Below are 144,179 nucleotides of genomic sequence, written 5' to 3' on the forward strand. Positions count from 1 at the left end.
ATAGTATATTAAACTATATTCCAAATATAACTAAATTCCGGCTAAGAACCATGAATTTTATGTGAAAATTACACGTCGATCAAGAATCGTGTATTTTTACTTGTAATGGTAAATTTTTTTACTACAATCAAAGACACTTTTCCTGATCTTTTTCATTGTAACAAGGACCTTTTGCTGTTATCGTCCAAGAGCGAAACTCCTTACATCTACTATAATCTCTTTTATGTTCCCAAATATCAAATTGATGGGATTCATTTTTCCAATCGAAAATGCAGTGTTGTATTTTGCCACCATATTGGTCAAGTTCAAATAATGAAAATGTGTAAGAACATTGTGGATCATTAAGTACATGTTTTCCATGATCATCACCTCTTGATTTACACTGAACAGTGAGATTTGTTCCATCGCCTAATCCGTTCATGATTTTTATAATAGTTCTATCACGCCTTGATAAAACTCGAGTTTTAGTTACAAGTAACACAAACAAGAGGAAATGTCTACTGAAAACACTCATTCTTTTTGTTGTTATTTTTTTGTGAAAGGGGTAAGATCTTAAAATTATATCAAATGAAGAATGGAATGGTGGATTATATATACATATGAGTACAAATTCCATGCATCGTAAGGTCTCGTTATAGTATTCGTTTAGAATCATTGACAAAGTTAGCTTAAAGCAAATGTTTTTTTTTTTTTTTTTATGCTTCTAGTTAGGATCACGATATTTGTTTTTAAATAAAATGTATATATAAAGTAAATAGTGAATGTATTTATAGTGTATTTTTATGCCTCTAGTTAGGTCACTACTTGAGCTCCATCAATAAGGCCCGATCCCCTTAGGCCTTATTAGGCAAAAGAAATGTTAAGTAAAGCTAAGCATAGTAGTTTGGGTTAAAGTGTAAAGAGTAAAAGTAGATTGGGGTTTATTGTAATGACACCAATACAGTGTGTTTTGTACTAAGCATAGTACGGCAGCGTTTTTATATCATCTTCCTGATATAAAAACACAGCTTCCTCTGTTTTATGCTGTAAGTAAAAACTACTGTTTATTCTCAACTGTTTTTCACACATTCTTTAATTCTTGTTAATTTTCTTTTCGAATCCGATCAGAATCTTTATGGTATCAGAGCTATAGACAGACGTCCATGGCTAATCTCAGTTTTGGATCCTTGAATTCTAACTCCAAGATTGTGAATGAGCTGCCTAACAGTGCAAATGCGCTGAGTTCAGTTGCCCATTCTTCTCTTCCAACTCTATCAATCAAGCTAGGGGAAAGAAACTACAGTAACTGGAGATCCCAGGTATTACCTGCGTTAACCTCCTATGAACTTGATGGCTTCGTCACAGGTGTGCATGTATGCCCTTCTATGTTTTTAATTGAACAAATTCAAGATTCTGAACGAACAATCAAGAAACCTAACCCTAAGTACTTTGATTGGAAAAAGACGGATCAATTTCTAGTTAGCTGGTTAAATTCTTCCATTACCGAGTCTATGTTTAGACATGTTGCTAAGTGTGGTAGTGCGTATGAAATTTGGAATACATTAGAGTTGCATTTTCAGTCTTTCTCAAAGGCGAGAACACTTCATTTGAGAAATCTATTGCAAAGCACTAAGAAGGAGTCTATGAGTGTTAATGAGTATATTTTGAAAATGAAAGAGTTAGGGGATGAACTAGTGGCTAGTGGAGTTCAAATTGGAGATGAGGAATTGTTGCTATACATTCTTGATGGTTTAGGTCCAGAGTTTGATGCGATGGTAGCTAATTTGGTGGCTAACAGTAGTACTGCCACTCTCCAAGAAGCACAGATACTACTCCACAAACATGAGATGAGAATTGAGAAGCAGAATAGTATACTATCTAACTTTCATGGTATGTCATCTGCACTACTAGCCACAAAACAAACTTCAAGTGATGTTGGAGGTGTGTCACAGTTCCAAATTCCTTTTGTATCACAATTCCAAAATACCGGGGCTGGAGGAGTTACTGCTCAGAATATTGGTTCTCCCTCTACTATTCAACCAACTACATGGCAGAACTCTAACCCTTCACCTATGTCTTCACAAGGAATGTTGAATTATCAACACCATGGAATTTATCCCCAACAACAACCCCCTAATGTAGCCATGTATTCTACCACCTTTCCTCATCCTGTTCCTACTCAATATGCTGCTCCTGGTGCTAGTCAGTTTAACAACAATGGGATGAGAGGCAGAGGGTACTTCAGGCCTCGTTTAATTTGTCAAGTATGTGGGAAAAATGGTCACTCAGCCTTGCAATGTTATCACTGCTTTGACTATGAGTATCAGGGGTTTATGAACACAAATCATGGTAACTACAGTCCTTCTTCAGGCCAGATAACTGCTTCTCCAGTTAGTAATACTCAATCATACTCAGGAAACTGACATGACCCTAATGCTCCTACTCAGGCTCTCTTTGCAGCAAATACTATAACACCCAAATCTTCTTCAAACTCTTATGAAGGTTTTCATGATTTTTCTGCTGCTGGAATGCGTAGAAGTTCTCAACCAAGTTACAACACTCCACAATTTCAACCACACCCACCTCAAAATTACTCACTAGACCAGAATACAAACACTTTCTTAAACACTACCTCTTTGACACCTGGGTTCTCTCATGTTAATGCTCCAGCTACTGCTACTCCACAAACACTCACAGATCAGTCCTGGTACATGGACTCTGGAGCCTCAAATCATATGACTGCCAACGCAAATAGCATGCTGCTGAAGTCTAACTACCAGGGAGAGTCCCAAGTACAAGTTGGTAATGGTCAGTCCATTCCCATTACCCATACAGGTACATTACTGTTACCCTCTGCTGATTCAAATAGAATTTTACAACTTCACAACATCTTGTGTGTTCCTAGTATTGCTAAGAACCTACTAAGCATATCTCAAATCACTAAAGATAATCATGTGATAGTTGAGTTTCATGCTGACCACTGTTTGATAAAGGATAAGCAAAGCAAGGCTATTCTTCTTCAAGGGACAGTAAAGGATGGCCTCTATCAGCTTACCTTGCCCACCATTGTTGCTCTTTCAGCTGATTCTCCACTAAGACCTGCACTTTGTGATTCTAGCTCTGTTTCCGCCTTCAATACCCATGCAATTAGTTCATTCAAACCCAATAAAGAGTATTCTTTGGGTATTGTTTTAGATTCTGCTCTTGCCTGTAATTCTGCAAATAAGATCTTACTTAATGAGCCATCTAGTATTGTTTTACTATGGCATGCTAGATTAGGTCATCCTAGTAGTATGATTCTAAATAATGTACTTGGAAAGTTGAATGTAAGAAAATCAAGTACTGAAAATAAAGAATTTTTTCGTGAAGCATGTCAGTTTGGAAAATTACAACAGTGTACATTTCCTAAGTCTGCTTCCAAGGCTAAGAAACCTTTAGAGATAGTGTACTCTGACTTGTGGGGTCCTACCCCTGTTCTTTCTACTGAAGGGTATAGGTATTATGCTATATTTGTGGATGATTTTAGTAGATACACATGGATCTACCCACTGAAACTAAAGTCTGAAGTCTTTAATGTGTTTACTCAGTTCCATTGTTTTGTGGAGAAGCAATTAGATGTAAAACTGAAATGCTTACAAACAGATTGGGGAGGGGAATTTCGACCCTTTACTAGTTATTTGGAGAAACATGGCATCTTGTTTAGGCACCCTTGTCCATATCTTTATCAGCAAAATGGTAGAGTAGAATGCAAACATAGGACTATTACTGAGTATGGGCTGTCCCTTTTAGCTCATGCAACCATGCCTTTGAAATTCTGGTGGTCAGCCTTTAGTACAGCAGTGTATCTATTCAATCAACTTCCCTCAATAGCTATTGATTTTGTATCCCCTGTTGAAGTCTTATTCCAACAAGTACTAGATTATACTGATCTAAAAGTGTTTGGTTGCTGCTATTATCCATTTCTTAGACCTTATCAAAGGCGCAAGCTGTCTTTTCACACTAAAAAATGTGTGTTCTTGGGTTATAGCCTTGTTCATAAAGGGTTTAGATGTATGAATTCCAATGGCAGATGTTATGTGGTTAAACAAGTTTGCTTTAATGAGACTGATTTCCCATTCAAGTCTGGCTTTCAACTTGATGTGTCTTCTCCCGTTTCACCTGAATTTTGTGAGGTTACCAAGTCCTGGATCTTGCTATCACCTTCGTCCTTATCCAAACCTTCAGATTCTAAGCCTGCTATTTCTACAGACATTAATCAAGAGAGTGCTTCAAAAGAGTCCATTCAGAACTGCAGAATGTTATCTCCCCAAGCTGATACCTTATCCTCTCCTGAGAATATGCCAACGGCATCCACTTCAACACAAACCAATCCTGGAATTCAGCTAGAGGTTGATCTTCCCATCCTAGCTAATAGCAAAAATGTAAATGTTCATCCAATGGTTACCCGATCCAAGGGCTGTATTTCAACTAATATACCTCAGGCTCTTCTATCTACACATAGAATACTCCCTGAACCTACCTCAGTTACTGAAGCTTTAAAAACTCTAGAATGGAAAACTGCTATGGAGGCTGAATATCAAGCATTGCTGAACAATCAGACTTGGAAATTAGTTCCCTATGTAGATGGTATGAACATAGTAGGCTGCAAGTGGGTGTTTAAAACCAAGTTAAACTCAGATGGCTCTCTTTCAAAGTATAAAGCTAGGTTAGTAGCCAAGGGGTTTCAACAAACCCCTGGACTTGATTATTTTGAGACCTTTTCTCCAGTAGTTAAGGCAGCAACTATTAGAAATATTTTATCCTTAGCAGTGTATAATCAGTGGGAAGTGCAGCAACTAGATGTAAATAATGCATTTCTCAATGGAGAATTGACTGAACAAGTTTTTATGATGCAACCAGAAGGCTTCTCTGATTTTTCTCAAACAAGGCAGGCATGTCAGTTCCAAAAAGCACTATATGGACTCAAACAAGCTCCAAGAGCTTGGCTTGAAAAGTTGAAACAGGCTCTATTAAGTTGGGGATTTCAGAATTCTATTTCTGACGTTAGTTTGTTTTTCTATAAAAAGGAATCTGTTGTAGTCTATCTCCTGGTGTATGTAGATGACATATTAGTTACTAGAAACAACTCTCAACTAGTTGATCAAATAGTGGCAGATTTGAATACCCAATTTGCTTTAAGGGTTCTTGGTCCTGTGACTTATTTTCTTGGATTTGAAGTTAGAAGAAATGATAAAGAGTTATTGCTCACACAAAGTAAGTATGCTGAAGATTTGCTGCTAAGGGCTGGTATGAATGAATCTAAATCCTGTATTACTCCCATGGCTACTGGTACTAGGCTGGGGAAAGAAGATAGTGATCAATTTGATCAACCTTCATTGTATAGAAGCATTGTTGGAGGGCTGCAGTACCTGATCTTGCGTTTGCTGTGAACAAGTTAAGTCAGTTTCAGCAGCAGCCCACTACCAATCATTGGACAACATGTAAAAGGGTTCTTAGATACATGAAGGGAACATTGAATCATGGATTATTGTTTACTAAAAAGGAACATTTTCTACTGGAAGCTTATGCAGATGCAAATTGGGCTACTGATGTTAATGACAGGAGATCTACAAGTGGGTATGCTATGTTTATTGGAGGAAATTTAGTTCAATGGAGTTCAAAGAAACAAGAGGTGGTTTCTCTGTCATCTACTGAGGCAGAATACAGAGCCTTAAGCCAAGCTTCTACAGAACTTGTTGGATCAGGAATTTATTTGAAGAAGTTGGTCTTAGTTTGAACAGCTACCCTGTGCTATGGTGTGACAACATGAGTGCTGGAGCACTGTCTTCAAACCCTGTATTTCATGCTCAAACAAAGCACATAGAAATTGATGTACATTATGTGAGAGATTTAGTTGCAAATAAGAGCTTAAGTGTGCAATACGTAGCTTCTAAGTACCAAGTGGCAGACATTTTAACAAAAGCTTTATCTGGAAATCAATTTAGTTATCTGAAGGAGAAACTCACTGTTATAGATTCCTTATCTGATTAGAATGATTGTTCAGTTTGTTCTCTTGAAAATTGTTAATTGAGAATGCAGATGCTGTGTTAAGGATTGAAGTAATGAGGATGAGTTGCTAGATTATGTGGTACTGATATCTGTCAAAAATGAAGCTGCTGGTTAATGGTATGATATAGTTTGTTAATTGAGAATGCAGGCTGTGTTAAGGATTGAAGACATGAGGATGAGTTGCTGGATTATGTGGTACTGATATCTGTCAAAATGAAGCTGCTGGTGAATGGTATGATATAGTTCTCGGAAATTGACTTTATTTTCTCTAAAATTGTGAAGGTTTGAGCTGTGCAAAATAAGCTGAAGTTGTGTGAACTTGAACTATGTGTGGTTCTTCTCTGCTTATATGGGAGTATGATCTATTGAAGGAGTTATGGAATGGTATGTCTACTGATTAAAAATAGGTGTTGCTGATGACTAAAGTTGTGTAAGCTTGAACTTATGAAAAATATGTGTTGATTGATTTCTCTGAAAGTGAACACTGCTGTTGTTGGTGTTTAACTGGAGGTGAGTGGTTGATATGTTTCTGGTACTTGCTGTTCTGTTTGAATGGATATTGTTGCTGTTCTGGTTTTTAATGAACTGCTGATGTTAGTCTGCCAAATGAATGTTGTTGATTGTTTTGGTTGGTGAATGAGTAAAGTTGGGTTGTTGATCATTGGTGTGTGTTCTGCAACATTGGTGTGTATTCTACTGTAATTTTCTGGTCTGAACTGTTGCAATTTTCTGGTGCAGATTGGCGTGTGTTCTGCTGCAATTTTCTGGTGCGAACTACTGAAATTTTCTGGTGCAGATTGGCATGTGTTCTGCTGATTGTTTTGGTTGGTGAATGAGTAAAGTTGGGCTATTGATCATTGGTGTGTGTTCTGCTGAATTTTTTGGTGCGAACTGCTGCAATTTTCTAGTGCAGAGTTCTGGTGCAAATATAGGTGCTGTGTAGAAATGTGAAGTGCTGTGTGTAACTATGGGAAGGATTACTATGTGTGCTACAAGAATGACCTTTCTATGTGTTAACTAGTGTATGTGGAGAAATGGTAGAGATGTTTTGTTTAAGGGGAAATATTAGGAAGTGTTAAGAGAAGTGTTAAGATCAAAACCAAGAGGTGTTTTTGTTTAAGGGGAAATATTAGGCAAAAGAAATGTTAAGTAAAGCTAATAAAGTGTAAAGAGTAAAAGTAGATTGGGGTTTATTGTAATGGCACTAATACTGTGTGTTTTGTACTAAGCACAGTACGGCAGCGTTTTTATATCATCTTCCTGATATAAAAATGCAACTTCCTCTGTTTTCTGCTGTAAGTAAAAACTGCAGTTTATTCTCAACTGTTTTTTCACACATTCTTTAATTCTTGTTAATTTTCTTTTCGAATCCGATCAGAATCTTTAGGCCTCATCATCAGTTCATCTAGGCCCAGACTCATTGATCTGAAATCACCTACTGGACCTAGGATTTACTTAAACCCCAAGGTCGCCTACTTCTTATTTCGGTACTACTCGGATTCCTTCGAAGAGATCTATCACTATTCTAATTCGTCTAAGATTCGAATCTTAGATTAAATAAGACTCTCTCTCCTACTAAGGCAAGGGAATCAAAGGCTTTCCTATTCACTAAGCCACAACCACCAAGGACTCATGGTCCTATTAGGATTCGAAGATCCTACAACTACTATATAAACAGAGGCCCGCCCCCTCACAAGGCATTCAACATTACACCTTCTAACCCCATAGTTCTCACTCTTGAGAGCTATATATCACTTGCCGTAGTTCTAGTCTCCGACTAAACTTCTGGTAACTCTCCCTTTTCCTAACCCTCACTGAATTAGCCTTATTTAGCCTTGTTAACTTGAGCGTCGGAGAGCCTACGGCAAACACCATCCCGGTGTTTTTCGTTTGCTTTACACTTGTTTTCTTGTGTGTGCAGGTACAGTAGATTGCTAATGACCTCAACCTCATGGGATCATACCCCCCATTCCGTAACCGTAGATTTTGTCGTCTACAAAAGCCTATACAAGGCAATTAATTTCCACACAAAATTAGCTCCATCATACTAGCATGACGTCTGGTAGTTCATCCAATAAGATCATTCAAATTCTAAAATCATGATTGGAGCTCGTTATTTTGTAAAACACTTTTGACATCATTCTCGTATACTGGACAGGATCTTCAATCTCCAACTTGCCTGAAATCTAAAACCCACATGATTATGCTTAGAATGATCAGTTTTATTGAGTTTGTAATTGTGACGAGGAAAATATAGTATCCAAAGATGGTGTGACACAACTTCGGCGAACTCCTCTTCGAAGCGAATAATGGGATCGGGAGCAAAATAGAATCTCTCACAGTATACACACATCCATATTTTGGAACTGCCTTTGCCTCTTATTGACATCAAATATCTCTCTTAGTTTTGACACTGCCTGTATCCAAAAAGAACAAATACTGTTAGATAATGTCTAGTAGACCAACATATATCAAGAGATAAAAAAGACTAACCTTATAAAGGTGTTCGTTCAGAATTGAAAATGGCTTACTATTGCAGCGGGTTAATTTCAAGCCGTTCAGGCATGACAAATTCGACGTAGTAAGTCCGGTCGGAAGTTTAATAGACAACGGTAGTTCATTAATAGCAGTTTTGTCTAAAGCAAGCTCTGATAGACAATCCATACTTTGGAAACTTCTTCAGTTTTGAGCAAGAAGAAAGCTGAAGTACTTTTTCAAGAGATTCCATATGAATATATTCTGGAAGACTTGTACAAAGTGTCATATCCAGAAGAGCAATATTTTTGTGAACCAGCAAAGATGGGTGGATTTGGCGCAACCTTCTACATCCTTTAAGAATCACCTTCTCAAGATTTACAGCTTGTGTGTATTGTTTAGGTATTGGCAGTCTTCGAAACTGATGGATGTCACCGTGTTGAAAACGAAATAGAGAAGAAAAAGCTTTAGGAAATTGTACATTCTTGATCATCTTTGAAAAAGCTTTAGCACTAAAAAGCAACTCTTTTTTCATGGGAGAGTTGAGTACTAGGCCTTCAACTACTTCAGTTCCCTAGAATAAAGTAAATTGAAAGAGTGAGAACCAAATTTAGAGACGTTGATATCACCATAGGAGAACTTGATCAGTAGCACTATACCTGAGAAGCCTTTGAAATTTGCTGAGATCAGTTTAAAGCCAGTAGAGAATATGATGGTGAATAAAACACTTGCATTTGGTTTACTTGGAAACCCAGTGAGTTGTCTTCTATGTTTTCATTTCTTCATAGTCCCCACCATTCGCCATCTTTCTGGATGGGAAAACCCTCATCTTTTGAGGTTGTTGAAACTTCCACAATATTGTTCTTCTCTCTCTCTTTCACCATTTGTACTTTCTTAAATTATTATTTATCCATTAACAAATGAAATTCAAAGCAAAATTTTAGTTTGAGTGAATACTGTCCTCTTTTTCTGTACCGTGTATAGGGTGCAGGCTCGTCTTCTCCAGCTCGTGAAGACAGATAGAGTATGACCAGAATTTCATCGTGCTATTGTTAGATGGAAATCCAATGATGGATCAGGCAATCCTGGGTAAGTTGTTTAGCCATGTTTTCCAGTGGCTTCGAATCTGGGTTTCAGGATTCGGATTCAATTGCAACCACCAAGGACCTAAATTCTTCTGTGTTATATGGGGTGTGAGAGTTGGACCATTTTCACTTTCCTGGTGCATTAACATTACCAATAAAATATTCTTTAATGTCTTTCAGATTTGTTGCTGAGAGCATTGGCCATCAGATGAGCAGCCGACTTTTAAGTATGAAATCAGCCAATGCCTTGTAGGAGTTGCCAGCAGGTGGCAATTTAATTTATGCTGGAACTTCTGTGTCAGCCATCACAATTTCAGATTTTAGTAGTACTGGTATTATTGAGACTGGCTTAGGATCAGTTTTGGCTTCTACAATGAAAGAAAGCACAACCAAAGAGGCAAGTACAGATGCTTCTGAGGACACTTTCAAAGTAGCTATTCTCACAGTAAGTGATACAGTTGTATCGGGAACTGAGCCTAATCGAAGGTATTAAATCTATGCATATGCATGCTCTCTCTCTCTCTCTCTCTCTCTCTCTCTCTTATCCTTTTTTAATTCTTTCTGTGTATAGATATTTATTCATCCATCCAGTTTAGATATGTTAAAAAACAAAACAAAGAACATGCCTCTATGTACACCTTTTTGACTTAGTAGGTTTTAAAATCTTTATGGATGCTATAGTGACAGAGCAGAGCTGATGTTCTGCCTTATATGAGTTAGCTATGGAAAAACAGTGGATGATTAGTATCTTTATGTCCTTGGATGACTCAATCTTTCAGATCATCTTCTCTAAGGTGTCCTTAACTAGGAACGCGAAGATCATTACCTAAACTTAATAGCATCTGGATACACCTTTCTGAATCATTGTTTCAGAAAGGTCACTTACTTGATGCCATAGTAAAAAGCCAAGTTGATAACTTTTGTCTTTGTCAGTAGCAATTCAAATAAATCGGTATGTTATGAATAGGTTGCCACTATCTCTGCAAATGGTGAACTTGAGATTGGAGAATTGATAGCAAGAGCAATAGAAAAAGTTGGAAAGGAAGGAGTGATTACTGTTGTTGTAAGAACTTTTATACCTTTAACTATATTATACCATTTAACTTTAACAAATAGGTCAAGCTTTTGCATTAATATGCAAATTTTATAGGATGGAAATACTTTGGATAACGAGTTGGAAGTGGTGGAGGGAATGAAGCTCGGAAGAGGCTATATATCTCCATATTCTATTACTAATCAAAAGACACAGAAATGTGTAACTTTCAAATCTTTGTCATTCTAAATGATGATTTTTTACTTTCATCAAAGGATTTCTAGCAATATTGTGGTAAAATGAGGTTTCCATTATAGGTATGTGTTGATAATTTCTTGTTAAATTGTTTTGTTTCTTTTCAAGTTTATAAGATTGCTACTTCTACCATTGGTTTCGTTTGAGGTTTTACTAGTTATGACTACTACACGAAGAATTCCATTTAGCACCATAAAATTTTCCTTTACATAAAAGTAAAAGCTGAAATATTAAATGTTGCAGGAACTTGAAAATCCCTACATTCTCATTCATGACAAGAAGATATCAGACATGAACTCACCTGTGAGAATATTGGAGCTGGCTCTAAATGTAATTAACTTTTTTTATTTTCTTTTTTATGATGAATGGTAGGTAAATTATCAATATATTCATGGAAGAATTCTCATTCCTTTCTTCTTTTGTTGTTTGATCAAAAACAGAAAAACAGAGAACTCCTTGCTGTGGCTGCGGATGTGGAAAGTGATGCACTAGCTACGTTCATTCTCAACAAGAATCATGCTGGTGTTAAGGTGATTAATTGGCTTTCCTTTGAAGTCACTTATATAGGCATACAACACTAGATGGTGCAAAATGTTATCGTTTGAAGATTTCGACAGATTGAAATGCTCTCAACGTGTTTGTATATGTACACACTCATAGCCACAACCAGATGATGTTATTTTGTGTTCAAGAATATATTTGCCAACCCACACGGGATTGTTATCAATGTTTTAATAAATTGCATATGTAAATACTAAAAATCACAAACAATCTCTTGCCTAATGTTGGTAATGCCAATTGAAGGGCGTTTACTATTATACTGATGAATTTATGATTTTAGGTCTGTGCTGTTAAAGCTCCTGGTTTTGGGGAGAACATACAAGCAAATCTAGATGATCTCGCTATTCTAACTGGTGGAGAGGTGATAGAGTTTTCCAATTTTCAATTTGTGTTTCCCCCTTCTAGTAGTGCTTATGATGACATGATTAACTATTTAATATGTAGGTTATCTTTGAAGATCATGGTCTAACTCTTGATAAAGTCAAAGTAGAAATGTTTGGCACTGCAAGAAAGGTTGGTATATAGGCTTATGGTGTGCTACAAGTGTTTTTTGTAATACAGTTTATACCAGGTCACTGTCTCTGTTGATGACACTATCATTCTACATGGTGGTGGGGATATGAAGTTGATCGAATAGAGATGCGAGCAGGTACGCTGGTGGTTGCTTATGTTCCCTTTGTTGATTTTTTCCTTAAAAGCTTTTTCTTCAGTCAAATAAATATAACCTTTTATTCTTCACTCAATTAGCAAATATAGATTGTATGAGAGAAAACAAATATCTTTATGGAAGTTACACTTGCTTTATAATATTTTACAGCTGGTGGTTGCTATGCCATTATTGTTGCTGCTGATAAAGCGTTATTCTAAATACTGGGCATATTATTTTGTCATTATGTTTTCCTCTTGTTAATTACTAATTGTGCAAGCCTTACCGGCATAACAGTAAGGGGTTAAATTTGTTGTATGCTTTGCTCTTTCAATTGTAATACATTGACCAATGCACTTTTTCTCAAATACTTAATATACACGGGTGACTATTGTTTTGTCTGCTATAATATTTCTCATAAAAGGTTGAGGGTCCTCTTACTCTTTACCCAGGAATTTTTTTGGGATTTGCAGCCCTTCGTCACTCAATTCAAGTAACAATTCTGCTTATCATAAAAATATATGTGAATTTAAACTACATATACAATAAATTATTATACAATATAATTCACACTAATATTGCACTCTTCAATTTCCTTGTCGCATTTGTGATAAACAGTCTAGGATTCCAGATTGGTTTCTTTTAAGTTTCAATATTCCATAAAAAAAAGTATTAACTATTATAGTTTTGACGATTTGGAAAGGTAGATGATTGATTTAATTAATGCAAATTAGCTGTTTGAAGAAAAAAGTGGTTGTTGGTTTTAAGTAATGATCACAAATAGTTTAAACATTTTGGAGATGTGTTTGGATTGGAACAGAGAAGAGAATATCGTTGAGAAAGAGCTTGAAGGGACCCAATCACAATTCACTTAAAATCAACAATAATACTATACTTACAAAGAAATCTTACAAAAATTTCCATACAAAGTGAGATGGCAAAAAATGAATAGAAGAGTGAAACAAAAAGTCAAACTCATTAAATTCACTCTTGTATTCATTTTTTGCCACATCACTTTGTATGGAGATTTTTGTAAAATTTCTTGATAAGTATAGTATTACTCTAAAATCAATACAACTAGAAAAGAATTGGCCCCTAAAGTTGAAAAGCAATAGTAGGACGTTCTTTGCTCAAATAATGGTAGTGTATTTTTAAATATATATATATATATATTTTAAGAATCAATCACTTGTTATCTATTAGCTAGATATAGATAACTGATTATGAAAATTATATATGCTCAAAAAGAGAAATGCTACTCTTACTCACCCTTTTACTTATTTTCTCTTACGCACTTACGTAGCAGATGACATGGCAGATGCCATATCATTCCCACTCACTCAGCAGTCACGTTTCTCCCCTTCAAATTTAAAAAGAAAAAAAAGTTTATTTTAAGCCCTAAACTGAAATTTGGAGGGAACCCAAACAGAGAGTAAACACCCTGTTTTTCGCAAGTTTTAGAATCGACAACATCCCCTCTTGTTCTTGCTGCTTGGTTCTCTCTTGGTTTGCTAGAATAACTCACTCAGCAGTCACGTTTCTCCCTGTAAAATAAACGTAATGAATATTCACACTTCTCATTATTAGCTTAAAAGGATACATATTTATATACACTTGTAGTGTTCTAAACTAGGTATTTGTCATCTAAATGGATAGAAGTGATCCCTATAATCAAGGATTTTAATGTGATCCCCATCATCTAAGTCATGTACATCTGTACACCTCCCCCTCAAGCTAGAGTATAGATATCAATCATACCCAGCTTTTTACAAAGATAATCAACTCGAATCCCAGTTAGAGCCTTTGTGAAGATATCTCCTAATTGTTCTCTAGTCTTCACATACCCATGTGAATCAGACCTTGTTGTAGTTTCTCACGGACGAAATGGCAATCGATCTCATATGGGTTTGTTCATTCATGGAACACGGGATTAGATGCAATATGAAGAACCGCTTGGTTATCACACCTAATTTCGCTGGTACTGAAGTCAAGGCCTATTTCAGTCAGGAATTGATATATCCACATTATTTCACAAACAGCTTGTGCCATCCCTAATTCCGACTCTACACTTGATCGTGACACAACATTCTGCTTCTTGCTCTTCCATGATATAAATTTCCTCCGCAAAGACACAATAGCCTGATGTGGATCTTCTATCTACCTTGGAACGTGCCCAATCTGCATCTGAGAACACTTCAATATGAGAGTGACTATGATTGCCATATAAATACCGTGTCCAGGGGATCTTTTCAAATAACACAAGATCTGCTCCAAAGCCGCCCAATGATGAACTGTTGGGAGGCCATAACTGACGGACAACACTTACTGATATGCAATATCTGGACGAGTCACCATAAGATAGTTCAACTTCCCACCAATCTTCTATATTTCTCAGGATCTCCAAATAGTTCACCATCTTTCGTAAGCTGCACATTAGGAACCATCGAACACTACATAGCTTTGCCCCCAATTTCCCTGTCTCAGTTAATAATTGAGCACATATTTCCTCTGAGAGAGGTATATCCCTCGTTGCTCCTTGTAACTTCAACCCCCAAGAAATACTTCATATCCCTAAGTCTTTGTGTGCAACTGGGTGTGGAGAAAAGACTAAGAGATGTGATGCCCACACTGTCACTCCCAGTATAAACATATCATCCTATACACACTAGAAGAATGATGCTAATTTCAGACAGTTTGGAGAAAACAGAATGGTCAGTTTTACATTTCAGCATACCAAATCTCTCAACAGCCTGACTAAACTTTCCAAACCAAGCACGAGGACTCTGTTTTAAACCATACAGAGATTTGCGAAGATAACATACTTTCCCATACTCCCCCTGAGCAACAAACCCAGGAGGTTGCTCCATATATACCTCTTCCTGAAGATCGTCATGAAAAAAAAGCATCTTGATGTCTAGCTGATGCAAAGGCCAATCATAAGTAGTTGCCATAGAGATAACAAGCCGAATAGAGGTAAATTTAGCCACAGGGAAAAATTATCAGATAATCAACTCCGTAAGTCTGAGCATATCCTTTAGCCACCAGACGAGGTTTTAGTCGAGCAACTAACCCATCTGGATTAACTTTAACTATAAACACCCATTTGCATCCAATTGCCTGTTTCCTTGAAGGTAAATCTACCAATTTTCAAGTACCATTGTCATCTAAGGCATTCATTTCCTCTATCATTGCATTACGCCAACCAGATGGAAGGGCTTCATGAACAGTTTTAGGGATAGTATACAATCAAGGGAAGCAATAAAGGAACATGATGAATGTGACAATGATCATAAGAAACACAAGAAGAAACAGGATAAGTATACTGTCGTTTACCTTTTCGCCAATGTAATAGGAAGATCATCACTTGAAACTGGATCGATGACGAAGAAGTTGGTGCCAACATGAAACGGAGGAGTGGACACGAAGTAAACTTTGACAAGCAGAGGCAAGATCGAGAAGAGCCGATGTAGGAAGCGTAGGAATAGTGACAGGGTCAGAGACAGATGCCAGTTCAAATATTGGTGCAGGGGAGTGAAGGTATAAACTAACAATCCATTATCATCATCATTCGGCGTCTGCAGGAGAAGAGGGAAATTGGTGTTTCTTCTAGAAAGGTAACATCAATGGAAACAAGATACTTATTAGACTTGGACAATAACACCGATATCCTTTCTGAAGTCGAGAATAACCAGAAAGACACATTTAATGACTTGGGATCTAATTTAGTGACTGATGGTCGAACATCCCGAACAAAGCAAGTGCTACCAAATACCCTAGGTTCAAGAGGAAATAATGCTTTATTAGGAAAAAGAATACTGTACGGGGTCTCACCATGAAGGACAGAAGACGGCATGCGGTTAATCAAAAACACGGCGGTGCAAACGGCATCAGCCTAGAATGGTTTAGGAACATTCATTTGGAATAATAAGGCTCTGACAATTTCAAGAAGATGTCTATTTTTCCGTTCACTATTCCGTTTTGAGATGGAGTATCAACACATGAAGTTTGAGAAAATGCCATTCTGGGTCATGTAATTTTGAAAAGAAACTGATGATATTCTTTTGCATTATCACTGCGCAATGTATGACAGAACACTTGAATTGAGTTTTAATCTCAGTACAAAAAGCACAGAATAAGAAAACAAATCAAACGATTTTTCATTAAGAATAACCAAGTCATACGAGAGTAATCGTCCACAAATGTAACAAAATATCTAAAACCAGTTTTAGACAGAACTGGACAGGGACCCCAACATCAGAGTGACTAACTCAAGGGAGAATTAGCTCTTTTATTGACTCTAGGACTAAAACTGACACGATGATGTTTAGCAAACTGACATGACTCCACTCTAATGTAGACACTTTATTAAACTGAGGACACAATCTCTTCAGTGAAGGAAGAGATGGATGGCCCAAACGACAATGTGCTTGAAACGGGATGCAACACTAGAACAAGCGACAGGTGTAGATTTAGTCTATCGAGAATGTATAACCCTCCAGATTCATGTCCTTACCAATAATCTTCTTTGTCGTAAGATCCTAAAACAAGCAATAATCGGGAAAGAATAAACACAACAGTTAAGAGCACGAGTAAGTTGGCTAACAGAAATCAAATTGAAGAAAATCTGGTAAATGTAGACATTTGGCAAGGGAACTGTGGAGTAGGGTAACTGTGCTAGACCCAAGAACGTAAGATGGTGACCCATCTGCTAAAGTCACATTCGAAAGAGTTTTTGATTGATAAGTAGCAAAGAGACTGGGATTACCTGACATGTGATCTGAGCACTAGAGTCAATGACGAATTTGGACGATGAGGAAAGGAGACATGTATTGTCTTACCTGAGTCAGCCATAGCCGTGACAGAGTAGGTGAAGCCTTTAATGATTCCTGGTACAATGAAAACTTGGCAAATTCATCTACAGAGATAAGACCCGCTGATCCGAGTATCATTGGTGGATGCAACATGGGCAGAGGGATTTCTTCTATTTCTGTTCTGAAGTTTCTACAATCACGCTTTATGGTCCTGGCTTATGGCAATAGTGACACACAATTCCTCCCATATTACTAGTTGACCCTCCTCCTTTGTTGCCACTTCAAATTGTGATCGCCCAGATTCATAGTCATTCTTTTGACTAACGAGAGCACTACTAAACTGAACCGGTGGGGTACCTTCTGTGCGAAGTACCCTACTAAAGACATCCTGCAATGAAGAGATTCTTGGACTGGCTAGAACCTGAGATTTAGTAGTCTCAAATTCAGAAGGAAGCACCTGCAGAAAACCTCAGTGACTGTCATTTGCTCCCGTTGTTTTTGTTGAACTTTGACATCAGCACTGAAGGGAACACTGTTCACACACTTCATAAGTCTTCTTAAACTCCATAAAATAAGCTGTAAGAGACTTATCTTGTTTCTCTGCACGGTAGAATGTCTCTCACCCTTCATAAATATGAGAAACATTCCCTTTTCCAGAATACAGAAACTCCAAATAATCTATCAGTTCTTTAATAAACTCACAATGATTTATTAGGCCAAGTATCTCACCGTCAATAGAGTTTCGTATTTGTAGAATCAATCGAGCATCATCCCGGAGCCATGTCTTTTTTGAATCATCCTCAGGTGGATCATCAGTCATATGATCATCTTTATCAATACTCCGCAAATACAGTATAATAGTTTTACGCCAATCATGGTAATTAGTTATACCAATGAGCTTATGTTCTATAATTTTCGACATCGTCGGCATCATTTCCATCACTGGCTTTGTATCAGACATGTCTTAAACAGATGTTAATCCCAATGCACACCACCAAACGGTTAAAACAAAGCAAACTAACTAAATTTCAGTGACACATTAAATCAATCAACAGTCACCACCAACCAGAGGCCACAGCAAGCAAAAAACCAATAACCAAACGAAAACAAAGTGCCGAAAGATCACAACTAAGTCCTCAGAAATATCCAAACAAAGAACAGCAATAAACCAGTAAGAGATTATCCAATCCAGCGCGAAAATGTGCTGTAAAAGTACCAACGAAGTAGACGAAGAGAATCGGAGGAGAAGTCAGCTGTGCACGCGCTCTCATGCGTCGGCACGTGTTACTGTTCATCAGAGTTTTGGGTGGCGCGTGGAGCTCATGCGCAGTGATTCTAAAGGCCGGAACTCAGGGTTTTGCCTATCGAAGTCTTCTGAATCTCCCTTGGGTGGCAGTGTTGAACAAATCTCAACCTAAATAGGTTTTCCCAATTTGAAACCCAAACCCTAATTTCCCAAATTTGAAACCTAAACCCTAATTTCCCAAATTTGAGACCCAAACCCTAATTATCTTTTAAGGCTCTGATACCATGTAAAATAAACGTAATGAATATACACTCTACTATCTTCTTAGCTTAAAAGGATACATATTTATATACATTTGTAATGTTCTAAACTAGGTAGGTGATCAATCTAAATTAGGATTCTTATAATCAAGAATTTTAATGTGATCCCCATTATCTAAGAAGTCATGTACATCTGTAACACTCCCTTCAAATTTAAAAAGAAAAAAAGTTTATTTTAAGCCCTAAACTGAAATTTGGAGGGAATCCAAACAGAGAGTAAACACCCTGTTTTTCGCAAGTTTTAGAATCGGCAACGTCCCCCTTGTTCTTGCTGCTTGGGTCTCTCTTGGTTTGCTAGAATAACTCACTCAGCAGTCACGTTTCTCCCCTTCAAATTTAAAAAGAAAAAAGTTTATTTTAAGCCCTAAACTAAAATTTGGAGGGAACCCAAACAGAGAGTAAACACCCTGTTTTTTGCAAGTTTCAGAATCGGCAACATCCCCTCTTGTTCTTGTTGCTTGGGTCTCTCTTGGTTTGCTAGAATAGATAGGGCATCACCGCTCTTTGCTAGGATAGGAGAAGGACAGGCATTAAAGCCCGAGAACAAATGCTTCAAGGCTATACCTCCTTTGTCCCAATCGGCCATTACCAGTAGCAGAAGATTACCCAACTATAGGACCCCAGTCATCTTCTTCCCATCCCATAGTTTCTGTCCCTTCATCCCCGCCCAGTCGCTAGGCACCTGCGAAGGAATTGAGCTTTTTTATTCAACAGAGCATGTTTCGTTAACTCTCTTTACACACTTATATTCAATATGTATGCCTGTTTCTATTTCTTTTCATCTCCATTTATAGGGAAGACTATTAAACCAAGCTACTCTAGACTGTTGTTGGTGAAGTTAGAGCCTCTAGACTGTTGTTGTTCTTGGATGAGCCCTAAGAGGCTTTCAGTTTACTAGGATTGCCAATGAAGTATTAGTTCTCAAGTGACATTTTTTTTTTTTCAGGAGGTAAAAGGAATATATAAGAGGAATGGGCACTAGGGAATAGCTGTAGTTGTTGGAAAAATTCCACTGTAAGGCAAAATGGTATAGTGAAGGAAGATAAAGTGAACTTTCCAAGTGTAGCTTATGTTTGGTATGTGAATTTATGAATAATAGATGTATTGGTATTATCTGAATTTAGTTTTAATTGAATGAATAGGGAGAAGAGATCTTCAACAACTTGCTTGTTGACGGGAATATGATGGAAGCTATAGCAAATTTCTGATGTCACTATATCTATAAGCTCATAGATTTTGCAATGGAAATTTTGGGATTGCTACTTCTGCTTTCCAATTACTGTTATTCTTAATGTTCAATTTGTTAGTAAAATTGTGTGCAGTCCTAAACAGCCATGACATACATGGTTATGATACTTATATGATATCATAAATTCAAGCCTATAGACCGTGTGTCTTTATCTTGTTTTTGAGTTCTATATTCCTCTGGTTTACTACTATTGTATCTTAACAATATAAAACTTTTTTTTCACTTTCTTTGCAGGAGAGTATCATTGCCCGGTGCTAAATAAAGTTTTCACTGAATTTACTGACATTGTTGCTATCAGGACTACAGCGAACGTGTTCTATTATGACGTATGTTTGTTGGATTGTCATCACTTTTAGTGATATGACTTCAAGTTCATGTATATAGTATGTAGATATATTCTTCATTTGTGTACTCTTGTCTTATAGGCAATCAAAGAATTAAACATCAAGACGAAGAATTGGAAAGAGCTTCTAACTGATGAACCTTTCACTAAGGAAGACCTTATAACAATTCAGGTAATTAGTTGTTTTGAACATATGATGTTTAGCTTTGTTGATTGCATGGTGGTTGTTTTAAGTGGCATGAATTTTATGATGTAGCTAACATCATAAAATTCATCAAAGGTTTTGTTTGTGTATTTTAGTAATGGGTTTTGATTACAAACTAACTGTTTGTGGTAATGTCTAGCCATCTGCAACAACGACCACTACCGAGCTCAGCCACCTTTTAGTCAAGCACTCACTTTCACTGAAGATTAATCCATATGAAACTAGTGTTCGGAATTATTAATCACCACTTCCAATAATTCAATATTGAACTTAGTTAGAAATCACAAATATAATTTGCAAGAAATGAGAATTAGATTAGAGTTGAATGGGAAATTTTATTGATGTATCTTATATCTAATACACAAATATTAATAAGGAACTGGTATGGCTGTGGATGGACAGGACCAATGTCTAGATGTTAACTTCAGTGAATTGAAACCAAGAATTTATGGAAAAAAAAAAAAAAAATGGAGCTTTATTAGAGTTGACTGAGTGGGTGGTTCTGTTTAACATTACATGGCAGATTTTTGGTCATTGACAACCTATACTTAAACCATTTCATGGATGGACATGGACATAGATTATGTTGCTTTTTAACTTGTTTATGTTTGAAACTTGCTTAATATATTACAAGTTTGACATTGTTTATTTAGTTGTCTTTAATTAGGTTTCAAAGTTTCTAGATGTAGAACTAGATACATTAAAATTATGAAATTACCCTTGTTAATTAGATTATATCATAAAACATTAATAACTACTTACCCAAAAAAAAAAAGCATTATATAAACTGTTTATTTCATGGTCATTTGTATATTTGAAGATGTGTATTTCTTATGGTATTAGCCTTTATATATACGTAGAACCATTTAAGTGTTGGACATTCAAAGAACATAGAATTTGAGGTGGAACTATGGCCTTCTGCACCTACTTTGTACTAATTTAATTTACTATTGAATTCTCAATGTTGGATGCACTGTTTATCAACATTAGTATTTTTTAATAGAATCTATTTCTGAAGCCAATATTGTTTGCACCGTAAACCAAAAATGGAAGAGGCAATGAAAAAAAGCCGGGGACTCTTTTTTGAAGCCAATGTTGTTGAGGTAAATTTTTCTTCATAATCTCTTCTTCGTTCATTAATATGATTTTTAATCTTTGATTGATATCATGTCTACCTCTTATAAGTTTATTATATTCTAATTATGTCTATTATAATATCAAAAAATCAGGATAATGATTGTCAAGAAATAGAGATACAAGAACTGTAGAAGCGGAATGGGAACCTAAGCCTGGATGGTTTTTGATTCTTTTGATGAGGTTTTCCAATACTACAAAAACTATGGGAATAAAATGGGTTTTGAATTTTGATAAGATCTTCAAGAAAGGAGATGATGGGAGTTGAAATACTTGAAAATGGCTTGTAGTTGTAGTGAAGTCGAGCAATGAATCTAAAAAAGCATTTAACATGCATCCAGTGACAAAAACTGATTGTAAGGCTCGTATTACTACATCTCTACGTTATGATGGAAAATGGAAAATATGTTCAACTATCGTAGATCTAACCATGACTCACTACTCCTGGCAAAATGTAGATTTCAAGAGAAATCGAATAATACAACCGTTTGTGAAAAGAAGTTTGAAGTGAATGATAGAGCCAAGATTAGAGTGCAAAATTTCAATTCCTTAGCAGTTGAAGTTGGCAAGTTGAGAATTTGTCTTTCCTACGAAAGATTGTAGGAACTACATTGATAATGTTAGGGGCTACGACTTGGTGTTGGAGATGCTTCTGCAATTCAATATTTTTTTGAAGATGCAAAGGAGAATTCGAATTTCTTTTACATAATGGATTTAGATGAAGAGTGTCGATTGTGAATGTTCTATGGGTGGATGCAAGGAGGAGGGCTGCATTTAAAGAATTTGGTGACGTCATGACATTGACACTACATATTCGACCAACAAGTATGATATGCCGTTAACTGCTTTTGTTGGTGTTGATCATCATGTCATTCAACATTGCTAGGTTATGGGTTAATTTCTTATGAGACACATATACATTTGTTTGGCTTTTTCGGTTTTGGCTTACATGTATGTGAAATTGTGCTCCTAAGGCAATAATCACCGATCAAGATGAGCAATGCAAAATGCAATCGAGATTGTGTTCCCCGATACCTGACATAGATGGTTTTATGGATATAATAAAAATTGCCTGCGAAGTTAAAGGTTATTGTGAATATAAAATATTAAGTTTAGTTTACAAATATTGTCTATGATTCGTTGACACGAGAGGAGTTTGAGGAACGATGGAATAGGTTCATTGATAGGCACAACCTTCACGCTAATGAGTGGTTACTGGATTGTATAATGAAAGACAACATTGGGTGCCGACATTGTTAAAAGATACCTTCGTGGCAGTATGTCTATTACTCACGTAGTGAAAGTATGCATGCATTCTTTGATGGGTATGCAAATTCAAAAACTACTCTAAAACAGTTTGTTGAACATATGAGAGTGCATTGCGTGATAAAGTGGAAAAAGAAAGGAAGCTGATTTCAGATCTTTCAAATCATGGATCCCTTGCATGAGCGCTTATCCTATGGAGAACACAATATCAATGCATACACCATGCTAATTCAAATTTTCAACAAGAGCTGGCTGCTAAACTCTATTGTGAAATATCTTCTTGCAAAGATGTTGATTCATGTAGGAATTTAGTGAGGAAGTTGTTTGGTTGGAGAGACGTGTCGTCGTGATTCTTTTCCAGTGTGCTTTGATGAAAGTATGTGTGACATTCATTGTAATTGTCGATTGTTTGAGTTTGGAGAATTTTATGTCGACATCATGTTGTGTTGCTTCATAAGGATATTTATCAAGTTCCTGAAAAGTACATTAAAGGCGGTGAGGAAAAATATACAGATGTCACACCAAAGTTCGCATAAGTTATAACAGTTGGAGCACGGATGCTGAAGGACAACGTTTTGATCAGTTGTTAGTGCATTTTCTGTGGTAGCAGATTTGGCATCAAGCAATGACAATGCCTGTAATAAGTGATGCAAATGATCAGTAACTGAAGAAGGATTTGGAGTTGACTGAAAAGGCCACAAATTATATAACAAATTGTAAAAGCGTTCAATGTAATTCAAAAGGGGAGTAGTATTATCCTGACTCCATGGTCTATTCGTAACAAAGGCCGACCTCCATAAAAAGAAAGCAATCAAAGGTTGAACAAATTGTTCGTAAAGCAAAAGAAGAAATTGTGAAACCAAGTGAGTGTTGTAGCAACTTTTTTAGCATTCAAACTGTGTTTAAATAATTTTATGTATCATTTTTCAATAAGTGTGTTAACCTCGTATGTGGTTCATATTATAGTACTCATTATTAAGTTTTATGTTTAGTCAATTAGTCTTTTTAAATTACCAACTATAATTGGCCTCATGATTTATAATTTAATTTGATTGAAGGCTGGGAGTTCCACAATCACAAACTGATGTTGGTGCATTAGCGATTAACGTCCAAGGAGTGAAGCTAGAGGTCATGTATTAAGTAAGGTTATAGATGTGCTTGAATTGTCTCTTTTTTTGGAATTAAAGTGAGATGATGGAGTTGTGTAATACATTGGTTGTGGTTTGGACTGTTTAAATTTTTTAAACAGTTTCATTGTTCCTTGTAGCTAGAAAATTAATGTTACTCATTCTAGCTTGTTTTGATAGTGTGTGGTAAACTTCACTAAACATGTCGTGACATTTCCAGGGTTACACGGAGGTGTCAGTTAGTTCCAGGCCAGCTCCCGCAGATGCAGATTAATGATTGACGTCTGGTGTTAGACTGGTGCAGGTAATGAAGTATACTGAAAAATGGTTGTTCTATTTTTCTGTGTAAGGGTTGTATATTCTTTGTTGATTTTGGATCTTCATGTGTTGCTTTGTCCTTGGACATGTCCAACGGCTTGGTTCTTGCTTTTGTTACATTGTTTTCGGTTGGATATTGTACCTTGACTTGGTTATACCTTATACATTTCTTATGCATTGTGAAAGAGCATTTTGTTAGCATTTTAGTCAAAGAGCTGGTTTGTACGGTGTTTGAAAATTCTGAATGCTTTTTATAGTTTCTGCAGTGTTTTGTTCGCTGGGATTGATGTTGGGGCTTGTTGGAGTTTCGGCACTTGAATCCTGCATTTTTTGTGTGCATGTACAAAAGTCTGGTATTGGACATTGTTAGGGGAATGCAAATTTGTATGGAGCAATATTTTGCTTGTTACTTGTAAATCTTTTGTGTATAACATTATAAGAATTGTATATCCTTGACTATTCTTCCTATTTTAATGTGTGTTGTGTACTCTGATTTTTTGTAATGCAACCCATACAAGAACAAAGTTTAGAGTTTTGTTCTGTACAAGTTTTATAGAATTTACTTCAATATATTTTCTTTTAATTTAATGCAACATTGAGCATAGCATCCATTCCATAAAACAAAGCAATTGAGATTAAATAGACACCAAATAAATCATATTTCCTATTGAATGCATCACATTAAATCATAAATTCTGTCGTCTATATAACATCAAACTTTGTCAACAATAACAAATAAAAATAGTCTCCTCTGCAATGAAATGATTTGCTACTCTTGGGTTGATTTGCTGCTGTTGCTGGGGCCTTTTGGTGCTATTGGTGTCTTTTTGCTGCTGTTAGGGCTGCTGTCCCTGGGGCTGTTTTGCTGCCACTGGGATTTTTCTTTACTGTTGCTCGAGGTGATTTTGCTGCTGCTGTTGGGGTTTTGGTTGCTGCTCCTGGGTTGATTTCTCGCTGCTGCTGCTGGTTTTTTGGCTGCTGTTGGGGTTGCTACCCCCTGGGGCTGTTTTGTTGCTGCTAGGGGTAATTTCGCTGCTGCTGCTGATGTCGCATGGCCATAGATCAAACATGCATCACGTAAAGGTACGATAAAGTTAAGCTGCTAACATGGAAGCAACACAGGGCTGCACATCAGAACACAGACAGAAAATGTTAAACAAATAATCGCATGCTGATGTGTGAACACTCCAGAAGCAACAAAGGCTCTAACAAAAATACAATAATTAACAGACAACAAGAGGTAATAAACATATTGAAACGAAATAGTAAAAAGTTCTGTTGGAAAATGGAGAATGAAATTGAACCATGTGAGGATTCAAACCCTCCGCAACTAAAGAGAAAGAATAAGTATATCCTCTCTATCTATCTATCTCTTGCTTTGACATTCACATAGAATGTGTGTGTGTGTGTGTGTGTGTATAAACACATAATTGACAATAAAAGCAACCTTCAACTGTTCCCAAATACAAAGCATCAAAGTGTGTTTTTCATGTTCTTGCCTAAGTTCAAATTCCCATGGGAAATAATACAAATTATTGACTTAGACAATATGGTCTCAATATGTCTAGTAAAACCATATATAAGATGAAAGAGAAACAATAAGTCGACTAGAACTGGATTTTAGTCTTTATAAAAAAGTTCCCAAGAGACCTGCACCATCTTGCAAATGGACCTGTTGCTTCATTATTTGCAAGCGCAGTTTCAATTCACTGTTCTCTGCAGTCAGGCCATTTGTATCTCTTTGCTCACAAGATGCACATTTACATCAATTAATTTCATTCCTGGCAAAATACATTCAACATAAACTTAAAACGGAGAAAGCTTATAACAAAAAAGATAAGTCATGACATCCATACCACAGAAAACCAATATTAATTGATTTCATTGCTGGCCATTAATGTGTCTGCATTAACACAGATTAACTGCACAAAATTCAAGCTCTTAATTTAGTCAACTAGAATATTAAAAAAAGAAAAATTACAAACCTGAAGACAAATAATTGAAGATCTTTCACACAACAACCAGTCCAATATTCTTTGACAGCTTCTACAACCCAAGCACAATCAAAATCAACATCATCATTTCCTCTTCACCGAATATCAATTAATATCATAACTATAATTTAAAAACCAGATATGTTTTCTCCTCACATAAGCATTAGCACAAACAATTAGCATGTAATCAAAATCCACTACTAAAATACACAAAACCTTGACATCATCTACCCTTCATTCAAACATTAACACAAACATTTAACATCCAACCATTAACACAAACATTTAAAGCGTCATTCATGACAGCTTCTACAACGAAAGTCGCGGGCACGACCATTGAAACCAACAAGAAAGGAAGAAAATAGCAAGAAAGTAAACTGAAAGCCTCTTAGGGCTCATCCAAGAACAACAACAGTCTAGAGGCTCTAACTTCACCAACAACAGTCTATAGTATCTTGGTTTAATAGTCTTCCTTATAAATGGAGATGAAAAGAAATAGAAACAGGCATACATATTGAATATAAGTGTGTAAAGAGAGTTAACGAAAGATGCTCTGTTGAATAAAAAAGCTCCATTCCTTCGCAGGTGCCTAGCGACTGGGCGGGGATGAAGGGACAGAAACTATGGGATGGGAAGAAGATGACTGGGGTCCTGTAGTTGGGTAATCTTCTGCTACTGGTAATGGCCGATCGGGACGAAGGAGGTACAGCCTTGAAGCATTTGTTCCCGGGCTTTAATGCGTGTCCTTCTCCTATCCTAGCAAAGAGCGGTGATGCCCTATCTATTCTAGCAAACCAAGAGAGAACCAAGCAGCAAGAACAAGAGGGGATGTTGTCGATTCTAAAACTTGCGAAAAACAGGGTGTTTACTCTCTGTTTGGGTTCCCTCCAAATTTCAGTTTAGGGCTTAAAATAAACTTTTTTTCTTTTTAAATTTGACGGGGAGAAACGTGACTGCTGAGTGAGTGGGAATGATATGGCATCTGCCAGGTAAGTGAGTAAGAGAAAATGAGCAAAAGGGTGAGTAAGAGTAGCATTTCTCGCTCAAAAATTATTTTTTAAATAAGGTTGACTAAATTGGTCTTCGTAAGTGATTTACATTGATGTAAAATATTGTATAAGAAAATAAAATAAAATAAATTTCATAGATTGTAATTGAATAATTAATTCATACATATAAAAAAGTAGAGCTATCATATTTACCCACAGTCTCTTATAAATTATTAAAATATATATTTTTTTGAAACCATAGGAATTAGGATAGGTCAATAAAATTGTAATTCTATAAATAAAAAAATAATAAGAAAAAAAGAATCAGGATATTGGACTGTTATGAGTTTGGACTTTTCTATAATTGAATAGAGCATATATGAACTAAAGATAAGCACCCAATACCTCATAATAGAAGAAAAATTAGGATATTGAGCCGTTATAGTTTGGGCTCGTCTTTAAATGAATTAGTGATGAAAAAAGTCTCGCTCTTCGCTCATTTTAAATCCTCTATCTCTCTTTCTAGAACTAAAGAACAGTTAGAATGAAAGAAATACAGACATGATAACAAATATCGGCATGATGGATTCGGCTTACTTCGTTTGCAGATCAGAGTTTCTCTCTTGGATCAACTCTCTAAAGTCGAAGAGGTTTTTCTTCTTTATTTTATCTTCAATTTATAACCCTAATTTCTTTTCTATTGTTTTCTGTTATTGAGAAAAGTTTGTTTGGATCTTTAAATTGAAATTGTAGGCATGTTTTGGTGCAGTTCTTTGCCAACTGATGGATGTGGTTCATTCAGGGATGGTCCCATGCACAAAGTCAACTTTGAATCTTTGATGCCTCGAACGAGTACATGATTAATTTAGACTACAAGGTCTTTTAAGATCACCAAGGTTTAGTTTAATTCTCGTTCTTGGGCCTTTCATGGGAGAGAGATACTTCTGCTTTTTGTGGGCTTCAGTTACAAAGCATTTAATGGAGGTTCGTTTTTCCTTGATCAGTGGGATTGGGGTGCTGTTGTTTCTTAAATTTTATGAAATACAAATTTGTGTTGTGGACTACTGGTACACCTTTCTGTGATTTAATCTTTCTTTAATAACATTTTCTTGTTTATAAAATAATTAAAAAAAAAAAAGAGGTCCTGGAAGAAACTAAAAGGTGAATTTTGTCTTTAAAATCTGCCCCTCATGTGCCTATATTTTCTTGCCTGAGTCAGGTGTATCAGGTTATATGTTCTCTGCTAAATGTGGGTTTTACTAACATGTTTTCCCTATCTCTTTGATAAAATATTTAGCAAAATCTGGCAAAAAGAGAGGGAGGAACCATAGATAGAAGCCAGGATATTGCTCGTTTAGCAGAGTACTACAAGCTGTGAAGCCCACAAAAAGAGAGTTGGGAGCTTTCCCTGGAAATCTTGGCGAGTAAGTATCTTTAGTAGGGGATAGAAGATATCGATCCTTTGAGTTTTACATTTATTCATTTTGTTCTTTTGGATAAGTAAGAACTGAATAAATGCCAACAAAGAAAAAAGAGGAACAAGTTGGGGAGCATTTTATTTTCCTTTATACATTGCTATCCTTATGTTTCTTGTACTGTATTGTCTTCTCTGCTCTAACACACACTCTCTCTCTCTATTCAGTACATGTGTTTATCATTTGATTATGTTGTGTGTGTGAGTTAAGCTTTGGCATCTGGAAAATTTGATTGTGGCATCTATTGCCTAAGATATTGTTCTTTGGTGTAAGTACTTGAAAATATGCCATGAGTTTTATTTTGTTTTTAATATTCATTGTGGTTTTCCTAGAATTTGTACCAGGAATGTTTGGAATGCCTCCACCACCACAAAGTCAATCGACTACCATATTGTGCGCCAAGCTGGAGTTCCCTGGGTAGGGCAATCAAAGGTTGATTCTACTCAAATTCCAAGGCCCGATCCAAGTTCCTCAGTTATCATGTATCAAAACCCATCATGGCAATCAGGCTAATCCTCCTCCAGTATATTATCTACCAATTCTGAAAAAGAGTGAAAAATTTACTTGATTTAATTTGCTATTTGGGTGTATGTTCTGAAATTTAATCTTTGACTTAGCTCTTCCTTTTTTTTTTCGTTTCACCTGGTTTCTTTGCTGCTGTAACATAATTAATTTGCTTTTGTGTGAGATCCATAGTGCATTTTTTCCATTGGACATTCTGATTCCTTGTTTATTTGTTTAAAGCCTTCTATAAGTGACTTCATTGCCATGGACACTGGGAATTGCAGTCCGCGTTACATGGGGTGCACAATCAATCAGGTGTTGATCAAATACTTAATATACACAGGTGAATGTTGTTTTATGTGCAGCAATTTTTCTTTTAAATGATCTCATATATTGAAGATAATAAAAGAGATATGATAGGTTCCACGTACAGCTGACCTTTAATAATAGTGTCAATTTCCCTTTAATATGGGTGACTGTTATTTGTGTGCTGTAATTAGTTTCATTGAATTCATTAATAATATTCTCATGTTTGACCTTTTGGCAACATCAGGGATGCAGCTGGCTTTGTTGGTCCAACCATTGGCCCTTTGTTGTCCATCTGAGCCTGTACAAGTAATGCATGAATGCTGCCTGAGTATAACTTTTGTTCAGATTAAAATCTCAGTGATTACTGCATTTGTTTGTTAATGAAATAACAATTACCTCTACCAATGCATTTCGTCTCTTTAATACAACTTTTCTTGTTTCATAGATTGTGGACTTTGGAGAAAGTGGTCCAATTTGATGCTCTCGTTGCAAGGGCTACATAAATCCTTTCATGAAGTTCACTGACTTCATCTGTAACTTATGTGGTCAGTTTAAATATTACTGCATTTCTATGTTGAAGTATTAAGTAATTTGCCACAAAGTTATTTGTTGTTGGTCTATGGAATCTGTGTTGCATTTGGGTTTCATTTTTCTCTTCACCAAGGCTTCCAATCTTGTTTTGGGATTGTTAACCCTACTTTGTTCCTTAGTTACTGCTAATTTTCTCTTGGAAGCCGTTTAATTGCCACCTATGAGATGGGTGAAATAGCTTAGTTATATGCTATCAAGTATCATATATCATGATGTTTTATACTTGTCCTACGTTAGTGTTGAAATTCCTGATGTCCAGATAGTAACTACTCTCTAGGATTTCTTTGTTATTCCTTAAGTCAATGGTATTTAGTGTTTGCTGAACATATATCATGTAGCTAAAATGTTTTTCCTCAGCGAAACTTGGGTTTGGGCATTTGACTTGCCATCCATGACGTAAGTGTTAATGATGTGGGTGCAATAGCTTAGTTGTTTACTTTGAGTTTTTATAGAGGATAATGTTGTATGCTTGTCATACAGTCTTGTTGCTCTGTTAATGGTTTGAATGGAAAAAGGTATATAGCAAGGTTATATCCAATAGGAACTATGTGGCTAAGGACATAAATTTTGGAGTTGGAGTTCAGGCCGCAATGTTGCAAGGTGTATCCGAGGTTGCAGAAGCTGTGAAAGTTACAATCGGACCTAAGGTATCCATTCTTTCTTATGTTTCCAGACAAATTCTATTTTGATTAGTGTAATATATTTTTGATCCATTATAGTAAGATAAGTAGAGGCTCAATATATATTGAGAATTTTTTTGTTTTCTTCTTAGTGTTTTTCATTCCTAATTCATTGATTCAGAGCCGTAATGTGATTATTGAGAAAAGTAGAGGGGATCCGAAGGTCGCAAAGGATGGTGTCACTATGGCAAAAAGCATTAAATTCAAAGACAAGGCCAAGAATGTTGGTGCAGATCTTGTAAAGCAGGTTGCGAGTGCAACTAATACAGCCGTTGGAGATGGTAATTTCTTCTTACTGTTTCTTGACTTTATTTTGGTAACCTACTAGAATTTTTCATGGATTCATATGATTCCAAATGATGAGTTGGGTTGAGCTATTTTTGGTTGGCAGATTGGAAAAGCAAAGCAACTTAAGAAAAAGCGTTACAAAACCTCAAGAAATCCTCAACTTTAAGTTGCTTGGGTTTTGCTTTCTTTTTTGAATTGAGTCTTTGAGTGATGTCCTGATTTTAACCGTCTTGAAGTTTACATGTACGAGTCAACTTGGAATGGCGGTAATTTCTTTGGCTTTGGTGACAGTCGTACTCTAATAGATTCTACACATGCATGACTAGAAGAAAACCAGTATTTGTACAGCTAGCCATCAACTTTAAATGTTGGAAGCACAAATTTGAGTATTGTTTGGTCCTATCAATTTCAGTGGTTATATGATGATACTATGAAAGCCTCAGTGTCTAGACTCCAGTATGTCCAGTATGAACTAACAGCCTTCAGAGGAGACGTAATCTTTTTCAATATGTGTTCTTTCACATCACTTAAGTAGTTCTTATCGCTGGAGATTTGCTACTTATCTCTTTTGCAGGTACAACTTGTGCTACTGTCCCGACTCAGGCAATACTAACAGAAGGCTGCAAATCTGTAGCTGCTGGTGTAAATGTGATGGATTTACGCAGTGGTATTAACATGGCAGTTGGTGCAGTCATATCTGACTTAAAAGGCAAAGCGCAAATGATTAGTACCCTAGAAGAGATTACACAGGTAGTGGAATTTCTTTAAAAAAGTTATAGTGTAATCTCTTTAAAAAAGTTATGTATAAGTTGTGTATGGTGAGAAGCATTGAGCTACGATATAATTATAAGAAGTCTTACCTAGTCTAGAGTAGGAGACATTGATGATTTTTTAGTGTCCCAAAATCTCTAACATCTTCTTGTAAATGTGGTAAATGGTTGTAGGCTGGCTAAAGATATATCTGTTTTGATAAATTGAAAAATGTTAGCTATTCATATTTGCTTCTGGGTTTCAAAACTTGAATTTCAATAGTAATGCTGCTTTGTTTTGTTGTAGAAATTGGATGGTATTTCTGAATTTCAATAACATTAAACTGTGTAGCTACTTGAATATTCAACCTTTTTGGAGCTGTTATGTATTTGTTAATGCTTTCCTTTCATTTTTATGGTTGTTTAGCAAGTGTGTATCAATGGCATATAAAAATTGTGGAGAAGCTTTTATTTCTTTGTTTGTGCTACTTATTTGTTGGTCCTTCTTGTATCAACTGGTTTTGCGGCCTTTGCATCTGCTGTTAGAATTTCCTAATTAAACTTAATGCACTGATTTGATTGGTTATTATGACAACAAAAACTATTGTTATTGGATTGGTCTTCATAAACATTAATACATATTTTTTTGAGTCAACAAGTTTCTATCATACTAAGACATGGATAGCGATCTACACAAAAATGATGTAAATATAATCCAAATTATATGATTATTTAATAAGTCCTCCAAAAAATTCATGCCATCTTCACATAAATATGATCATCACAATAAAAAAATATCACACACTCTAAAGTATTTAATCGTTTTATATGCTTGTGGCATAAGAGATGAACAAAGAAATAAAAGTAAATATTTTTGAGTTTGGGCTGACATTGGGCTGTCCATATATTTTTGTACTGGACCTAATTTGGGCTTCGGAAATCACCTTGAACCAAACCATTGCCAATATTCCATAGCGTACCATCACCAGTTCGCCATATTTGTACTTTCTAAAAAAAATGCAAAAGTTTAATACTTATATTGGGAAACGTTAAGAAGCAGGTTGGAATGTTCCCTGAATGAAAACAAGCTTTTGTTAATTATTTATTTATCTATTTATTGTATGAATATTAAATTCTTTTCGTTTATGTTTGAAGAAATGCGTGAGAGAACTTCACATCCTTGATCCTTTTAACTCTTTGTTTGTAGAAATGTCTACAAGTATTTATATAATATTCACGTTTGGAAATCAAGTTATTTACGTGTTTACTAATTTTGTGTTGTATAACTTGGAAACGACATTCATTATGATTCTCAGTTAGAGCAAGAATTGGAAATTGAAGTGTTTAGATAGTTGTTATAATAAAATCTGAGTGTTTTTTCTTTTTTTAATGCAATGTATTGTTGATTAAATCTCGTGTTTTAAACAGAATTCAAAGTTGATGACCATTAATGACGTAGAATGCCAAAATTTACCTACTTTTTAAAGTTTTCTCTTTAACTAAATAAATTGATAGAAAAGAATAATTCTATTAATTAATAAAAATAAAAACAGAATAATTCTTCAACTAAATAAATTCTTAGACTTCTTTATAAACGATGTTTTTCCTATTTTTTCTCTACACTCTTTAAAACTTTCTCCAATAGCCTCAGCCTCCAACGGCTCTTTCTCACCTCAGTCTCCAGCGACCCTTTTTTTAATACAATAAATTCATCAATTTTTTCTCTATTCTTTTCGTTGATTTTATTATCTTTTGATCCCAAGATCTTTCAAACTGAAGTTACTCGATTTTGAAGGGTTTTTTTTATTTTATTTTAGTTTTATTTTGGAAGGTTAAGAGTTGTTCAGTTTCATATTTAGGGTTTTGGCTTTGTTATATAATTTTTTACAGTGAATTAAAATTAGGATGTTAATGAGATGATGAATCAAGGAGGCAATACTCTAACCGTGGCTTCACTTGACCTTAATTTGGTTGAGGTAATTATTTTTCTTTTTATATTTATTTCATGTTTTTAATTTGAATGGATGAATTGTGTTGTATAAACCAGTAGAAATTTTGTTTATGTTATTGTTAAATTGATAGCTGGAATATGTTTAGTAGAATTTGTAGCTTTTATTAGGGTTTATGTGTTCAAAAATAAAATTTGTTGATCTAGCGGATAAATCAATTAGAATTAGATTATAATGCATTGTTTCTGCGATTATATGCTTTTCTTAGAATGTAGAATGTGGGGTTTGAATGGGGCATAGGTTTTGAATTGAAGTTTGTTGAGCATTTCTGGGTTATAACAAAGAAGAAAAAAAGTAGTGTGTGGTTATCTTAGCTAGAAGTAAATAGTAGTGGATGTCGATGTATTAAATTGGGTTTCAGGTTGTGATGTTCTTTAGCAAATTTGTAGCAATGTGTAGTAGGAAGGAAAAATTGTTGATTTAGTTGCTCTGATTGATTTATAATAGAATTGCAACTCACTCTATCAATATACTGAAGTTCACAGCATTGCTTTTAAATGTTCATCCCTTGTATTTTCAGTTTTTGATTCTAATGGAGTTAAGAAATAATTATTTGGTTCAGAACTTTAGCCGAATTTATTTTCTTCTTGGATCCAAATTGGATATATGAAAAAGGTTGCCTATTTTACATATCTTCAGGTTTCATTTTTCTTAGTCTACTTATGTCAAGTCAAAGAGCTCTTGCTTCTGTCTCATGTCTAAGTGAACTCTGCTTATGGATGTAATGCAGTATGAAAATGAGTACAGCTGTTTGTTTTCATCATAAAGGGAATGGAGCATAATGGAATAAGATGAGTTACATACTAAATTAATCCTTGAAAACTACCTGAAACCACTATAAATAATTACATCCACTCTTCTAACCTGGTAGATTACTCTTATGGATGTTACTGCTCCTTTACCTAATAATTAGCTCCAATAAGTAAACTTATTAAATCTGATTTGCAATTTTTACATTCTTACCAATTTACACGATGACCACACACTACCTGTGTGGTTTAAAAATATATATAATATATGATTAGGCTATTATAACACACAACATTCTTGGTGTATTACTCTTTAAGTAGAAGCCTTTTCATTGAGCGTTGTAGGTGGCTTGTTAATAATTTGTATTTATTGCATCTTGTTATTAATTTAGTGTATTTATCTTTTTATTCACAGTACATACAAAGCCCTTATATACAGTGGCGGATCCATAAATTTTTTTAGGGTGGGCCAAAATAAAAACTAATTATATATTAATATTTTTGTCCATTAATATTTTTGTTAGGGTGGGCCAAAATCCAAAAATTATATATATTAATATTTAAAAAAAAAAAAAATTGAGGGTGGGCTAAAGTGGGCTGGATCCGCCCCTGCTTATATAACTCCAGCTGAGTGACTTTCTTTAGCTTTTGCCATATTTTGTTTGGCTATTATGCTTTCATGTAAATAGCATTTTCTTTTATTTTTTTTTAGAACCGTTATGTTGTTGACGCTAGCCAATCACAGACATCATATCTTCCCTCAACAATTGGATCTAGAGCTGTGTCATGGAATACACATGGTGTGGATAATCGCTCCATAAAGAATGGGATTCTTCCAAATTCCACTTATCACCATGAACAGCATGCAAGACCACTTGTAAGGAATGTTCAAGATGGAGTAAATGCGACATCTGTAGCAAGTTCATCAAGTTTAGGAGCAACTGCTGTAACACAAGATTACAGTGGCTATACACTGTACCCAAATTCTAGTGATCCATATAGTTATGGAAACATAGGATACCTAGGTTACTATAGTAGCTATCAGCAGCAACCTAACCATTCATACTCCCAGCCTGTAGGAGCATATCAAAATACGAGTGCTCCTTATCAGCCTATTTCTTCGTTTCCAAATTCAGGGTCTTATCCTGGGCCTGCAAGTTATTCAGGCACTTAATACCATCTTGGTGATTATTAGAAAGCTGGAAGTTATCCAACTAGCGGTTACAATAATCAGACGAACTCATGGCATGAAGGCAGTTATGCAAATTATAATTCTCATCAATACTCAAACTACCCTGCAGAGGCAACTGGCATTTACAATTTTGTTACTACAGGCCTTCACTGCAATATCCACAACAGTACAAGCAATGGACAGATTTTGAACGCGAATCCATTTCGATTCTAGGTAAACAAGCAATTAAACAAATATCCAATCTTATTATACGTTTTTTTTTTCACTTAATTTTGAAGTTCTTTTGAATTTTTTTTTTTTNCCCCCCAAAAAAAATAATAACATGGGTAGACCTATTAATTCATGGGAAGATATGCAAAGTGTGTTGAGGCAGGGATTCATTCCGAGCCATCACCGTAGAGATTTGTTCCAGAGGTTACAAGGTCATAGGCAAGGGAATAAGAGCATAGAGGATTATCATAAGCAGATGGAGGGGGCTATGACTAGGGCAACACTCTGTTGAGTTAGAGGACATGGTCCATATGGCCATGAAAGCTGAGCGAAAGTTGCAATGTAAGGGCTGATGAGACTTTTTTTTTTTTTTTTTGGGGTAAGTAAGCTTTTATAGAAAGGGGAAATAATGTACAAAAGACCTAAAAGTCAGCCAACCTACCTCAGGACAAGCCTTGGGTTAGGAGCAAAGGAATGATACTACCTAAGTCTACCCCTAATCTTCTCTTTTTCTCATTCCTCTTGTCAAAGGAATGGAACCAAGCGGAGATTAAAGAATACAATGAATCCCACCTACCACAGGACATACCCTAGGTTAGGTTCAAAAGTATCAGAATACAAAGCCCATATGCATAAGCATTAACAAGAAGAATTCCATAAACATGGACATTAACAAGGTAGGGTCCGTTAATGACACAAAGACAAAGCACTAGATCAACACCCCAAGTCTTCCAATTGTCAAAGTAGTCTCTTCTAGCACAATCACCCGCCCGAATGTCATATAACCAAATCCCCTTACACGACAAAAAACCCATCACATAACAACTAACCATATAATTAGCTCCCATGGGATGTTTTAAAAATAGACATGGGGAGACCCCATTTCTCGGCAAGTCTTCTATTGTAGGTATTCTTTATGATCTTGTTAAGGTCCATAGCTCTCTCCCTCACCACATTCTTGATGGAGTTGTAGAGAGTATGTGCATCCTTGCATTCCCACCAAAAATTCAGCTATAACTCTCTCTCCAAATAGAGTAAATGGTGGCTCCCAAACTTAGCTTCCCTATAGAGTACTTTAGCTTATTCTTCCTCCACCTACTAGCTATGTGCTCAACATAATCGTTCCAAGGCCGTGTGCCATACCCAAGAGAAAAGAGCTCGAGGATTCGGTTCCAAATCCTTTGGGTGAAAGGACAAGCCAAAAAGAGATGATCGATCGTTTCTTGCCCATGATTACAAAAACAACGAGCATTGCTAGAAGCTATTCCATACCTCATCAGTTTGTCCCTGGTCTAAAGCCGATCCTTACATGCCATCCACGTGACCATGAAGTGTCGTGGAATAGTTTTTGGGAACCATACAAGGTGATGCCATTCTACTCAATGTTGGTGCACAAGAATAACCTCCCAAGCCGATTTTATAGGGAACTTATCAGATGCATTAGGCTTCCAAACAACCATGTCCTCGCCCTCATTTGGATCAAAGTCGATAGAATCGTTCATGTCCATCAAAGCCCAAGAATTAGCCGTTGGCCATCTCCACCTGATCCCATCCCAAATCTCACACACCTTAGCAAGATGATGTAGCCTCGAATCATATACAATGCGGCTGCCATATCTATCCTTGAGAGGGTCTCTTGGGTGCCAATTATCATGCCAAACATAAGTTGTTTGACCGTTTTCGATGATGGCTTTGATGTGCTCTCTAGCTTCCCTTCTAAGCTTCAAAATGCTCCTCCAAGCCTAAGAAGCATCCGAAGGTATAAGAATCTCCCAAAAGCTCTTCCTTGCCAAGTAAGTTGCTTTGATCCACTCAACCCATCCAAAGCCACTACGTAATTAGTATAAGAATCTCTCTAGGATTTCTTTGTTATTCCTTAAGTCAATGGTATTTAGTGTTTGCTGAACATATGTCAATAGATTTGAGCTGACTTTTCTCTTCTATAGTTTTTGAAACTTTAGGACAGCTTGTCCTTCTTTTGTTGGTCAGCTTGTTCGTTATTTTGTTTCTTATTTTTTCCTAATACAAAATTTCTTGATTCCTAGAAAAAAAAAAAATACTATCTATGATTTGCATGATACTCCTTAAATTAAAAAATTGGTGTTGTAGACACTAATTGATACAACATGACTCGTGTCTAATTGTGCCTTATATTTACATGTGTAGTTACCAAGGAATGTACTTTTACCTGCCTTCAAAAAATGCATATATTTTTATTGTCAAGAAACATGAAAATATTATTATGAACTTCTTGCTTTAAACATTACACCATTTTGAAGGCTGTTGCTTTTATGTTTGTGTTTCTTTAATATCGATGATTATACTTTCTCTTAAGGCATAATGAAAGATTTAATATCCTTGTTAAAAGAGGGCAAGAAGATTGAAAGCAAGCTCATGTAGAAAACTAAGTATACTGAAGATAAGTTCTTGTCACCTATCATAATGTTTATTATATGGTATTAAGAGTACATCTTCCCTTTTTATTTGTGGCTAGTGGATTTCCTAGATGTACTATATTTGGTGTACCAGCTCTAAAATTAGATTTAAAATCACAAATTTATTCTCGATTTTGTTTAGCTTTTGATACCCCAATCAAGTTTTTTGTGCTGATTTAGCAGACACCTGGTGCACATATTAATGTAATTTTATAGTTCCTTATCCAAAAAAGAATATATCGATTTTACTTCTAGTATATTTACATTTCTTGCTTGTATTTGGTATGTAAGTACCAAAGTATGTTTCCTGGATTTATGAATTGCTCTTTTTCTCTATTTTCTTTTAGGCATTGTCATTCTTTCTATTGCTTTGTTTTCTCTTTCTTCGTTTTTTTTTTCTTCTAAGATATGGACTGAATCTAAGAACAGAGGGAAGCATTATAATACAAGTTACAACAATTGAGTGTACTTTTTACGATAAGGGTAGGGAGTCTTTTATAGTTCTTCTCTTCCTCAAATATGTGGAAGGAACTTTAATACTTATGATATCTCAGAAATTCATTGTTTATTCTTTTGTTGCTTGATTTCACAGTTGTGTTGCATTATTGTTTTATTTCTGCAATTTTTCTGTCCTATTTGAACATGCAGACTTTTTCTTCTTTATGAGGACATTTTCTAGAGTTCATTGTTCTTGCAGGCCATTATTTGCCAATAATTTATTAGGGATTGTTTGGACTCTTTTGGAGCAAACTCTTTTTGCTATTCAGCAATAGGCTGATGGCACAAGTAATTGAATTTAATCAATTTATATTATTATAATCGATATGTAGAGCACTGTTTATCATTTCCTTTTTCCCATGGTACTAGTAATTGCATTGTTTAAGGCACTTGGAAATTTTGCTAAAGGCAATTAACTTGATACTGGTTATGTTGTCCCTTCTAAGCCATCATAGTCTTAAGTTTTTGCTAAAAAATAATTCTCAAGTATATGTTGGTAAGAAATATTGTTTTCTAGAATCTGCATATCAGATTTGCAATAATTGAATTTGTACAGATATTGTGCCACATCACAAACAATTATCCTTTGGAGTTGGGAAATTTACATTGTAGTGTTGTATTATATAAACTCAATTAAATAGTTTTTTCTATAATGAATTTATTGGATGGCAACATTGATATTATCATGTAATGTACTGAACAACAATGTCACAAGTCTTGTCCTAGCCAAAGGCTTCTCAACATCACATTCACTTTCTGCTCCTTTTAAGAGTAATCGGAATTCGGAATGAGTTAAATGACTAATTTACTCTTGTTTAAAATTTTATATTTTACCCTTATAGCTTACTATTTTAAAATAATTATCTATGATTAAATAGTGTTATTAAATTAAGATATTAAAACTTAGGTTATTGTTTTGGAATTCATGGCCATCAATGCTATTACTCCACATTGTTTACATATTGAACAAGAAGACAATGATTTGTCATTGTGGTATAAGTTCATTATCAAATAATGCACAATTGTGTAACTTCCTATGGTTGCAATGTGTAGATTGATATATGGTTGGTCGTTGACCATTCACACTCTTGTGGCCTGCTTGAAACATGATAAATAGTCTCTAATAGGGGTGAGCGGTTTTGGGTACTCTGTAATTTTTGGCAGAACAGGAATTGGAACTGGAACCTATCGGTTTGTAGTCGGTTTCGGTTCTTAAATTCCTAAAACCAGAACTTGAAAGGCAAGTTCCAGTTCCTTACTTGGGTACCCTATAAAAATTCAATTACCCTCCTATTAGTTTAAAAAATAACAAAAAATACTTTAAATGTTTATAAATACACCCTTAATGAATTAAGAAAACCTGCATTTAGTAGTTTTCAACTTTTGATTACTCATTCATTTATGTCCAATGTGACTCATAGATCCTTTAATCTCTAGGCAACACTTGAATTCAATCAATTCATCACAATTTACATAAAATTAATGTAGTAATTTACTAATGTTATAATTAATTAAGTAATCATTTAATTATAATGTAATGTTATACACTTAATTAAGTAATCATTATATAAATCTATAATGTAATATCATAATTAATTAAATTTCTAATCATTTAATTAAATAATATACTAATGTAATGAATTATTAATGTTTATAATATAATGTTATAATTAATTAAATTTACAATAATTTAATTAAGTAATGTATTAATGTAGTAAATTACTAATGTTTATAATATAATGTTGTAAACTTATAATTAATTAAGTAATAATTTAACTAGTAATGTACTAATGTTTATCAATTTATCATATGTAATTAATTAATTACTAATTTACTATAAATATACTTGAAACTTGATAATTGAAGTAAATAACTAAATATTATTCAGTCAAATATACTATTTAATTTACAAAATAATTCTTTTAATAACATTAAAACACTTTTAATTAGCTCCTAATTTAAAAAAAAAATACACTTAATTATTCAAAATTTTAAATTATAATATATTAAAATTTTTTGTATGTAATATATATATAATTAATTACGATAGACCTCAAATTCTTTACAGATATTTCATTTTAATCCCGGTTCCAATACAGGTTCCATACCGGGTACCCGCTTTCGGTTCTCATCCCAGGTTTCGATTCCTACACATGTAGGAACCAGAACCAGACTTGGACAAGTTTTGGTTCTAGTTCAGAAACTCAAGATCCTTGCATCGAATTTTTAACAAAAATATAATAGTTTGGGTTAACAAATTTACAAAAAACAGAACATGGTACAAGAATGCATTCAAAACAGAAATAACTGAAAGGTTGGACAAGTGATCTATTTTTTTCTTACAAAATGTACTAATTTAAAAACTGAAAATAAACTTCCAACATGCATAAATACAACTAGTTCCAACAAAAGGCTCGCTCCTGTGTAATCCCACATAATGATGAAAGAATTTAAAACAATTACATGGGATAATACAAAAATGCATATTTTATACGAACTAAAACTATAAGCCTCCCATTCCACATCATTTTAATTCAAAAATACCATATGTAAAATGGCTCTTCCTGTTACTTCCATACACCTTCCAATGACCAGCTTGAAAACCAAGCACCAAAATCAATTATGAAGAATTTAAATATAAATAAGGAAAATTAAATATAAAACAATCATTTAAAAGGCAACAAAAGGGTAAAAGAAAAATCATCAATTTTTTATTGGGGGAAATTGCATCATGAATGAATCAAGTATATGGGTGTACATTGTTCCCCATCTCTTATTCACCAGAAACAAGATATATATATTCAAACCATAAATATTAAGTCTTAAACAATCAAATTCATCTTAGAAATATACAAAGATACATATTACTGGAATTATTTGTTTTAACAAAAAAAATAATAATAAAAATAAAGGTAAATGAATTGAAAAATGTCTCATACTTGCTAAAGTTAAAATTAAGACTTTCTTATTCATATATAAATACTTATAGTTTCTAACAGGACATTAAATTAAACAAAAATATAATAGCTTGGGTTAAGAAATTTACAGAAAATAGAACATGGTATAAGAATGCATTCAAAACAGAAATAACTGAAAAGTTGGACAAGTGATCTATTTTTTTTTTTACAAAATGTACTAATTTAAAAGCTGAAAATAAACTTCCAGCATGCATAAATACTAGGGGTGTTCAAAAGAACGATTTGGAATTGGAATCGACAGGTACCCGGGGTTTGATTCTGGTTTTTATCCGGAACCGACCGTCAACGGGTAAGTTCCGATTCCAAATTTTTGGAACCGTTACTATGTAGTTCTAGTTCCGGTTCTAGTTCCTATAGTTAGGAACCATAACCGAGAACCAAGACTAATATAAAATAAAATTAAAGATTATGGGGGTTAATAAAAACTTTTGTAGAAAAAGTAATGTGAATACATTTATATTTATATTTCATAACATTTAAAGTAAGTTAGTCTGATTTTTGAGAATCTACCTTTACAAAGTAAAGAAGTTTGTAATTTTGAATTTATAATTTGTAATTTTATTTTTGTTAACAAGTGCCAGGTGGGGGCGTATTGTAAGTTTTAAGGGTTTTTTTTGCCATTTTAAAAACTTTTGAGGGTCATGAATTCTACAGGGTACCCAAAATGGGAACCGGAATCGTTGTTACAGGTTGTTCTGGTTCTAGTTCTGCGTACCTAGGAACCGGAACCGTCGGTTCCTGTTCTGATTCCAAATTTCAAGGAACCATCGATTTCGGTTCCGGTTCCTTCAAAAAAATGCAGGATACCTGAAATCGAACACCGCCAATAAATACAGCTAGTCCCAACAAAGGGGCTCACTCCTGTGTAATCCCACATAATGATGAAAGAATTTAAAACAATTACACGGGATAATGCAAAAATGCATATTTTATACGAACTAAAACTATAAGCCTCCCATTCCACATCATTTTAATTCAAAAATACCATACGTAAAATGGTCTCTTCCTGTTACTTTTGTACATCTTCCAGTGACCAGCTTGAAAACCAAGCACCAAAATCAATTATGAAGAATTTAAATATAAATAAGGAAAATTAAATATAGAACAATCATATATATANACTTATTTATTATATATAAGCTTAGGGGTCTTATATTATAATAGCATAAGCACATGCTTTAAGATCATTATCACACACTAGTCTGGGAAATATTAGCCCCTCCTGACAGGCATGGGCTGTAAGACTTTGATACATTCAATAAGAGTTGAGAGAGAACAAAAGTGGGACTCACATGATCTCACTTTCTTCTTCTTCTAGTTTTATTATATAACCTTTTTTCTCTCGTAAGTTTCACGCAGATTCCTTTACGAAGCTACTACTACACAAAGTCAATTAATTTTACCCCTCGTATTTTACCCAAACCACTGTCGTCCCCTCCCAATCAGTCGCACTACCGTCCTCTTCCTTCACAGCAAATGATGCCACTGTCTACTTCCTTTCACTGTGAGTGACGCTATCATTCTTTTCCCTCGCCGTGAGCAATGTTGTTGTCCTCTCCCCTTGCAGTGAATGACGTCGTCATGCTCTACCCTAACTATGAGCGACGCCACAACACTGCCACCCTCTAACCCTCCTCAGCTTGATTTCCGGTGAGGGAGGAAGACGTCGTCGATTTCCGACGAGGGAGTTCAGTTGCGATTTGGTGAATGCCGAATGGTTGCGATTTCAGACTTAGGGAGTGGAGTTGATTGCGATTTGAGTGGGATTTCAGAGAGAAATTTTTGAAGAGAAATCTGAGAAATTTTAGTAGAGAAACCTAGAAAGAGAAGAAGCTGAGAAACAGAGAAAGGAAATCAATGGAATAGGCTACGCGATACTGCGTTTGTGTAGGGTTAGGGGTTTTTGAAATCATACCGGTTTATCCGTCGGTCCAACCGGACTGGTGGCTCATTGACTTAATCTGGGTTCTGACCAAGTTAAAGCAGTTTAATGCATAATAACGGGTTTGGTGTTGACTCGAACCGAACACGTGACCGGTTGTTGGATCGGCCGATTCGGTCTGGTTTTTAAAACAGTGGGTACAAGAATGCATTCAAAACAGAAATAACTGAAAGGTTGGACAAGTGATCTTTTTTTGTTTTCCAACAAAATGTACTAATTTAAAAACTAAAAATAAACTTCCAACATGCATAAATACAGCTAGTTCCAACAAAAGGGCTCGCTCCTGTGTAATCCCACATAATGATGAAAGAATTTAAAACAATTACACGGGATAATACAAAAATGTATATTTTATACAAACTAAAACTACAAGCCTCCCATTCCACATCATTTTAATTCAAAAATACCATGTGTAAAATGGCTCTTCCTGTTACTTCCATACACCTTCCAGTGACTAGCTTGAAAACCAAGCACCAAAATCAATTATGAAGAATTTAAATATAAATAAGGAAAATTAAATATAAAACAATCATTTAAAAGGCAAAAAAAGGGTAAAAGAAAAATCAACAATTTTTTATTTGGGGAAATTGCATCATGAATGTACATTGTTCCCCATCTCTTATTCACCAGAAACAAGATATTTATATTCAAACCATAAATGTTAAGTCTTAAACAATCAAATTCATCTTAGAAATATAAAAAGATACATATTACTAGAATTATTTGTTTTAACAAAAAAAATAAATAAAGGTGCATGAATTGAAAAATGTCTCATACTTGCTAAAGTTAAAAGTTAAGACTTTCTGATTCATATATAAATACTTATAGTTTTTTAACAGTACATTAAATTAAACATAGTAGCAGTTTGAGATTAAGTCAACATCCCAAGTTAATCACATGCAATAATTCAAAAGAAAATCAAGACAATGTTGAAAATGTATATGACAAAAGATAGCTTCACAGTGTATAACCATAATTTAAGGATATTTTGCAGATCTAGAAAAAATATAATAACAGTTTTGTTTGTAATTTAGTCAAAACCAAGTTCACTAGCATTGAGGAACCATGATTTTGCATGAACACACATCAAAATATTATGTATTATCACTGTTAATCTTTATGAGCAAGAACCAAGATCTCCCCATTGTTACTTCTCCTTACACTTTCCATGATAACATAATAAAAAAATGCAGAAACAAGCTATTCAGACTTCTTGAAGTTACACCAATGTCTGCATATATTATCAATATTCAAGCAAGAAAGTGCGAAACAAAGGCTATTTGTCCCAATTTTCACCATGTTCAAAAGAAATGCACAAATAGGAATTTTTTTTAATATATTATATTCTTATATAACATTAAAACACGTGTCAGTCCCATTTAATTTTTTTAATATGTAAAATATGATAAACCCTGCATTCTTTACAATATTTCTTTCAATCCCGATTCTAATACAGGTTCCATACTTTGTGTGTGTGTGTGTGTGTCTGTGTGTCTTGTTTTCTCTCTGTGTGTGTGTCTATATATAGGGTTTATGATTTTAGTAGTTTAGGTTTAGGGTAAAAACTTACCACCTAATCTGTCATTAAAAGTAAAACATACTCAATTCAAGTCAGACTAAACCATGTGCGCACGACTAACTAGAATCAACATTCTAGGTCAAGAAAGATCTATATCACTCTGAGGACTTTAGCCTTGGATTATATATGATTGTACACCAGCCAAAGCCCACCACCTTAGAGTATTATTATACTACCTTCATCATAATGCTCTATGCATAGCACAAAATGGTTGATATTTAGTGATAAAATGTTTAGGAGAGCAAGAAATTGGCACATAAAGTGCATATGCCAGAATGCATATTTTCATTTAAGTTTATCAAAAAAAATAAGAGATGTCTTATGGATATCTATGAGTTGAAGGACTCAGATGCTTCAAAATGAAGCTTACCTTTCCCTAAGAGACTCAAAAATACTCTCAAAAGTAATAATTTATCAGTAGAAAGTGGCTAATTCTAAGAATTTCAAACAAAATCCAAGAGTTATAAAAGACCAATCAAAGTATCTTCATCAAATCAGGTTGTCTTGCTCTCCATTTACCAACAGCAAGTGAATTTTTGTGACAGCTAACAAATCTTTGATATCACTTTGATTAGCATAACATAAGTTTAGTCAAAATACAAGTCCAATCACTCCTTTGTTGAGATAATAAGTATATTGTCAACTTCCCTTTGAGAATCATCAAAAAAATAAGAGTGATGTCTTATGGATAATATGAGTCGAAGGACTCATATACTTCAAAATGAAGCTTAGCTTTCCCTGAAGAGACTCAAAAAAATACTCTTAAAGTAATAATTTCCAACTAGAAGTCGGTTAATTCTAAGAATTTAAAACAAAATCCAAAATGTTATAAAAGACCAATCAGAGTATCTTCATCAAATCAGGTTGTCTTACTCTCAATTTACCCACAGCAAGTGAATTTGTGACGGCTAACAAATACTTTGATAAAACTTTGACTAGCAATAACATTTAAGTTCAGTCAAAGTACAAGTCCGATCACTCCTTTGTTGAGATAAATAAGTGCATTGTCAACTTCCCTTTGAGAATTTCTAGAACAAAAATAAATAGAAGAAAGATTCGCCGTTGCCGTTGGTAATGTGAGGTAAAGTATGGTAATGAACACAACATATACCAAAAAGAGATGTACACAACAATCTTTTATTCAAGTAATTCATAAGTGTTTGTGTGTGCCCTCGGAAGCAATTTAGATAGGAAACAACAATATATAACACACGGTTAGAAAGAAAATAAAAGCAAACCGTTAATTCGTAAACAATGTAGATCACCAAGATTAATGTCCCTTAAAAGCCCTCTTTAGCAATGTTTACATTTTCTCAATGTACAAACATCCCTCCTTGCCCCCAATTTCTAGAGTTATCAACGCAACTGGAAAATTAGCATTCAAAAAATCCATATTCTTAATGACTCAAAATTTATTGCTTGACAATTTCAAACATAAAGACAAATAAATAAGATAGTGGTAAGCCCTAGCTATGAAGTTTTAATTTAAAATTTTCATGTCCGCTTTCATACTATCTATGAATTCTTGTCCTCCAGCAGCTTCCCAAATACCAATTACAACAAAAGGGGACGTAGCTCATTTTTTGACACACTTTGGAAATGTACTACGAGAATGTTTTGCAAGCTGACAGGACTCACAATTTAAAGACAATAAAGAAGATAAACCGATGATCATCTTCTAATTTACTAGACTGGGATGACCCAACTGATTATGAACGAAAAGAGGAGTTAGAGACAGTGCATGCAATAGGGGCAGAAGATATCTTGAGATGTCTAAGCTCTATGACTCATGTCCTTCACCAATCATCTATCCCATGCGTCGGTCCTGTATAACAACAGAGTCATTATCAAAAGTGATAAAACAATTCAAAGAGTGTGTAAGTTTACTGATAGACACAAGATTAAAAGGACAATGAAGAATATACAGGACAGAGTACAAAGCCAAGGAAAGAAATGGTTGTGCACGACCTACAGCTTTAACAATTGCTTTGGACCCATTAGCTAAGGTAACATAAGGCTAGGTGGTAGTATTAGTAAGATGAGAAAGTAAACAAGGGTTACCAGAAATATGATCAAATGCATCAAAGTAAAGGACTCATGGCCTTAGAGAAGAAGACTGAGTGAGGCATGCAACTGAATTACCCGATTGAGCATAGAAGCAACAGATGAGGAAGACTGCTTGGTTGCCTAAAACTTGAGATATTCTTCATAATCAGCACCAGTAAGAGTCAAGGAAGGCTAACCATGGCTTTCAGAAGATTCCAATNGACTCACAATTTAAAGACAATAAAGAAGATAAATCGAGGATCATCTTCTGATTTACTAGAGTGGGATGACCCAACTGATTATGAACGAGAAGAGGAGTTAGAGACAGTGCATGCAATGGGGGCAGAAGGTATCTTGAGATGTCTAGGCTCTGTGACTCATGTCCTTCACCAATCATCTATCCCGTGCGTCGATCCTGTATAACAACAGAGTCATTATCAAAAGTGATAAAACAATTCAAAGAGTGTGTAAGTTTACTGACAGACACAAGATTAAAAGGACAATGAAGAATATACAGGACAGAGTCCAAAGCCAAGGAATGAAGTGGTTGTGCACGACCTACAGCTTTAACAATTGCTTTGGACCCATTAGCTAAGGTAACATAAGGCAAGGTGGTAGTATTAGTAAGATGAGAAAGTAAACAGGGGTTACCAGAAATATGATCAAATGCATCAAAGTAAAGGACTCATGGCCTTAGAGAAGAAGACTGAGTGAGGTATGCAACTGAATTACCCGATTGAGCATAGAAGCAACAGATGAGGAAGACTGCTTGGTTGCCTAAAACTTGAGATATTCTTCATTATCAGCACCAGTAAGAGTCAAGGAAGGCTAACCATGGCTTTCAGAAGATTCCAATTAAGATCAGTATAAGCAACATTGGTTGCCCAAGTAGGTCGACCTTGTAATTTGTAGCATTTCTCCCTGATATGCCCGCACTAATGATAGTAACTAACTTGGGGCGACCTCCCCTACCCCCACGATCCCCCTTTTCACTTTTAGCAGTATGTTGAGACTGAGAAGTCAGGACATAAGAATCAACAAGGGAAGATCTTACAATACCAGGGAGGAGACGCGAAGTAATCAAGCAAACACTTGATCGAGAGAAGGCACATTAGCACTTGCCAGAATCTGATCTCGTACTAGAGTGAGATCAGGGCTGATAGCGATAAGAGTGAGAATCATGAAAAATTTGTCTCGTGGTGTCAGATCTTCTGCTGTAGACTTGCCGACAGGCAATAACAAATTAAATTATGCCTTAAGAGAAGCCATCCTGCCAAGGAAGTTTGACATACTCATATCTTATTGTTTGAGATTAACCATACTAGACACAATAGAATATAAGCACTGGATATCATTGTATAAAGCAATTTGTCCTGGCACCATACATCAACACAAGTTCTGTATATTTTATAAATAGGGTGAAGTGGAGGATCAATCGTCTACCATAATAAACTACGTAATAAAGCATCAGTCTTTACCTAGACTGCCTATCTTCTTTGATATCTTTGGCCTTAGTGGTCAAGTGATCTACCAATAATTTTCAAGTGGAAAATTGATAATAAAGTTCTGCCAGAAAGTTGTCCATCTAATATGGAGGATTCAACAAGTCCAAACATGCTAAGGTTATAATTAAGAATAAATCATTGTCCAACAAACTAATGCAAACCATATTTTGAAAGAACTTGCAGCCATAAGCAACGAAAAATAATAAGTTCTTAAAATCATGTCTTATATAATAATTATAATCTTTCGGTAGAGAGATTATCATCCAAGCTATGAATGAACCTAGACAGGTATCCTTAGTGCACACTATACAGTATCAGGGAAGACAGGTTTCATGAGGAAAACAAAATCATACAAAGTTAATGTTACGTGGCCAAAATCATAAATGAGGCTATGAATAATGAAGCAGTGTATGTATAATGTTGAGAAAAAGATAGAACCTCATGAATTAACTATAATTAACTATGAATGAACCTGAAAGACAAGCTCAATTGCCCATATACAATAGTGTCTATATGCGTGGCAAACAAAAACTAAAGGATCTAAATCAATTTACACCCAAATGTAAATGAGAATGAGCAAGATCAGTTAGCTTTCTCTTAAGTGAGGATTATATTCATGATTTTTGTAAATCCTCCATGTTCTAAAATCTTTGTGTCACTCTCATGGAGAAAAATGAGTGGCCTTAAAACAAAAACATAGTGTGCTCACATTAGTACGGAAAAATACCTATCCTAATCAAACAAAGGATATGTGCTCATAATCCTCCTCCGAGATAAAGTAAAATCCCAATCACATAACAAGTAATGCAATTTCATACCCCTTGAAGTTTAAATTATCACAAAATAAACATAAGAAAAGCTCAGAACGGTGAACTTTTCATGATAGAAAAAATTATCTCAACAAAACGGAGGCACACCTGGGCAGCTGCAACAGCTTCTTCTTCTTTGAGCCATACAAGTACTTCACCTGCAGCTTGTACAGCTTCAGCAGTATCCCGCAATTGACTTCTCATCCCTAAGAAATCTCTTCTCTTTCTCTCTTTCAGCTTTCAAGTGCTGAAATTTCAGCTGCAAGAGCATTTATAACTTAGATTCAGCTCCCCTTACTCCTCTCTAGTAGCCGCTTTCTTAACATCATCTATTCCTTCCTAAATCTTTATGTGTTTTGAAACAATTGAATATGCTTTTCCTCAGATCTGCATCCCTCCATAGCCATCTGCATTGCTTCCTTCAACTCTTCTTGCATTGCTTTTAGCATCAAGTTCTTGTTTTTGCTTTTCTGCTAAGGACCTGCCTTCAAGTTGATCCTCAATTCTTCTGCAAGAGAGATCCACTTGCTCTCTACCTTAGTCCTGGATCTTTCTCGTTCAAGTTTCTCCTCGGCAATACTTCGACTACTGACTCGGGATTGTAGTCACGGGTGGCTAGATTGGGATCACATGATTAAGTCAATTGCAAAATTGAGTTTCGTTTACGAGCAGATATGAGGAGTCTATATATACTGTACCGGCTTCTTAAATCTTGATCTCTTCCAACAACACTTCCCTTTCACCCAAATCACAAAAACCGATAATGTTCAGCTGCTCTTGAATCTATGGAGTTCAATTTTGTCCTTAAAATTTCTGGATGGTTCCAAACTTTTCCTTCAAGCTGTAAAAATAAGGTAAGATATATGCACAAAATATTAATTAATGTTATCTTTACAATAAATTTATACTTTGGTAAGTAATCCTTCTACCTCAAACTTAAGTTCATAAGTAACAACCTAATAAAAGTATTTAAAAGCTACAATTGTACCCGTCACGTTCTCATAGTGAAATGGATGCAAACATAGATGCAAACCAAATAATATAAATTACATATGTAATGAAAACATGTGAAACTTTTAGGGATTTGAAAGTGAGTGTTTAGCTTTACTACTATGTTAGTAGATTTGTAACCAAAAACTTAGGCTGATATATTTTTTAGCTCTAACATACCTTATGCTATGCATGAGGGATCAAATTCTTCTTCCATGAACTCCTCAGTTGGCAAAACCCCATCCTAAGACTTTCAAGGCGCAATTTTATCCTCCCTTTGTCTTCCTAAAGGCATGCATTCTCTCTCATGCTTGTTCTGTTGCACCTGCAAAAAATGCGAAAATGTCACCAATGAAAACAAAAAAGAAGAAAAAGAAAGCATTATATGGTCATTTAAACTAGTAAAAACATAACGAAACGATTAAGGTGCTTAATTTCAGAAGTTCGCTTGGCACATAGTCCTCTATGCCATTTCCCTCCTAACGGCTCCTGCCAAAACTTTCTCCACTGCCTGACGAAAAGAAACATGTAAATGCAAGCAGTCATGATGTTAAATTAATCCAAAATGCAGCTGAAATCATTATACTTACTTGTGGAACTTCCTTCATGGACTTGTCACAGATTGTGAGTCATCGAAAGGTACCAACTGAAGATTTGAGATGTCATTCCCCCATTGACATCTACTGTCTTGCAATGGTTACATAAGAATAATTATGTATCTCTTTTGGCATCTCATCATTTTGAGAAGTTTGCACACCGCTCAACTTTGGCAACAGGCAAAACTGTTTAAATTCAGTGGGTCTTTGAGAACCTGAATGATCGAGCCTCATCCTGAACTCCGGTGGTGGCTATCAATAATTTCAAGGCCACGATGGAGGCAGCTCCAAGTGCTCAGTTGTGCAGCAGAATTCCTTCTTGTTTGCGTGAAAATAGCATTTGATAAGCTGTTTTTCACGGACTTTTAAGAAAACATATCCACATGTCTAGGTCAGACTTATTGTCATCATTCAGATCTTTCTGGATGCACTTAGCATTGATGACGTCCTCAGGCTTTTCCTGCTATTGTAATTCTACGTGAAACACTTGGAGTTGGAGACTTAGAACTGGATACATCAGTTCGAACTATGCTGAGACAAGGAGACACACAATTCACAATCCATTTTTAGATCTCCGGCATATCTTCTCCTGAATTTTCTCTGGAAAAACCAGCCAAAGGATCAGAGATTGGGCATGAAGATCCATGTCTCACTGAATTGCTAGTGATCCTTTGTCTGGCACCCTAACAAAGAGCTAAGAGCCTTTTTCTCCTTAGGAGGCGTGCATAGATTTAAACTTTTGGTTCCTTGGTAGTATGATTTATGTCAATACCATTAGAAAGGCCGAAGTATTTGTAATAGATTCAGCACAATCACAATCATGAGTTCATTTTTTCAGAGCACAACTGTTTCAGATATTCCCTCTCCATTTTAACATCTGTATCCTCTGAACTTTTTCTTTAATACAGACAATTTCAGAAGTGTTAAGCTGAGGCTCAGAAAAGAATCCATTTTCAGATACCTCTAATTTTGAATGAACTTAATCGTTTCCACTCTTCCCTCTGTAATTGTTGCTGTCTTCACCACTGTTATTGCATATCTACATGGTCACAGATCTTCTCAACAAATCCTCATCATCCTACTCCTCATCCCCATCATCATCAAATGAGGTAATGTCATAGGATGATGTAGCAACGTTTTAATATATTCAAGCTTCTACAGCCCAACCGGCTGAGCAACCTCCATTTGCGTCTGTCTTACACAAATATTTCCACTGGCGAATATAATTATCTCATCGAAATATCAAAAACAAGAGCATACCCTTAGTTGCCGTATCACTTCACGCGATATTGACATCATCCTGCTTACTTCATTAACACTGCCTTGTTCTTAATTGCCTTGCACGCTGTGCAAATCTCAGTGTATTTCACTCTTGCAACTGCATTATTGACTTTACTAGCTTCCACAAATGGAGGAAAAAGGGAAAATAGGGAGCAAGAGGAAAAGGTTTCTTCTATTGACACAAAATCTGCAATATTACCTCTGCACGGAGAACAGCACAGATCATTGCTATTTTGTATTGCCACCAAGAGATTCCTGCAATAAGAAGTCAACCGAGTCTCTATAGGAATATGCCTTTGCTTTCCCGTTTGAGAAACTTCAGCAAGAATATTTATCAAATTCCTGCAAGTCCAATATAAAGCTTAACCAGAGCCAAGGCTAGAAGAATGTTTCTCGTTAATAAATTGTCCTTGACATGCCAATAGAAATGAAACAAAGAAGCATCAGAAGCTCCTCTTCTGCTAGTCACAAAAGTGCTCATAGTAACCAATGACAAAAAGACAACTAACTTACCAATAATTTGTATATAAATTTCTCTCCTCTATTTATAGCATGATCCTGTTATTCATGATCAAATTATATGTATGTCTACTCATTTTCTAATACTTACATGCCTTTCTGAGCTCTTTAGACCCAAGTTTTTTAAATAAAAAGAACACTTAACATGATCAACAACACATATTAAAGTAGAATCATTAGTCATGATGTGCAATTTCAACAGTTTCACAAATTCTCGTGGCGTATTGTTGATATGTTATCCATCATAAAGTATATTGCTCAAATAGGTTTATACTTGCTTTCCCAGATCCTCATTTCTTTCATTAGAAAAATGATCCACAATTAAATTCATAACTAAATCAAGCTCCTGTTATCTAGTTTGTTCTCGTCAACTAGAAGCTACATCAGAATTCAGGGATAAGACTTTATCAATGCTCCTGTTATGTCATTTCTATTACTCTGAAGTAAGCAAAATCCAGTCACAATGTGTAATTTTAAAAGTTTCGTAAATTCTCATACCATCATTGTTGATATGTTGTGGTATCTTATTTTATATGAAGTATTTCTCAAATGAGTTTTTCTTGGTTTCAAAGATCCTCATTTATTTGATTTACAAAAAGAAAAAAAGAAAAAGAAAAAAATTTCTTAACTACATCAAGCTATGTTATCCACTTTGTTTTTGTCATATAGAACTACCCAGACTTTAGGAGCAAGACCTTTAGTAGCACTGCCACTGTATATTACTGCCATTAAAACCTTTTTCCTAAAAAAATAGAAAGCGATTTTCGGGTAATCTGGCTTTCTAAAAAATTCTATCAAAAATAAAAATATTAGATTATAGGTTTTTGTGCAGTAGACTATAGTAGGTATTTCTCAATTGTGTGAATTGTTTCAAGTAATGAGGAACATAATGGAAATATACCTAGAATAAAAAAAAAAACTTTTAGATTTATTTTTCAAACACTAATTCTTTTATCTATAATTTTTAATTTAATGGAAATTGCATAAGTCTCAGTACATGTGAACTGCATTAGCATGTTCCCATGACAATACAAATGATTTTGACAGTACTTCACTTTTTCGATATTTCATTTTTCTTTCTATCTGATTTCTACATTTCTAGTTCCATATAGTTCTTTAAATTCTAGTCTCATCACCAGGATAACAAACTTGGTCAAAATTGACATTTTTTTTATTAAACTATATAGCTGTACAGACACAATAAAGAAAAGTGCCTTAAACAGCACCAAGATGTAGATTCAAGAGACAGACACCATGTCGCTGCAAACCTCAAATTCTCATCATCATGAAAAAGAAAAATACAAAGGGCATGTCAAACGTACCCAAGCTGTGAGAGAGAACGATTAATATTTCCAGCTTCTTTCAAGCGTTCCCCGGCAGCACCAGTTAATTTCTGTCTTTCTGACCCAGCTAGATCGACAAGATTTATTCTACTTGTTTTAAACCTGCTTATACCATCTGCCTTGCTCTAAAAGACACGAGAGTTTAACTCAGAAAACATCGATCACAATGGAATGAAACAAAACTCATGAAAAAAACAAAGATATTCAAGTTTTCTGTTGTTGTTGCATGACAATAGATTCTACTCTTACGTCAAAGTTAATGAAGCAGATATAATGAGCAAAACTGCACAGAATATCAGATTGCTTAGCTGGTAAAGAGTATTCTAATATATAGACACAGATGTATATGCCATTAACAGAAACACTGTATGCAATCTGTAACTCATAATTTAAAGAAAATCTACTAATTTTTAAATTGCAGCAGTTATTACCTTGCATCGCCTTTTTTCCAACAAACAAATTCAGTGGGTCTTAATGAGAACCTGAATGATGATCGCCTCAATCCTAAACTCTGGTGGTGGCTATCAATAATTTCAAGGCCACGATGGAGGCTAGCTGCCAAGTGCTCAGTTGTTGCAACAGAATTCCTTTTTGTTTGAGTGGAAATAGCATTTGGTAAGCTGCTTTTCATGGACTTTTCAGAAAACATATCCGCAGCGTCTAGGTCAGACTTGTTGTGATCGTTCAGATCTTTCTGGGATGCACTTAGCATTGATGATGTCCTCAGGCTTTTCCTGCTATTGTTAATTCTGGGTGAAACACTTGGAGTTGGAGACTTAAGATTTGGTGATAGATCAGTTCGAACTATGCTGAGACAAGAAGGAGACACACAATTCACAGATCCATTTCCATATTCATCAGGCATATCTTCTCCTGAAATTTCTCTGGAAAAACCAGCCAAAGGATCAGAGATTGGGCATGAAGATCCATGTCTCACTGAATTGCTTAGTGATTCTTTGTCTGGAAATCCACTGACAGAAGAGCTAAGATCCTTTTTCTCCTCGGGAGGCTGCACAGAGGAGTCCCGAACATGTGAATCAGCACTTAAACTGTTTGAATTTCCCTCATCATTTTGTTCCTTGGTAGTATGATTTATGACAATACCATTAGAAAGGCTTGAAGTATTTGTAATAGATTCAGCACAATCAACAATCATGAGTTCATTTTTACAGAGCACAACTTGTTCAGATATTCCTTCTTCCATTTTAACATCTGTATCCTCTGAACCTTTTTCTTTAATACAGACAGTTTCCGAAGTGTTAAGCTGAGGCTCAGAAAAAGATCCATTTTCAGACACTTCTAATTTTGAATGAGACTTAATCATTTCCACTCTTCCCTCTGTAATTTTGTTGCTATCTTCACCACCTGCTAACTGCATATCTACATGGTCACAGATCTTCTCAACAGCATCCTCATCAATTTCCTTCTCCTCATCCCCATCATCATCAATATGAGGTATTGTCATAGGATGATGTAAGCTACGTTTTAATATATTCAAGCTTCTACGAGCCCAACCGGCTGAGCAACCTCCATTTGTGTCAGTCAGATTCTGGCCATTTGCCTTCACTCGATGCAGTTCATCCTGTTGGATTATCCAATCAGAGTTGTATAGACAAATATTTCCACTGGCGAATATAATTATCTTCATCGAAATATCAAAAACAAGAGCATACCCTTAGTTGCCGTATCACTTCACGCAGGTAATTGACATCATCCTGCATTACTTCATTAACAACTGCCTTGTTCTTAATTGCCTTGGCACGCTGTGCAAATCTCAGTGTATTTCACTCTTGCAACTGCATTATTGACTTATCTGAGCTTCCACAAATGGAGGAAAAAGGGAAAATAGGGAGAGCAAGAGGAAAAAGGTTTCTTCTATTGACACAAAATCTGCAATATTACCTCTGCACAGGAGAAACAGCACAGATCATTGCTAATTTTGTATTGCCACCAAGAGATTCCTGCAATAAGAATGTCAACCTAGAGTCTCTATAGGGAATATGCCTTTGCTTTCCCGTTTGAGAAACTTCAGCAAGAATATTTATCAAATTCCTGCAAGTCCAATAATAAAGCTTAACCAGAGCAAGGCTAAAAGAATGTTTCTCGTTAATAAATTGTCCTTGACATGCCAATAGAAATGAAACAAAGAAGCATCAGAAGCCCCTCTTCTGCTAGTCACAAAAGTGATCATATGGTAACCAATGACAAAAAGACAACTTACCAATAATCTGTATGTAAATTTCTCACTTCTATTTATAGCATGATCCTGTTATTCATGATCAAATTATATGCATTTCTACTCATTTTCTAATACTTACATGCCTTTATGAGCTCTTTAGACCTGAGTTTTTGAAATGAAAAGAACACTTACCATGATCAACAATACATATTAAAGTAAGTGGAATCATTAGTCATGATGTGTAATTTTAACAGTTTCACAAATTCTCGTAGCGTATTGTTGATATGTTATCCATCATATATTATATTGCTCAAATAGGTTTATCCTTGCCTTCCCAGATCCTCATTTCTTTCATTAGAAAAATGACCCACAATTAAATTTATAACTAAATCAAGCTCCCATTATCTAGTTTGTTCTTGTCAATTAGAAGCTACATCAGAATTCAGGGATAAGACTTCATCAATGCTCCTGTTATGTTATTTCTATTACTCTGAAGCAAAATCAAGTCACAATGTGTAATATCAACAGTTTCGTAAATTCTCATACCATCATTGTTGATATGTGTTGGTATCTTATTTTATATGAAGTATTTCTCAAATGAGTTTTTCTTGCTTTCAAAGATCCTCATTTATTTGATTTAAAAAAATATAAAAAAAAAAAATTCTTAACTACATCAAGCTAAGTTATCCACTTTGTTTTTGTCTAATAGAACTACACAGAATTTAGGAGCAAGACCTTTAGTAGCACTGCCACTGTATATTATTGCCATTAAAATCCTTTTTCCTAAAAAAAAAAAAGAGAGAGAGATTTTCAGGTAATCTGGCCTTTTAAAAAATTCTATCAAAAATAAAAATATTAGATTATAGGTTTTTGTGCAGTAGACTATAGTAGGTATTTCTCAATTGTGTGAAAGCTAATTATTGTTTCAAGTAATGAAAAACAGAATTGAAATATACCTAGAATAAAAAAAAAATTAGATTTATTTTTCAAACACTAATTCTTTTCTCTATAATTTTTAATTTAATGGAAATTGCATAAGTCTCAGTACATGTGAACTGCATTAGCATGTTCCCATGACAATACAAATGATTTTGACAGTAATTCACTGTTTCGTTTTTTCATTTTTGTTTTTATTTGATTTCTACGTTTCTAGTACCATAAAGTTCTTTAAATTCTAGTCTCATCACCAGGATGACACACTTGGTCAAAATTGACATTTTTTGTTCTATTAAACTATATAGCTGTACAGACGCAATGAAGAAAAGTGCATTAAACAACACCAAGATGTAGATTCAAGAGACAGACACCAGAATCTAAAGATTACCTTATAAAGTACAGATGTAGAATCAAGTGAACTATAACTAAGACCCATGTTGCTGCAAACCTCAAATTCTCATTATCATGAAAAAGAAAAATACAAAAGGCATGTGAAACGTACCAAGCTGTGAGAGAGAACGATTAATATTTCCATCTTCTTTCAAGCGTTCCTCGGCAGCACCTGTTAATTTCTGTCTTTCTGACCTAGCTAGATCGACAAGATTTGTTCTACTTGTTTTAAACCTGCTTATACCATCTACCTTGCTCTAAAAGACACAAGAGTTTAACTCAAAAAACATCGATCATAATGAAATGAAACAAAACTCATGAAAAAAACAAAGATATTCAAGTTTTCTGTTATTGTTGCATGTCAATAGATTCTACTCTTACGTCAAAGTTAATGAAGTAGATATAATGAGCAAAACTACACAGAATATCAGATTGCTTAGTGATAGAACCTGTCCTGCAAAAGCAGCCAGCAATACCAACAAGCGATTCCACAACACACAACCAACACTCACAATCAATAGGAAAATACCCAGTTATATTAATACCCACACAGAACATTACAACCAGAACAGATACTTCTAGTAGCCTTGTCCTAAAGTACTCAATAAGCAAATAAACTGGGAAAATACAGCAAATACACTAAGAGAAAAATGGTAAACCAAAGGCTGACTTCGAGGGTCAATCACCTCCCAGAATACTGACTTCGAGGGTCAGTTGCCTCCCTTCCAATTTACTTTTTCCTTCTTGATATTCTTTCTCTCCCCTCTTTGTTTTTATTCACTCTTGGCACCTTTTGTGCTCCTAATCGAATCTTCCTATATTCACTCCTGTCAAGCCATCTGTCATCTGTCCTTTCTAACAAACTCTAACCTTCTACACACAAATGTCAGCACTTATTCCTCTACTTTTTACCCTTGCCCTTCCTACAGTATACCAGCCCTCTTGGTTGTTCATCATTACCCTCCCCAAGGAGAACCACCTTGTCCTCAAGGTGGAACGAAGGAAATTGGTGGTGAATAATGTCAAAATCCTCCCATGTGTTTTCATAGGATGGTAATCCTTTCCAGTGAATCAGCACCTCCCACTGTCTGTTCAAAAGTTTCTTTTTTTTTAGGACTGCTTCAGGTTCAAGTTATAGAATTAAATCCTTGTTGAGGGCTACCGGTAAAGGTTGGCTATTGGGAATTGGGAACGTTACTTTTTTTAGTTGTGAAACATGAAAAACGTCGTGAATGCGAGCTGAAGAAGGTAGTGCCAGCCTATATGCTACGGCCCCAATTCTGTTCGTGATTACAAATGGACCGTAAAACCATGGGCTCAATTTTTAATTATAGCGACGGGCTAAAGAGCGTAATCTGTATGGTTGTAACTTCAAATGGACAGATTCCCCTACCTCAAATATAACCTCTCGGCGATGGCAATCAGCATACACCTTCATGCGGTGTTGAGCCTTGAGAAGATTAGCCTTTAACTCTTCAATAATGTGGTTTCTTTGTTGAAGTTGTTGGTCAACTTCTTCAACTGGTGAAGTCTGGTCCGCATAGCATAACATTGTTGGAGGTTCACGGCCATAAAGAGCCTTAAATGGACACATGCCTGAAGAGCTGTGATAAGTGGTGTTGAACCAAAATTCTGCCCATGGTACCCATTTTGGCCACTGTTGCAGTTGGCTATTGACAAAGCACCTGAGGTATGTCTCTAAGCAACGGTTTACCACTTTTGTTTGACCATCCATCTGCGGATGGTAGGCTGAACTCATGTGTAAATGGGTTCCGGATTGTTTGAATAATTCAGCCCAAAAATTGCTCATGAAAATTCTATCTCTATCTGAAACAATGCTTCGGGGAAACCCATGCAACCGGACCACTTCTTTGATAAACAGGTCTACTACCACTTTGGCTGTGTACGAGTGTTTAAGAGTGACAAAATGGTTGTATTTGGTCAAACGATCGACCACAACCAGAATAGTATCAACCCCAGTCGCTTTGGGTAGCCCCATAATGAAATCCATTGAGATATCCTCCCATACCTGGTTAGGAATAGGTAATGGCTGAAGCAGACCCGCTAACTTAATGCGTCGTATTTATTCTGTTGACAGACGCAACAAACAGCTACAAATTCCTTGATATCTTTCTTCATTCCCTCCCAAAACACCACATTTGAGAGTCGCTTATATGTCCGAAAAAATCCCGAATGGCCCCCAATAGGCGAAGTATGAAATTCATGTAGTATCTTTTGGATGTGAGGCCCCGATTTAGGCAACACCAACCTATTATGGTACAGCAGATGGCGTCCCATTAATCTGAAATAGGAGTGGATGTTCGGGTCAATCAAGAGCTGTTGTATTATTCCACGTAATCGAGCATCTTGCTGGACTGCATCTTCTAAACTGTCTAAGCTGGAAAAACAACCCACAGACAGAGCATGATGCTCAACTGTATCAGGCATTCTGGAAAGAGCATCTACGGCTTTATTTTGCTGTCCAGGCTTATATTGGATACTGAAATCTAGTCCCAACAGTTTGATAACCCACTTTCGCTGACTTTCACTTAATAGTTTCTAGTCAGTTAAAAAATAGAGACTCCGCTGATCTGTCTGGATAACAAAATGTCTTCCTAAGAGGTAATGATGCCACTTTTGCACAGCCAACACTACAGCCATTAATTCCCGCTCATAGACTGATTTCAGTTTAGACTTGAGAGATAACCCTTTGTTGAGAAATGCGATATGCCGCCCTTCTTGCATCAACACAGCCCCTAAACCGCTGCCCGAGGCATCAGTCTCTATAATAAATTCCTGAGTGAAATTTGGCATCCGTAGGACAGGGACACTGGTCATGATCCTTTTTAACTCTTCAAAAGCCCGCTAAGCTGTTGTATTCCATACAAAAGAATCTTTCTTTAATAGGCTAGTGAGAGGAAGATCTATTTTACCATAATCACGCACAAAGCGGCGGTAGTATCCTGTCAGCCCAAGAAATCCTCTGAGTGCCCTGATGTCCTTTGGTTCTAGCCATTTAGTTATGCTGTCAATTTTTGTGGGATCCATGGCCACACCCTTAGATGATATGATATGTCCCAAATATTCTAACTGGAGCTGCCCAAACTGACATTTCTTCTGATTTACCACCAGCTGATTTTCCAACAATACCTGCAAAATAATGCTTAAGTGCATCGCATGTTCGTCCATCTCCCGACTGTAAATCAGTATATCGTCGAAGAATACCGATAAAAATTTTCTTAAATATGGTCTAAATACTTCATTCATGACTGCCTGAAAAGTTGTCGGTGCATTAGTAAGGCCGAAAGGCATTACGAGAAATTCATAGTGCCCTTCATGTGTTTGAAAAGAAGTCTTGTAGGTGTCTTCAAGTTTCACTCGGATTTGATGATAGCTGGACTTCAAATCGCGTTTAGAGAATACCGTTGCTCCTTCTAACTCATCAAACAATTCGTCGACAGCGGGGATCATAAATTTATCCAAAATTGTCAGCTTGTTAACTGCCCGATAGTCTACACAGAATCGCCATCCTCCATCTTTCTTTTTCACCAATAAAACAGGGCTAGAGACGGACTGATGCTAGGTTTTATAATTCCTGACGTTAACATTTCCTTGACAATATGCTCTATTTCATTTTTCTGGTAATAAGGGTACTAGTACGGTCTGAGGTTGGGTGGTTGTGCTCCCGGAACTAACTGAATGGCATGATCTTTTGATCAGACAAGTGGTAACCCCGGAAGTGGCTTGAAGACTCGGTGAAACTTGCCCAAGACCTCTAGCAGTCTGTCATCGATACTCCCCATCTGTTCACACTGAGTCTGTATCTGCCCAAATTCTATCAAACAACCCTGACCTTCATTCTGTAGAGCCTTAATCATCGCCTTGAGGGATACCATTGTTTTGCTAAGAGACGGGTCCCCATACAGACAAACAGCTTGGTTTCTCAACGTGAACCTCATAATTTGTTTTCTCAAATCCGTAACAGTCTCGCCTAAAATCTCAAGCCATGCAATACCCAGGACTACATCAGCACTGCTCATATCAAATGGGAAAAAACTTTGCACAATCGTTACCCCTGGTAACTCCAAACATATATCCTGACATTCTCCTTCACACCTCACACTATACCTGTCACCTATTCTGACCCCGAATGACTGAGTCCCCACCACTGGTATTCCCAATTGTTCAACCACCGTCGAACTAATAAAATTGTGGGAAGCCCCACTATCAACCAACATAATCACTTCCTTACCTTGGATTCTTCCCTTGAGCTTCATTGTTTTCAGACCTTGAATCCCCACCACTGAACTAAGAGAAAGTTCCACATTTTCCTGCTGTTGCTCCATTTCTGTTTCGACAGTATCTCTACTCCCTATCGGATCTGGGTCATCTTCCTCATTGTCAATCAAAATAATCTGAAATTGTTTCTCCCCACATTTGTGCCCAATAGAATACTTCCCATCGCACCTAAAACAAATCCCTTTCTGTCGTTTCCTCTGGATCTCCGCATCTGTCATTCGACGAAAGGGAAAGTCTCACCGTTGGAAGTTCTGATGTTCAAACGGCCAGAAGGATGTCGTCAATTGGTCGCAAGTGGAAAAATTGGTCGAAGAACCTTGCATGGAGGATTCTGGTGCTCGACGATTGAAATGGGACGTGAAATGTGTTTTTAGGGATTCGGCTGAATTGGGAAATTTAAGATTAGCTGGATTAGGTTCAAATCAGGTAAGGCTAGTCGGGTTATGCTCAAACCGGGTCGCACTCTTGGATCCTTGATTATTGGGCTCATAAGACAGCCCAGGCCCAGATGTGCGTGAAACCTTATGTGATCCCACTTGGGCTTCTTCTAAAGCCCGATTTTTGTCTTCTATTCGTTGGGCTAATTCCATAATTTGGATTAAGGAATTTGGTTGGGCCAATCTGACTTCAGCCCTGATCTCCGCCTTCAACCCATTCACAAAAGCTGCCTGCAGTATTTTTTCTTTCTCCCCTACCAACAGCGTTGCAACTGCTTCGAACTGGCGACGGAACTCCATGATTGAACCATTTTGTTTGACTGCCATTAAGGATTCATATGGGCTGAGTTCTTATGACCCACTAAAACGTTGCAATAGTGCCAACTTAAACATGGCCCATGAGCTTGCCGGAGTTCAGGATTCCATCCACTGGAACCAATTTATAGCTTCACCTTCCATACAAATGGCTACCGCCGTTAATTTTCCTTCTTCTGATACCCCATTGAGATTGAAGTAACGCTCAACTCTAAAGATCCATCCATACAGATCTTCATCGGAAAATGTGGGCATTTCCAACTTTCATCCCCCCAGTTCATTGCGGCTTGGACCACTGTTCCCAGACCCGCTGGCTCCGTTTGGGTTTTCTTCTTGGTGAGATTGTACATTCCCTGATGATCGTCTTTTAGCTCTCCCAGCTTCTTCCTCATCTTTTCGTCGCACCCAAGACTGCAGCTCAACTAAACATTGTCTGATTGTACCCATTTCTACTCCCAAATTCGTAATATCTCTCTCAACATTATCCATTCTTGAATCCATCCTTGTCAAGACCATTACCCAGACGACAGTGCTCTGATACCAATTGATAGAACCTATCCTACAAAAGCAGCCAACAATACCAACAAGCTATTCCATAACACACAACCAATCAATAAGAAAATACCCAGTTATATTAATACCTACACAGAACATTACAACCAGAACAGATACTTCTAGTAGCCTTGTCCTATCAGTACTCAATAAGCAAATAAACTGGGAAAATACAGCAAATACACTAAGAGAAAAATGGTAAACCAAAGGCAGACTTCAAGGGTTAGTCACCTCCCAGAATACTGACTTCGAGGGTCAGTTGCCTCCCTTCCAATTTACTTTTTCCTTCTTGAAAATTCTTTATCTCCCCTTTCTATTTTTATTCACTCCTGGCACCTTTTGTGCTCCTAACCGAATCTTCCTATATTCACTCCTGTCAAGCCATCTGTCATCTGTCCTTTCTAATAAACTTTAACCTTCTACACACAAATGTCAGCACTTATTCCTCTACTTTTTACCCTTGCCCTTCCTACGGTATACCAGCCCTCTTGGTTGTTCATCACTTAGCTGGTAAAGAGTATTCTAATATATAGACACGGATTTATATGCCTTTAACAGAAACACTTTATGCAATCTGTAACTCTTAATTTAAAGAAAAACTACTAATTTTTAAATTGCAGTAGTTATTACCTTGCATCGAGATTCAACAACACAAGTGAAAACACTATGTGAGCATGAGCTTTCTGCATTTATACTAGTTGCGCCTGTCCTCCTGTTTGACAATCACTGCATCATAAAAACACTTATCATAAATTTAATGCAAGAAAAATTAACAAATCAAACATATTAAAATCAGATATTGAGGGGAGACAGGAATGTTACAAGTGAATAATCCAATTTATTTTCCCCAAAATAACTATTAACTATGATCTAGAAGCAGTAGATAAAAACAAAACAAAATGAATTTCATGGATGACAATTCTCTACTTGAACCTCATCAATTAGCTAAACTTCCAGATCTGAGGTGAGAACTTAAGGTAAAGCCTTACACCATCAGCAATAATCTTTAAAATGCTTCAGTCTAGTGAGCAAATATACATCAATTTGAATCCCCTTAAAGAAGTAAAACCGGCATACTTCCGATAAAAAAACAATTTCAGTAAAACATTTAATGCTTTGTCAATCTTTATTACAATTTATTTATTGATTATTCGAAATAGCTTAGACTTCCATATAAATCCTTCACTATTATATATCCCCCTTAAAGAAGTAAAACCGGCATACTTCTGGTAAAAAACAATTTCAGTAAAACATTTAATGCTTTGTCAATCTTTATTACAATTTATCTATTGATTATTTGGAAAAGCTTAGACTTCCATATAAATCCTTCACTATTATATATAAACTAAAAGAAAAATAAAAAACTCTTAAGTCACCTTAACTCTTTTGTCTAGTCAATTCTTTGTCTCCTTTTGAGTCATTTGGGAACTAGGATACAGGGAGAAGATTCAAACTCCTAGAAGAACATGAATGATTTCCTATGTATAAGAATCACCAATGTGTATATTTGATACGTATTCTTATATTTACTTCCTTCTTTATCATCCAAAAAGAAACTTATTTTTGTTGCTGCCATATCCTGAACTTTCTATTTCCTAAACCATGGTTCTGTATCAGCCAAAAACACCTCCTTATGTTCAAACACTTAATAAATTTGTAGTGTACTCTATTCACATGCCAGAAAAACAAAAACAAATAGAGTTGCCAAGCATTACATGCAGTAAACCCTTAAAATAAATTCAAGCACCAGGAAAAATTCCTATATGTTGGGTGTACCTATTAGGTCATAGTCAATATAACATGGAATTAAATTTGTCAAGCAAAGAAAAACTATAACGATAAGGAAAATGAATATATTCATGTTTGTACTAGCCAAGGAATCGTACAACATTTCTTTTATAAGCATTTTCTAAAAAGTCTCAAATGCTAGGAACCTGCCTTAAGCATCCTCACTATGCAGTCCAAGAAGAAAAAACGAAGCAACCCTTTATCAGTAGTTGTGTGACATCCTTCATTGTGCATACATACTCCTGACAAATTTATGGAAGGAGAAGCAAACAGGGTCAAGGAAAACTGAATTTATGTAGGTCTGTTATTGGATGTGAGTGCTTCTGTTACCTGAAGATTTCTTTGGCTTGGATCCAACAAATCTGTGATTTGTTCATTGTAAATCTGCAATAATATGTGGATATATTAGGACATGCAACATTAAATTTCACAAGACCAAAAGGGATACTGTCCAATCACAAAACCCCAAGAAAAGAACAACAACATTGGTAATTTAGCTGCTTTTCAGCATGCTTGATTTGCTCCTACAAAGAAAGTACAAGGGGTTAATATCATGAACATGCAAAGGATTAATACCTTGACAAGTTGAATCCTGAAAAACTTGAACCTCACCTCATTTATGCGGGACAGTGTCACTGAAAAATACGGGGAGTTAAGCCTTGCTGATCACTTGATAAGTTTTCTTCCAACAAGACGTTAGTTGGTCCCCACATGGTATAACTCTTTCCACTCCCTATCCGGTGTAATCAATTTTTTAGATTCATGAAGAAAGCTAATGTCATAATTACATGTAAAATAAAATATGAGTGGAGAGGAATCAAAAGCAAGATAAAAGGTACCAACCCATAGGCAAACACTGAACAGTTAAATCCAGTTAAACAATTTTCAATGAGAGGGAGTCCAACAACAAGCTGGAAAACATCCAGCTACAAAACAAACCTATATTTGAGCACCTTATGGTAATAATGCAAATAGTCAAGTAGAAAAGGGATAATACCTGTGTCAAATCAATGTCAACAACTAAATCAAATGTGAAGGTCTGTCCATTGATTTTCAAAGCATCATTGCCAACTTTATGTACTATCATCTCCCCTTCTTCCTCTTCCTTATTTATAGGTCGCATTCGAACTATCACCTAATCCACACCATCCAAACTAGAGACATTAGAAACTACTTTGTATACAGTTGGGCAGTAAAGCTACTTAATAACATGCAAGAATATCAGCAATATATAACCTTGTTATCCTTTTATTTTTTACCATGTACGCAAATTTCCAATTTCTCTCTCTCTCTTCTAATACAGAACAAAAATAAGAAACTCAACAATTTCTCGCTTTTCCTCTCAGTGACAAAACAGAAGCTAAACAAAACTTTAAAATTTACATTTTCTCAAGCTTGAGTCACTTTTTCTCCAAATTATCTCAAAATTTAAAAAAGATAATATCAAATAACCACTGAAAAGAAGAAGATCGAAACAATTACTTGAACACCCGAGTCGGGAACCCCAACCATTATGTTCTTGGGAAGTGTATCAGTGGCGAGCTTGCACTTGAGTGGATTGGGCAGGCGTGGGGGCAGCGAACTCTTCATCTTGGAAGGTGCCAGAGAAGGTGGAAGAACTGAGTTCAGATCTGACGGTGGAGCGTTTTCTTTGGATGATTTTTGCTTCCGCAATGATTTTAATTTTGAATTAGGGTTTGGAGACGACGAAGATGGCGACTCACTTAAGTGAGTCTCTTTCAAGATTGTGTTTCTTGGCTGCATGAAGTGACTAAAGAGAGAGACGAGAGTAGGGTTTGTTAATTTGGGCAAGATTGCTAAGATTGAGGGCATTGGAGACAAGAAGAGGAGAGGAGAGAGAAATGTACCCATTAGGGAGGGGGAAATTTCGTAGACAGAGAAAGAGAGTGATTATTCACATTTATTTATTTTTATGTGGGGAACAATGTTTTAAAACCCCTGGCCAGTTGAACCGGGACCTGGCTGGTGGCCGGGACGGGTGAGTCCCAAAATAGTCACATTTACACTCGTGGTTGGATCAGTGTACTGTAGCACCCGCTGGTCCAACCGTTAGTTTTAAAAAATCCGAGTCACCTACCTATAAAAATATAAAATTAATAAAATTTTATTCCCAAACCCCCCCCCCCCCCCCCACCATTTTCACGGCATTTCCCACCCTTTGCTTTGAAAATCTGAACTCTAAAAATAACCGTCGGAGTCTCCCCTTCACCGTCGAATCTCGTCGCTGCAGCCTTCACCATTGACAACTTACTTCGTCATCAACTGGGGTACTGCGACTCTCCTCACATTTCGCGATCTTCTCTGTCCTCACACACTCTTCTTCACTGCCGATCTACGCTATGCGCTATAAATAAGTTATTAATTGTTATTGAAATGTTTGGTTTTGCTTAGAAAAAGTTCATTCATGCTTTTATATTTTTGGTGTGAATGATTTTCTTTTCAATTTTGGTTGAAGAATGTATTTGTGTTTGTTTTGCTGCTGCTACTATTATGCAGTTGGGACTTGGGACAATCAGATGCTTAAGTAGGAAGCAGCATGTGTATAATACTGATTTTTTGTTTCTGTGTAATTATTTGGTCGCCGATGACTCTGCATCTTCACCAACCTTCCCAAAGCGAACTCGCCCACCACTTGTTTGACAAAATTCCTCACCCAAAGCCACTTTTCCCTTTGAGATGTGGACCGATTGGGGAGGGTTATTTTTAAATTTAGTGCTTCTTTAAAAATGAATTCCAGAAAATTAATTATCCTTTTAATTGTTTTTGTCATCTCAGTGGCCATATTGGCGTATGATATGTAGAATTAGATGAATGTTGATTTTGGGAAAATAATGTTTAACAAAGTTTGTGCATCCCAATTAATGTGATAATTTATTTCATATGGTTATATCATTTATTATATAGATTATTAGTAGAGGTAATGTTCACAAAGAAGCTATGATATAGATAAACTATATTGTAATTCTAAATTTTGGAAATTAGTATTCTATGAACAGTATTTTGCTGACATCGGCATGATGACATCATCTAAACCGGTCGACCCAGGACCTAGCCACCTTGCTGGGTTTTGTCCCGGGTCGGTTTTTAAAACATTGGTGGGGAAAGCTTTTTTAAATGACCGTTGGATCTGGAGCATTTCGATATAGTTTGGAGTGTTTCGATGGAGTATGGACAAATATGACATGTCATACAACCAATGTCCTGCTTTGATTAGTTCCACGGTCTTGATTTTATTTTGTTTCTAGAATCTAAGTATGTCCCATTTTGATCAATTCTACGGTCTTGATTTCATTTCAGTTTTAGTTATTAACCATGTAACTCTCTGATAGTAAGGATGTAATAGAAACCTTATCCGTGCCCAAACATATTTTAGGGCATGAACAATAAAGCTCAGGCTTAGGGTATACCAAGGCTTATCAAAGCCTGTTCCCTCTAAAAATGGGAAACAACTTACACCTTCCCAAAGTTTTTTGTAAAGACAAATCGGTACCCGAAAGGTTTGGAAAAGGCAAACAAGCACCTTCCATCATGTGCTATTAATGATTTTCATTTGCTAAAAGAGAAATATGGTAGAAAAGACTGAAATGCCCTTAGAAGTTTAATGTTTTAGTTTTTTATTAATTTATGGCCATTCAATTACATAAATACCTACATCATTTGTTGAATTATGATTATGCAATCAAATTATTATGAGTTAGTGAAATGACCAGTTTGTCCCTATGAGTTTGTAGAAAATGAGATAACAAATGAACAATTTGTCCCTATTTTGGTAGCAAAATTTCAAAGTGAATATATAAAAAAAAGTGTAGATGTAAAAAATCTACCGTCATAAAAATAGGGTATGATCCCGTGAGGTTGAGACCACTGACAACCCACTAGACTTGTACACATGAAAGGGCAAGCGTGAAACTTCTGGAAAACACCGTGGCAATGTTTGTCGTAGGCACTCCGACGCGCTGAAAGAGATTATTTGATAAGAATTAAGGAAATAAAGAATTACCAGGAGTCTTGTCAGAGGCTAGGACTACAACAAAGGTGTCGGGTTCTTGGGAGCAAGAACTTAGGAGCGAATAGATGGTTTTGAGTAGTGTAGATTGACTATAGGAGATTGCATGCCTAATGAGAGGGCAAACCTCTGTTTTTATAGTGAACCTTAGGGGTTGGAATCCTAGTAGGACATTGAATCCTCTTTTTTGGGAGATAATCCCTATCAAGAAAGAAATATTATTTCTTGACCTTATCAGATTAAGTTTAATAGTTTAAATAAGATTTAGAATCTTAGCAAGACACTATGTCCTATTTTGGGAGATAATCCCTATCATGAAAGAAATATTATTTCTTGACCTTATCAGATTAAGTTTAATAGTTTAAATAAGATTTAGAATCTTAGTAGGACACTAAGTCCTATTTTGGAAGATAATCCCTATCATGAAAGAGATATAATTTATTGACCTTATCAGATCAAGTTTAATAGTTTAAATAAGATTTGGAATCTTAGTAAGACATTAACTCCTATTTTGGGAGATAATCTCTATCATGAAAGAGATATGATTTTTTGACCTTATCAGATCAAGTTTGATAGTTTGAGTAAGATTTGGAATCTTAGTAGGAGAAGAAATAGAATGGGATTCTGATTTCCTATTTATAGACTATTGCAGGCTAGTGAGCTGAAACCCAGTTTAGCTTAACTTATAAGATAGCCCAACTCATAGAGTGGGTAGTTCACAAGGTGATTTTAAGCGTAGGCCTAATCGAGATTGAGTTGAGACCTTGGGCCGTGATATGTTTATTTCGTTATTGGGTCTCATCAAGCCCAAGACGGTTTTTGGCCCTAACAGTTAGCCCCCCACTCTCTTAGTTAAAGAGTATTTAGCTTAGAGAGTAGATTTAATCGAATGAGTGCAGACTGAGCAGATTAGTGATAGCAGCTCATTAGGTCGGATGGATTGTTGTGTGGATTGGGTTGATGACTTGTCGATTTGAGGTGCAAGTCTTTCAATCGGTCTAGGCCGATTGAATGTGTAAATCTATAAATCGGTCTGAGCCGATCGAATTTGTCTACTTATGAATCGGTTTGGGCCGATCGAAGATATAAACTTATGAATTAGTTTGGGCCGATCGAAGATGTAAACTCATTAATCGGTCTGAGCCGATTGAAGGTGTAAACTCGTGAATCGGGCAGGGCCGATTCAGGGTGTAAACTCGTGAATCGGGTAAGGTCGATTCGAAGGTGTATGCCAAGTGGAGCTTGTATGGAGCTTGCAGTCGAGTCGACGTGACCGACTTATAGTTGAAACCTTTGAGGGCTATGTGGCCTAGTCGGCGTGACCGACTTTGTAGTTGAAAACATTTGATTGAAGCTGGAGCAGTGACATGCATGGCATGCATGTTTTAAGCAAAGAGTTGAATGGAGAGTCAATATGCATGATGTGCATGTGTTATGGACTGAATGAAGAGTGAGCTAAATGGAAAAATGGGTTGCATGTATTTAAGTAATGGGCCGAATAGAGAAAGATTTAACCAAATAGAGTGATAGTTAAAAGGAGATAATGACACATACCTTTCCCCTTCAAGTGCTGCCACCCATGCTTGATGGACCGAGTGGAGAGAGGGATGTTACCTTCTATGTCGGAGCTGAACCAATTGAAGTTGAGTGGGCACGTGATTCACTTTTGGGCTGAACCGAATGGGCACGTTGATATTGTATGTGCAGACCAAAATATCATTGAGTGGACTACTCGTGTTGTTTAGTGGTGCTGAGTTGCAGTGGGGAGTGGAAAGTTTGCAAACAGCGGGGAGTGTGAGGGCTTTTGTGACAGGTGTGCTGGAGATTGTGATTTGAAGGTGGTTTGAGTTGATATGTATTGGTTGGGAAGGGGCGATGGTTCGAGTTTGGAGTTTTGTAATACGGTGGGGTAAGGAGATTAGGCGAGAGTGGGGTGGCGTCACTTAAGCAGGTTTTGTTTGGGGGGTTTCTCTTCATGTTTAGTAGATGACTTTTGGTGTTTTGAGAGGATTACTGCTGTGTTTTTAGGATTTAACTATGTGATTGGAGAAGCTGTTAGGGCGATTTTAGGAGAACAGGTGGACGGGTTTTGGGTTTCAAAGTGGTGGCAAATCTCCGTGAAGTTGAATTAGGATTGGATCAAGGTTGGTCGAGTTTGAGTTACTTTCTAATGGAGCGGAGGTCCTAGAGATGCTGGCGTATTGCGGCATCTTCTTGAATGAACAAATTGACAGATTTTATGGCGGGTAATGCATTGCAAAGCTTTGATGATGGTGGCGGACCACCTAATGGTTTGATGGTTGAAGTGAAAAGGCACGTGTAAAGAGGTTAGAGACAGAAGCTATTGTCTTATCTGAACAAAGGATTAGAGAAGAGAGATTGTTGAAACAAAGTCAATGAATCAAGTGGTTTAGGAACACCACTTTAAACTCTGATACATTATTATTTTATTATTAATTTAGAACAATAATATAAGCTTCAAGGTCTTATACTACCCACTGAATGGATATAATATAAAATAAATTACAATATGCCGAATAGATATAATATGGCATGTGAATAGATAAAACAAACAAAGAAAAATAAAGAGAGAAAAAACAAAATTCTTATCGTGATGGAATTTTCTGATTAACATTATCAATCAAAAGGAGTTTCGTGTTGCCTCCCATGTTGTAAAGTCGTCGTTGGCAGATGATTGTCAGGGCCCCACGGTGGGCGTCAAACTGTAGATGCAAAAAATCTACCGTCATGAAAATAGAGTCTGATCCTGTGAGGTTGAGGCCACTAATAATCCGCTAGACCTGTACACATGAAAGGGCAAGCGTGAAACTTCCGGAAAACACCGAGGTGGTGTTTGCCGTAGGCACTCCGACGCTCAAGTTAGCGAGACTGAAAGAGATTATTTGATCAGAATTAAGGAGATGAACAATTACCAAGAGTCTTGTCGGAGGCTAAGACTACGACAGAGGTGTCGGGTTCTTGGGAGCAAGAACTTAAGAGCAAATGTATGGTTTTGAGTAGTGTAGATTGACTATGGGAGATTGCATGCCTAATGAGAGGGAAAACCTCTGTTTTTATAGTGAACCCAAGGGGTTGGAATCCTAGTAGGACATTGAGTCCTCTTTTTTCAGAGATAATCTCTATTATGAAAGAAATATGATTTCTTGACCTTATCAGATTAACCTTATCAGATTAAGTTTAATAGTTTAAATAAGATTTGAAATCTTAGTAGGAGACTAAGTCCTATTTTAGGAGATAATCCCTATCATGAAAGAGAGATGATTTATTGACCTTATCAGGTCAAGTTTAATAGTTTAAATAAGATTTGGAATCTTAGTAAGACATTAACTCCTATTTTGGGAGATAATCTCTATCATGAAAGAGATATGATTTATTGACCTTATCAGATCAAGTTTAATAGTTTAAACATTAAGTCCTATTTTGAGAGATAATCTCTATCATGAAAGAAATATGATTTTTTGACCTTATCAAATCAAGTTTGATAGTTTGAGTAAGATTTGGAATCTTAGTAGGAGAGGAAATAAAATAGGATTCTGATTTTCTATTTATAGACTGTTGCAGACTAATGGGCTGAAACTCAGTTTAACTTAACTTATAGGATGACCCAACTCATAGAGTAGATAGTTCGCAAGGTGATTTTAAGCGTAAGCCCAATCGAGATTGGGTTGACGCCTTAGACCGTGACATGTTTATTTCGTTATTGGGCCTCGTCAAACTCAAGACGATTTTTGGCCCTAACAAAAAGCAACAGAATAAAATTGCTCATTTGTGGTCAGAGCGTGTAATGAAATTCTTCATGATTTAAAGGAAATCATTTATACAAAAGAACATAATTTGTAATGAAATTCTTCATGATGTAAAGGAAATCATTTATACAAAAGAACATAATTTGTAATGAAATTCTTTCTAAGTTATAAATAAACAGAAACTATGAATTCAGTACATTAAAATTTGTTTACAAGGAAGATATACAAGAAAGGCAGAAGCAATTTCCAAGATGCTTCTGTTACCAGCTCCTAAATGTTGTATAAATCTTCCATTGTATTTGTTGAGTTACATCTTTGACAATTTCCTCCATGGGGTTCGCCATTCTGATTTCCGAAAAAGTATACACCATGGTTTTCAATAACAAAACAAAGAGATGATCAAAAATTAGAAATATAGCTACAGCAGATAAAAATTACGATAAAGAACAAAAACAAATAACACAAACAAATCTACCATGCACAATTTCTGCCTACCCAAACAAATAAGGCCAAAATCCAACCACCAAAAACAAGTAATGAAAACACAAACAAATCTACCATGCGCAACTGCTGCTTACTCAAACAAATAAGGTCAAAATCCAACCACCAAAAACAAGTAGCTCAAATTTACCCAAGCAGATCATGCCAAAATCAAAACATAAACAAACAATCAAACAATTACACCATGCATTACCAAACATTTATGAAAAAATTAATATGTACCAGAATAAGAAAAAGGGTCACTCTCTCCATGAATCAATTCAAGCAAACCAACCCCACCGTTTGGCTGGATTTTTCTTTCATTTTAGGGTTCAAGTTTCACTACAACATTTTTCATACATTGACTTGATACAAAATTGTAGAAAAACTTTTAGTGAACCAAAACTATAGATACTAAATTTTTTGACTCTGTGAAGTTAATAGAGAACCCGATGCAATAACTTTTAAAAGTATAAATATATTTTTAACACTTTGTTCTAGTTCATGGTCTCTGCCTTGGGGCATGGTGCTGGTATAAGGTGGCAACATTGCTTAAATCAAGTGAAAATAATGTAGCTGAAAACAACATTGCTTAAAACCGCCAAAAAGAGGTAGGCCTCAAAGCAAACTCACATTTTATTATTTTCTTGTCCTGTGAAAATAATGTAGTTGGATGGCAGGCCTGCCATAAGGACTGAGAAAGGAGATAATGTTATCCAACCAGTAATCAAGGCAGTAGAGGTCGATTAATATATGTAGAATTTCACTTTCATAATAGTCAAGACTAAGATTTGCAATCCATTATTTTATTTTCTAAATTGACATAAAGGATAAACCCAGATCCTTCCAACTACAGATTGTACCATATTATATATTATTCATTTTTCAATGTCAATGTTGAGGTCTCTTCTCTACATCAGTTTTCATTAATTTACATGCATTTAAACTATGTTAAATTTAAAATATTATTTACATCTGTTTCTAAAATGGCATATTGTCACAGAAACTTCTAAAAAGTTGCTGCATCGGGTTCTATTAACTTCACAAAGTCAAAAAACATAGTATCTATAGTTTTGGTTCACCAGGAAATCAAACAAAATTCTGGCCGTACCAGTCATTAAACTACCAACCACCAAGTCATGTTAAGAAAAGCTCCAAGCTCCAAAGAACAAAAATAATACTGCCCCAGGCAGCCCAAAATCCCAGCGACCAGAAAGCAAAAGCATAAATCAGTTCATCCATAAAAACAAAGGAAAAACAGAAATAAAAACATGGACAACACCCCCAAACACCACGCAAACAGAACACATTAATCAAAACAGACAAAATTTAGTTGTTTCTTTTCCAGAGCTATGAAGATAAAGCCACATAGAGAAAGTGGTGATTAACATACATTATCATTTAAACCAAAAACAACTAGAATAGAGAAATACATACTTTAACCTAGGTGGAGACCAGAAAAGGTTTAAATCGCCTGGAAAACCTTTGAGGTGCCCAAATAAACCCTTGTTTAAGTCAGCAATCCAAGTAACTGGTTCTGGTTCAAAATCAAATGAACCTACATAATAAACAAAAAATATTATTTAGTTTCCAGTCAATGAAATATGTGACTTGAAGAGCAAAGACAACAGGACACTGAGGACAGGACCTCATACTTACAGCACGCTAGGGTAGACCAACACCCTCAGAAACAAGACAATATACAAATCCAACTAGAAGATGTACAACAGAAACAAAACTGCAGAAATGGTTTGTACAGTTAAACAGGGATAACATTTAGAAACGCCAAGGCTATGAGATCCATTGAGAAAAGAAACAATGAAACACTATCTTATCCACTTTTTGCAAAGGATGTAACATGAAAATTGAAATCTACAAATGTAACAAAGCAATTACGTTATCTATGATGATGACATACTATGGATATGGGAAGTAATTGTAGACCTTCTTGTTGAGTATATTGAAGATGACATTTAAGAAGTACCTGTAGAAAACAAAACGCCAGCAACATCTAGGCTTAATCTAAAATTAAGAGAAAACAAGATCCCAGGCTTTAAAATTTAATCCATGAATTCAAGGTCCAACCTACATAACAAAGAATCAAAATCTTATTCTCATAGTAAAGCAATTCCAACCCTTCTTTCCCTTCCGTCTCTCTCCAACCCAACAGTGGGTTCTCTTTTTTTCTTTATCTCCAGACCCACAACCCAAAAAACAAAAAAGAAAAAACCAACTACTGGTTGGCCGCCATGTGAGGAGGAAGTGAAGAAAAAAATTTAGTGGCCGCCGGAATCGGCCAGATCGTGGCGGAAGAATGTGATTACTCTGTGATCTCATCCGATCTGCCCTTGAACCGCCATGATCTAGCCCAAATCGTGGCAGACACCCTACGTCGCGGCATATCTAGAGCAACAAATCCGCCGCGATGCAATCTGGTGCTCCACATCGTAACCAGACAAATCGCAGCCGCCGAATTTGTTTCCGGTTGCTGTGATATCTTTTTCATGACTTTGATCCGCCAAAATGTTTTTGGTTTAATCCAACAGAGAAGAAGAAACAAAGAGATGGAAGAAAAGAAAGACAAAAAAGAGAGGAGGAAGTGAAAAAAAAAAAAAAAAATTATAAATAAAAGAGAACGGAAATACGGAGAAAGAGATATAAAATTAAAAAATTTGGAGGGAAATTACTATACTGTCTTTTAGCATATGGGAATCATTAATGAAACATAATGGGAAGTGGTTGTTTAACATTTCTAAATTTTTTGGGTATTACTTTGTCTTCACGGAAAACTTTGGATAAGTGTATGTCGTTCGGCCCCTACAAATTACAGGTATAAATAACTCTCTAAAATCTTAGGCTCGAGCTAAGAATTTTTAAATGTAACCTATGCTTAACCCGGGAAGCCCAACCTGGGCCTAGGTATTTTCATCCCTATTTGATAGGAAAAAATGGATGAATGGATATTAGCAAGTGATTTTTAACTCTTATTCAATTGATTGATATCCCCCATTACTAAATACATATTTCCTATAATTATAAAAAAAAAAAAAAAAAAATCTCTTTAAACCTCATTTAATACTAAAAATAGCCCTATAAGATTAATTAGGTTTATTTTTCCCAATTTCAAACTTAACTATTGTTTTTGGTTTACAAACTTTTTCCCCTTATTTCCTAATATCAAATTTAAAACTTACTTTTCCTTTTACAAATTCATATTCATCTTATTGTGTGATTATTTTTTCCGTAGTTTTAATATTATATTTTCATATAACAATCAAATATTTAAAATAAAACAAATTGTTTCAATGATTATGAAAATTTAGGATGTAAGATTAAATGTTAAAAATAAAAATAAAAATATAAAATAGAGTATAAGTGTATTTAGAAATTATAATGTTATTTCTAGTAACTTTAATTAAAATTAAACTTGTCAAAAGAAAAACTAAATTTAAAAGTGAGAGATAATGATAAATTAGATAGGGGCCAAAAATCTATTGAGAGGATATATTGGCACTCCTATTAATGAGTTAAAGAAACTCTGCTTTTTAATAACTTTTGTGATGTCAAAATTTATCACTATATTAAATTATCAATATTAAGTTTAATTTCTAATTCTTTACAAATACTTTTGACACCCCACATTTATCTTATTTAATTTCTACTAATTTAATCAAAATTGAATTAGAAAATAAAAAATTATCCAAATTGCAGTTAATATAACAAGTTTACCCTCCTATAATATTCATAATTGAACAAGGAAATTACGAATTTACCCTTACTTTTATATCTTAATAATGTAAGCCTAATTTTCATCTAATAGATAATGAAGACTTTTCAACTTATATTTTATAAATTTAAGCTTCATTTGGTTTATTATTGGATGATTTTCAGAATAGTATTTTGAAAAAAAAGTAAAATTTGGTTATTTTTACGAAAAATGTAATTATTAATGTTTTGTGAGATGAAAAAGTAGAATGGGATTTTGAGAATATTGAAACAAATGCGGGTCCGTTTGGTTAATTATTCTGATAGTTTTTAGAATAATATTTTGAAAAAAAAAAATTAAATTGGGCGGGTATTACGATGTAGGATTTGGAAATTAAAAAAAATATTCCCTATATTTGTTTATTTACTAAACACCCCTATAATAAAATATTAAAAGTTAACAAAAACACCCCTAACCCACCCATTAAATACGGACAGCTGGCCGCCACCACCGAAGGATGGTCGGAGTGTTTTTGCAATTTCTAAAAAAAATATTTGGGGGTATTTAGTTAAATTAATAAATTTATGAGGTTTAAAAGAAATTGAAAAATATAGAATAATATTTTGAGAATAATAACATTTTACTGTTTAACATTTTTGGGAATACTAAATACCATTTTTGGGTTTAACTTTATTGGAAAAACCAGAGTAGTATTTTAAATTCATGAACCAAATGAAGCCTTACTCTTTATATGATGAATCTAATCCGCCAAATAGTTGGGCAAGTTTATTATCCAAGTACTTGAAATTCCTCGACATGATATTCTTATCTCTGAAGTAGTTTTGATTTCCTTATTGTTAAGGGGAATCGCTATTGCACTAGATCATACTCAACCAACTAGTCGAGATATTGACTACCAGTCTTGAAGTTTCAGTCTCTACTCTAATAAAAATAAAGGTTAATACCATTTACACCCCCTAAGATTCAAGAAATTGATAGTTGGACCTTTCAATTATAAAATGAAGGATCAAATGACCTAAAAGAGGGGTAGATTAGACTTTTAAAACCTCCGAATGTTACTTTATCACAATATACTCAAATTAAAACTCTTACTGACTTAAAGATGTTTCTCTAGTGCAATATATAAATATGGCAAATGGCAAGCAATTGAAAATGCTTAAACAAAAAAAATAAATTGCACAAATATAAAGAGATAAGAGAAAAGAAAAGCAAACACAACAATACATAATGGTTCGGCCCCAACCAATCTATGTCCACTCCTTTTAAGCTATCCTTCTTGGAGTATTCTATAATCTCCCTTAGTTGATCACCCAACCAAGCAAATCCAATACAAATAGCTTTCCTCCAAGTGTTATTAAACATTTACACACAATTGTTTCACGAGGTGCAATTGGAACCCCTCTCTCACACACTAAGACTTACTTTCTCTCAGCAGAATTACCTAGAAACCCGAGAATAAACCTCACTCTTTTACAACTCGAAATTTGATTGATAAAACAATGAAAAACTCTCTCAAAGAGTAGATGAACAATTGTATAGCTCAAGAAACCTAATCTACAAAAATACAAGTTTAGGATTTAGCAAGGGTTTAATTTAGAATATGAAATTTGTAAGTGAAAGCTCCAAAAGATTGGTATAAGATTGTTTGATTTCTTTTGTTATGAAAGAGATGAAATTTCACAGAATATAAAGTTATTTCAGAATGGGTTTTGCTTAATTTATATATGGGAGTGCAAAAATATGGTCATTATACCTAAAAAGGGACTTTGAAAATCGTAGAAATTGGCCGACCATTTCCAATCCGATAGATTGTTTCCAATCCAGTCGACTAAATTTGAGGTGGTGCCTATGTGGTGCATAGATCCGGCATTTTCCCCATCCCGTCGGAGACTTGGACCGAATGGGGCGGAGATTCCCTGAATGGTTCGAAGACTGGACCAAGTCGAGGCCAAAATTCAATCCACAGGGCTGGGGACAGGGTTAGTCTTGTCCTGGCCCGTCCCGCCCCGCCGTATATATATATCTTCCTACCTTCTACTCGTTGTGAAACACTTATTTAGACATAATAGTTCCATGGTTATAAACATAAAATTAGCAACTGACTTTACACAGATCTAGCAATTATGATAGTGATAAAAAAAAGGCACTTATGACTCAACGTCAACCTCAACAAGTCAAATAACACAATCCCAGTAAAATAGGAAATTTTGACTCGACTACTTTATTACTTAACTGGTATGGCAAGGAAGGAATTTGTTTGGGTAATACAATTGGGATACTATTAAAAATGAAATTAATTTATTTTTGTATATAAAAGATTTTGTCACAGATAAAAGACCTTTTTGCTAAAGATATATTTAGTGTATCATGAATTGTTAAACTTCTTTTCCCCCACTGCATTAACCATATTCTTCTTCAATTACCCAATAAAACTTGCAATTACGGTAATACAAAGGCCTTCAATAATAATACAACTACAAGATGATATTCAATTGCACAAGTATTTACATATTGTTTATTATGGGTACAAAAGAATTGCCCTCTATAGGGAACAATTTGGAGAAAGAATTCAGAACAAAATGTCTACAGCAGCAAAAACAAAAGCTGATGAGAAAAATATAGATGAACTCATCTTTCTGTGCACAGGTATTACGAAAAGAATTTACTCCTAAGCAAAACATAATGCTTCCAAATAATCGTCAACATATGCTAAGCAAGGCCAGTGATCAGTTCTAATTCGAACTAAAGTTGAGTTATCAGATACTTCCATTCGAAATAGAAGATGGAACCTTGGGGGAAGAAATATCAAAATGAGAAAGCAACCCATATTTCTTTTACTGATATTAACCTGACCTTCTCCTTCTTTTTCATCCCCGATGTAAGTAAGATGCAGAGGCCCTCGCTCAATATCAGTACTGAAGTTACTACCATCAAGAAACGAATCAGAGGCCAAATCCTTCCAGATGATATCCATAATGATTCCACCATCCTTCACAATGTTGATAAGTTGCTCTCCAATCACGCTTACAACAAAGGGTGCCAGGCAGCGTTCTGTAGCCCTAATCAAAGTGTCTGCGGGAACTTCAAGTAGCTTGACTGACTGGATTCCATTTATTGCTGCAACCCCCTTGCCTCCTTTCAATGTAAAAGTCTCCCGCCCTGTGCTGGAAGAGGTACTACATGCCTCCCAAAGAGCATTGAACAAATCAGAGTAATAAAGAGGTATTACATCTTCTGGTATATCCGGTGGGGAAATAGCCTTGAGAAACATGTCTTCTATGCCTACTGTGATACTCTGAAGCTGGCCATATATGATCTGACCATTTTCTGCATTTGTTTCAATAAAAACATCGACAAGACCAGGTGATGGTTCGGAGGGTTCCAAATCAATAATTACATGAGCTCGAAAGCTTTCCTCTTCTCCAGAACCATTTTCTACAGGAACATCTAGTGAAACCATTTGATCAGAAAAACTACCCTTTCTTGCAGGTTCACCTAGAAGAAAAGGTATGTGACACGAAGGAATAGACCCATATGGTGCTGAGGATGAAAATTTAAGCACGGTAGCATATATGGCTGGAAGGGAATCTACTCCATCCAACCCACCCATAGAGGAATCATCTCCCCACAAATGATTGAAAGGCCCAGATTCAAATCTCAAACTACATGATATTCTAACCTTCAGCCCTTCCACATGCCTGAAGTCAGGAATACAAGAAAAGTGCCTCCTGAGTATTCCTAATATTTCTGAAATTTTAGAATCCATGACACGTAATGGTTCAAGTGGCTGATTGATATTTTCTGCTTTAGACACAATCTGATGATCAATACTGCCATCAAGTTCCCTTTCATAAACAACAGGTTCAGTGTCCCTAATGTTGTCTATAAAACCAGATTTATTACTCCCAATACCCATGGTTGATAACGACAAGGACCAAGATTGTTTGACTAGTGGTGGTATCACACGCTCAAGATGAACACAAGATGAGATGTTTTTGGACCTCTTGATATCATGATAGTGCCTTGGAGACTGAATGTTGAAGAATGAATTCGAATGTGGAGATGGTGCTATGCCAAGAAGTTGCTCCCCATGATTAAGTACGCCTCTGAGCTTCCCTCCTGGTATACAAATCAGCAGTCGCAAGTAGATCCTGCAAAATTCCATGATCATTTAGAAGCCAATGACATGAACTAAAATAAACTACATCACTTCCGTACCAGAAATAATAAAAAATTGACATCAAAAATGATATGGGATAAAAAATAACTATGCTTTTGTTGTCAAACCTTGCATGATCACGAATCTCCAAATCAGGGAAGTACAGGCAGGTGAATGCAAGGAGGCGTGATAGTCCAATGAATAATCTAGAGCTATGATGGTGCATCAGCATGGTTCGGCAATTCCCAAGCACTCTACTTCCCTGAGACCAAGACTTCAGTCCTGTGTCTGGGCCATGCTTCTCAACGAGGAAAGCCATTAAGTTAGTGAGCAGCTCTAACAATCCTTGAGGAGGTATTGTATCATTTTCAGCAATTCTATCAAATATTGGGAAGTAAGAAACTAATTTATAATCTATGATGACTCTTGGAAGCAAATGCTCATCAAGTTTTTGAAGCAAACACTCTCCCAACCAACGATGCTTTTGACAGCCTATCAAGCGATCAATGAAAGCTACAATGACTGGGACCAATCTCTGAAACTTTAATGTCATGTCCACTAGCATGCCCTGGAACATCAAAGTTGTAGACATGAATAATGAGTGATTCCGTAGCTTGTATAATAAAGCAGTTCTAAAACAAAAATAAAATCCATAATTGTACATCAATACACCAAGCCTCCAGATCACCAACTCTATTTTTCTCTCTAATTTTTAAAATTAAAGAGCGATGAAAGATATTGTTGAATCTAAACACAGACATTGCCGACATCAGTAAAAATTTCTGTTTAAATTCAATTTTTTAAAATGACAACTTTGGATTAATTTTCTTTTGGATCCAAAACAATGTTTTACACATGATCCATATCAGAAAGTAATTAAATAGGAAAATACTAGGAAAGCAAAACCTATTGAAGAGACAATATGAATTTTCTAGAGGCAAAACTGTTACAATCACATTGAATTTACTTTTAATTTATAATTAAACATTGCCCAAAATCCTATGAAAATATACATACAGTACATCCAGGGACAATAATTAGCTCGCAACTATATGACTCAGACCTTAGAGGGGAAAACAGAAAAGGATAATGAAAATTAGAGTAACAATAAATATCAATATACTGATGTAAATTAACATGAAAGAATCACTAGTTAGATCTGTATGACAAATGTTGAGTGCTAACAATTAATTTCATTTCCTTCATAAGATGGGAAATCAGAGAGCAAAACTGTTTCAAGGATGTCAACTGTTATTGAAATGTCATTTCTACTCCGTTGGACCGAAAAATCTTAACCATTAATGACTAGATCTTTGGAGTGGCATAAGCAATATTTCTAACTTAAACAACCAAGAAAAATAATTAATCCCTTGCATTCCACATCACATGACAAACGAAAATCAGTTTCCTCCAAGCCCAAGTAGAGGTTCAAAGTACCCAAATCAAGCCGTCTTCTATCTGGGACCTTGCCATTGGTCAGAACTGAAGAATTGCAATTGACAAGGTATACAATTCCAAGTAAAGCACATGAATTTAATAGGATTTTACCTAGAGATATGTCTAAAGTCATAAATTTTGTAAAACAAACTTACAACCATATAAATAAGAGTCGAACTACATTTTATTGAAAGAAAACTACTAAAAAGACCCTTTTGCTTTTGACACATTAAAATATGACATTTTTCAATTGGTTTAATAGATAAGATCTTTCATTTACTTTTGTTCCATTTTAACCTTCCACAACTTTCATGCTTTCACTCTAGCAACTCTAGCGCTAAAGTGACTATAACACTAGACGTGACTCTAGCACTAGAGCCACTAAATTTGTTTTTTTATTTAATTTTTCTCCAAATTAGTGTTAGAAATTAAATATCAAAACTTCTTTAAACTAACAATAAAATTAACTAATTATATTTTATTAAGAACTAAGACATTTTATTTTTAAAAAGGAATAGTAAATGTATATAAGAGTTAATTTAATTTTCTAAAAATAAAAAAATTTCACTCTAGTGCTATAGTCAACTAGACTCTAACGCTAGAGTTGACTGGACTCTAGCAACTCAAGCACTAGAGTGGTTTTCCCTAGCTGCTAGAGTGAAGAAGGAAAAAGTGGAAAGAAATTGAATGAAGGGTTTTATCTACTAAGCCAATTAAAAAACGGTCAGATTTCAATTTGACTCTTAAAAGAGGGTTTAAGTAATTATTCCTTTTATTGAGGATCTTGGTAAGAGTTTGCCAAGGAAAACTTAGAAGCAACGACCATAACAAAAGTTTCATTTTCTAATTGAAGGACTAGATGCACATGAATCCCTATTAAGTGTAAGCAAAAACAATACAAGGAGACAAAGCAACATCCAAGAACTATAGTGATATTTTTCTTTTTATTTATTTTTTTTATTTTAAGAATACATCCAAGAACTACGGAACGAGTAACTTAAACTTCTTCAAACACTGGATGTTCTTGATAGTGTGTTCTTCCAAACTAGATGACATTTTCCTCCTCAGAGTAGTTCACTGCACAGGGCCTATATCCACATAAAAACAACACTATGTGAACTATCACTCTACATTTCAGTTCCCTTGTACTTGATGCACTTATACAGTCTATACAAAAAAAGTACCCTAGAATGGTATCATAACCAACTTCCCAACTGAACTGGTATACATACTACATCAAGACCGAAATTGGCAAAGGGGAACCTAAAACTTTTGTGAGTATGCATTTACTGTAAACAATTTTCTACACACAATTAGTTTCAAGAATTTAGCACTTAGCAACAATATATAAATTGTTTAAGCTTGAGAGAAGCTTCAGGGGAAAGCTAACTAAATGTTCGATACTCTTTTCTCTTAAAAAATTGTATAGAATCAATGCAGTCTAATCCTCGAACAACTTACATTCCCTTTTCATGAAATAGCAATTAGCAATATTCAGAATAAAAGGAGAAAAAGTAAATTGAAAAATTAGAGTACCTGTAAAGCATGGAAGATTGTGGAATCCATAAGAAATCTAGTCGTGGAAGGATCAATGTTAGAATGAGATGATGCACCAATTAAAAACTTATGAAAGGTGCGGAATGCCACTGCAGTTTCTGTGCTAGTGGGAGGCAACCATTTTAAAGCTGACACTGAAACAAGACCGTCTTCAAAAAGCTTCACCACAGACTTCATTTCCCCAATTTCCCCATCTAGAGCACTCTCCGATTTCAAAATATCAAGAAAAATCGTGCAAAATGCAAGCAGATCAAGCTTCAAGGATTTCAATGCAAGGGGATCAAACACACTCAGATGAATCATCAAACCCAACTCAACAATAGCCTTCTTCTTCCCAACTTCTATACTCAACATCAATTTATTCAATAAACCCAACAACCAATGCACTGAAAGCAAACGAAATACCAAAAAATGTTGAGTTTCCTTCGAAACCAACATGAACCTTTTCGCAATCTCACACTCTTGCCCATCAAACGCATCAAAAAAATTTAAATACATCATCAAAACAGCATGGCACAGCACAGGATCAAACGAATAAATCATCCCAAAAAACTGGACCTTCAACATAGACGGCTGCAACTCCAAAGCCACTGCCACGGGCATTATCATTCCCAAAAGCTCCAACATCCCACAGGGAGTGAACACTTGTTGTGACTCCAAAAAAAAAGCCATTGCTTTCCTCAACTCCTTATAATTCAAACCCGTATTTGAACCCAACATCAGTTGCGGCACACTAAACGGTACCAAAGGCACAGAAGTATTCAAAATGGAAACATTCAACTTCAGATTTACAATATTATACACAACAGCCGTAAACAAAAGTATATAAGACTGGGAGGCATGAGTCCTCTCGCTTTGACACAAAGTCCACAAGTGTGCAGCAATATCAGATAACAAACAAGGATAAGAAATTTCCAATTGCCGTAAACATTCAGCAGCTATAGCCCTAGTGTGCCGGTCAAAGCCATGATTGGGTCGATTAATAACAGTTAACAACAATTCAACAACATTTTCTACATATTTAACATCAAACACCTGAAACGCATCAATTGAGATTAAAATACAAGTGGTTGAAATCATGAACTGCTCTTTGAAGGCAAAAGTGATGTGGAAATTATCAACTGGGGATTGAACTGCAAACCGGAGAGCTTCAATGAGGCGGTGAAGAGATGGATTTTGAGGTTTAGGAGTGGAGAAAAGCGTGAGGGAGTATTCTTCTAGAAAGATTAAAAGAGGGATTTTGAGAGGGAAGTCTTTCTTGAGAAGAGAAGAGAGAGCAAGGTCCACCAAAGCAGTGATTGAGTAATTGGAGGTCCATTTGGTGAGGCGTGCACCGCCGTGCTGGAAGTCTTCGATTAAAGATTCCCAGTCTTGCCATGAGAATGGCTTTAAAGCTGTTGCTCTGTCCGTCATGCCGCACTTACAAACCCTAGATCCTCAATTTGGGTGATCAAACTGTTGCCCCTGCATTCAATTCTAAATCTGGGACGCCGGGGGGGGTGGGGTGTTGTAATTTGAAAGAATTAATAAACTTGAAGGTTTATATTTGAAAAGTATTCCATTGGCAGCATAGTTGATAAGTTGAAGAGAGCAGGAGTAGTAATTTGGGAAGGGGAGGGATTGGATGGGTTTTTGATCCTTGATTGTGTTTTCTGTTCATTTTTAGCGTACATGAGAAATAAGATTTCAGTTCTAAGAGAAATAAAAAACAAATAGTATGCCTCAACAACTTTTCCTTATAATTACATCAAATAACCTTTTTTAGTTGAGAAATAGTTTAGTTTATTTATAAAAGTTTTTTAAAAAATAACTCTATTTCAAAATTTTATCCTTTTTACATATATTTTATATGCCACATAACACAACATTAGATAGATTGTATAATACTAAATATTTAAATAATGCAATACAGTATTTAGTAAAACAAAATGCACTGCATTAAATAATGTAATAAACTCTACATTAAATAATATAATGCTTACTAAGAACCATTGCATTAGATAATGCGATCTTACTTGGCATTATTTTTGAATGAGCAAACGACATGATCATTCCCGAGGTTTATCGAAATCCCAAGTTCATACCTCTAATTGTATTCATTATATATTCTCACACTTAATCTAACATCGTTAATTACTGTTTGATTTTAATATAATGCTATTATCAAACTGCCCTGTAACGGCTCCACACAGGTGGCCGGCCATGATCACACAGTATGACAGGATATCTCTCCCCCCCTTAAGGAGATTTCTTTCGCCTCCCTCACCACTCGAACCCAAGACCAAGGGGCTATAGTCATTTGGGAAGCATGGTGAGTACTATCAGGCACAGCAGCCCCTTGGTCTTGGGTTCGAGTGGTGAGGGAGGCGAAAGAAATCTCCTTAAGGGGGGAGAGATATCCTGTCATGCTGTGTGATCATGGCCGGCTAACCCGTACCACACAGCGGGCTTAGGCCAGATCACAAAGCAGGCCCAAGCCAGACCACAAAGACGGCCCGTGACTTACCAGGATATCCCCAGCCCTGGACACTAGGTGTCTTTCGCCTCCCTCACCATTCGAACCCAAGACCAAGGGGCTATAGTCATTTGGGAAGCATGGTGAGTACCATCAGGCTAGCTAGCCTGATGGTACTCATGATGCTTCCCATTTGCCTATAGCCCCTTAGGCATGGGTTCGAGCCATGTGGGAGGCGAAGAAATCCCTTAAGGGGGGAACAATACATGTCATGCTGTGTGATCATGGCCGGGCCAGTAGGGTATCAGAGCTAGGCGGTCCGTTACATGCCCTTATCTTCATCTCTCCTTCGTTCTAACACAGGACCTGGTGGAGAGAAGAGAAGAAGAAACGGAGAAGGAAAAAAGAAGAAGAAGATGAAGAATCTGGTGGAGAGAAGAGAAGAATAAAGAGGAGAAGAAGAAAAAGAGAAAGAATCTAGAAGAGAGAAGGAAAAGAGGAGGAGGAGAAGAAGAGAAAGAATGGGTAAAAAAAAAAAAAAAGTTGTAAAATGGAGTTCCTATGTTAGAAGGAAGGAGAGACGAAGAAGAAGAAGATGGAGAGAGTTTGATAATAACATTATGGTAGAATCAAACAATAATTAACGGTTTTAGATTAAAGGTGAGAATCTGGAATAAATGCAATCAATGGTATAAACTTTGGATTTCGGCAAACCTCATGTGAGAACATGTCGTTTGCTTATTTTGAACAAACAAACATGGCCAATTAATTTAATATTTATAAATTTAAATAGGCAATAGTTGATCAAACTATGGTCAACGTAGGTTAATGGCATTCACCATCGTTTGATCGATATTGACCAATGTTTGACCGGCATTGAATTGTGTTTAATCGGTGTTTGACAACTATTATGACTTCTGTTTATCGGCACTGACCACTAATCTGTTTAACTTTTGACCTTTTTTTTTTTTTTTTAAATTTATTAGTTAAATAATAATTGAAAAATATATTATTTTTAACAAATGAATTTTTGTTTGGGAATAAAAAAAAATTGCAATGCAATTCATTCACCAAATATATATAGCATAGTGTAAGAATAATATAATGTAATATTCTACCAAAGGTCATACAACATTGAGCAATGTTATGCTATGTCATATAATTCGCTTAATGCTATGCTATGTCACATGTCAAACATACACTATTTATATATACAACCTAAAAACGCTAACTTCACTTTACTATCCCATTATTTCTCAGTTCTCTTCCTCCACTGTCTTAAAATCTCCTTCTTTTTTCTCTACAATTCCATTTAGTTATCAAAGTCCGTTGAAACATGAAGAATCAAACTCAATTGCTCTTTAAAGATTCGAAACTCTAAACTCTTAACCTTAGTTTAATATCGTAATTCTTTCGGAAAATCAAATTTTAATAAAGTAGATTATAGGTCAAACTCAAACTCTATATTAGATGACATCGTTGGTAATAAATTATTTTCAATAATTGACGATTGTAATGGTACTAGCAATATTGAACCATTTTTGGTCAGACTCGTCGATCAGTTTTATAACTTCTCCATTTCTAATATTATTATATTGTTAATTTAATTTTAAAAAAAAAATTAGAATTTAAATTTATTTTTGGTATATTTGTAATGGACTTCCCTAAAAGGGGCGTTTTTGAATTCTAAAAATCCTACTTTTGAAAGCTCTGTTATGCGACAATCAATTTCTCCTATAATCAATTTTGAAATATGTTTATCAAACACATCAATGGTGTAGCTTATGGAACAAGTGAATATGTAGGAAGCTACAACAACTCAAAAGTAACCCTTAGAAACTGATATAAATAAAATAAAATAAAACTTGAAACAGAATATGAATTAAACCAATTTGATTACATAAACTGCTCTCTGCTATCAAGGCAGACGCCTAACAATGGAGTCAATCAATGAACACATCCTTAATTATGATAAAATTAGTTATTAAGACAAATGAAATATAATGAGACAATTTTAGTGGAATTGTAACTCAAAATTATTTTTTGATCAAACTAGTTTTAATCAAATAAAAACACAATAAATCCTTAAATAATGAAAATTTCTATTGGAAATAATTTTATTTTTATGTACCTAAAATATAGGATTTTTCTTAGAAAAAATGAAAATAAAATTAATTTTCTAAAGATAAATTACATGCGGCCACACCGACAATTTTTTGATGATTAAAATATTTTTAAAAATAAAAGATAAAAATAATATTGATTTCCTAGATTTTAATAATACCCCTATAAAATATGTATAAAGGTTAAAAACAATAATTTCGCAAAAAACCGGTTTTAAACAATTTAAAACATGAATTTGGCCACAAAATATGATGTAATAAATAAGAATATTTTTGGGATGGCCGCATTTGGTACACTTTTTTGAATAAGATATGATAGGATTCTGCGAATGTGTTTGATACATTATTGGAAAACATTTTGTGAAAATATTTATACTATTTTAACCCTCTACATTCGTTAATTTAGCTAAATATACCCTCCCCCCAAACAATAAAAGTTTATAAATTAACAAAAATACCCCCATCCACCCAACTGATTGCCGACATCTAGTCACCACAGCTGGACGGTGGCCGATAGTCACTGGAATGGCTCACGATCGGCTGGATTTGGTCGTCAACGATGGCCAGATCTTTGGCCATAGAACTAGCCATTTCCAACCAAATCTATGGTAGATCTGGCTGAAAACGGTCAAATCAGCGCACGATCAGCCAGATCCCTCCGATTGTGCATCATTCCAGCGGTTTCAGCGACAGCGGTTAGCAATCGGCGGTGGTTGCTGGCGGGCGACTGTTGCTTGGGTGGGTGGGGGTGTTTTTGTTAATTTATAAACTTTTTTTAAGTAAGATAATTGTTAAATGTTTTGAGTTGAATAAAATATAATTGGATTTTGAATTGAATAGTCAATATTAAAAAAAAAAAAAATGTTTTTCACTTAATAGGATATGATAGAGTTTGAAAAGTTAAACAAAGAGGGAAACACATTTTAAATTAATTTAAAAAAAAAAAATACTTTCACTTACTTATTTGTGTCGAAATGAGTAATTAGAATACCTAATTTAAATGAATTTTTTTTTTTTTTTTTAACTCTGATATGATTTACGGAGTAATTTTTACCCATCGGTGGCTTGCTTATAAATGGTTTGGGTCTAGCCGCGTTCCAAAAAAAGATATTTGGGTCTTTGAAAGTGAACCTAAGTATATTGGTTATGTACAATAATTTGTATATAGAACTTTGAATCTTGCTTATTGAATGGACTAAAATTTGACTCATCTATCAATTCTTGATTTTGGCCTATCATAAAATCAACGTAAACTATATATTTAAATAATTGGTCAAACTATTATAACACAAATTTTTTTATTTATTTAAAATATTAATATATTATATATATATATATATATTATATATATATAATAATATATTATATATATATATAATTATATGGGTCAAGCTATTTAACACTAATTTATGACTATTGATTCATGATAATTAAATGGCTTAAAAATTGTTTAGTTGGTATTATAAGTTAAACTAACTCTAATTTTTCATCCAAATTCATTGGATTATAATGAGTCAATGGATATGAGTTTGTGTTATAATAACCTAACCCTTAGTTAACGTAAGGAGCGAAATGAGTTCTAAGAATATTTTCGCGGAATACAAAGATTTCGTAATTTTACTAAGGTCATGGTCTAGCTTCTTTTACGTTTTGGCTATTCTTTCTCAGTTATAATCCTTTGAAAATCACTAGGTATTTATAGATTTCTTTTAACCCCAATTACATTAGTTATTCTAAAACTTAATTATTTAATTTTCTGATTCCTAAGTCTAATAGGATTACAACTTTCCTTTTATCCTAACCCAAGAGCGGATAAGACCATTTCCAATGGTGTTCTTTATTTTAAAGAACATATTTCACATTCTAATCCAATAGAACTTTTAAATTAGACTTAATAAATATGAAAGAGACTTAATAATAAAATGCATAAGAACTTATAATTTATTAAATAAAATTGGGATAGAGATGTAAAGAGTTAAACTCACTAATTAATTTATATTTAAAGAATAAAGAGTCTATTAAAACATCTTCAAATGACTATTTATATGACCCAAACTCTCTATTATAAAAAGTTTATTCATAGAAGCAAGAGTCCAATAAAAATTAAAGAGTGAGTTTAACTCTCCACATTTAAATAGTTAAATTTCACTCTTTATCCTAATTTTAAATAATAAATTACAAGTTTCTATGTATTTTATTTATTATTTATCTCTCCTATTATGTTTTTTTATTGAAAAAACATTATCTCTCCTAAAATTTAATGAGTCTAGATAAAAAATTTGTTCTTTATATTTAAAAATTAATGAAGACGCTCTTTACTTTAAAGAGCACTATTAGAGATACTCTAAATACCCTCCATTAACTCTCTTTTCAACCCCTATTTTTACTTAATTTACTATAATATCCTTATTATACTACCTAATGCACGGAGGATTTTTGAGCTCTAAGTATTATGTGGGAATGTTATTGATGTTTTGTCACTTTTATCTCTCTTGTCTCGAGCAATAAATGGCCGAATTTATATCTCCGACCCCTTTGAAAAATAGAGTCGTCGTTGCAACTTGCAAAGCTGCAGAATTTAGAGGAACGAACATTCCATCATTGTGAACGGTTGTGTCGAAATCAAGTGAAAATATTGTTTTTTGTGTCAAAATTAAGTGGAAAGACTAGGTTGTTGTCGGTGAAATGATGACTGAAATCTGGGTATTTTGGCCGAATCAAGGGGTTTCAACTGGATTCCACCAAAAAACGCAAGGTCTGTTGGAGAAGATGAAGTTGATTTATGGCCGAATACTTGGGATTCGACCAAAACTCGTCTCCAACTTTCAACAATTTTTGGTCAGAATCCTCCGGAGTTGGTGGAAACCCATACTAAGATTACGCTTTCAACATATCCATTGAAATATAAGCTTAATCAACAACAAATCATTTAAAAAATAAGTTATTTAACATATTTCCTAGACATATGTGCCAAATATTCAAAAACCGTTTAATAAGCCAATGTGTTAAGAAATACGTTAAAAAAAATGCTTCTCAAGATCACAAAATCAAGTCTTCAGTTGGGATTTGTCGTTAGAGACAATTTCGTTCATCAAATTTGTGTTAAATAGAAATGTGCTATTTTTTGTGACATTATAAATAATTCGGGGTATAACATTACAGATATGTTTTTGTGGTGTTTATTGAATCTTAGAATTAGAAAACGAGTGTGTAAAATATCTTGAATGGAGAAGATTCAGGAATGATATGCCACTCCTTTTTTTCCTTTGAGAATAGTGCAAAAACAATATCTATAAATACAAACAAGACCACAAGTTGAGCGTGTTTGGTGACGATGATGAATATGGCAGTGGCATCTTTTGGCTTAACAAACCTCTCTCTTATTCCTCCTACTTCTGCTTCGACTTCCTATCCCTTTCAAAGGTCCACACAAGAAAGGAGGGTTTTCTGTGGCGCTTTGAAGACTAGGTTTGGTTCTTCCAAGGGTGTCTTAGAGCGACCCGCTTTTGATCAGTCTCAGTTTGACCCATTTACACAAGTGTTAGAAGGTATTTTTTCATCTGAATTCGCTTCTCTATCTCATTACATGCCATAAGGTGTTTTTATTTATTACTTACGAATAATTTAGAGACTATAGAGGTTTAATGTGTCCAGTTGCAGTAACTTGTCTATTAGCATAATCATTGGTGGGAACGCTGATGCAATTAGACAGATTTTGGTTGACACCATGGATTCTCATTTATCAAAAGTTCAAGTTTTATATTTTGGGAACATATGGGTTTTGTCAACAATTCATCAAATGTCACTGGAGGTTAGGTTTTAACCGATTAAGGATTGTTTTCAAAGCTGATCTTATAAACCCTAAGGTTCATGAGAAGATTGAACTGACATGAGGTAAGCTCGATGTTTTGGGGAAAACTATTCATAAGATAAGACAAGAATCCTTCAACGGGATAAGAAAAAAGAGAGGATCGACCAAGTAAATGAGAAAGTCTTCTATAGGATAGACATGGCTGTGCGTGTTTTCAATAAAAATAGTATCATCTATGCATTTATTTTAAAAAAATTCCAGTCATGGTAGCATTAAATCGAGGAAAGAGAGAATAAATGGATTGGTGGTGTGATGTTATTGATTGATTGTATAAATGACGTGGTATTTCTGTGCTTCTAAAGACTTTTTCTGGACAAGCACACTTTTTTTTTTTTTTTTTTTTTTTCAATATCCTCTTTCTTACAAAATCAATCGATTCTATCCGGATTGCAAATCAGATATCTCCTAGTTCTAACATATTACCAACCACATTGCATAGAATATATACTCATTTTGCACATGTTCATTGATTGATGATCTTTCTGGCTCCTGCTCCACAGATGCATTCATTTAGTCTTTTCAAGAGAACTTTTGTCTCAATATTTTCACATAGATTTATCAAGACATGATACTAAAAAAGGAAATGCATTCTTCCCTCGTTGTCTATTGAGGTCAACTGTATATATATTTTCTTATTATGGATTCAAAGGTTGAATGAAACAAAATAATGTATTATATGGTAGAGATGAATTCTGAGTATTGGGTTATTAGACTTGGTTTGTTAATCTTTATTATGATTTTTGACTGATGTGATTATTGCTCTTTCCTCCTCCTTTGCAATTCAGGAGGAGATATTGGGCAGCTAAAGGACAAGAAAGGCATTGGTAATGGAGATAGTTACAGAGTTGTGCTAATTGATGATTTTCGCCATTCTGATAAGTTAGGTAGGTATATATCAAACAAAAGAAGAAAATATCCCCTGTATATATAGATGGCAATGTTTTTTTTTCTTAATGCTCAAAGTGAGTTTTAAAGCCAGAGGTGAGCTTAGCCTTGTTTGGTCGTTCATGTGGCAAATTTTCTGTTTCCTTGATCTGAAGTTGAACAGATCTTTTGAGTTAAAAATGATGAAACCATTTGCTGTTGCTAGGTCTAAATGAACATAAATTGTTGCAGAACAATCTCTTTATTTTGTTCTTGGCTTTACATAGTTCGTTGGCAGGTATAATATAATTGGTGTAATAACTTCACATATCTAAGTCTGTTCTCTACTTCTCTTGTAGTTGCAAAGGTCTTGCCCCAAGTGGTTCGATCTATTACACCTGATGATGCTAGAAGACTGTTTCATGAATCGAGGGAAAGTGGCTCAGCGGTTGTTATTGTTGCCGTCAAGGTATGATTATTCAGTTTGGTTGATTTTTATTGTTAGTTAACACATTGTTCCACCATTTTGGAAAAGTATATACTTTTCAGCAAGGAGGCCATGAGTTTGTTGTGGACAAAAAATTCAAGGCATGGGATGGGATTAGTATGTTTTGGTTGGCGTTTTCTCATTTGAATTGGAAACAATTTTATTTGCAATAACAGCCTTGCAGTGTCAACTTAAATGTGAAACAAATTATAAACTTAAATTACTTTTTTATTGGTTGATAGGAGCATGCAGAATTTTATGCCCAAATGATGGTACGTGGGGGATTACGATCGTCAATAGAGCCGGATTCAACTAGTTTATGAGGCCTTGGACCATGGACTGAAATTTTGAAGTGAAGTAATTTTTGATAGCATGAGAGGAATTGTAGCTCTAGTATGCAAAGCCCTCTTGTGTATGTTCACTTCATCATCAACAAATTCAACAACCGGTGGTTTCCCAAATTTGTCAATATAAAATTAATTAAAAGGATTTAATCTTATAGACTTTTTAACTGTTGCTATGTAAATTGCAATTATGATGTTATTTTTCCAAAAAAAACAAATTAAATATTGTGTATAAGTTAAAAACTAAAACGCAAAAATTCATCAAATGAGAATGACGATAAGAATGGCTCTCAAAGGGACATTTAAACTGATGGAGGTATCTCTGTTTTGAGCAATGTTTTAAAACCCAATCCAAGGTGAAACCCGGCAAAGTTTCCGGGTCTCGAGTGGACCGGTTGATAAAAACTTTTAAAATTAAGCAAATACACCCCTAAAAATTATCTGTAAGTCCCTACAAGTTTGAACTTTATCAAACACACTCTAAATGCATATCGATTGACGACTGATTGGCAGCGGCAACACCTCAGATGCAACCCCAATCGTCCCTTAAGCCCATTTCCATTAAAATCTACTCAAGATCTGGCCGAAATAGGTTTGATTTTGGCCAGATCTCACCGACGTCGGCGTCAGTATTCTAGGTCAGATCTCATCGACGCTAGCGTCGAAAACCCTCCCTATCACCTAGGAATCACTCCCCTCTTCCTCCCGACCACAACCCACCTCACCCCACCCCCGTTAGCCTCGCCAATCGCCGGCAAAATCCCATTGTTGCCGTTTCCAGATTTGTTCGATTCCAGTCGATTTACTCACCGGAAATCAACGCCGTCACGACCATTCCATTCACCGACACTTATTTTTCAAAAGCCCCAACCTTTTGGCCGTCGATTGTTCGTCGATCATCCTCCCAAATCTTAGGGTTTTAGAGTGAATCGGAAAAGTTAAACCCGGCCCGTTGAAGCTTTCGGGTTTTAAAACACTGGTTTTGAGGTTCTCAGCGGGGGTTTGCAATTATGTTGGAAGTGGAGTGAGGCGAAGGTTGTGGAATGAAACGATGGCTTGATGGGTTTTTTATTTTTTTTTTCTTTTGACTTGACTTGTAATTTATTTTATTAAGTTTAGATAAAGAAATTGAAAAAAGAAAAAGAAAGTGCTCTTAATATTAAAAATCTGAAAGACAACTTTACCCTTCGTCCTTTGATAGAGACCTTTAACGTTCTGGATGAAATTGTGAAACTAATACTATTGGGGGTCTAGTTCCCCGGCGACTTTCTAAACAAATTTTCTCTTAAAATTTGAAAGATTAATGTCATATTATTTAACTTTTAAACTATATCATTGCAATATGTTATGGTATTGTGTATAAATTATTATATATCAACAAAATATCGTTTGTCGAATAATGATTCTTAGAATTTACTGTAATATATAACCGTTTTCTATCATTTTAAATTGAAAAAAAAATATATTATATTAATCATTAATGACCAACATAGTTTGTAGATTAGAAATATCATAACATTGTTTTAATTATATTTCTCATTTTCAATTTATCTTAATGTGTTTGATTTTAACCAACTAAATGTGTCTCTTTTATTTTTTATTGAATTTTAAATTATATAAATTTAATGCAACCTAAAACTTGAGTTATTTTACATTTTCTGATAAAATGCTTCCATAAAATTAACCCAGAATAAAAAAATAAAAATCTACAGTAACAATATGTATTGCGATTTTATGGAAATATTGGATGTTGATGAATTAATTAGTACTTAAAGTTCCCAAAAACCCTCTTATTATTTTAGCATATTTGGTAATTTGTAACAATGGCTGGAGATGAGGGAAGTAGAAGGCGTTTACCCTCATGGTCATGCATGAAGAAACCTGATGATGGAGATAAAAGCAACAATTCTGTGCAGGAAAACAAAATTTCTTGTGAAACCGAGAGACAACGTAAAAAAATATCAACCCAACCACTTACTACTAACATCAAGAAAAGGAAAGTGGGCAAGTCCAAAAAGCCGACACCACGCGATGATGGAGAAAGAGAATTCAGTGTTGAAGATCTTTTAAGCATCGCAAAAGAGGTAATTTTTTTTGTTTCTTCTATTGCTTTTAGTAAATGCAGGGCTCTATGGTTGATTAACAAAACCTCAAATTTCTGCAGTTTGTCCAAATTGATTTAGATACAGCTGAATTACAGTCGGTGGATAGAGATTTTGAATCCCAAGATCAACGTTTGAAAACCACCTCTTGTGAGGATGGAATAAGCAATTGTAATTTGACTAGTGTACAAAGTAGAACAGTGGATCCTGCACAGGATATGCTGGAACTATTTTTGGGTCCTTTGCTGAAGAAACCCCGAGGAGACAAAGAAAAGAAGACTGAATTTACTACAAATGATGAAGGGTTTAGACAGCTGAGTCAGAATGATGTTGGAGAAGAGATGGTATCCCACATTAAATCGAAGAGCAGTCTCAAAGACAAGGTAGCAATGTTTCTTGACTGAAGAAGGTTTTCGAATGTATTTGCTCGACCTTTTTACAATGATAAAGCAGGAACCATAAGATAATTAAGCTTGATTGATTGATGTTCGCTTGACCATCTCTTTTTTCATTGATCATATTTCTGTATATGCTTATCTCCACTTGTTATCTTTGTATTTCTCCAATTTTATTATTCAATTATTATAGCTATGTATATAGCCATTTCAATCAATTGCATTTTTATGGAGTAATAGCATATTTTGATGAGGCAACATGGAATACTGATTACTTGTAAAGAAATCATTCATTGGGGTTCTGTTTTACTGATCTATGATCTATCACAAGTTGGATTGTTGTTTATTTGTCTTTTTATCTGACTGGCCAAAAGTTAATTTTGTTTACTTTCACGCTTTTGTTCTCTTTGGCATCCCTAAATGTGAGGGATGAATCTCAGAAATTGAAGTCCAATATATTCATATGGTTATGACATGTAGAACATGTCTAGAATTTATGGAAGTAATATTTTATGTCCCTTTTTCCAATTGAGGGATATCCTATCAGAGCCATTATTAACTTTTTGATTCACATTTTGGGCATGCCTACACCTTTTTCTTTTTTGCTAGGCATGCAAAACACAAACTTAAAAAATGGGTAAGGATAAATGATCGATATTAGAATTAGCAAACTTGAATTTTATTGCTCAGCTCCAGTGCCTATAATTTGGGAATTTATCATGTTTGAGAGCTGGCATCTGATTCAAAAAATTACATGCCTGTCTTATTAAATAACCGGTTAGAGGCCATACATTCTTTAACTATTGTGTCTTTCACATTGGTGGCTTCTCTGAAATTTAGTTGTGGATTTGTCTTCAAACCTTCAACAGATGTGTACCTGTATAACATTTGACCATATCAAATAATTTTGAAATATGCATTTCTTGTTTGTTCGTTGGTGACACTGAAGACAAGGAAATGTAGCCTCCTAAAAACATCAGCCTTCTTGTCCTCAATTAATTAGTTCAGTGTTTTCTCTCTTTTATTGGGTAGTGATGTAATTCTAAATTATCTGCCATCTCCTCTAATGGTTATTCATGCTAGATTTTAATAATTCTGTACATTGGCTGAAAAAGCAGGTTTTCAGGTAATGATATGTGCAGCCGTGTCGTAGAAATAGAGCCATAATATGTGATTAAACGCATTTTGTAGGCTGTAATTTGAATTGCATTTAGTAATGTTTGTATACATGGCACAATGTGAATTACTTTAAATCTGATGCAATGAATTGATTGTTGTGCTGTGAAAATTTGGAAATAAGAAAAGAAGTCAAAACCTCGAAAGGATTGCTTGGAAGTCAGGTGTCTGTGTGTTCACAAGGGAGCTATTTTACAGGCTTACAGCCATTTTACCATTTCAACAGTACCAAATAAGGTTCCTGCTAAATTACTGGGATTTCATTTATTGCAAAGCTGTGTGGCATTCTAGCATTATATAGAAAGTGGGATAATTAATAGTTTAAATTGCTTCTTTACCTGTTTGTTTGTAGATGCAGTTAGTTGGACTAAGAATTTAGGGCCCATTCAACAATAGGTTTTTTTTTTTGGGTAAACCCGGTAATTGCCTCTCTTGGCAATAGGCATTTTGATTAAACCCATTACATGATTGAATTTGATTAAAACATAATTAAGTTTGGTACCTTGATTTCACTTTGTGAGGATCTAAACTGCCTAACCTGGTGAATGACTTGGGTACAATGAGCACCTTAAAGATGGTACCGTACAGCAGAGATCTGATGGAAACAGCAGGGTGCATGATTTCAGAGAGAAATCTGCCTTTACATTCTAAAATGTGAAAACTTGAGTGTTGAAGAGTACCATCTTTAAAAGATGACACCATATTAGTAAGAATCATAATCTCAAACTGGTATCTAATTTCTAAGTTTGAGAAGGAATAAAAATCTTCATTCTCTGTTACTCTCCCTGTGTATATGCTAGACAACACTATTAAAATCCAACTCTGAATGTTTTCAGACTCTTGGTTTTTTTTCCATTGTCTGTAAATAAACCGCATCAGATATACCTTGTTATTGATACTATCTTTCTGCAAAAAAGACTTTTCCTCTAAGCTCTGTTAATTTTTTCACCTCATTTATAATAAATCTGCAGCTGAGCTCCAACATCTTATCAGCTGCAACACCAGGTTCCCCGAACCGTGCTGCTGATATTGCAGCTGTGAAAGAGTGTGATTGGATACTCTCAACTGTTGTTAGTCTGATTATTTCAGCTATCTTTAGTAAAAAGTTTTATGACAATGTTTGGTCATTTAATTGGGGTCTACTTTTTTTTTTACTCAACTGTTTGGAATTCAACTCCCAACCTTCCCTCTGATTCTGGTGTATATTTGTCTCTTGTTTGTCGAGGCAATTTTTCACATAATGAAGGTTTACCTACCGCAAATATAGTGGTATTATCTGAAAAGCTGCCTATTATATTTTTCCCTACTAGGAGTTGGAAAATGGTTTCATCTGGAGGTCAATGTGTCTTAGATGGGTAACTTAGTTTTTTCACCCAATATTCTGTTTTGTAAACAATTTAGACAAAAATAATAATAAAAAAAAGAGCAGAATCTATTGCATTTCTCTCTTAAATATTGATTCATATACTAACTCAACAAAAAAACAAATGGCATAAATACAAAAATAATAATAGTATTTTCTGAGCTGTTTAGGTGTGTAAATTACAAATGGTGTTTACAGTTTGATGGATGATGCCAATCGGCATAGTCTTGATCTTGGATTTTGTTCAAAACATGTATTGTTCTTCTTCATTCTGTTTGCAAAAATCTTGGAAGGCCTACTTTGTGCCCAATTTTCTTAACGTCTTCTTGAACTTGTTTCCTGAATTCTCCAAAAGTAAAATTTCTATACACAGAAGGCTGTCTGCAACTTCCAATTAAAGTCTCATAAGAAGGGCATAAGAAGTAAGCAATTGAGTATCTCTCCATCTTCCCATTTGCCATCACCTTGTGCTCCACGCTCTTATAGACATCATTGCTCCATGCCTGCAATCATAAGCTCTTTTTTATATTATTTACAAAAAAATGACTTGTGGCGTTATGGACAAAGATTAAGTTTGTCCTTATATTTTACCTGGAAAAGATCACCAATGTTGACAATAAGAGCATCTTGAATAGGATTTACAGCCACCCATTTGGAATCCTTCATGAGTTGAAGTCCACCAACTTCATCTTGGTAAAGAATTGTAAGAAAATCACTGTCTGTATGAGGCACTAATCCAAATATCTCTGGAGATACTGGACAAGCTGGGTAATGATTCAACCTTAGAAAGCAACTCCTTTCATCACAAATCTCATCTATTTCTCCCCTTTTCTGGCTTAAATTTTCTGCTAGAATTCTTGCAAGTAACCTCGCCAACTTTGACATTGCCGCTGCAAATTCTGTCATCACTATCCTATTCACAACCCAACTATGTTTAATGAGTGGAATGAATGCCTTAGAAACTTTATGTTTGATAAAATGAATAGTTACCTTAGAGATGTGAAGTCTCCATAGCATGATTCATCAGAAATTCTAGTGAGAGGAATGTGAAAAGCTTCAGACCATGAGAATTGTTTTGGAGTAGTAGCTGTTGGATTCCCCCACCTGTAAGAATTATTGAGAAGACCACAAGTTGCTTTGTTTTCAAAAGATGTTTCAAACAACAACTTCTGTTCTTTCCTCATCTTCTTAAGCAATTCAGGGCTTATGCCATGGTTTATGACTTGAAAGAATCCCCATTGGGACGACGCTCGAGAAATGGCTGCAGTGCAAGCTAGCTTGTCCTTTTCATCTGGGCTGTTTAGGCCACTGAGGTCTATCAATGGAAGTTGGCATTCTTGATTGATGACTACTCCTCCATCACCATTACATATTGTTGTTTCAAGTGGGTGGTGGCTTAGGCTCAGAAGTTGTCCAAGATGGTTGAGGAGAGGTGGGTTTGAATTAGAGTGAATCATCATTCGTGTTATGATAATTGGAGGGTAATGAAGTGGTGATGGTAACCATATTTATAGGGACAGTGGACAAAGAGCACAAGGAGAAGAGAACAAGGGGAAATTACCAAATCATGACAGTTGTCGAAAGCAGAGGATTTCACTCTATGAGAGACTAAGTCTGCTGCACAAACACTTTGAATATATTTTCATCTTTTTAATTGCAAATCCAAATCCAAACCCAAACGTAATTTTGCTTTTCACTTCTCCTGCAAGTAAATATAATCCAAACCCAAAATTGAAACACATGGATCACCAGGGTTTGATTTTAGAAGCATCATTGCATCAACCATGCATAATCATTAAATACCCATTGAGGAAAGGCACATGACTCAACCCCTCAATAAGTTTTTCTTTTTCTCAGTCAGCAACTGATTATAAAAATAATCAAGATTCCTGTACTGTGTAAATAATTAGCAACATTTAAGATGTGAATATAGAACCAGTTATAGTGAAAATGAAAGATAAAGAAGAAGGGATGTAGCATGTGCTTCAAAGTAGAACATGTAAAGGAAGAGGGCGGGCCCCAAAATCATACAACATGGTGTTGGTGCCGCCCAGAAGAGTCTTCAACTTCAACTTCAAGGTTGAATTTTGACATTATATCTCAAATATGTAATGCCGCCCAATAGACAATGCCATAACATGTCTTTATCATTTCGGAAATTTACATGCAACTACCCATAATTTAGTCATTACAAATACCTCCCAACACTTGTAAAAGTGAGTCAGACCGATGTTGGCCGACCAATGACAATGTCGATCCCACACCTAATAGTAATAGCGCCTGAGTAAGTTGTGACATAATGCAATGGAAGCAAGGCTGTTAGAAGAGATTAGAATAATTTCACCAAATCAGGGTATATTATATTGATATGCAGAATGGCATTACCGTTGCAACTCAAAGTATCAGACCATATCACTTTTTAAATAGTAAGGAATCAGGCGGCGTATTATTATTTATTAATGAGAAAAAAGTATCAGATGCTCAAAGAATAAGAAATACAATTAAACGGAAGTTTGACTTACAATCTCAAAGTAATTGGAGTTTATGAAGAACAAAACCAAAAAGACTTTCTTTTCTATTTCAAAAAGGGAAGTCAGCCTTTGGATGGAACTGATTGCTTTTGGAAGTTTTATGCCTTTTTATTACCATTCACATTTCACATACCACAAAGCCTGACAACATAATAATATCAGACTTCGCTGATGCTATCAAAACAACTCCAGCAATGAGAGATAAGCATCTAGTTTGTATTGTTGTATGTTTAAAGGTACGGGGGTTACATACCAAAAACCACTCTTGAATAGTAAAATTTAAAGAGAGATGACAGACAAAGACAATCCCAAGAAATTTTAAAATTGTTCCAATCCATGTTCTGACCTCCCCAATTCATCCAAGCAGTACAAGGTTCCAAGAAAATTTAAAATACAGTGCAGATCGCAATATTAAGAAATATACCATTAAGAACAACTGAATATAATCCCAGAATTCAACTTGCTTAAGATGCCAACTCATCTCAAATCTAATGTTCTTATGCTATCTTTCCAACATATAAAATTTTGCCACTCCTATCCAATAAGACAACACTACAGAACCCCCAGGTATTCCTTCCAACCTCAATGACGATACCTGATTCGGTCCCTGTCTCGTCCATATTCTCTGTCTCGATCATGATCATAATGCCGCTCTTTATCTCTACCTCGATCCCTCTCTCTGCTTCGACGCCTCTCCCAATCATCACGATCCCTACTCTTGCTGCTTTGCCTATCATCCCTTTCCCTTTCCCTTTCCCTTCCCCTATCTCTGCTTCTCTCTCTCCCATCTCTATCAACCACGCCTGCATATTAATTATTTTTGTTAATGAAGCAATCACTTGAAAAACCTATCCAATTTAAAAGGTATTATAATTATTATCATTAGGATGCTAATAAATGTCTTTGCTAATTACTCTTTTAACATAAATAATATTGAATAGAAACCAATGTTTTGCCCCAACATTAACAAGATCTACTTGATTCCACCCATCAAACTGCAAAAATACCTATATATTCTGTCTATGACCACTCCACATTCTCACTTTGCCACGTTACAGCTATAGGTTTAAAATCTGTACACACCCATTTACCTGCTCAGCGATCGTCAAGGGGTCAGTGACTAGGGAAAGTTTCATGTGTTTGTTCCTTATGTCAAGTGACGGAAAATGGTTCAGAATATTTTTAATATAAAAATTGTGCAATAAAGTGTCGATACAAGTGGCTGTTTAGTTGTTCTCATGTTAAAGTAGGTTGGCAGTTTCTCTTCAGTAGTAGCAAGACAAAATCTTTCAGCAGTCAACTGGTAGATACAAATTAAGGCTGTTATGAGGGAATCAGAGCTTTTAAGATAGAATGGATAAAAGCTCTGCCGTCATTCTGCAGTATGAGGGCCTGATTTGGTTTTTAAGTATATAAGAGGTGAAAAGAGGAACACAAAATAGGAACAAAAAGAGCAATCACACAATTGAATAGAACCCTCAAGATCAAACTCAAATCTTATAAGAACAAAAACAAATTTGAGTAACTCTAAAAACACGACAATGCACATAAAATATCCGAGCGATTTCCTAATAGCAACACAGATTTCAAAAATCAACGGATTTAAAACCTTCACCAAAACTTTGATTCTAAATCAACTAAAAAACTTACTAGGATTTGATAACTCAATAATAGATCTAAGATAAGACCCAACAGACTAAATTTAGCATATTCCAGTAAAAAGGTAAATTTACCAAAATTACCTTGATCCCCCATAATAATAGGATTGCAAACACAAAATAAAGACAAAATGAAAAATCTAGTAGGAGAAATCTTTAATATAAAAAACCCAAAATAAGTCACAGTAAGAACAGATTGAATGACCCCAGTTTTACAGAGGCATATTTTGAGAGACTAAGTGGTGAGCCAGTGCTCATGATTAGAGAAGTCAAATCTACTTCATTTCTGGCTCTCAAATTAAACTTTCTTGTAGTTATGATGTCCAAAACAGAAAAATAGATACATGAGAAAAATTTAATAGAACAACACACGAAATACCTAGTTCCTCAACATCCCATCCAGCACGTCCAGCACCTGGAAGCACCCGTCCAGCTTCAGCTTGTTGTGTTTTGGCACGGAACTTTTTCTTCAGATTGCCAAACTCATCATACAACTCACCATCATCCTGACATTAGATCATAGAGAATGTTAATTCAGCATATGTTATGCAACCTCAAGTGATGCTAGTGCAAGTAAATATTACTTCAGCCTCCCGCCGACGTCGCTTGGTTTCCTCCAATTCTTCTTCATCAAGTTCTTTGTAACCACCACCGCGACCTCCTCTGTCCAGCAATAAATACACTTGTATTTCAGCAATATAATAGCTATGCAATGAATTAATTAATAGTATCAGGAATGATTGTGAAAATGATGTATTAATTAGTTCTCATGAAGATAATATTCAAAGGTATTAGGATAAAAAATCAAATCATATATGCAAAGAAAGAAAAATTAGATTATTGTTACGAATTAAATTATGTGCCTAATAAATTTTGTAATACACATAATAGGGATGCATATGCAATAGCTGTGTATCTAGATTATATAAAATAAAGATAAAAAGACTCTTAGAAGGAAGACTGAAGTTTTCTGCATTCAATGAAAGATATAACATGAATTAATGATTTTAAATGTGCAAGATTTGTATTCACTTTTCCCTATGTGCAAGTGGTGCATTCAAAAGTAAAGATAATTACAATAATGCAAGTATATGGAATTGGCATGTAAGGCATTTTCCTATATTGTTGTTTATGTTGGTTTCTTGGTGTGCAATAACTGCGGGCAACAATCACTATATTTAAAAGAAAGAAAATAGGTTGTACTACTAGTTCAATAGAAAAAGATAAAGTTGCTTACAAATTAAAATAAAAAATCCAAAGTTACACGTCCAGTCTACAGATAACAATGCAACATCCAGATAAACAAGCCCTTAAGAACAATGAAGTCAAACAAAAATAGTATAACTTCCTAGTGGTAAATGTAGGTCACTACACTTAATCATTCCTCCCTATTGGTCATCCATAGACCAAACTAATTCCTCCCTATTGGTCATCCATAGACCAAACTAATACTTAATCATTTCAAATGGCATAAAGATCTCAGAAAAGATTTCGTAATGCAAATCCATATTTTCTTCGTTTTGTTTTCAGATTAAGAAATTTAAATAGCAATGAGTGGCCCCAACGATTAACAGAGGCTGTAAAAAGGCAAGTACCACACGTAAAAAAATACAAAAAAGAATGAACAAACAGCAACCAAATCTAACTCCCTAAAACTGAAAAGACACCAAAAAAAGCCAAAAGGAGAGTTCGGAAGAAGAAAAATCAGAAGAAAGCTTAATCTTAAGGACTAAAACTTCATCTTCTTCTCGTCAGTATAGAATGAGTCAGACATTAGGTTAAAAATGGTTTAACAGCATCTCCTTCAATTTTATCCATTTCTCTGAAGCCAGGATAATCCAAATTGAACATTGATCAAACTGCATCCATAGTCAACCGGTTTTGTTTTCTGCATGAGTGCTTTTCCAACTAATAAGCATGAACCAAAAAATGAGTCCAACAAACTCAGGAAAAGGGGAACAGCAAAGACGAGTTCTTCAGCCACTAGCAATAGTAACAGATGATCCACTGTCTCACCACTAAATTTACAGACACTAAACCAAGTGATGGAGATCAAGAAATAATAGAGTTGAGGGAGAGATAGCAAGAACGGGGAGAAAATTAGAAGAATCAATGGAGAAACACAGAAATAGGAGGAGAAAGCATCTTTATTATCAATTCAGAAATTGTCCCTTAACAATGAAATATGCCACAATAGATAGGGTAAACCTAGTTTTACATGGTAAACAAATTCAAGGAATTAAAATCAAATATAAAAACACTAAAATGAAATATCCAAAAGAATCAAGCTACCATCTGAAAGGCTATGGAAATCTCCAGGAAGATCATCCTATGTCGTTTATTTAAACTAGGAAACAAATAAACGTGTATCCTATAGAAAATACATTTAATCCCTAATTTCTCTAGGTTGTCCTACGTCACTCTTACTCTTAACCAAACGATCACTGCACAAATCTTACCTAAAGCTGCCATCTGAGAAAGAAAGCTGCCTGAGGAGGCACACGACTCTTCAAATAACCCTTCAAGTAAACTAACAGACAAACCATACACCAAGTAGAAATTGTAAATAGTTAAGATGAATCAATCCCTAAACTTCCAAAACATTTTCATACTAGAGCTGGCCAATCCCCACGATTAATGGGGCCCTTGTAAGCACCCATCCCATTAGGGGCAAGGGTTAATACCAATTTGTGGAACAGGGCTATAGGCCTGTCCCTGAATTATTACTGGATTAAGAAAGGATTGGTGTTCCCTACCTTGCCCTAGTTTCTCCAGAATTGCGATTGATAAAATTTAATGACAAAAAAATAATAATAATAAAATTAGAAGTGTATTAGAATTGGGAACTTAATTTATACTAAACTAATATCAGTTGAATTTTTATGCATGTAATCATGATATGTAAATCTTTTGATGTAAATAAAACCTTTTGCTTCCTACTGGAGAAAGAAAAGTTGTAATGAAGTCTAATGATTAAGTATATTTGGTTTACTTTTTACTTCATGTGATGTTACATTTCTTCTAATTTGATGGTCTTGACATTACAATTTTGTTGGTTTAACGAGTTTTCACAAGCTAGCAATGATAACCATGAAATATAAAATTATACTTCTGGCTCATCATTTTTTAGGATAAACAATGACACATAAGAACAGCCAAATATTTACAGAAAAAAGAAAAAGAAAAATTAAGATAAAAAAGAACAAAAAAGCCACATGTAATTGTGTTTGTTGCTAGCTATACGCTAATCCACATAAAGTACATTTACTTAAAGGCAAACAATGCCTCTCCCTCAAAAAGTGGGAGGCCGGAAATCATGCATGCATACGAAAGAATAAACAAGAAATACGGAAAATTACATTTACTTGCAAACAATATGTTATAGTGAATATTTATATTGGCAGCAATAATCAAATTTACAATGGAAAATATATATATATAACAAAGAAGAAATTATCATATTATACCTCACACCACCCTCGTTATGACCAGGTTTATTGGTGTTACAAATATTGCATTTTGTTCGCTTTGCCCAGTTGATATTGCCACACCTGAAAGAAAGATGAAAAAAGAACAAGGTAAGATAAAATTGCAGAAGGATGTATGTCTCCTAAATCAATATAGCACAAACAGTGCATATGCAAATTAATATATAGATGATATGGTAATTAATCACCTTAACACTTATATATTTGTAATAAACAATATCATAGTTAGGAATTATAGTATCAGCCTGAATTCAAGAATACTTACTTCCTTCCCTATCATGCCCCTAACTTTATCATAGGTCCATGCACCCACTTTGCTGCACATAACCCACTCTGAGCCTTACAATCTTAAGGTAGGTACAGCAAGCACCCTATTAACTATAGTGATAAAATTGGATACCACCACTAGGGCTAAACCTATATACACTTTAGTCAAATTGTTTTTAGGTAATAGCTTTTGATATAACCTTGCTGGCCAAATGTATTCATGCTGCAGTGGTACTCACTAAACCTAACTACAAAGCCTTATCGCTCCCAAAGATGAAACTAACAGATCAATTTATCAGCTCTTTTTCACCGAACAAGGATTTGATTAAATTATGAGACAAGTAATAAAAGTTGAGTAAAAAACATTATGAAAATCATAATAAAACTAAAACTGATCCTGAAGATATTCCAATTAGCCAAGAAAAAGCTGTGTTAAAACAGAATCAGGTGATTACAAAATGACAGTCAAGACAATATAGAATTTAGCAAAAACGACTTACATAGGGCAAGGCCAATCATTTGGACCAAAAAGTCCTGTAGAAGCACCAATTTGCCGGCCATGGCTCCCTGACTCAACGCCACCACGACCTCTCCCACGACCACCAGTCCTTGTGCCACCACCAGATACCCCAGCAGGTCGAGCAGTTCCACAACGATTGCACACACCACGAAATGCAAAATTTATGTTGGAACAGCTGCTACCACAATAGAGCATTTGAAGGAGCTATTTGCTAAAAAATAATCATAGTATAAACTGAACACTAAAACAGGACTATGAAAGATCAAGAAGAGCTGCTCACCAATATCACATCACAGACCTTGTATTCGGACACATCCAGTCTCCCTCCTGTTGCCATGCTTTCCCTGAAGCATCAGCCCGACCTCTACCTCGTCCAGCAATCGCATCCATATCCCTAGAATTTTCCTCTAATCCACCATAATCCTCACCAACAGTTGGATCTGCAACCGAGTTATAGGCATTTTCATCTTTGCCCTTAGACTCAGCAATGAAAACTCCAATTATATTGCCATGAAAATCCTTATTGTTGAACCATTCAACAGCAGCCAATGCAGCATGTGGATCCTCATATGTAACTGTAGCATCTCCTTTTGGTTCATTTGTTGCTTTATCTCGGTATAACCATATCTTTGGTCGACCCGTACGCTTGTCTTTCTATACAGCATGCAACATACACGTAAGGTATACATAAAACTAACAATTTTTCCCCTAGGCATAAAGTATAAATTCCTAGAACACAAGGTAAAAAATCTTACCTTTAGCAACCCAATAGTGCCAAAATATTCAGCCAACATGTTTTCATCAGTCCCCTGAGGCAAATTACAGACATAGACAGACCCATTTGTAAAGGCTGCTTTCGCTGACAAACTTGTCATTGAGACCCAATCTCATCAATTGATATTCACACTAACAGAACTAGCTACAGGCTCTACATCCAAAAAAAAAAAATACATATAAAGTATATGTGAATACAACTAAAAGGCAAATCATTAGAAAATCATTGCAATTTAATGAGATAAATATATAAATTGCAGATCGAAAGCTCTTCCAATAAATAAATCCAAAAGCTGGCAAGGAACCCTAAAATCTTTGCCCTAATGGAGAAATTAAAAGAACTCTTACCGGTTGCAGACGAGATGAGATGAAACGAAGATGAAGAAGAGAATGCAGTGAATAAAGAAAGCCGCCACTACTAGTCTCCGATTTGCTGATTCTTCTTTGAAGACGGATTTCAAATCAAAAGGTCCAATTCCACAGGCCTTTTAAGGTTTCTTTCCGGGTTAATACCCTATTACCCTTAGACCCCTAAAACATTTAAAACTAGCAGCCCCCACCAACTTCCAAAATAGCCACTTAGACCTCTGCTGTCTATGGGTGAGCGGGTCCAGGTACCCGACCCAATTCCTTGGAACTAGACCTGGACTCAAACTCAGACCGGATGGTTACTAGGATTTAGGAAACCAAACCAAACCTAATCAATTTCGGTTCCTAAATGCCTAGAACCGGAACCTATGATAAATTTTTATGCACCCCTCTTGTTCGCAAAAATGGCAAATATACCCTATGAAACTTACAAATACTCCCCTAACTATTTACAGATTTTACAAATACACCCCAGATACACGTCGGTTCCACCCCAGGTAGTCGGGTACCCAGACCTCGGTTTTGGTTCCGGTTCCCAGGTCTGGGTTTGGTTCTTGAAGTGGTGGAACCAAAACCAGAACCGGACCCGTATAGTGCAAAAAGAGAGCAAAAAGATAAGGAGATGATAATCCCACCAGTATACCAAAAAAAATTAATCTATATTTAAAGTAAACTCATTGCATATATCATCATTATCAAGTATATCAACATATCACTTAAATATGGAAATTTCTCAAGTCATAGTCCACCAATATATCAATCATACAATTCAATCTAAACTTAATACATAAATCCTCTTGAAATTCTCCCCATTTTTCATTATAAGGATGATATTAAGCACCAATAATGCTACGAACACTAGGACTGTGCATCGAATTCTTACACCGAATAATGTGTCACGTGACTTAGACCAGCGACGTATCACATTAACAAATATTTTGTGAGTGAACAGTCATTCATCAACTATGGACAACCGTTCACTGTTATTGGACGGGAGTCCACCCCGTCCATGCGAAATGAACGATGGACTCCCATCCATATTATATGGACGGGAGTCCATTTACTATGGACAGGTGTCCACCTATAATGGACGCCCGTCCATAGTTTAAATTTAAAAAATTTGAAAACAAAAATCATGGACTCCCGTCCATATTCAATGGACAGGCGTCCACATTTAATAGACGCCCGTCCAAACTTCAAATTTAAAAAAATTTCTAAACAAAATTAATGGACGCCCATTCATATGTTATGGACGACCGTCCCTAAATAATGGACGGGCGTCCACATATAATAGACGGGCGTCCACATATAATAGACGCCCGTCCATACTTTAAATTTAAAAAAATTATAAACAAAATTCAGGGACGCCCGTTCATATGTTATGGACGGCCGTCCCTGAATAATGGACGGGCATCCACATATAATGGATGTTTGTCCATAATTTAAATAAAAAATACAAATAATAAAACATAATTTATGGACGCTCGTCCATATGTTATGGATGGTCGTCTTTGAATAATGGATGGGCGTCCACATATAATGGACGTCCTTCAATACTTTCAATTAAAACAAAAATTTTAAAACAATTTTTTCGGACGCCCGTCCATATGTTATGGACGGGAGTCCCTATTAGGAAAAAAAAGTATATCTTCTCTTCGAATACTTCTTCCTCATCCAGCTCTTTAATGCCATCCATGCTTTCAATATGGTTTTTTAGTAATCCAAACAGCCGAAAAAAGAGGGATGTGCTACCCGGATGAAACCTTCTAAGCGGGTTAGGTTGGTCCAACCAAGAAAATCAGAGGAGAAGAAGCCTGTTCAATTGAGTTTTTTGGTTTGCAAACATTTTGTAATATAATAATGGACGCCTGTAATTTAATATGGACGGGAGTCCATATTAAATGGATGGTCGTCCATATAATATGGACGATCGTCCATAAGCTAATAAAATGTTTTTTTTTAATTTACTTTTTTTTTTTCTATTTGTAAAAAACATTAGCTTGTTTAATATGACTTGTCACGATCGGGGGCTATCCTCTATCTCACCACCTTCGGGCTCAAGGGCTTTCCCCGCGTGTCGGACATGTCCAGGTACTGTCCGCTATGGGTCCTTCTGGCCACACCTGCTTTGGACCCTCACGGCTTTGCTTTGCTTCGTGGTCTTTTTTCCACCTTGCGAACGCCTCCCCCATGACTTGAACCTTGGATTTATACCTTGGCCAAGTAACACGAGTACCGTTGGGCTATATAGCCCAAGGTATAGGTCCACGAAGTGAAGCAAAGTCGTGAGAGTCTGAAGGAGGCGTAGCTAGAAGGACCCAAAGCGGATAGTACCTTGGACATGTCTAACGTGCGGGGAAAGCCCTTGAGCCCAAAGGTGGCAAGATAGAGGATAGCCCCCGGTCGTGACACGACTTCTCCAAAACAAGCACCAAAATTTTTACACGAAACAAAAAAGAAAAAAACTTCATTTTATACCTATTACCTTTTGCTTCATTGTTCCCTTCTGTTCTTCGCGTCTGCATTTTTCTCGTCTGTGGTTGTACCAGTTTCTTCCTCAACAGCCACAACCGGTTTCTTCCTCAACAACCAACTACTGTGATAAAGCCACCAATTTTTCATGAAATAATCGTTTAGGGTGGAAAGGGTGATAGGAGGATCAAAATTTGTTTAGATTAGAAAGATTTGTTGAGGTAGTTAAGGAGTTTTTTATTTAACTTATGCATTTATTTAGTTTTGCATTCTATTTTGGATTGAATATATGTTACAATAGAAAATAACTGATAGAGAATATTTGTTGGTGATTGTTGTGAATCAGATTTGTGAACGCGTACATTAGTATTGGTTTTGCATGAAATTACAGAATATGGAAGAGTCCAGTTTGCCTCATTTCAATGATGTTGAGGTAAATTGTACTCGAAACCTTAACTTTTTCATTAACATGATTTTAAATTTATTGTATCGTATTGTTTCTTATGATGTGTTGTATTAGTACATTCTAATTTTGTCCACTGTAAAACTATTAAATTATTAGGAAAATGAACGTGATGGATTAGAAGATATGGGATGTGCGGAGGAAGAAGTGGACCTCATATTGGAATGGTGTTTGATTCAGTTGATAGTCTGGTGAAGTATTACAAACAGTATGGTAACAAAATGGGTTTTGAAGCAATGATAAGTACATCAAAGAAAGACGATGATGGAGAGATGAGATATGTGATAGTGACATGTTCTTGTTCTGGGAAGGAGAGATGAAATCCAGAAATACCTTGAAAAAGCAACCTGTTGCCAAAACAGATTGTAAGAGTTAGATTAGTGCAGCTTTGAATGGTCAATGCAAATGGGAAATTAAATCAGTTGTACTTAAATATAACCATGATCTTACAAGTCTGACAAAAAGAAGATATTTCAAGGTTAACCAAACGATACAACCTTATGTGAAAAGGAGGCTTGAAGTTAATGATGTGGCTGGGATTAGACTGTGTAAAAATTTTTAGTCATGTTCAGTTGAGGCAGAAGGTGTAAAGAATTTCACGTTTCTACAAAAAGATTGTAGGAACTACATTAAAAAAGTGAGAAGGCTACGACTTGGAGTTGGAGATGCTTCGGTAGTACTCGAGCATTTTATGAAAATGCAAAAAAAGAATTCAAATTTCTGGTACATGATTGATGTAGATGAAGAGAGTCGATTACAGAATGTGCTATAGGTTGATGCTAGGTGTAGGGCTGCATATAAAGAATTTGGTGATGTTGTCACCTTCGATATAGTGTATCTGACGAGCAAGTATGATGTGCCATGTGCTGCTTTTGTGGGGGTTAATCATCATGGACATTCAACATTGTTAAGTTGTGACGAGCAAGTATGATATGACGAGCGTATCTGACGAGCAAGTATGATATGCCATGTGCTGCTTTTGTGGGGGTTAATCATCATGGACATTTAACATTGTTAAGTTGTGGGTTAATTTCCCATGAGGACACTGAGACATTTGTATGGCTATTTCGTTCTTGGCTTGAATGCATGGATGTTGCTCCTAATGGAATTATCACTGATCAAGATAAGGCCATGCAAAATGCAATTGAGATTATTTTCCCTGGTACAAGACATAGGTGGTGTTTGAGGCATATAATGAAGAAACTGCTTGAAAAGTTAAGAAGGAATAAGGAATATGAAACTATAAAGTTTAAGTTGCAGAATATTGTGTATGATTCCTTTACGCGTGAAGAGTTTGAAGAATGGTGAAACTAATTTGTTGATGTGCACAACCTTCACGAGAATGAATGGTTATGTGGATTGTACAAAGAAAGAGTACGGTGGGTGCCTGCATTTCTTAAAGATACTTTCTAGGCAGGTATGTATACTACCCAACGTAGTGAAAGTATGCATGCATTTTTTGATGGATATATAAATTCCAAAACTACTTTGAAACAATTTGTGGAACAATATGATAAAGCATTGCGAGATAAAGTGGAAAAAGAAAGGGAGGCTAATTTTAGATCTTTCAAATCTTGGATACCATGCATAACTAATTACCTTATTGAGAAACAATTTCAAAGTGCATACACAACTGCAAAGTTTAAAGAGTTTCAAAAAGAGATTGCGGGGAAGATTTATTATGAATTATCTTTTCTGAAAAAATGTGATTCATATGAGAAGTATCAAGTTTTAGAAGATGTTTGGTTTGGAGATAGTAGTCACCGTGTTCCCTTTGTGGTATACTTTGAAAAAAGTTCATTTGATATTCGTTGTACTTGTCATTTGTTTGAGTTCAGGGGGATTTTATGCAGACATGACATTATGGTGCTGATTCATAAAAAGGTTTCACACATTCCAGAAAAGTACATTTTATGGCGTTGGAGGAAAAATATAAACAGATGTCATACGAAAATTAAAGTGAGTTATAATAGGTGGAGCACCAACACTGAAGGACAACGTTTTGATAAGTTGTCTAATATAATGCTGACAGTAGTCGATATGGCATTAAACAATGAGGAGGATTATAATATGTTGATGGAATTTATGATTGACATGAGAAAAAAGTTGGAGCAAAAGGAAAGTGAGGGAGGGCTTGGTACCACAACCGGTTTGAGTAGTAAAGATGGGGACAGTCCTTCGAAAGAGGGGAATAGTCTAATTATTAGTCCATAGACAGTTCGTAGCAAAGGTCGTCCTCCATGTAGAAGAAAGAAATTGAAGGTTGAAGAAATTGTATGTAGGGTTAAAAAATAAAAAATTACGAAAACAAATAATTGGTATGAGTTATACACATATTCTTACATGATATTTCTTTTTTGAAACATTATTTACTTATTTGAAGTTTATAATAATATCGACTTGATTATTAATGTGTTATGCTACTTTTCAGGAAAATGATCATCAGTAAAGCGAGAAAAGGAATAGTTTCTTTCATCTACTTCCGTGGCCCATGCCCTCCCACATGATTACATCAACATTGTTGAAAGTATAGCAGAAACTCAAGTGTTGTCGAATGATGTTGTTACTACCCAAGTATGTGTTATGTATGTTGTATAATTGTAATTGGCTTAAGTTTTCTATAACGTGTGCTAAATTGTAGTTGTTAAACATTGACAGCTGTCCACTGGTCTGGTTCAGAATCTCGCAGGACAAAGTAATTTCTGTACTGGACAGGAGTTTGTAAATGATGAAGATGTTTCGTTGGGAGAGATTTGATATTGTTGACAGGTTGAAGCATATAGAATGGTATTTGATAGAAATTATTCACGCTTTGGTTAATTTCTACTAAATGCAGTTGAGTTGTATGCTGATTCAGTTGTTTTGTTTTTAGTATTTTGGTCATTGGTTGTGTATGAGTAGGCTATCTACTGTAGGGTTGTGAATTCATGATTATGACCTTAATGTAACTTATTATGAATGTTTTCAGTATATATTATCGTCACATTGCAGACTATTTGTTAACCGGTTGTAGATGGAATTTCGGATATGCATTTCATTTGAGATTTGAATTTTGATGTCTTTTGGTATGTCTAGTATTACATATACATATGCATTCAAAAGAGTAGTTGCGATATGTATAAACAAAAGGCAAATCAATTTATAAACAAAAGGAAAATCTATTTATAAACAAAAGGCAATCTTTATCAAGAACATCCGTTGAAATCAATCTTTAACAATTAACATTCATAGTGCGTTCCCCAATAATGTTGAGAAAGAGGAGGCCGTTGAGAAATTCTTCATTATGGTGTAGGGGGTGGAGGTTGACTAGAGGAGGAGCAGGCTGTTGAGAAGTTCTTCATCATGTTGAAAATTTCTGTCATGCGTTCCCCAAGGATGTTAACCATTTCTTCTATTCTTGATGCGAACGAGTTGAAATCACTTTGTAATTGATCTTGTTGTTCCTGCATTTTCCTCTCAATACGTGAAAAATGCTCCTCTTGAAACTTTTCCATCCGATCAAATCTGCTTACTATTTTGTCTAAAGTATGAGAAGACATATCTTCTACATTCTGATATGATCCAGGTTCAATACTCATTCTTCTTCTTTTGTGCACATAGACTTGTCCTTTATTTACCCGTTCTGGAATATTGACACCTTCTTGAACCGTTGCATCTCCCTCAATTTCATCCCTAATCATAGACCATTCTCCTGCCATATTCTTTTTAATCAAACCCATTTTACACAATGTCACATCCCCTAACAAATTATTTGCAGAAAACTTAATCTTATTTGCTTCATCATTAAGGGTGATCTGAATACCAAACTTCTCACATATTAACGTAACAAGCACCCCCCAATATATTTCTCCTTTTTCTGCTTGAACCTCTCCTAACTTCTTAATCAATAACTTCGCTGAATTTACTTGCCTCCCTACTATTGCTGCTTCCATGAACATTAAATCCTTAACCGTCACATTTCCATTTGTCTCTTTCCTACCATTAAATGTGTAAGTCAGATATCTGTGAAATACTCTCATAGCAGGATTCTTTAACTTTGTAGGATTACACCTATGTGGATGATAAATCCCTATCCTAGAAACATCCATCCAAGCTTGTTTGGAATCCCACGTTCTAGATACGTTATCCAAACCTTCAAAATCAAATCCTATCCAGGTTGCTAAATCTTGTGGTCTCACTACAAAGTTCTAACTCTTTAATCTAAAAAACATTGTATACGCCGGAAACTCATCAGTATCTGTCTCCACAACTTCCAACCTGCCAAAAAACTCATAGATCAAATGCTTATATCCATCATATCTAATACTCACCAACCGGTCCCATTTCAAATTATGAATCCAACCATTCATTTCATCACCTAAACCCAAACTTGTTATAAGTCCTAAATCCAAATTTCTTCCAAGGCAAATATCTTTTTTCGACACCTCCTTGTATTGATTTTATGTCGCAAGTCTCGAAATTGGATTCCAGATGACGATGTGCCTTCATGAGGAATGGTTGTATTTTTTGCTCTCACTATTTCCTGCTTTGTTCTAAAACCTGTATACATAAAAAATTCATCATCATAATTAGTCATAACTAAAGAAGTTTGAAAAATGCAAAAGTGTCAATAAGAATGGTAGGTAAAGATTCCTTTATTTCTCATAGTGTCTAAATATTACTTTTATGCATACTTAAATATGCTTCTTTTGCTGCTCTTATTATTTTTAAAATGGTAGGTGTTGGCTAACATCTTTAGATGCAGGTATGTGTATTTTCCTTCATGTACCCGCAACAAGCCTTATGGATTATTGTAGCAGTTTCAAAATCCACATTTCCTTCAAGGAGGGGAGGCAGCTGCAGAAATCATACAAGCTGCGTGGAAAGGGTTTAGCCTAGGAAATAGTAGAAATAATTTGTTTGAACAGTTCGCTTGCCTGATTGATCATTTGATCAAATTGTGCTTTCATTCAAGCCAATCAAAAGCAAGGACAATTAATATCTCAATAGAATTCAGTACCTTAAAAAGGATAATGCCATTGGGAATAATTATGCCTACTTAACAATCCCTTATTGTTAGGCTACCAACAGATGATGTACATGGTTAATAAGATAAGCCATCATCATGTACATGTTGAACTGCATATAAAAAATCAAGCTTACCTATCAACTAGAATATTTCCTATTCTAATTCACTTCATGCTAAAAGATATAGGTACTAAAGATATAGCTACCTGGAATGTTACCGAAACCACGAAGACCAAACATTTACTCCTTTTCTTTTAACTCTTATATTTCTTTCTTTTGCTCATCTTGCATGGGGAAATGAGATAGACTTGCTAATTTGTATTTGTTTTGATATCTCTTGGTCTCAGTTGCTTTACTCATCTTTCCCTCAACCCAATAGTGAATTCAAACTGTACTGTCTCTTTGCCGAACTAAACACCAAACAAGTTTCCATATTTCTTTGACTTTGTTTACAGCTTCCATTTAATTTCAAATTCATTCTTTACCAAATTTTCTATAATTATAAGCTATGAGCAATAGAAATTTATTATGTCTGTGTTACGTTAGATCATCTCATAAAAAGTTACCCTATAACACCTGTTGATGCTTGATTTTGACACCAACTAATCGCACATGGGAAATGTTAAGCTGACTTAGAAGACACACGTGTATATGAGGATATTGGATTGAATAAGAGATGGAGAACAATGTTTAAAGTGGTTCAGATGCTTAAACAAGCAAATCCTACGTCCACTGATATTATATTAATAAATGAGATCAGGTCGCGTTCAGCGAGCTGATTTATAGCTTAAAGAATACAAGTAAATGCACGAGAGAGAGAATGTATGCTATTTCAGAGACAAATTAGCTAATCCCATAAATGGGAGAGGAGCCCTCTATTTATAGCAGGATGAATTGAGGTAATGATTACTAAATCTGTGAGTAGGTCAGATTGCCGTGCAAATCCTTCTATGTGTCCCGTTGCTCACCTGCTCGAGTGATTTCCTCAACTTATACAGGGATTGGACATGTGGAACGTCTCCAACCTTTCGCCACTTTGGCATATACCCACTACACTGGTAGGAGCATGCCGCTTGCATCAGCATGCGATGTGGCTGCGTCTGAACGGCTGCAGAACCCACCTAAGCTCTGACCACCCACGTTGACAAGGCTTGGCGTCAGCCCTACTTTTTCAAGCATAATAGAAGTCCCCTAGTTTTTAAGGTTTGAGGATCGAACCTTGAGAACTACACAATTATGCCTTGATTTGATTCGCGTCGAATGGACGCTGGTCGATCTAACCTGGTTGCAAAGAGGTCGCGAAAACATTCCCATGCAGGCGACCTGAAATGATCTTCCTTAAGGTTCGTGACCTGTTCTAGATCTTATTCAGTGCCATAACGATGATTCTGGTCTTCGACCGAAGTTCATGACCCGATTACACTTGGTAAATTTTTGTTGAAAGCAAAGTCATGTCGTTTCGCAACTGACATGCGACGAGGGCAAAGAGACACGTCGCTTTGCGACTGACATGAAGAAGAGTGTTTAATGTAACGACCTCTTCAGATGTTATCCGTGGCACTTTTGCAACTGATATATTAAATGAAGCACCTTTTGCTCTGACAAACGTGTCCTGTGCGCAATAAGTGCCAGCCATGCGCATTAAATGCGAGCCATGCTAAAATGACATTCCCTATCAGAGTATTAAATGCGGATGTGAGCGCATTTAATATGGAGGAGAGAAACGAGTCGTCGCTTGAGTGTTTCAATGAAAAAGAATGACGATTCGGTTTCTCGAAGCGTGATGGTCACTCTTCTTCGCTGATTAGCGACATGTGGTTGCAATCAATGGTGAGAAATGATTTCCATTCAAACGTCGTTTGACTTCGGAAAAACAAATGTCACTTCCTTCACTATAAAACCCCAGGCTCACCTCAGGTAATTGCACAATATTCACTTCTTCAGAGAGAGCAAGAAACTTTCATGAGCTTTGGTTTTCCGCCTTTCAGACTGGTGCGTGCTTGACACTCGGAGCAGGAGGTTCAATCTTCATACTTAAGAGGTAAGAATGGTTCCTCTGCCACTTTATTTCCTTTTTGGTCTTCGCTAACGAGCTTTTATTTCTTCGCAGTTAACAAGACGACCAGGTTATCGGCTCTCGAGGATCCTGACATAATCACAGCTTTCAACTTTTTGCCCGAACAGAGTTGCGACGCAAGACTGCTTGTGACAACCGTGAACTTGCGGAGATACGGTTTCTTCAATCCCGAGGCAGCCTTAGAGACAATATCGAGTGAGTACCATAACCTTAGCTTGTCCTTTTTTAACTTTCCATGTAGCGAATTGTTTTACTAACGATGTTCGCATGCAGCGACCATGCCTCCCAAAGTGCCTAAGTCACCGCTACCAAGACAGTTCACCTTCCCTGAGTAAACGTCCTCGGACCGGCTAGAGAGGCTCCCAGCCGTCCCCTTGTCGGAGGGACACTAGTGGGTGCTCCGGCTCAACCTGCAAGCGTTCCCCAGCCTTCGGCTGTTCGCCCAAAGCATAAGACCATGGCTTAAAAGTCCAAGAAGCGAAAGCATTTCGGGCTAAAGAGTCAGAGTTCGAACTAGAGAGCCTAGCCGTTCAGCCCGAGAGGTCGCAGCCTTACCAAGCGTTCTGCTCGGGAGGGCCTTTTAGGGTTATGACTAGCATTTCAATTGCTCCGGGGGGGTCACGAACGAGGTAGAGGGAGGCCACGGATCCTGGGAGGAGACCAGGTAAGGAACTAGTGGGCGAGACGCTACCTGCTGCAAGCATGGGCACGAACACACCCGTGCTGGACTCGATGAGGCAACTTCCGAATCATTGACAACTGGTGGTTTTTACGCTACTGGAGTGCAGGCTCGCGAAGGCGTTCGAGAAGTTCGTGGCCTCCAATCCCATAGACTTGATGTCCACGTCCTTTCAGCACTTGAGGCAGGTAACACGAGCTGTCCTCGGCGAGGACTTTACACTTACTATTTTAAGTAGAAAGGAAACTAACTTTTTACTCTCTTTTTTCACAGGCCTTGCTCTCCATGCACTTGCCCTGTAGAAGGTTCAGCTGGGAGTTGCTGAGGGGCTAGTCGAGTTGAGAGAAGAGAACGTGCGGCTTAAACGGGACTTGGAAGCCGTTGAAGCAGAGAAAGACTTATTCATCCTTCAGGCGAATCAGTACCTGAATGAAAGGAATGCTACTCTTCGTACGGTGAACTATCAGAAGTCCGAGCTGGAGAAGCGAGGAAAGGAAGTAAAAGAGCTCCAAAGGACGGTGGCCAGACTCACCAAGGAGGCTAACGAGAAAGAAAATGAGCTACAAAAGAACTCTGAGCGGGCCTTGTGAGCAGAGCGGGAAATGATAGAGCTGTGGGAGACCACTGAGAAGCAAAGGTGGGCGCTTGAGGCCGAACTCCAATTTAACTAGGGTCACGTCGCTTTGCTGACCGAAGAGATGCAGCGACAAGAGTTGGAGATCGAGAAGAGGGCTGTTGAATTGGCAATTCATTCCATCTATACCCTACGGCCGAAGAATCCTGCCATCAGTCTGACCGACATCCTAGACGAATACCAGGACATCCTCGTCTCTATGGCGCAGATTGAGGATGCGGAGGCAGAGGAGGTTGCCCAAGGACCTGACCTGGAAGAGCATTCAGAGTATGTTCTAGAAGAGCTCGCGGCCGGCCAAGTGGTTGGCGACCAGCCTGGGGACACTGAGGTCGCGCCTCCAGGACTTGGGGACGAAGGCCAATGATTGCCTTTTCTTTTGTACTGCCCTTCTGATGCTCGCTTTTTGTACTTTTTATTCTTATAATAAATAATGACATCGCTTTCTAAATTTTTTGTGAGTACTTATAATTTTTTGTACCCCACAAAGTTACACATGAGGTTGCATTCTAACTGCTTACAATAGCATTTGTACAAATAATATCTATGCGAACATAATTGTATACATGTAGAAAAAGTGATTACAAAAGAACTTATATTATTTACAAAGCTTGAGAAAAGTAAAATCTTTACAAGGGAAAAATGAGTTCGGAATTTACTAATAATATGGGCGGAGATGCTTAGCATTCCAAGCTCGCTGTATTTTGGAATCGTTCAGCTTTTTGAGGTGATAAGTCCCTGGTCTTATAACTTTGGTGATGCGGTACAGACCTTCCCAATTCGGCCCTAATACTCCCGCACTCGGTTCTCTCGTACCAAGAAAGACTTCCTTCAGAACGAGGTCACTAACCTGGAAGTCTCTTTTTCTAACCTTAAAGTTGACGAACCTTTTCGCGCGCTGCTGATAGGCTGCTATTCTTAGTTGAGCCTTGCTGCGATGCTCTTTGACTAAATCCAGACTTGCGCATATGAGCGCTTCATTGTCTGCTTCGTTGAACAGGTCTTTCCGAAATGAACCAGTTCCTACCTCCACAACGATCATTGCTTCACAACCATATGCTAGTGAGAAGGGTGTTTCTAAGGTAGAGGTTCTCGGAGTTGTCCTGTATGCCCATAGGACTTCAGGGAGGTCATCAGCCCAATTCCCCTTGGCTGCGCCAAGTTTGGCCTTCAGAGTGTGTTGATGGTTTTGTTGATAGCTTCAACCTGACCATTTGCTTGCGGTCTTGCGATTGAGGTAAATTTCTTATGGATACCCAGCTCGTCGCAAAACTACTTGAATTCCTCGTTATCGAACTGCTTCCCATTGTCGGAGATGAGGGTATGAGGAATCCCATAGCGGCACACAATATTCTTGAAGATGAAATCCTTGAGCTTTTTGGTGGTAATCTCGGCCAATGGCTCTACTTCGACCCACTTGGTGAAGTAGTCTACCATGACCACCGTATACTTGACTCCCCCTTTACCAACTGGCATGGGTCCGATGAGATCGATTTCCCACATGGAGAATGGCCAGGGGCTGGACATGGTTATCAGCTGGTGGGAAGGTGCTCGCGGTATGTTCGCGAACCGCTGGCACTTGTCACACGTTTTAACAAAGTTGTAGGTGTCTTCTTGAATCAAGGGCCAGTAATACCTTTGACGAACAACCTTGTTGGCGAGAAATCATGCGACCGTGTGATTACCATAGATTCCTTCATATATCTCCCTTATGATGTAGTCTGCTTCTTCATCAGTTATATATCGGAGAAGAAGGGCGTTAAACCCTCGCTTGTACAGCTGATCTCCTATAAGTGTGTAATGAGTAGCTCTGGTTCACAAGGTTCTTGCCTCGACCTTGTCGTTGGGCAAGGTCCCATCTCGAAGATACTAAATGATAAGGGTCATCCAGGAGACTGACTCGGTCACATTCATGGCTTATTCGGGCGAGCTGATACTGGGGGCCTCTATAAACCGAACAGGAATGCTCTCTGGCACATCCGAGTCCAACGATAAGGCTATCTTTGCCAAGGTATCCACGACAAAATTGTTATCTCTAGGGATATGCGTGATCGTGAAGTGCTTAAACAGCTCGAGTGCGGCCTTAGCTTTCTTCAAATAGCTGATCATGTTTTCTTCCTTGGCCTGATATTGCCCTAAAATCTGGTTGACAACCAGCATGAAGTCGTTATGGATGCTGATCGCGGTTGATCCCATTTCTCTTGTCAACCGTAATCCAGCGAGTAGAGCTTCATACTCAGCCATATTGTTGGTCGCTTTAAACCCGAAATGGAGAATGCCATGAATGCGAGTCCCTTTGGGACTTAGGAGGAGAAGGCCTGCCCCAACCCTTTTCCTGTTCGATGACCCATCAACATAGAGGCTCTAGGTCGATAGGTTCTGAACAGTTTCCTGGGTGACTTCGCTGGCTTGTTGCTCGGATTTCCTCATTGGATGATATGAGAATTCTAAGATGAAATCGGCAATATCCTGCCCTTTGATGGTTGCTTTCGGTCTGTATTACAAATCGAACTAGCTTAGTTCCATGACCCACTTGAGCAATTTACCCGATGCCTCTAGCTCTTGGAAGACTTGCTTGAGTGGGTAACTGGTCATTACATGGATTGTGTGGGCGTGGAAGTAAGGTCGTAACTTTCTAGAGGCGATCAGCAGGGCATAAGCTAATCGCTCCATCTCTGGATACCGCATCTCGGCATCCAGTAGACGCTTGCTCACGTGATATATCGGCCATTGAACCCTGTCCTCTTCTCGGATTAGAGCTGCACTGACCGCATACTGAGAGACGGACAGATACAGAAGGAGAATTTCTTGCGGGAGAGGCTTGGACACAAGAGGTGGCTTTCCGTGGTGCTCTTTAATGCTCTGGAATGCCTGCTCGCATTCGGGAGTCCACTCAAACTTCTTATTGGCCCAGAGTATATTGAAGAATGGCAAGCAACGATATGTTGCCCTCGATATGAAGCGACTGAGTGCCGTTATTCGCCCATTGAGACTTTGAACCTATTTTCGATTGGTCGGGCTTTTCATATCGATGAGAGCTTGGATTTTCTCGAGGTTGATCTCTATTTCCCTCTGGTTAACTTTGTACCCCAGAAACTTTCCTGAGGATACTCCGAATGAGCATTTGAGAGGATTGAGCTTTATTCTTTACTTCTGGAGAATGCCAAACATCTCAGCGAGATGTGCTATGTGATCTGAAGCAACATGCGATTTGATCAGCATGTCATCAACATAGACTTCCATCGACTTTTTGATCTGCTTGAAAAACATCCGGTTAACCAGTCGCTGGTAGGTAGCTCTAACATTTTTTAGGCTGAAGGGCATAACCCTGTAGCAATACAGCCCCCAATCTGTAACAAATGAGGTATGCTCTTGTCTGGTGCGTACATCAGAATCTGATTATATCCGGAGTAGGCGTCCATAAAACTCAGTAGCTCATGCCGGAGGTGGCATCAACAAGCTGGTTAATCCTTGGCAGGGGGAAGCTGTCTTTAGGACATGCTTTGCTGAGGTCAGTGAAGTCAACGCACGTCCGCCATTTACCATTGGGCTTCTTTACCAGAACCAGGTTGGCAACCTAGCTCGAGTAGAGCACCTCTTGGATGGATCCATTTTGAAGGAGGTTATCTACCTCAATTTTTAAGGCAGCATATCGCTCAGGATCCATTGCTCTTTTCTTCTGGCAGACCGGCCTGGCTTCATTATCGATGTTCAAAGCATGGCAAATGATATTCGGGCTGATCCTGACCATGTCAACATGTGTCCATGCGAACACATCGATGTTTTCCTTGACGAAGCTAGTCAGGTCACTGGTGAGCTGGGGGTTGAGATTGCTTCCAATTCTCAACACTCGGCTCGACTCGACTCGTTTTGATCGACCGACACTTTAGACAGGTCCTCAACTGGCCCACTGGAAGGGCCTTCCTGGATACGAGGATCTAAGTTATCCTCCGCTGGACCAGGCTATGGTTCAATCCAGCTGATCGCCATTGCCTGTTTGGGAATGCCATGCAGAGTGCCTTTTCCCCTGCACGCCATCTGCACTGCCCTTACATAGAAGTCGCGAGACGCGTGCTGAGATCCGCTTACTTCCCCTATCCCCATTGGGGTGGGGAACTTCATCTTGAGATGGTAAATCGAAGTAACTGCTTTGAAGTTTCTGAGTAGAGGTCGCCCTAGAATGCCATTGAAAGCAGACGGGTAGTCTACTACTAAGAACTCAGTGATTTTAGTCACTTCGTCGGAGTCACCCAATGTGACTGGGAGCGAGATCGTCCCTTTAGGGATCAGGTGATCCCCGGTGAAACCATATAGAGGGATGGAGGCAGGCTTTAGGTCAGCCTCATCCAGTTTTATTCTTTCGAAAGCTTGCTGGAATAGGATGTTCACAATGCTTCCGTTATCTACTAACATTCTATGGACGTCACAACGCCCTATCTGGGGCATGATGTCGAGAGTATCGTCATGGAGATGATGCAATCGGATTGCGTCTTTTTTGGAGAAGCTGATTTCCTCCTCCCTGCAAACCTGTAACGGTCACGGCGTCATGTTCATTACATGGATGGGGTCGTGATGGGCTACGCGAGCATACCTCTCTTGGGCACCTCGCGAATTCCCTCCGAGGTGTGGTCCCCCAAAGATTATCCCTACGCTATAGATACCCTTGCAACCACGACGCTTCTTACCTAGTTCCTCTTGATTTTTCTCCCGCATGGGAGTAGAGTCATCAATATACTCTTTGAAATGCCCCTGCTTAATGAGGTCTTCAATTGCTTGCTTAAGGGCCCGACACTCATCAGTGTGATGCCTATTATCCCGATGATAGCGACAATACTTTTTTCTGTTTCTGGCTGAAGGGGGATTTTTCATGGGCTCAGGCTCCCCAAGCAAACCGGCCTTTTCTGACTTATCAAGAATAGCAGAGACGGATGCATTCAGAGGAGTGTACTGACTCTTGTCGCGATCGCGACGAGGAACTGGGGTGTAAGATTTTTTGGGCTCATATCGCTGCTTCTTTCCTTTCCGCTGATCATCATTAGCCCATCTGCGATCAGCCCTCCTATTTTCCTCTTGATCAGACGCACTGCCTGAAGGACTAGGGTCATGGTGGTTGAGCGCCGCCACGGAATTCTCAAGATGGAGGTATTTCTCTGTAAGGCTATAGAAGCGGGTGAGAGAAACATCATCCTCTGATTGCAGCTCTTTCCACAGATCCGTTTGTGGACGAACTCCCGCGATGATGAGAGTCTGAATGGACTCGCATATCGGGCATTTTGAATCTAGATGGGAGAGGGGCGGCTAACACAGTCGGAGAAAAGGGAGACGTCTCTGCGACCTGCCCTTGCTCATTTCGCTGAGCCTTTAACTGATCCAAGGCTCGCAATAGATCCTCGATCTGAGGCAGTGGAGCCACATGGGGATCGCTTTCCGCAACGCGGGTCCTCATGGTTGCGATTGAGGAAAGACCATAGGTTAGATTCCTCCTCGCCTCGGTCGGCAGTCCCAACCGCTCTTGACACACGTTGGCTAGAGTCGTGTGATGAAACCTTCTTGATCTCCGCGGTGGTGCAAACCGACCCACGAATGGTGGGAACTTCCCGCGCGACGACGATCGAAGTCGTCATTCTACGATAATGGGAATCTCCCTGCCTTGCACTCTTATGGGAGTTCTCGCATGACGTGGCACGGGACAGCTCAGGCCGCGACATGTCACCGATTCTTTGCGCCATGGGTATTCTACCCAGGGTGCAGTTGGTGTTCGCTGGTCCCTCGGAGCCTTTAGGCCCGCTGTTTGCCACTTGCTTTCCCTTTCTTTGACGCGCTGCAGTGCGCGCGGCATGGGCTATTACCCTTTTCCATGCCTTCATGCGACCTGCAAGCGTTTTTGGTGGTGGCACTGTCTCATTTGATTCGGGTGGCACGATTCGATCCAACCGGTCCAGCCTTTGGCTGACCATTTGAAGAGTATTATTGAACCTCTCTAGGTAGCTCATGATGGTTGGGTAAAACCGTGACCTTGAAGGGATATCCCCTATGGTATTTTGCGGGACTGAGGGCACCTCAAGAGAAGTGTCCTCTTGTACCTAGGGGATCTCCTCATCACCATGATTGGTTCGCTCAGATTCAAATCGGCGAGCCATTTGCTGTTGTGGGACTGATTAGTTAGAGATTCTCCCGATGAAGAACAAGTACTAAATCAGGCCCTCATTCTAGCGCCAAACTATTGATGCTTGATTTTAACACCAACTAATCGCACATGGGAAATGCTGAGCTGACTCAGAAGACACACGTGTATATGAGGATATTGGATTGAATAAGAGATAGAGAACAATATTTAAAGTGGTTCGGATGCTTAAACAAGCGAATCCTACGTCCACTGATATTGTATTAATAAATGAGATCAGGTCATGTTGAGCAAGCTAATTTATAGCTTAGAGAATACAAGTGAATGCACGAGAGAGAGAATGTATGCTATTTTAGAGACAAAATAGCTAATCCCACAAACGGGAGAGGAGCCCTCTATTTATAGTGGGATGAATTGAGGTAATGATTACTGAATCTGTGAGTGGGTCAGATTGCCGTGCAAATCCTTTTTTGTGTCTCGTTGCTCACCTGCTCGAGTGATTTCCTCGACTTGTGCAGGGATTGGACACGTGGAACATCTCCAGCCTTTCTTCACTCTGGCGCATACCCACTACACTGGCAGGAGCATGCCGCTTGCGTCAGCATGCGACGTGGCTACGTCTGAACGACTGCAGAACCTACCTAAGCTCTGACCGTCCACGCTGACAAGGCTTGGCGTCAGCCCTACTTTTTCAGGCATAACAACACCTTTCATTTATTGCTCTCAAGCTAATATTAATGTTCCTGCTGCCCAAAAGGATTGCTCAATCAAACGATCTTTCTATGTTTCCTTCATATATGAAGAGTTTCATGATGAAACAGACATGGACAAAGATCCTACCCGACAACATGATGGATATATAATGAATTATAAGACTCATAAATAAAAATTCTACCATATAAAAAAAAAATTGTTTTAAAGATATTGCATTGAGGTTACATGGCATACTTTTTCTTTCCATTAGGTTATAAAACTAATACATACGGTTTTGCGAATAGTTTGGGTTTCGTTCTGCTTTCTTTGTTTAGACGATGACAATTATTTTTAGCTATTTATCTTGCATTGCGAAAAGGGTTATTCTTTTATATAGATTGAAAGTGATTAAGCTCATTAATATAGGCTCTCACATCTACTTTGATTTCCTTGTTTTTTAAGATTGTTCGATTTTTCCTCATTATTTATGAGGCATTTCAGATTATTTTAAAATTTGTAATAGTTTTTTTTTTTACATTTAGATGAATAAAATTCATTACATTACCTCTCTATTTAGGTGCATAAATCTCTACCATATATAGCTAGGTATGTGTTATTTATGGAAGACTAAACAAAAACAATAACTATTTTCTAAATGTCGAAAGAAGCACTGTGAATGGGACTTAAAACAAGGTTTAGAGCAATGTAGAAATCAAATTATCAAAGGATAGTTAGAAGAAGTTTTTCTTGATACCCATCACTGCATTCCATAACCTCAACTCAACCGATTCTCCTACTAGCTTGACTTTTCATGTATAGAACCCATATGTGATGTATTCAATTAAGATCTTCTATTATACTCGCTCGCAAAACTCGTTGGTTCAATCAGGACGAAAGCATCAAACACTTATATATTATAAACTACTTCAGGTTTCAATTATTTGTTCAGTGCAATTCATTCAAAATTTTGCATAAAAAAATATACACTCAAAAATAGCAGATGGCTTCGACGACAATATTAACACATTCATCAATTGCTTTCCATAATGGAATTGTCATAACCAATACTTCATACCTTAGCCACTCAACCTTAATCATCAATCAAACCCAATAAAACATGATGAACACAAACCAAATTAACTGAAACACTTACTCGAAAAATGGCAAATGGCTTTCAAGACTTGGAGCGGCAGATGAGGAACCAAGACAAAGAAGTGAACGCTGTAAAACAAGCTCAATCATCAATCAAAACTAATAAAACACGATTAATAGAAACCAAATAGACTAAAACACTTACAATAATAATGGCAGATGAGGAACTTGAAGAAGAATAGCAGCATATGAGGAACTTCAACTAAGAAGAAGAGCAGCAGATGAGAACTTCGATGAAGAAGAAGAGCGAAGATGGGGAATGAAGACGAAGAAGAAGAGCGGCTTGTTTTTTTAAATTAATTTAATTTGGGGCCCAAATTAATTTGACCTAAATTCCATTTAAATTACTCATTAAACAATGGACGGGCGACCATCTAATAAGGACGCTCTCCATTAATCAGGGTTGCCCGTCCATAAAATATGGACGGGCGTTCATAAATTTTTTATATAATTTTTTTATAATTTATAGTATGGACGAGCGTTCATTATATGTGGATGGCCGTCCATAACATATGGACGGGCGTCCATAAATTATGTTTTATTATTTGCATTTTTTATTTAAATTATGGATGGGCATCCATTATATGTAGATGCCCGTCTATTATTAAGGGATGACCGTCCATAACATATGAACAGGCGTCCCTGAATTTTGTTTATAATTTTTTTTAAATTTAAAGTATGGGCAGACATCCATTATATGTGGACGCCCGTCCATTATTCAGGGACGACCGTCCATAACATATGAACGGGTGTCCATTAATTTTGTTTAGAATTTTTTTTTTAATTTAAAGTTTGGACGGACATCCATTAAATGTGGACGCCCGTCCATTAGTATGGACCCCCCGTCCATATCGGGAGTCCATGATTTTTGTTTTCAAATTTTTTAAATTTAAACTATGGACGGACGTCCATTATAGGAGGACACCTGTCCATAGTAAATAGACTCCCATCCATATAATATGGACGGGAGTCCATTGTTCATTTTGCATGGAGGGGATGGACTCCCGGTTAATAATAGTGAACGGTCGTCCATAGTTGATGAATGGCCGTTCACTCGCAAAATATTTGTTAATGTGATATGTAGCTGGTCTGAGTCACGTGACATGTAATTCGGTGTATAGTTCCAGTGTCCGTAGTATTATTGAACTAAGCACACAAATAATCAAGGAGATAAAAAAGAGATGAAATGCCAAGAAGATTTCCACGTAACTAATAGCCAAGAAAAGCGGAATCCATGAACATCAACACAAAAGTCATAATCACATCAATATAAGAGAAATAACGTTCACAATATACAAAACATCTAAAATATCGATAAGAAGATATATATATATCCTTGTTAAATTCTAATCAAGATGACATTTTGGGATACAAATGCCGAAGACAAAACCTGAAAGATTATGCCTTAAAAGTGGACAATATCTTGAAAGTAGGTCAAACCATTACAAATGGTATCAAAATTGATCCCAATCGAAAATTTGTGGATGATCCATCACTGAGGATATGCAGAACATTTTAATCCTAACCCTAGGATGGCCAGTGAGGATGTTGGGTCCAAAAAGGGTGTGAATGTAAGATCCAGTATTGCTAGGGAAAGAAAGATGAAGGCTAGTCAAATAGCTTGCAAGCTCCTAAGTTGTCAAGACGGGTTTTGGGCTGCAAGGCTAGAAGGTAAAACTTTGAAAGATTGTGTGTCCAAAGTTGAAAAATCTTGACAATGGGGCGAGTTGTTACATTAACCGTCATTGGAAGTTTACAATCCTAACTATGCTTGAAACTATAACGATGATGATAATGTCGAGAATGAATGAAACGTAAATCTAAGTTTTTTTTATATATATTTGTACAATTTTTTCTTGTAAAATTCATTCAATATTCTATTGTTTTTCTTGTGTTAGATATGATGCATGCATAAAGTGGGATAGAAAGTTTGCAAGGTCATTATAAGTTAGTTTGGTGGGGAGGAAATGGTTTTTTGAGGTACTAGATATGGAGCTAGTGACAACTGTGGATCTTAAGTATGATTATTGCTTTTCAGAGGTATTATGTTTTTTTGTGTGTGCATATATATAGATTTGCACATAATATGATTTGTACTTTTTGTTCATACATATACGGATTTCAGGCTTTTTCTTTTTCTTTCNAAGGAATTCTGGTTCTCGAGGCTGCATTTGATTTCTGGGTGGTTTGAGAAGGTAGAGTTACAGTTGTTCTGGTTCGACTCTTACTCTGCAAGAAAATTTGGTGTTAGAAAGATAAATGTTGCATGGAAATTAATGGAGTTGAAATTAAAACAGTACACAAAATGGTAAGGGAGAGAAGGAGAAATTATCTTACTTTAAGATTGGAAAGTGGAATTGGCAATTCAAATAAGTTAGAAGTTTGAGAAAAATGAAGACTGATGGAGATACTCATTGTTCGTTGCTCATTTGAGGACAGTTACCGCCCTGTACCATCTGTGTGCTTTTTCTGAATATCTGCGTGTTAAGTATTATACTATTTTTTATAACATTTAGAATTTTTACATTTATCATTCCAATTTTCTAAATATTTCCTTTCATGGTGTTGAAAATTAATTACTAAATAGAAAATTTTCTTTTAATTATTTAACTTCAAATAGTTGTAAGAAACTTTTTTGGTTAGGAATAATAAATCGAAATCATGTTATTAATTAAAATGATATTATTAGTTAGCTGATTTTAATATGTTTATATAATTCAGCCAATACAACACATAAGTATATTTTACTAGTTATTACGGTGTCAAATGGTGGAATGGTAAAACCTGACTCGTTCATATTGTAAATACATCACAACCTTAATTTTATTGGACCATAGTATTAGCATTACTCACAACTTTAGGCAAGAAAGAGTATATGATATTTCCTACCCAAGGTTTGCCTTAATGACACTTTCACCCAAAAATCGACCAGAATCGATTTTGGATATTAACGGAAAATAAACTTTAGGTGGAAAATAGTATTTTGAAATGTTTTGGGTGGAAAAGTGTAATTAAGGCAAACCTTGGGTGGTAAAAGTCGTTTACTCGCAAGAAAAATGCACAAAATGCATCACCTATACATATAGTTAGTAAATACGCGTATAAAACGCGTATTTACGTATTTTATAAAAGATTGTCGAATTATTCGCGAATTATTAGAGTATCCGTATAATTCGCGAATAATTCACAAATTATTCGCGAATTTTAAAAAAATAATAATAATAATTGAAACAACGTCGTTTTAAAAGGGGGGAACTAAAAAAACTAACCTGCCCAAAGACATCCACTTTCCCGCCCATTCCCCCACACCTGACACCTTTACATATTAAACTCAAAAGTAATACCTAGAGTTCACCTACCTCTTTGTATTCATTTTGTGATGAATAATTTTCTTGAATTAAATAGTAATTTGCTTAATTATGATATTGAGTCAAAACACATTTCATATTTTAAATTATTTCCATACTATCTAATAAATTAGATTGGATTAATGAAATTAAAATAATAATTTATTATGAAAAAAAAAAAAAACTGTCATATATTATAGGTATAAAATAATAGTTAGACTATTGTAACACTAATCTTTTATATAGATTTGTGAGACAAAATTTTAGTTTTTGATTTAAATAATTTAATGGATTAATAGAAAGTTAAAATTGGTTGCATTTAATATCAAACTTATCAAGTTTTAAATTAGTAAAGAATCATGACTAAATATTGTGTTTGAGTTTGGAGACTATAATTTAAATATCAGTTATATATTATATATTTGTGTTATTGGTTAATTGAATACTTTACATTTAAAATACTATATTGATTTTAGTCAAGTAATCCATAAAAGTATTAAAACTAAGATTGATATTGCCGTATTTTTCAAACCGTATTATTGACAATGCACCGTATTATACCCGTATATACTCGTACCGTATTTTTCCCGTATCCGAATTTTATGGCCGAATTTTTATAAACGTATTTTTTACTGTTTGCCGTATTATACTCGTAAAATTCCCGTATCCTTTTTTTGCCGTACCCGTATTTACTAACTAGGCATATATTTATATGCAAGCACAGTATCCACTCTGAGAATTAAGACAACCACCAATTTTGCCCACGAAGATTCATCAAATGTTGCATGATTACACTATTTAGCCACTCTCGCTGCCAAGTATTTAATCTAAGAAGAACCAACGACCATAATGTTCTCCAAAATGAGTACAAAAAGAAAAAAAAAATGAAACAGAGTATTGGACATTGTTTCAGTTAACTGCTATAATTTGAAATAACTAACATTACTAAATGCACCATTCTTCCACCTTATTATAGAATTCAAGTGTTGTATATTTCTCATCGGGGCTTTTCACCCAAAAAAATAAAAATCGAATTCAATTGTAATATAGTTAAGCAATCAACAACTTTGAACAAATCATCAACTTGATCACTTTATCGCAGAACCACTTGAATGTAAGCTTATAACGAAGTAGTCGCTTCAGATGACAATGCACCCACTTTACAATGATAAATTAACAGAAGAGACTACAATCCCTTTCTCCTTCTGCGAGAATGCTTTCAACATGATCTCCATTATGCATTAATGGATTCTTAGCCATTTTACTTTCTCAATGGACCAGATCCTTTAATCTCTAATGGGGTGAACATGAAATTCCCAGAAAAGATTGCTTCTTTGCCTGCCCATGAACTCTCAAATTTGTCAAATAAATATACCAAGGACAACTTTTTCAGCAGTTCAGATAGTAGCAAATTAAATATTGAAAATTACTAGTGCCCACCAGAAAACTATAAGAACAACCATTTACAGGTTACTGAAATGCAAGAGGGTGAGTGTATTTTATCAATTAAATATAGCTGGGCAACACACTTAATTAACTGCACAACAAAAAAATTATCCTATCAGAGAAAAGAGGAATGTTGACTTACCAGTTAAAGACAGGCAACTGACTTCCCGACGGACATACCTTGTCATATCCTGCAGAGATGAAAAAGATACAGTAATTATATGGCTTTAGGAGAGAAAAGGCCAAATAAAATCTTAGAATTATCACAGAGAAGGTGGAATAATTTGCAGATAGAAGTTGATCCACACACAGAAAGATAGAAAGATGGCATTTTCAGTAACCCCTTTTGTATGGGAATTGGTACCACAATGATTGACAAAGTATGCTGTTTAATACGGAAAGAAACAACAGCTCTATGAGTGAACTGATAGTTCACTACACCTGATCATATAGCAGTGACCATGACGAACTTTCCTTCATTGCTGGAAAGAAACATTTATCTCTTTGTAATGGAGGATTGATGTATTATATTCCAAAAATGACATTTATTTAAATCCTAGCCAGGAGATTCATTATTTTATCTGTTATATCTATCACATCAGTAAAATGAATGGAGACCTTGCATCCAGCAAGGATGACAAACACAGTGACAAAAGGAAAGTTGAATACATGCCTGAACTGCCCATAATGCAGCATCATCTGGCTTTGAAGTACCATCATCAGAAAAGATATTCCTGCAGCACAAAAAACTCCAGTGCATATCATTGTTAAAAAGGTAAATATCCAAAAAAAAAACTTTGCCCAGGCATAAGTGCCTACCTCACCCAAGGACCCCTGGCTATTACCCAAGTCACTGCCTAAATTATAAACACCAGACTACAATAAATTAGAGAGTTAGTAATCACAAAAAATCTACCCACAAATATTTCTCCCATGACAATGAAATATTAAGCTATGAGCACTGACAGTCCCCTTCATGTCAAATGCAATGCCAAGACTGACTTTTATAAAATGGTTTACCTCCATCTTACATTTTGTAGTTCATCCTGTTTAGCCTCTGGAAGCATGGCAGCATCATAAGCAACAATATTTCCATAGAATATTTTCTCCGACTACTTCATCCATTTTGACAACAGTAAGTTAACCTGAATTACAAAAATTTGTAAGCAATAGTTGCAAAAGTAGACAATTACAATGCATTTGTAGTATTATAGAAAGCTAATGATGATGAAGCATTGCACATGCTCTTTTGATATTAAACTGCTTCATAGCTAGCTACGCCTGTAGTCAAAACATTGCCAGCACACTGATGGATGAGATAAGAGATGGAAACCTAAAATAAGTTTTGGGGTCCAGTTGTGAACTATAACAGCACACAAATAGGGCACACATAAGAACTGATTATCTATGGTCTTATCTTTTGAGAACTTATTGATGCTGAACATTTTTCAGCAAACAACATAAGAATTTCGATTATATCTTAATGAATTTATATAATTTTCAAACATATCCCAAAAAAGAGAAATCAGACATATGTTCAAGATAATTTGATTGGCCTTCAATATTCTCCTAGATCAGCTATGAACTGATCAGGGATTTAGGCATCTCTTTAAGACTGATAATTTTTCCAGTTACAACGGATGAAAAAAAAAATAATAATAACTAGGAAGAGAATAAAGGTCATAGATGCAACAAAGTATATATGAGATAGAGCCCCAAATTAATTGGGGTTCATATAAGAAAAATGAGCACAGACCCCAGCTTTGGATACTCTCAGCTCTACGTCATGATTGTAGATCTCATACAGATATTGACCAAGCTCAACGCCTTCCTTACCCTCTTCTTTTGCAACGCAGAACAAACCACATGTGAAGTACAAGCAACGCGAATGTCATTCTAAAGGTTTTCTCCAAGTTAAATACTGCACAAGAAAGACAATGGTTTGATTTATTACCACTATATGAATGTGGAGACACAATAAAATAACTCAAATAGCATGTATCAAACGTCACTACCTAAATTGACACAGATTATTTTTGTATCTTCACAAATTTACTTTACAGCATAGCATGTGTCCATTGTATCAAATTTGAAGAAGGTAACAACTTTCAGAATCAATGATCATTTCTACTGGTATTACCATTCCCACGGTTCCTATATTATAATCTATTTACTACAGAAAGCTATACTATTGATATGATCTCTAGTAAAGTTTATAGATTCTAGAGTAAAGAATCAATAGAACCATGAAAACTAAAACGAGAAAGAACTGACCATATATGGCAGGTTTATCAACCTGCAAAACGACTCGCCCATATATCAAATTTGCGTCTCGAATAGACTTGCTTTGTTTAGTGTTTACTATAAAACAACATGAGCTGGAGAATAAAACGCTTAATGCCCTCATAGTGTGGCTCCTCAATTCTGTGGGGGGAATCCAGGGGCAAAGCCAAGGAACAAGGCTTAGACCAAAACAATTTATCCAGATTTACCTGATAATAAAAAAAATCACATATAAATCTAAACTACACACAGATGGAAAAGCTGTAAATTAGAATACCGGTTGTTTGGTGGGAGTAGGAGCTGGAGCCACAGCTGCAGCAGAACCATGAATATGGTTTCTATGTGTTATGTGTTTTAGTGAGCAGAGTGCTCCGCTACATCTTGGCAACATTATTTGGCGATCGTATCGGATTGAAAACAACGTCTTTTTGAGAATGAAAAAAAGAAAAATGAAATTGAAGGAAGAGGAATGAAGTGAAGTGAATGGAGCAGCTGGGTTTGTTTCAATGATTCATACTTGGCGTTCCTGCTCCGTTTCTGATAAGCCCTAAACCCTTGAGCTTGTTTACACTTTACAGAGAATGATGGAGAGAACTGAGAATTGAGAAGTCAGCAAATCTAACTGCAACCAACCAACCAAATTGTTAGATATTATTTGCTCTGGATTTAATCCCTTAAGCTAACAGAGGTCAGTGAATCGCGTAAAAAGACGAAACTGGCCCTGTTGATAACGAAGCTAAAGCAACTTACGCGGTGCAATTCATAGAGAAGTTAAGAGTTTGTATTTTCCCCTTTTTTTTTATTTTAAATATTATTCTTATAAAGACCCATATAAAAAGGGTTATAAAGTGACATTATCCAAAAGAAAAAAATAAAAAAGAACAAAAAAAGATAGAGAGAATCTATGAAAATCAAGGATGAAAATTATCTTTGTATGTCCCTTTTGTATGTGTCTTTGTAAAACTAGCATGACTCTTTTCTTTTTCTTTTTCTTTTATTCCATCTGTCCAACTTAAGTTTCGCACTAATAAATTCTCCTGTGAGGGTTTTTTTTTTTTTTTTTTTTTAAAATCAAATATTAAATGTTAAAAGTCTAATTTACCCCTGTCATGTTAAATTCAAACTAACGGCCATCAATACTAAATTGGTTTTCACCCGCCAAAAAGTACAAAATTGTATATCAATTGGACATGGGCTCACGCATTATGCATATATGTTTATTTAATATTTTTAAAATAGGTTGTAGAAAAATTTATTCTAACAGAATAAAATATTTAGATTAAAAGATGATAATGGTTAAATTATACAAGTTTTAGAGTAAATATCACTTCTATATATGTATGGAATTGTATTAAGATAAAATTAATAATTGTACTTTTACAATTATTAATATCAATTAATATTATCAAGATCAATTATTTAAATTTAAAATTTATATTGAGTTCATTTTCAGGTTTGACATTGACTAATAATTTTTTTTCTCACAGTATAGGATTCTCTCTGGCCAAGGTTTGAAAACAAACTTCTATTTACATAGTTTATTCAAAGGCTTTGTCTGTTTTACAATTGAGAACATGATATCTCAATTAATTTCCGTGTTAATAATTGTAGAACTACAAAACAGAATATGAAGAGACTAACTTCCATCTTTATACGTTTTTATTTAAAATGGTTAGATTATTGGAATGCTTATGTAATGTACTTATATAATTGTTATTAATACTTATCCAATGTGTGAAGATGGAAGAATTAAATAAAAACTAATGTGTCAAGATGGAGAATTTTTAGTATATTCATTAAACAGTAAATGCAATGCGTCAATTAAAGGTACAATTTTCAATCAATTAATGAGTAACATCAAAATCAAGATAAAGTTGAATATAGAGAATAATACTTTTATTATAAAAGAAATAATTACATCAGTTTATCATACTGTGAAGTGAGTTTGGATGATGTAGACTTTATTTTTTATTTTTCGTATAGTTGTTCAGTTTCTCTAGTGCATATGCATACTCTCTTTTGTTTATCTTATAGATAATATTCATAGCAGATTCCATGTTTCTAACATCTGGTCAATGACTTCTCTGAATTTGTCTCTAGTGGTATGTAGATCATCCAGATTGGTTTCATCTTTTTTGAAAATGTCCCTCAATTCCGGCATTCCTTGAAAAATGTCTAAACCAATTGCAGAAACAATATACAATCATATTTTATAAATATATGGAAACGGTAACATGAATGTGTAAATATAATTATGAGATGATCTATCGACATATCAAAATAATTTTTTTTAATGTTTTTTATATCCCCGCAAATATGTATCATCGTCTTGATTGGCATTTTGTAATTTAGGATACAAAAGATGTGGAACATTCATACCTTCTGGTTGCCTCGGTGGAGAATTATTGTTGTTGGGGTCGTTGCTGATATTCATTGCAAATTCTTTTGGTTGTCATGTTTTGTCAGCCATTTTCGAATTAAGTTGTGGAGAAGAAATGAACAATTAAAGTGTATAGTATCTGAAGAAAGTTAAATGGGTGATTGATGTCAGAGCAATATTTATTGGAGAATAGGATACAAAGAGGTGGAATATGAATAGACAACTGGTAATAAATAAACGTGTCGATCGAAAAAATATTAATAATTATTTGGATAAGGTAATACGAAATGTTAGTAGACTATCTATACAATATTAAAGAAAACCGTAATAAATATTTTGTTAAGAGTGCAACATATTAGTTAGGTAGTTAATGATGGTTTGGCAAGATGCTGAGATATTATAATAAATAAACATTGTGATTTACTAATAATAAAATCTTATTGATACATTTTTAAAGGAAGGACAATAAGTATTTTGTCAAGTATCAAAGTCAAAGATGATATGATGATGTCATAATATATTTATTAATTTTTTAATTGTGGTTTGGCAATATGGTTATGAAACATGCATATAGTTCGGCATAATGTTACAAAAGTTTTTTTAAATATGTAATAGAAATGGTTATTTCTAGTTTTTTTTAATTAAGATTATAATATATTTAGATTGATGTTTGTTGAATATGTTTAATTTTTTAACATTTTTATAAACAGTTTTGTCTAATATTGTTATTAAATATCTATTAAAATATTAAATATTGTTTATGTTTTATCCAATATTTTAGTCTTGTAATTAAAATTTTGTTACTTCACATTAGAATATATCTTGACTTGTTTTATCTAAATAAAAATAGGAAACAAACAGAAGGAATAAATTTGAACTCATCTTTTATGCGAGAATTTTTGTCATAATATAAAATTCCAATGGTTCCTTCACATCCATAATCCTCATATTGATTTTGAAAATGCATGTCTATCTATACAGTTTATTCAAAGTTTTTGGGATGCAGTTGAGAACATGACAACCCAATCAATTTTTGAGGTATTGTATCACACAATATAAAAGTTACTCCGAGAAAATTGATAGACATTTAGTAACAGATAGACACGTTGACTGAAAAAGTGTTGACAACTTATTGGGCGATGAGATACGAAACGGTAGCAAAACTGTTTGTAGTGCATTAAAGGAAACCATAATAAAAAGTTAATAATGGTTCAGCAGGCGGGTTTCCAAAATATGTTGTGGTTCGGCGTAGAATTTAATCTAATGAATAATGGAATGGAGATTTATTTTTATATGTTATAGGAACAATATTTAGATTGTTGTTTGTCGAACGTGTTTAATTATTTGAAATTGTCATAATCATTGGTGTTTAATATTTTTGTTAAATATTGTTTACGTTTTACTGATCATTGTAATTTTGTGATCAATTTTTCTTTATAAGTTATTAAATATTTGGATTAATCATAGATAATTGAGTGAGTTTTAACTTCTACTTTCAAATTAAACGAAAGAGCATTTAAATTCTTACATGTGCAAGAAATTACATAAGAAACTTACTAAAAATTAAATTTCATACAGACTATTTGGTAATCCATGTTACATATATGACATGTGGTATTTTCTGTTGACGTTGATATGTCCCAGTGTATACAATTTTGATTCTCCTTGTTGCAAGTCCCAAATATTCATCTTTTAATGAGAATTGTGGCAATTGGAGTCAGGGACTTGAATTCTTCCCTGCAATATTTCAGTTTGTAGAAAGGATTAGGTAGTTTTACTGATTTCATTAGAATTTGTATACTTCTGTTGTCATGTACAGTAAGCAGAGCAACGGCAGTGTGATATATTGCTTGCATGTTATATTTTTTGCAAACTGTAATCAGTAGTTGTAATCTCATATATTTGTCATGTTCGATGAAGAACAAATATGTTCCCAATAGTAGCAAAGCTTGTTTATTTTCTGCTTCTGCAAGTATCTTCTGAATTGAAAGTCTCATTGTTGCTATTGTTGGGAGTTTGTGTTGTTGTTTCGAAATGTCCATTCTTTGTAATATTTGTTTTATGTTTGCTTGTTTGTTTAGAGATTTGCACCTGTAAATTATACGGTAAGTAATGGTTTCAAAGCACAAGATTCGTAATAGTTAAAAAAAAAAAAAAAAAAAAAATTCATAGTTGGGAATCACAATACCATTACCTTATGATTAAGCAATTAAGAATAAATAAGTGTGCCAAATATGATTCAGTTAGATATGGATCTTAAAACGCATTTTGCTTTTTTGTGTATTAGAAAACTATTAACAACTAAAGATGCACATGGTTCAGCAGAGTCATTTGTATGGTTAACCATTGTTGTTATAAGACTGCTGCGGAATAAACCACTATCTTATTGTTATTAGTTGTATGTTTAACCATTTTGTATAATATCATTTTCTGTATGACTAAGAAAATAATGAAATCAATAGATTAATGAAATACAATGGTTTTAGTAAAACTTATGTTAACCGTATTGATTGCAAAGCAGTGTCATCTTTGTAGGTTGCTTTTACAATGATTCATTATAGAATTTCTGATGGTAATTGTAATAGACCTGTGAGTTGTTCTTTTGTTCTTTTGTAACAAATCATGATGTTTTGGTGCTGTTTTTGGGGTGCAAGTAAATGGAAATTATGTTGTCGATACGGTATTTGTGGTTTATATAGTTCGCGTGTGGGTAGTGAACAATTTTTTATTTTTTTAATTTTTTGTTTTTCAACTGCTTAGATAATGTTCTGTTAATTATTAATGAGAGTTAGTGTTGTTATCTGAATTTGATTTTTAATAGTTTTGTAAATTAATGATGGTTGTATTAATCATTTAATGTTAAGTATTACTTATATTTAAATGTAAATGGTCTGCATTCATGTAAATTTCTATATAGGTATATTAAGCATTTGAGACAATTGATTAGTACGAATTTTTTTAAACCAGTGGAAAACAGATCATGTTTCATCAAAATAAATGTCTTCTTTTATGAATTCCATTAATATCGTATAAATATCTGCATAAACAATATCATTTATTTGATCAACATTTTAACAAAAGCTGTACATTAAGAACAACAAATATCACAATACAAGATATCATCAAAATATCAATCACATCAATCAAAAAGTAAGTACATTAACCCATAATTAAAACCAAATTCTAATATCCCAATTTTTAATAGTAATGTCACATCAAAAATATCACATAATAGTACAATGCACCGATCAACAATAAATAAACATGGTGATCTAATAATAATGATATCTTATTGGCACAGTTTAAAGGAAACGGTAATAAATAGTTTGTTAAATATTCAAGTCAGAGATGTTGTGATGATGTGATAATATATCAATTAATATAAAATATTTATACGGTTCGGCATTGGTCTTGTTTAATTGTTTATGTTTTATTGAGTATCTTAGTTTGTTAATTAAAATTTTGTTGATTCACATCAGAACATATTTTGATTTGTTTCGTTTAATTAGGAATATAAAAGAAACAGATGGAATACAAACAAAGATGTTATAATAAATAAACATGGTTGTTTAAGAAGAATAAAATCTAATTGGCACGAGTTTAATAGAAAGGATAATAAAACTAAATTGGAAAAGGCAGTAAAAATGTATATGCATGAAAATATGACATCGAATATCAAAGACATATCTGCAAAATTAATATCGATTGTACGATTAGACCATATAATATTCAGATAGTCTTCTCAACTTGCATGAGTGATTTAATAACATCTGTGTACAATTGATATTAATAATTATAGAGGTATAATTATTAATTTTATTTTAACATCTGGTCAATGACTTCTCTGAATTTGTGTTCGTATCACTTTAATATTATGTAAATTATTTATTTAAAATTTAAAATTATTTATTTGTTTTTTGAGAATACAAAGGGTGCTTTGGCAAAACAAATAAGCGTCTAGTAATAAGTAAACATGTTGATTGAAAAAAAGTTAATAACTTTTTGGATAAGAGGATATGAAATGGTAGCAAATGTAATAAATATTTTGTTAAGTATTCAAGTTAGAAATGTCATGATGATATTATAATATATCGGTTGGATAGTGAATAATGGTTCGACAACCGTGCTCTAAATGGGTGTTATTGTTCAGCATGGGATTTAATTTGGTTGATAAAAAAAATGATTTATCTTAATATCTGGTCATGACTTCTCTGAATTTTTCTTGGTATCACTTTAATATTATGTAAATTATTTATTTAAATTTTAAAATTATTTATTTGTTTTTTGAGAATACAAAAGGCGTTTTGGGAAAACGAATAAATGTCTAATAATAAGTAAACACGTTGATCGAAAAAACATTAATAAGTTTTTTAATAAGAGGATACAAAACAGTAGTAAACGTAATAAATATTTTGTTAAGTATTCAAGTCAGAAATGTCATGATGATATTATAATATATCGGTTGGATAGTAAAAAAAGTTCAACAACCATGCTCCAAATGGATGTTATCGTTTGACGTGGGATTTAATTTGGTTGGTAATAGAATGGAAGTTTTTTTTATGTGCGATAGGAATGTTTATTTATAGAATTTGTTAATTTACATTATAATATATTTAGATTGATGTTTGTCAAGCGTGTGTAGACAATCCAATGAGTTTTAATTTCTATTTTCAGAATAAATTAAAAAGCATTTAAATGTTTACATGTGTAATAAATCATATAAGGAACTCACTAAAAATTATATTTCATACATACTATTTGGTAATCTATGTTACATCTTGGACATGTGATATTTTCTGGCGACGTTAATCTGTCCCAATGTAAACGATTTTGATTATCTTTGTCACAAATCCAAAATATTCTTCTTTTAATGAGAATTGTTGCAGTTGGAATCATGGACTTGCACATTTCCCTTTAATTTTTCATTTTATGGAATTGATTGGTTAGTTTCACTAATTTCATTAGAATTTTTACACCTCTACTGTCGTGCATAGTGTTAGAGCAACGACGGTTTAATACATTGTTTACTGGTTATTTTGTTTGCAAGATGCAATAAGTAGTTGTAATCCTCTATTTCTGTCATGTTCCACGAAGAACAAATGTGTTCCAAGAAGTTGTGAAGCATGCTTATTTTCTGCTTCTGCAAGGATCTTCAAAATTGAAAGCCATCGTTGTTATTGCTGGTAGTTTGTGTTGTTATTTGAAGATGTTTCTTCTATGTACGACTTCCTTTACGTTTGTTTGTTCGTTTAGAGATTTGCACCTGTAAATTGTAAGGTAAATAATGGTTTTCAAACACAAGATCCACAATAATAATAATAATAATAAAAAAGTGTTTTCCAAACACAAGATCCTTAACAACTAAAAAAAAAAAGTGTAAATAATAGTTTCAACAGTTGGTAATCATAATATCATTACCTGTATGATCAACAAGTTAACAATAAAAAAGTGTAAAAAATATGGTTCAGTTAAATATCAATTCTAACATGTATTTTGGTTTTTATGTGTTAGAAAATTGTTAAGAACTAAAGACACAAGGGATTTTGCATAATCTGTTTCAATTGTTGGGAGTCGAAATATGGTTTTTTGTATGACTAACAAAACAATGAAATCAACAGATTAACGAAACATGACGATATTAGTAAAACTTACATCAATCGTATTGCTTGAAGAGTGTTGTTGTTATTCTGAATTGCTTTTGCAATGATTTGTTGCACAATTTGTGATGGTAATTGTAATAGATTTGTGGGTTGTGTTTTCGTTCTTTTGTAAGGAATCATGATTTTTTGGTGTAAGTATATGGAAATTATAATGTTGTTATGGTCTTAGTGGTTTATATAATTTTTGTGTAGATATTGGATAGTGAATAGTTTTATGTGTGTTTGGATTTGGTAGATAATATCATGTTAATTATTACTGAGAGTTAGTGTTGTTATTTGAATCTCATTTTTAGTATTTTTGTAAATTAATGATGGTATTTTTATTTTGTTGAACATTAATTATTTGATTTTGTTATATATATATATATATCAGATATCGTTGTTTCCTTGTTGATTCTATCAAGAAAAATTGATTATTCTATTCAACGAATATAAACTTTTTTTTGTCATAATCATTTAATGTTAAGTATTAATTTATCTTAAATGTAAAGGGTTTGCATTCATCTATATCTCTACGTAGGTATATTAAGTATTTGATACATTCGATTAGTATGAATCTTTTTAAAT

At 35.6% G+C, this 144,179-nt stretch overlaps 8 protein-coding genes, 3 long non-coding RNA genes and 2 pseudogenes across 20 annotated transcripts; 6 read left to right on the forward strand and 7 right to left on the reverse strand.

Annotated features, from left to right (window-relative positions):
• The first annotated feature begins 5,479 nt into the window (after nucleotides 1–5,479).
• Nucleotides 5,480–12,073, forward strand: LOC116127154 (chaperonin CPN60-like 2, mitochondrial). The gene is made up of 10 exons (XM_031412836.1): nucleotides 5,480–5,743; nucleotides 9,841–10,073; nucleotides 10,461–10,464; nucleotides 10,555–10,650; nucleotides 10,738–10,842; nucleotides 11,119–11,205; nucleotides 11,316–11,405; nucleotides 11,717–11,797; nucleotides 11,881–11,949; nucleotides 12,008–12,073. Exons 1-10 carry the CDS (start codon nucleotides 5,480–5,482, stop codon nucleotides 12,071–12,073), a joined length of 1,095 nt encoding a protein of 364 aa, XP_031268696.1.
• Nucleotides 12,074–18,811: 6,738 nt separating this feature from the next.
• On the forward strand, nucleotides 18,812–20,217 carry LOC116122865. The gene is made up of 3 exons (XR_004126972.1): nucleotides 18,812–19,535; nucleotides 19,943–20,034; nucleotides 20,134–20,217. It is a non-coding gene; the product is annotated as an uncharacterized LOC116122865 (long non-coding RNA).
• A 4,533-nt stretch (nucleotides 20,218–24,750) lies between these two features.
• LOC116130062 lies at nucleotides 24,751–27,070 on the reverse strand. Its single transcript, XR_004127994.1, has 3 exons — nucleotides 26,607–27,070; nucleotides 26,087–26,147; nucleotides 24,751–25,882 (listed from the first exon to the last, which is right to left on the reverse strand). It is a non-coding gene; the product is annotated as an uncharacterized LOC116130062 (long non-coding RNA).
• A 438-nt stretch (nucleotides 27,071–27,508) lies between these two features.
• Nucleotides 27,509–32,037, forward strand: LOC116129732 (chaperonin CPN60-like 2, mitochondrial). Of its 7 annotated transcripts, none has more exons than XR_004127976.1 (9): nucleotides 27,509–27,734; nucleotides 27,854–28,068; nucleotides 28,382–28,508; nucleotides 28,892–29,082; nucleotides 29,348–29,406; nucleotides 29,617–29,678; nucleotides 29,818–30,610; nucleotides 30,765–30,924; nucleotides 31,506–32,033. XR_004127976.1 is itself a non-coding variant. In XM_031415485.1 (7 exons), the coding sequence occupies exons 5-7, from the start codon at nucleotides 30,554–30,556 to the stop codon at nucleotides 31,697–31,699; spliced, it is 411 nt and encodes a 136-aa protein (XP_031271345.1). In that variant the 5' UTR covers nucleotides 27,509–27,734; nucleotides 27,854–28,068; nucleotides 28,382–28,508; nucleotides 28,892–29,406; nucleotides 29,617–30,553; the 3' UTR covers nucleotides 31,700–32,017. The 7 variants fall into 7 exon arrangements, 1 of the variants encoding a protein (XP_031271345.1); XR_004127973.1 differs by having other exon boundaries at nucleotides 29,304–29,406; nucleotides 31,506–32,032; XR_004127964.1 differs by having other exon boundaries at nucleotides 28,892–29,406; nucleotides 29,617–29,700; nucleotides 31,506–32,037.
• A 1,209-nt stretch (nucleotides 32,038–33,246) lies between these two features.
• On the forward strand, nucleotides 33,247–35,842 carry LOC116130658 (SAC3 family protein A-like). 2 transcript variants are annotated; one of them, XM_031416405.1, is made up of 2 exons: nucleotides 33,247–33,656; nucleotides 35,151–35,842. In XM_031416405.1, exons 1-2 carry the CDS (start codon nucleotides 33,597–33,599, stop codon nucleotides 35,610–35,612), a joined length of 522 nt encoding a protein of 173 aa, XP_031272265.1. In that variant the 5' UTR covers nucleotides 33,247–33,596; the 3' UTR covers nucleotides 35,613–35,842. The 2 variants fall into 2 exon arrangements, with proteins under 2 accessions (XP_031272265.1, XP_031272313.1); XM_031416453.1 differs by having other exon boundaries at nucleotides 35,184–35,842.
• Nucleotides 35,843–37,219: 1,377 nt separating this feature from the next.
• LOC116127247 lies at nucleotides 37,220–67,021 on the reverse strand (annotated as a pseudogene).
• Nucleotides 67,022–73,181: 6,160 nt separating this feature from the next.
• On the reverse strand, nucleotides 73,182–76,150 carry LOC116130892. Of its 3 annotated transcripts, XR_004128179.1 has the most exons (4): nucleotides 75,450–76,150; nucleotides 75,191–75,269; nucleotides 74,969–75,089; nucleotides 73,182–73,396 (listed from the first exon to the last, which is right to left on the reverse strand). It is a non-coding gene; the product is annotated as an uncharacterized LOC116130892 (long non-coding RNA). The 3 variants fall into 3 exon arrangements; XR_004128169.1 differs by lacking the exon at nucleotides 75,191–75,269 and having other exon boundaries at nucleotides 73,187–73,396; nucleotides 75,428–76,147; XR_004128167.1 differs by lacking the exon at nucleotides 75,191–75,269 and having other exon boundaries at nucleotides 73,190–73,396; nucleotides 75,450–76,142.
• A 3,569-nt stretch (nucleotides 76,151–79,719) lies between these two features.
• LOC116129977 lies at nucleotides 79,720–86,095 on the reverse strand. Its single transcript, XM_031415753.1, has 3 exons — nucleotides 84,391–86,095; nucleotides 81,546–81,985; nucleotides 79,720–81,409 (listed from the first exon to the last, which is right to left on the reverse strand). Exons 1-3 carry the CDS (start codon nucleotides 85,822–85,824, stop codon nucleotides 79,927–79,929), a joined length of 3,357 nt encoding a protein of 1,118 aa, XP_031271613.1. The 5' UTR covers nucleotides 85,825–86,095; the 3' UTR covers nucleotides 79,720–79,926.
• Nucleotides 86,096–92,243: 6,148 nt separating this feature from the next.
• Nucleotides 92,244–94,691, forward strand: LOC116123055. Its single transcript, XM_031408878.1, has 4 exons — nucleotides 92,244–92,537; nucleotides 93,646–93,744; nucleotides 94,084–94,193; nucleotides 94,454–94,691. Exons 1-4 carry the CDS (start codon nucleotides 92,324–92,326, stop codon nucleotides 94,532–94,534), a joined length of 504 nt encoding a protein of 167 aa, XP_031264738.1. The 5' UTR covers nucleotides 92,244–92,323; the 3' UTR covers nucleotides 94,535–94,691.
• A 1,649-nt stretch (nucleotides 94,692–96,340) lies between these two features.
• LOC116131901 lies at nucleotides 96,341–97,398 on the forward strand. Its single transcript, XM_031417592.1, has 2 exons — nucleotides 96,341–96,639; nucleotides 96,720–97,398. The coding sequence occupies exons 1-2, from the start codon at nucleotides 96,379–96,381 to the stop codon at nucleotides 97,059–97,061; spliced, it is 603 nt and encodes a 200-aa protein (XP_031273452.1). The 5' UTR covers nucleotides 96,341–96,378; the 3' UTR covers nucleotides 97,062–97,398.
• Nucleotides 97,399–99,699: 2,301 nt separating this feature from the next.
• LOC116130403 (gibberellin 2-beta-dioxygenase 6-like) lies at nucleotides 99,700–101,050 on the reverse strand. Its single transcript, XM_031416185.1, has 3 exons — nucleotides 100,582–101,050; nucleotides 100,183–100,504; nucleotides 99,700–100,094 (listed from the first exon to the last, which is right to left on the reverse strand). Exons 1-3 carry the CDS (start codon nucleotides 101,046–101,048, stop codon nucleotides 99,858–99,860), a joined length of 1,026 nt encoding a protein of 341 aa, XP_031272045.1. The 5' UTR covers nucleotides 101,049–101,050; the 3' UTR covers nucleotides 99,700–99,857.
• A 1,372-nt stretch (nucleotides 101,051–102,422) lies between these two features.
• LOC116130316 (transcription initiation factor TFIID subunit 15) lies at nucleotides 102,423–109,316 on the reverse strand. Its single transcript, XM_031416099.1, has 8 exons — nucleotides 109,178–109,316; nucleotides 108,811–108,983; nucleotides 108,354–108,709; nucleotides 108,036–108,230; nucleotides 107,248–107,331; nucleotides 104,365–104,443; nucleotides 104,160–104,286; nucleotides 102,423–102,925 (listed from the first exon to the last, which is right to left on the reverse strand). The coding sequence occupies exons 2-8, from the start codon at nucleotides 108,928–108,930 to the stop codon at nucleotides 102,705–102,707; spliced, it is 1,182 nt and encodes a 393-aa protein (XP_031271959.1). The 5' UTR covers nucleotides 108,931–108,983; nucleotides 109,178–109,316; the 3' UTR covers nucleotides 102,423–102,704.
• A 23,583-nt stretch (nucleotides 109,317–132,899) lies between these two features.
• LOC116127327 lies at nucleotides 132,900–135,963 on the reverse strand (annotated as a pseudogene).
• Nucleotides 135,964–144,179: the final 8,216 nt, after the last annotated feature.

Source organism: Pistacia vera, unplaced genomic scaffold (genome assembly GCF_008641045.1).
Source record: "Pistacia vera cultivar Batoury unplaced genomic scaffold, PisVer_v2 Contig100, whole genome shotgun sequence".
Taxonomy (NCBI): Eukaryota; Viridiplantae; Streptophyta; class Magnoliopsida; order Sapindales; family Anacardiaceae; genus Pistacia; species Pistacia vera.

Bases quoted from the DNA above. Each gene is read 5' to 3' on its own strand.
- LOC116127154 (XM_031412836.1), top strand. From the start codon at position 5,480: ATGAAGGGAACATTGAATCATGGATTATTGTTTACTAAAAAGGAACAT. The intron at 10,651-10,737 runs GTAAGAACTTTT...CAAATTTTATAG, and splicing joins AAGGAGTGATTACTGTTGTT to GATGGAAATACTTTGGATAA. The intron at 11,406-11,716 runs GTGATTAATTGG...TTATGATTTTAG, and splicing joins AGAATCATGCTGGTGTTAAG to GTCTGTGCTGTTAAAGCTCC.
- LOC116129732 (XM_031415485.1), top strand. From the start codon at position 30,554: ATGTTGCAAGGTGTATCCGAGGTTGCAGAAGCTGTGAAAGTTACAATC. The intron at 30,611-30,764 runs GTATCCATTCTT...TCATTGATTCAG, and splicing joins AAGTTACAATCGGACCTAAG to AGCCGTAATGTGATTATTGA. The intron at 30,925-31,505 runs GTAATTTCTTCT...TCTCTTTTGCAG, and splicing joins TAATACAGCCGTTGGAGATG to GTACAACTTGTGCTACTGTC.
- LOC116130658 (XM_031416405.1), top strand. From the start codon at position 33,597: ATGATGAATCAAGGAGGCAATACTCTAACCGTGGCTTCACTTGACCTT. The intron at 33,657-35,150 runs GTAATTATTTTT...ATTTTTTTTTAG, and splicing joins TTGACCTTAATTTGGTTGAG to AACCGTTATGTTGTTGACGC.
- LOC116129977 (XM_031415753.1), bottom strand. From the start codon at position 85,824: ATGACGGACAGAGCAACAGCTTTAAAGCCATTCTCATGGCAAGACTGG. The intron at 81,986-84,390 runs GTACTCTAATTT...TTGATGTTCCAG, and splicing joins CAATCTTCCATGCTTTACAG to GGCATGCTAGTGGACATGAC. The intron at 81,410-81,545 runs GTTTGACAACAA...GGAATTTTGCAG, and splicing joins GAGATTCGTGATCATGCAAG to GATCTACTTGCGACTGCTGA.
- LOC116123055 (XM_031408878.1), top strand. From the start codon at position 92,324: ATGATGAATATGGCAGTGGCATCTTTTGGCTTAACAAACCTCTCTCTT. The intron at 92,538-93,645 runs GTATTTTTTCAT...TTTGCAATTCAG, and splicing joins ATTTACACAAGTGTTAGAAG to GAGGAGATATTGGGCAGCTA. The intron at 94,194-94,453 runs GTATGATTATTC...ATTGGTTGATAG, and splicing joins TTGTTATTGTTGCCGTCAAG to GAGCATGCAGAATTTTATGC.
- LOC116131901 (XM_031417592.1), top strand. From the start codon at position 96,379: ATGGCTGGAGATGAGGGAAGTAGAAGGCGTTTACCCTCATGGTCATGC. The intron at 96,640-96,719 runs GTAATTTTTTTT...AAATTTCTGCAG, and splicing joins TTTTAAGCATCGCAAAAGAG to TTTGTCCAAATTGATTTAGA.
- LOC116130403 (XM_031416185.1), bottom strand. From the start codon at position 101,048: ATGATTCACTCTAATTCAAACCCACCTCTCCTCAACCATCTTGGACAA. The intron at 100,505-100,581 runs GTAACTATTCAT...GGTTGTGAATAG, and splicing joins GGAGACTTCACATCTCTAAG to GATAGTGATGACAGAATTTG. The intron at 100,095-100,182 runs GTAAAATATAAG...TTATGATTGCAG, and splicing joins ACATTGGTGATCTTTTCCAG to GCATGGAGCAATGATGTCTA.
- LOC116130316 (XM_031416099.1), bottom strand. From the start codon at position 108,930: ATGACAAGTTTGTCAGCGAAAGCAGCCTTTACAAATGGGTCTGTCTAT. The intron at 108,231-108,353 runs GTCTGTGATGTG...TTGTGGTAGCAG, and splicing joins TGGATGTGTCCGAATACAAG to CTGTTCCAACATAAATTTTG. The intron at 104,444-107,247 runs GTATAATATGAT...ATTGCTGGACAG, and splicing joins CATAACGAGGGTGGTGTGAG to AGGAGGTCGCGGTGGTGGTT.